The following is a 140,015-nucleotide window of genomic DNA, read 5'->3' as shown; positions in this document are numbered from 1 at the left end:
GTATTGAAATTTTCTTAGGAAGTGGGTTCTCATGACTCTGTTTAATACCATACATTTCTCAATTCCCAATTAGATACATCATTTTTTTACTTCTAGAACATCGGATAATTGTGCCCAATTTTGCATCCTCTCGAGTGTGACACTAGATGCACGACTAGTTTTTTTGAGAGGGCATAATACAACAACAATTAAACCTTATCCCATTAGGTAGGGTCGACTGAAAGTTTCTGTGACTCAGAAGGATGGTTCGAGTAGATGTGCTTAATACTTTAATTCGCTAATAGTTTTTTTTAATCTCTTCTAATATATTACTTCAAAATGGTCTAATTTATCTATCTAGTTTAGCGTCGAAATCATATTGTAGGTGTTGGCCTGTACGACCTATTATTCGGCTTTACGAAGAAGCATCCTCAAAGATGCGTCTAACTTGTTTTACTCTCTGAATGCAGTATTGCATACGTGTTATCGTATATTGACAATTGCATCCAGTTCGGTGAAGACGCAGAAGTGAAGATTAGAGATTTTGATCCTGAGGAAGATGTATAAATTCCATTTCTTCGCCTAAGAAAGTTAAAGAGTGTTGCTGGATGAGGATCTGAACTGGGAGTCTAGGAAGAGGCTTAAAGAATGGGACCAATTGAATCCTAATTATCTGTGGGCTAAGTTTGCTCGCGTGTATTAGTTTTGCTAAGCTAGTCTTGATCATTCGACCATATGAACTAAGATCTATCACTTTTACTAATTCTTTTTCTGTCTTTTGTCCATATTAGCTGCAATGAAAACATTTATAGTATTGACTAATGGCTTGTTCTTATTGATAGCGTATCATCCTCGGCCATTCATTTCTGAGCAACTCTTCTGTAAATGTAATTTAAGCGTATCGTATTCAAATGTGCAGAGGTGGAGGCCTAGAAAATGAGGAAGAGCAAGATAAATTTGTTCGTTTATATTTACTTCAACTTTGTTGACTTAGAGATGTGGATAGCCAATCTTGAGATAGTTGAATTGACTCTTCTACCTCTCTCTATTATTTTTTTTTTTTGGGGGGTTTTATTCGGAATAGTCAGAAATTTATCAAAGAACGTTTCAAATAACCTTTGAAGCATAATAAAAAGGTAAGTGTCTAAACTTGGCAGATAGCACTCAACGGCTCCAGTTTCATGGGGTAGCTGAATAAAGCAAATTGTTTTTTTGATTTAATTTGGTTAAAAAATAATGAATAATTTCATATTAATTTTTTTATTGTGATTTTAGTTAAATTTAAGTAATATTGAATAAATTGTTAAAAAGTTTTTATTTGAAATTAATTTATATATATTAGGATAAAAATATTTTTGAGATGAAAAAAATATTACGCACTGTTCTACTTTTTCTTAAAATGGGGTGCTCTTTTCACATTATCGACGGCGACTTTTTTCATATTTGCCAAAAGAACAGATGGGAACGACAAGACTCTCCGTCACCATCTCCCACCGCCGGATGGCGATCTGCGCCGCACCGATGGCCGAGAAAAAACCGGCAGCTCCCGTTTTTACCGTGCACTAGTCCTTGGGACTTCCCTCCCCAGAATTGTACCCTGATTCGGATTCAGGTCGTTGCCTCGGTGGCGATCTGGAGTTTGATGGTTGGTGGTCGTTTTGGGGCGTCGCTTTAGTCGCTGTCGTTACCTTGGGGCAAATGATCGCATCGAAGGGTATTAAGTGGAGACGCGGGTACTCGAGGTCAGGGTTTCTGGTAAAACTCCACATTTCATGCCTTGAATAATCCCTCTTTGACGGATTCAGTGAGTTAGGGATCAGCGGAGACGACTGGTTTAAAATAGGCAAAAGCATCGATTGTCAGCTTCTGTCGTCACAGCGCCGAGGGAATTGGATCTTGAAAGAGGTTCGATCTCAAACACTTCCATTTGAGGTTTTTTTTTTTTTTTTTGCCAGTTTCTATGATTTTGTGGTCTTTTCGATGTTTTAGGAGAATAATATACATCTTCCGAGTGTGATTCGTGATTTCTTAAATGTTTCTTTCGTAAGAATGAGATTTTTAAAAAAAAAACCGCCGAGCTGTTTGCACTTTTTACCGAACAACTGCGAGCTGACTTTTGAGATGGTGTAGTGAAATGCGCCTTTGTTCACCATTTTTGGGGTTGTGATCTAGATTAAGATGTACAGGTTCATTAAAAAAAAAAAAAGCTTTGCATGTTATTCGCTTACAGTAGAACGTAGTGAAAGTCTTGTTGTTGCAGCAGCTAAGGTACCATTTCTATTGTTATGTAGCATCATCGTCCATTCCAATCTCTTGTGTTCATGTTCTCTTAAAGTCATTCTTATTGACTTGGTAATCGCATTTGGATGACTATGGATATGCACTTTATGCTCAAACAAACTGTTTGTATGATGTTTGAATTCGCTGAACTTCTTTATATGAAGCTTTGATTTGTTGAGATAACTAACCATTGTATTTTTCTTTTCTGAAAGATCATAATAATGTCAGGTTGAGGCAACATGCAGAATTATTATTTGTGGAGGTGACCGAAATAAGTGAACATGAGTTGTTCTTGTTTTGGTGCTTTGTTTTCCTGCAAAAAACATATTAAGCCTACTGAACAGCGCTCCAATGGTAATCAACTGCGGCAATCAGCAATCTAAACTGTTTACGGTTATCACTTTCAACAATTAGTTTATGTTATTTTCTTTCATTTATTTAAGGCCTGTGATATTCTAGGTAACAAAAATTTGTAATTTGCCATAGCTCTGTGAAGATGAATATTCAGTGCTTTCAATTCTAGAGAATCATCTCACCAAAAAGCAATTTGTAGAATCGACTGTTATGTGCATTGTAACATATTTTTGAAGCTCAATGGAGAGATAAAATTCATTTGACTGAACCCAATAGTTGGGATAAACACCGATTGACAACTCTGTATGTAATTTTCTCTGTCTTCTTCATGCAACTTTAGTTACACTGAGAGGTACTGGACAATTACCAGGTAAATATATGTTAATGGGAATATATTAATTGGTAGGTTGTGAGTGCTCCAAATATTTTTAACTTAATAGAATTTTACCACAATTTTTTAAACAGACAGGAAACGGACCGTTGATTTCTTAGATAATCTCACTCAGCACAGCCTTTCCATGATCCTTGAGCCTATTATCTCAGGATCTTATTTCTGACTAACCACACAACTTAGAAATAACATATTTAGTCTTCTAAACATATTCAAACTGGGCACTTCTTGTCACTTGTATAAATGATGTGATTATAGGTAATTTATAGATTTATCATAGGTCACTTAAACATCTTATTCAATTAATTCCATTTTTGCTCCACATTAGTGTTTGTATTGTAAGCTGCTTCATTAATTCCCTTATTTCTCTGTTCAGGATTTTTATCAGTCAAGAATATAAGACTTTTCTCATACGTTGAGCTAAAATCAGCTACAGTCAATTTTCATCCAAGCAACAAGATTGGCCAGGGTGGTTTTGGAACAGTATACAAGGTAAGTGAGGAAATCTTATTGCGGGAGCTTTTGACACTGTAGTTAGAGAATATCACAGTTTCTCTTAGGGAAATTTGCATTTGGGATTTTATATTCTTTTTGATTCATTGATAATGCATTAATCTGAGTTCCTTTGGCATCTCTCAAGAGTAACCTATCATGTGTGTATCTGGAAATGTAATTGCATCTTTATAAACTGCCTTTATACAGTTTGCGGTATAGTGACTGTTGAATTTTAGAGTGAAGAACCTGAGATGATTGTTAGCATCACATCATTTTACTGGCCATTCTGTGCTCCAATTAGCATGCATAAGTTATTTTTACTCAGGCAAGCTTACTAACACAGTAATAACTATGTTGTGGAAGCTTATGTTGACCTTATGATAAATTGGAAATTTAAACTTCTTTCCAAACTCATGGATGTTGGTTAAAAGCAAAATGTTTCCCAAATGTGATTCATTTTTAATTTGTTTTTATTATTCTACCAGGGAGTTCTTATGAATGGAGTAGTTGTTGCAATAAAGGTACTCTCCACAGAATCTCGGCAAGGAGTCAGCGAATTCTTGACTGAGATTGATGTCATTACAAATGTCAAGCATCCAAACCTTGTTGAGCTTATTGGTTGCTGTGTCGAGAGCAGTAACCGCATTTTAGTATATGAATTCTTGGAAAATAGTAGTCTTGATCGTGCATTACTGGGTAAATACGAAATTTTCAGAAGATTGATGATAAATTGAACATATATTTCATTCTTGATTGTTAGTTATGTTCTAGGTCGAAACTGTGATGCCAGCAAGCTGAACTGGCACATCAGGTCAGAGATTTGTTTGGGAATTGCCAGGGGAATTATTCATCTTCACGAGGATCTTGTACCACCGATTGTTCATAGAGACATCAAACCTAGCAATATTCTCCTCGACAGTAATTTTGCCCCCAAGATTGGAGATTTTGGTGTGGCCAAGCTATTTCCTGATAATATTACTCACATCAGTACACGCGTAGCAGGAACAACGTATGGTTTGGTTAACCTTTTCACTTCTTTATACAAATAATCCATTTATATATGCATGACCAACCACCAACTGTTCAAAAATTGTCTTACATAATTTCACTGTCTAAGCATCGTTTTCATAAAGCCACAGAAATGAAATATGTACATTTTTTGTGTTTGCTAAAGATGTAATAGCAATTTATGATCTAATAGTCTGCTCTCAGGATTTCTTAGTTCAAGGATAAACTTATAGCTAGAGGTATTATTACAAAATGTTAGGTACGTTGAAATTTGCTCAAGTTGGTTCTGTGATTTACTGAGCAGCTACCTACAACTTGAGGGAAAACAAATGGAGTTGAATCGTGTTCGAAAATTAGTATTTTTTTTTTTTTTGGCGTAAGACAATTACAAATAGTGGAATACAATTCAAGTTGAAAATTCAGCAAATTAGATGAAACTACTTCCTTGTAATAAATAACATACTATAGCAACCATTTTCTGTAATGCTTTCAATATTGTCAGATTAGCTAACATCGAGCCAGAATGAATTCCTGAACCGGCAACGCCTAAATTAGCCAGCATCACTATTTCATTGGAGATCGATTCATAGACTTAATTGTTTCTCTTTTGGTTCTAAATTATGCTAATGTTTGATGCAGTGGTTACCTGGCACCTGAGTATGCTTTGCAGGGACATTTAACCAAGAAAGCTGACATATATAGCTTCGGAGTAGTCCTTCTCGAAATAATTACTGGCAGAAGCAACTCAAGGTCATTTTCAGAATGCGGGAAACCACTTTTGGAATGGGTAAGGACTAATTTCTACTAGCAATGTGCTATTTAGTCTTGGGTATCATTGTCTCACCTTTAAATGAACAAATCTTTGATTTTTCTGGTACAAATTACAACCTTCTAGCTCAGTGGGTGGTTGTTATATGTATCGTTAATCATCGCGTACATGCTTTAGTTGCAAACATTCAAATTGAATATTGTTGCCATTCACTCACAGGTATGGAGTTTGTTTGAAGAAAATAGCCTTATTGAGGTGGTAGATCCGGCTCTGGAGGAGTACCCCCAAGAACAAGTCTTGAGGTATACAAAGGTAGCACTTTTCTGCACACAAGCAGCAGCTGCGCGGCGGCCATCCATGCTCCAAGTGGTAGACATGCTAAGTATGCCGGTGCAACTTAACGATGAGGAGATTACCATCCCTTGTTACATGGAAGAAGACTCGAGAAAATTTATTAGGGGCTTCAGAGCGAAAAATTCCAACAGTTCGCGGAAGTATTCCACGAGTACTGATACAACCATCCCATTCACCTCGAGTCAAGTTACTTTCACTGAAATATCTCCGAGATGAGCATCAACGCAAAAGCAGGGTAGCATGCGACATTCTTTTCATGAGTCTCATGGAGAATTCCAACCCTAGAACACAATTCGGGTGAGCATGTCTTGAACTCTGAGACTTTCATTATTTTTTTTTCCTTTCAAGTTTGTAATCAATATATTTTCCTCAATATGTTTGTATATATTACGATGTAATCATGCAAAGAAAGTAGAAATTTCAAGAGTGTCTATGGATTTTCTTGACTATGTTAAACAACGCAGGCAAATAAAAAAGCAGTTCTGACAACTGTGTCAAAACGAACCTTAAGAATAGCATCCATGAAGAATGGTTTAGATATGGTTGCAAGGATTCTCACATAGTTTATTCTGAAACAAGTGTCATTAAAACTGTCTCTTCTAAGTTGCGGTGCTGTCAGGTGGAGATGATTCACTAGTTGCTGTTTCCGGCTTGCTTCCGGTGGTGACTGCGGCGTCAGCAGCCACAGCATTAGCTGGGGCAGGTGGAACCAGTTTCAGATGTGGCGGTGTATCATGCTTGAGCTTTATCATAATCTGCAGCATCCTTGAAAGATCAGTGGGTTTGCCAGGCTTTGGTCCCTGGATGACCACGATTGAGGGTTTCTTGTCTTGGTCTTTCCTGGCCTTCCTTTTCTCAATGTTTGGTATTTCATGAGGTATCAGCTCCGTGATTGCTTTCCAGTAATGTTTGTCTACATTAGCATAGAACTTCTCCTGATGTGCTAGGAATAGCTGTGTAAAAGAAGCGATAAGTTGGTCCGTGTAGATTAGTTGATCCTACAAAAAAAAAAAAAGAGTAAATAATCTGGTAACTGATACCTTCTCCCTTTCTCTAGTTTGGACCTTGTTTGTCTCGCAATTCAATTTCCTTTTCTCATGGAATGCTATCTTGTACTCTTCAGCTTCAGCAATAATCTGGTTCCGCATCTCCTTCTCCTTCAATTCTTTTTCCTCAAGTAGGATTGCATTTTGCCTACATAGATGAGGCAAAAGTTGTAGTGTTCTTCCAGAAAACCAAGATATAACATGAAAACAACATCACACCAGCAGAGTAATCAAACTCTTTTGTACTTTTTGTTTGCAATCCATTTCAATTCAAATTGAACAGTTTGTAAAAAGAATGCTCCAAATGAATTTTGTGAGGTAAGATGCAACTTGACAAAATGTGTTGTGTTGATAGAAATCTAAATCTTAAAGAGTTAATCATGAAAAAAATATATATGAAACAAAAATATGTAGGATAATGATAGCAATCTAATCTTTAAAGTATGTGCCAAAAAGTGGCTGGATCATTCTCACTGAAGATTCAGCTTGAATATTTAACTTGATCTGGCATGATATTGCAGATCTATTCCATAGTCGACAAAGTTTATATGAACAGTTCTTCAAATATATGCACAATTGGACCGAGCAAATCAGGCGGTCCATTGTCTTGAATAATAAAATGCATGAATTAGTATAAACAAAAAGTATGCAATTATAGTTTCTATCCAGGGTCTTCCTTGACCTTATTGAATCAACGAGTTTCAAAGTCTTGATATTGACCTATTCACATTCTCATAAGAATGCAATGAGAATGCAACCCAACAACATGGTGGCTACCACAGTTGAAAGATATAAAGCTTGCACTTGAGACGATGGATCACTTTATAGAAGCAACTAGTTTCACCAATGGGTCATACTAAGCCTCGCCTTATCTTGCAAGTTTTAGACTATTTGATCTGCTAACACATAGGCAATATAAAGTTATGAACCTTGAAATGGCACTCGGGATTTCATACATCAAAACCTGAAGAACATAAAATTGTTCTACTAAACACTGTCGCTTTGCATAAAAGATCCTTTCACTCGACACAACTTCTAAAAGATACCATGGAGTCGTAACGAGGGGAAAAAAATCCCAATGTCCAACATAGAAAGAAAAAAATAGACGGAGATCAAGTTCCTTCTGAGAAAAGACAAACTTGATTGATTGACGCAGAGAGGAAAATCTATGCTCGCAACTTTTAATTTTAAAGTATATATAAGAATACCAGGCTTCACACTTCAAGACAAGAATATATGCTAAAAGGTGGAAACTTGAGACGCCAGAATCAACATATGAAAAAAATGCAGAAGAAATAAGGGCATCAAGCAAGCAGATCGTGAAAGGAAGGACTCACCGACGCCATTCCCGCAGGAGAAAACCCTCCTCCGGCTCCATCTCGGTGGGCGGAGGCAGTACCGGCCCATCCGAAGAGAACACCCCGTCGTGATCCACCTCCCCGAAGCGCTTCCCGTTGGATTCCAGCACGGGATCCGAGAAGTCAGTAGGGAGAGCTTCCCCTCGGAAGCCGTAACCCACGGGAGAAGTGGGGAAGCTGCCGCCGTCTTCGCCCGAGACGTGGCGGACGGGGACGTCGTGGAGTCCAAAAGCGCCATCGGACGGCGCATCATCGAGGTCATCGAGACCGACGTCCTCGGAGGGGGAGAACGCGGGCGAGAAGGCGTCGAAGCGCTGCGACGGAAGTCGGGGGTCGTAGCCCAGGTAACCGTCGTCGTCGTCGTCGTCGAAGGGACGAGTGGTAGTCCTCACCGTCGAAACCTCCTCATCGTCGCCGCCGTCTCCGACGGTGAAGGCATCGTCGAAGGAAGAAGACATCGCCTTTCCCCTCGCCCCCGAAACCCTCGCCCCCTTTTTGGCAACCGGCGAACAAACAAAAGGCAAGCGAGTGATATTTATGCATATATAAAGCAGCGGCGAAGCGATAAGAGTGAGCCATTGCCAGGCGGTCGGAATCATGTCATTTATTATTTTATTATATCGGCCTGCTCCGAAGGCGGTAAAAAACGACACGGTATAATACGAAGGGCAAGGCTGCTACAATATTAAATCGGGCCCATTTTCTAAATACGCCCTTCGAAGTTGGGATATTTCGTAATCTACTAGCCCAAGTTCAAACTAAATTTAGTCTTACTTTATATTTCAAAACTCATATAATAACTCGACAAGGAGTTTCTTCTTAGACAATTCTGTGATTCTTTGGCCTAAAAGAGCATAATAGTGACTAGAGTAGAATGTGATATTGAGTGTGTTATCTTAGAGAACAGTAGGATAGGCATAATGTTCATTGGCGATGTGTATGTTGTCGGAGATGTCAAGGTTGATGATACTTCGACAAAGGGTGGGTAACGAGATGTTCACCAATGAGAACTATACTCGTGGAACACCACATGTTGTAAGGAAACAACTGTAGTGATTGTTAGAATCATAGGCATTGAACAAGCAACAAAGATACTAGATCTTCTTAGAGGAAATGAAAATGTGCTTACTTCGTTGTTCAACTAAAGATAGCTTATGTGGAACCTTATTAAGAGTCCACCGCAGGAGGCAATCGTTCAAGTCGAAGTGACCGTGACTGAATCCTAATGTGGAAGCATGTGCACTCCATGGTTAGACATGAAATAGAGGATGCCACTAGAATTTGGATGATGATGATGAAAAGCTTGGTATGTTCTCACCAATCTAACTGAAAAGAATGAGTTTCTTGTCGAACCATTCCAAAATCAGCATTTTATGAGTGTTAGCAGAATATGTACCGTGTTAGCTCAATTGACACTTGAAAGCCAGAAAGAAAACAATGGCAGGTGGCTGTTAAGCTCTTGCCTTCAACCTTCTTGAGAGTATTTGGCTACAATTCATTCTTTTCTGTAATCAAATGTACTATAATTAGAATGACATCCAGATAAATATGAGAATCAATCCAAATTTCGAGTAAACACTGTTGAAGCACTGCTACATTCCCATTTGGATCAAATCCTTCAAGCTGGATATTTTGCAGCAAGCGCACAGTTGAAGGAATGATGGGAAAAAAATGATAGGATCATGTTGAATGACTGCAATAATAAAACTTTCTTGAAACAATGATGCTAAGAAACAGTGATGCTATGGCGCTGGTCAATGTGCTCCTTTTGCACCAAATGCTCGACGTCACCGAGTTCCACTTCAACTCTTTGCCACTCCCTACCACTCTGGAACAACATCTCAATCTGTTCTAGAGATTTGCCTTTGGTTTCAGGAACATACACATATACAAATATCACAGATACTGCTGAAATTGCTGAAAAAATGAAGAAGGCTCCTGCCACGGAAAGGATCCGGCACAAAGACAGGAAAGACATAGCAATCATACCACTGCTTACTCTATTTCCTACACTTCCTAATGCAGCTGCCTGTGCACGCAAACGGAGAGGGTAGATTTCAGAGCTCAATACCCAACAAACAGGGCCAATTCCTACAGAAAAGAATGCCACATTTCCGCAGACAGATAGTATTGCCACCAAAAGACCTGCTTTTAGTGAGACCAGGCCATGCCCAAGCAGTGTGAGAGCTAGTGCCAAAGTGAACAGGCAAACAGTCATACCGACAGTGCTAACATATAGCAAAGGCTTTCTGCCAACTCTGTCGATCAGCATGATTGCAACTAAGATGAACACAGTTTTAGTAAAGCCAACAGCAACAGTTGCAGCAAGCAGCTTGTTATCAGATTTGATTCCGGCATCTCTGAATATGGTTGGGCTGTAATACACAGTCGCATCAATACCAGTGATTTGCTGAAAGCACTGAATGCCAATACCTGTAATCAGCATCCTACCAAGTGCCGGGGATGGACTTAGAAACTCCATCCACACAGCCTTTTCCTTTGTTCCCTTTGCACCACCAGCAGCTTCCTCTATTTCAGCCAATCTCTTCTCAACTTGTTCCTTATTCTCTGTTATCTTCATTAGCACTGATCTTGCTTCATCTACTCGATTCTGCAAAACCAGCCATCTAGGAGATTCAGGGATAACAAGCAATGCAAACCCAATGAAAACAGATGGAAGAATCCCAATGCCAAGCATTATCCTCCAATTTATGTGTTCTGAAAGATCGGAGAATGCATAGTTTGATATGTATCCAAGAAGAATTCCAAGATTGATAAAAATCTCAGGAAAGGAAGTGAAAGATCCTCGAGAAACAGTAGGTGATATCTCCGCAATGTAAACAGGTGCAATCATGACACCAAAACCTATTCCGACTCCAGCCAAAAGCCTGCCTATGATCAGCACTCGGAAAGATGGTGCAAAGGCCATTACTGCAGCACCAATTTGAAAAATTATCGCAGCTAAACCAATAGTCCACTTACGGCCAATAGCATCTGAGGTTCTTCCAGCTGCTAAACTACCTATAAGGGAAATGATGCTCAAGCACCCAACAAGGATTTCTTGCTGGACTTCTGTAATGTGCAAATCCTTTTGAATGAAAAGGATGCATCCACTCATAACGCCCACATCTAAAAAAATAGGCAATAGGAGAAAAGTTAAGTCGACATGCTTTATATTCAACATATTTAAGAACACAAAGCATCTCTAATGCCTACAATGTTCCTTAAAGCAATTAAAGAAATTACTATCATCATGTCTTCAAAGTAGCTCTTGAGACATTGCAAATTGCACAATACATTCTCCACCTAAGGAGCTTACTATTTGAACAATAAAATCAATTGCTGCCCAACAGGGAACAATATCTTCAGCGAACAAGATAAACAGTGTTTCTGATAAATTTCACAAGGTAAACAGACAAAGTATGGTATTAAGGAGATGAAAGATAAAGGAACAATCAAAATTAAATAATGTATCTACTAAAATTATATAATAAAATATTATTGATCATATTATTGGATAAGCATTTATTCATGCATGGCCTTTGTCAGAATCAAGCTCCAAGGAACTCGACAAATAATTCTTAACATCAGAGAAAGCACAATATGACATTACTTCATCATAGTAAAGTTGCGTGATAGCATATTACCATAATGATACAGGCATGAAGAGTATATCTCCAGAATTTTATTGAGGGAAACTTTTAATATCAAAAAGTAAAAAAGCATCACCAATTCAATGATTTGTAGTGCTATCTAATTAATGCTCAAAGAGCACCAGTGACTGTGCAATTACATGAAACCTCTCTTAGATTCCGGTTAGTCAATGGCAGAATCTGGCAATTACGGATATGAATGCAATCATAAATTTAGACCTAACAAATGCCGTTGCATATGACAGATCCGAGAGACCTCCATCTACATCTCCAGTCTCCACATGGCATTCAAAATACATCTAGGGAAACATAAAAAAAAAAACTAAACTTTAGGCAAAAAGGAGAGGTTTTTCTCACCATATCCCAGAAGGACGGAGTTCAGAGATGCAAAGATAGCACAGGCGAAGACATATCTCCTGCTTTCGCTCCCCCGTTCTGGGTTGTGCTCCACGAGCTCGTCTCCGATTCTCCCATACTTCCCTTTGCCTCCAAGACCGGGAAGCCTCGAGATCCCGTTCCCGTTGCCAGCTCCGTTGCCGGTCGCCCCGTCAACGCCGTACGCCATCGCTCACTCTCTTCTCCTCTTCCTCTAAGGAGTCTGAGGAAAGAGAGAGAAATACCGCCCAGGATCTGGTAAAGCCTTTTTGTTTCGATCAGCCGCAAGAAACTTTGCAGATTTCGCACGATTTGGACGAAGACCGGCGCCGACGCCGATGACTTGATCGGGGTCGGTTTTATTCGCTTGGCTACTGCCATTTTGTGAATATTTTTTTCGATAACCATCGTGAACACAATTTCGTACCCATCGTATACCTTTATGTTCATTTCTCAGACAACGTTCGGGCCCCCAAGTTGTCGAGTTCAAACGTGGAAACCGTCGGCGGAAGCGACGACTGTTGATTTATCTAAGTCTTTTTTTTGTACACCCAACATCAGAGCGTCATCTCCCGAGCGCCGTTGAAAAGCCTTTCCCCTACGAGGTTGACGGTCCTGATCATCGAGTGAATGGATGGGTTGTAAAGTTAGGTAGTAAGACATCGCCTCCGCCAATAAGGTAGATTCCTGCTCGGCGCGTTGAGTTGACTGGAATCCAACAGCGCGGATCCTTGCATCAGTTTCCTTGCACCATCCCTGGATCACAAACAATCATTTAAAAGATTAGCATGTGCATTGCACGTGCACGTGAGAACACAACTCACGCAGAAATCATTCTCACGTGGAGCTCTAATCTCTCACCTTCGGCCACCATCCACGATCCGTCGGCGCCTTCTTCCGCCTCGCCCAAGCCCTAACCTCTCGCCATCTTCCACCTCCGCCGTCCGCTGGCACCGTCTTCCACCTCGTCGACAAATTTCGAAGCCCTAACCCCTCCCCGACGGCCTCTAGAACTGAAGTTCGACGGCCTCCAGCGGATCCTACTCACGCAGAGACCCACCGCGATCCGGCGGCGACGACTCGGTTCCCTGACTCCTCCGAGGCCCAGCCCTGCTCGCGACCGGTGATGGCCCAAGCTCTGCCGCCGTTTCTGCGTGAGTTCAACTTTGAGCTTTCCTTTAAGTCCAATTTCCCCTATAATTGAAACACTCCCTCTTGTTCCTCTTAAACTGAAACCAATAGGCAGATTATTATAACTCCGAGCTTCACCCCTCCGACGTCCGGCGACGCCCAGCCCTGCCCTCCACTGTTGGTTCTAGCAAGTTTGAGTTTTCCTTTAATTTCTTCCTATTTAAATGTTTGATTTCCAGATTTACAACAGCATGAGGATCTTTATAATATCTGTTTAAAACTATATTTTTGTCGATTTTGTTTCATTTGTAATTTGCTAACTGAGTTTAAGAATTTGTATAATTTAAGTTTGCTATCAAATGTACTTACTGTAAAATCTTTAGAAAAACCTCTATGTATGGCTCTTCATCAGACAATTTCATTTCAAACTCCTCCAATTATTTTTCTTGGTAGAGGATGATTCAAAAGCAAAGTTAATTTAGTCATGAGATAGCTTAAAGCACTAAGTTTATGTTTTACTTATTGCTTATTAACAAAATCAGATAAGTTATGTGGTACTTATTGCTTATTTTCTATTTTTGAATTTATTTAGCATACAATCTATGAACACTAAAACATATTTGAATCTAAATAATTCTTGTTTGCTTAATAGGTTGGTATTTCATGACTGTTGGTGCAACCTTAGGTCAAGGTTGACCTGGTTGACCCGACTCGAGGTGACTTGACTCGAGTTGTATTTTGATGTTTGACTTGGGAAGATTGTTGGTGCAACCTTAGGTCAAGGTTGACCTGGTTGACCCGACTCGAGGTGACTTGACTCGAGTTGTATTTTGATGTTTGACTTGGGAAGATTGTCGGTGCAACCTTAGGTCAAGGTTGACCTAGTTGAGTTGCATGTTGATGTTTGACACTCGTGAGAGAGTTCTATTCTTGATATGGGACAAGAATAGATGTTTGGGAGGTTGTTGGTGCAACCGTAGGTCAAGGTTGACCTGGTTGATCTGATTCGGGAAAAGTCCAAGCAGGGAGCTTGGCACTGGAAAAGTCCAAGTATGGAGACTTGGCACTGGAAAAGTCCAAGCAGGGAGCTTGGCACGCGAAAAGTCCAAGTATGGAGACTTGGCACGAGAAAAGTCCAAGTATGGAGACTTGCACGGAGAAGTCCCGTGAGTGAAGCAGTGGGAAAGTCCTAACCGGGAGGTTAGGCGGTGTGGAAAGTCCCGGTGAGTGAAGCCAGGCGGTGGGAAAGTCCTAACGGGATGTTAGGCGGTTGGAAAGTCCCGTGAGTGAAGCCAGATGGGAAAGTCCTAACGGGATGTTAGGCGGTGTGGAAATCCTGAGTGAGGCAGTTGGAAAGTCCCGTGAGTGAAGCCGGCAAGGAAAATCCAGATAGATCAAGGGTGATCGGACATCCGGTGTTGAGAAGTCCAAGTGAGTGAAGCTTGGCATATGGAGTCGGAGAGGGGTAGCTCGTTCTCCGAACTTGGTTAGAGAGGGCACTCTAAACCTAGGAGTTGGATCGGTCTGCAGATCGATCCAGATACCCACAGTCAGTGATTTCCTCTCGAGTCCACAGAACGAGCTATCGTGGAGTTCTGATCGGTCCACGCACCGTCAGTAACGATCGACCGAAGAAAAGCTCTGATCGGTCCGAGGACCGATCAGGTATGCCCGATCGGTCTCCACGACCGATCGGGACGATCACTGACCGATCAGGATGTTGCCTGATCGGGCCGATCAGGCATCCTCGATCGGTCCACGACCGATCGAACTATAGCGAGACCCATCCAGTCGGTGCGATCACTCTTCCTCCGATCGGTGCGACCGATCGGGGACCGTCGCGACGCAACGGCTAGTTTCTTCGCTGTCTTCTTCGCAGGTATAAAGGGGTCGAGGGCTGCTGCTGCATTGCTACAACTTCCTCTTCTTTTCTGCTATAGAGCTGCTGTTCTGGTGCTTGAGTTTTGTTGAGCTCTTCTTCGCAAGCTTCGCGTGAGCTTCCGGCTGGGTTCCTGCTGTTGTAGGCGTCGCTTGAAGTTGCTGCTTCATCCAGCCGACAAGAAGGCAAGCTAGGGCTATTACATTCTTGTATTGTACTTAGTTTCTTGCTGTATTCTTGTACTCCTGTTTATCTTGCTGTTGCAAGACATTGTGGCGAGGTTTCTCCACCCAGAAGGAGTTTGATTTAGCCGGTTTTCCGGGGACTCATCCACCGACGGATTGATTGAGTTCGTCCACCTTACGGACACGCCGAGGAGTAGGAGCATCATCTCCGAACCTCGTACATCGCTGTGTTAAGGTTTGATATTCTTCCTTTCGTTTCTATTTTATTTTTCCGCTGCGCTAACGAATCGTAGGAAGAAACGAGCGATTTGGGGCGGCTATTCACACCCCCCTCTCTAGCCGAGTACGAAGGATCCTAACAATGACATCATCAAGTTACAGCTCCATCGACAATACGAAATTTGAAGATGTACTATGCAGAGACTGCGGATGAAGAACATTCGTATGTGTTTCTAGATCGACCAAAAATCCCGGAATGAGGTATTATCGATGTGGGCAACATGGTTGGCAAAAGTGAGTGGTAGCCGATACTTTGTCTGATGAAGACAGTAGTGAAAGGTTAGGAAGGACAGAGTCAAGGTTAGGAAGTGAACTCATTACTTCTTGTGGACATAATCTAGGAAAATCAGATGTACCATCAGTAGTCTGGACTCTGGATATTAGTTATAGTGAATCTGACTCTTTTGGCCGTATACCTTATTACTTTGTTAGTTCAGGTGGTTAATTAGTATTGACTAATGTTGGTGTTGTGGAACATGTTATATAATGGATGTTATGATAGGATAATTAGTTTTTTTTTAAGATAGATGTTGTGGAATTTGTTATATAATGGGTTTGAAAATTTTGTAATGATTTATTCTGTGTTGTTCTTCTTTCGGGACTTATATTGAAAGGAATGCGTGATATGTTAACAAATTTGAGGTGTCGATGAGGTTGGTCATGTGTCTCTTTTGTTCTTCTTTATGAATTTATTGAGTTTCTTTATTGTGTTATAGCTTCCTTTTGACTTCTATTGTTCTGCCTCTTGTTAAAGTCTTAGGATGTGATATACTATTTATTTAAAAAAGTTTGATATTCATTTTCGTAGTTGATTTTGACATGGTTTTGAATTTTCTGAATTGTGTTTTCACCAAACAGTTTGACAACTATAATTTGATGGATTGGAATTTGACTACAAGTATCACGCTACAATTGATCTAAATGACATGCAACCTTAAACTATACCAAAGATATCCCAATGGTATAGCCGAGTTGTTTTATTAACTTAAACATGCACTCTAAGGCATTTACAGGAGCAAGAAATGTGTTCAACAAGTATTCTCTATGTATGTATTTGTTCGTTAAGTTGTTAAGTCATTGCATGTTAAATCTTCTCTCATCAATTCTCCAGCAGAATAATCCTATACGATAGAAGATTACCAATAACTATGAATTCGACAAGCAACAATTTTTCAATCTTCAGAAAATTAACAACATTTTTCAAACAAACAACATTTTTCAATCTTCACAAACTAACAACATTTTTCAAATTAATAACAAGCATCAAAAAAGGAAATGATTCCACCATCATCAAAGAAGGGGTCTATTGCCTTAGCCAACATCCACACAGTATCATAGGCATAGAAACCATAAGAGTTAAGTCGAAAGTTCCCGCTCTCCTTTCTGATCAAGTTGCTCCACCTAGAAATTAAATCTCTCTTCCTATCCGATTCTTCTGTGTGCTGGCGAAGTGTAATGATCCCTTGCATTGTGGACATTGTGTAGGAAGAAAGGGTCCTTTGGAATCTAACAGAGAAGAAAGTCAATCTGTCGAGATCCAAACATACCCATTAGACATCATTTCAAGATAATATGCCACAGAAAGAATCATAGGACCATAAAAAAAATTCGAATGCAACACGATAATGCAAGATTCCATCAATGCAATCTTCACTAGTAAATTTGTGACATCAGTCCTTGTTGCTGTAGGCGAAAGTGAAGCTTTATAAGTTAACTTGCAACGCTTTTTAGCAAGCACATCACTTAAGGCAACTATTCCATTTCTGCCATAATCATCATCAACATATACATCAATCACCTGCTTCTACTGGAAGTAGTCTACTATTGCTACTATTGCATCCATTTGGAACAGATCACTTTGTGTTGTTCGCACAAAGTAGGGGTATTCAAGTGCAGTAAGAGTAGGGTCTGTGGCTGAAAATGAGAGCAAAGGAACATGGAGCTCATTGGCAACGTGAGAGATAACATGAGCAATGGTCGAGCACTGCGGCCCAACTAATGTTGATGTCCAATTCCATGAACTGCATAGCTGAGACATCAAATGGAGGCACCAACAATTTAATAGGATATAAACCATTTTGGTAAAATATTGTAGAATCTGTTTAAACATGAATTGAATTATGAACAGTATGAATTGAATTATGGACGATATGTACTATATCTAAAAGAAATAAAAGTATGAGATAAATTTAAGAAAACATTTAACACTTTTTTTAGATTAATTGTTGACCCTTTAGAAAGAATAACAAAGACAGAGGAGGCCATTGTTCACCTTCCGCCATGCCAAGGAACCCACTGCAATTGGTGTCCCTCATTTCAAAAATCTTATAGTAACAAGCATGAGGACTAGTTGGGTAAAAACCAAAATGACTCCCAAAGCATTTGGAATCTGTCAAAAAAGGAAATCATATCAATAGATTACCTAACATTTCAAGTGCACATATAAATAGACAGACAAATACGAGATCGTTGATGTCTAAGGGGAGGAGGCCGCAGGAGGTGGTCTAGCAAACTGCACAAATGATAATTGTACCTATCACAGTAAACAACTGTAAACTATTAATGAATTCAGTTTGGGAACAAAAAATTTACATGTAGTTCAACAAAGAATGAATTCAGTTTGGGAACTCCATAAATACACTACGTCACAAACAACATTAACCATTTAAGTCTATTACTGCAATGATACTGATATCATATTTACAAAAACAAACCCAACACATTGGGAATGCCATATTTTAGATAAATCATTCACAAGAAATTGTTATAATACCAAACCTTTCTTAAAACAATTACTGGAATATGAACTATAGTTTTGTTGTAGGGAGAAAGTATTAAAGATGAAGCAAAAAAGTTCAACAACAAAATCCAATGAATTTAGTTACATTCTCAGGTTTACATTCTCAACAACAAAATCAAAAACAAATATGAAATACAAGTGGTAGATAGTTCTAAGATGTATATAGTTCTCAGGTTTGCATTCCCAAATAGATATTTAACTATCAGACCAAACTAATTATAGTTCTAAGATGTATATATACCTGAGAAAATTGTGATGCCAATAATGGTGGAAATTGAGTCTCAGTCATATTGAAACTACCAACAGAGCTACCAATTGTTGGCACAGAATTTATAGGCTAAAAAAAAATAAAATACAAAATTAGATGGTTATAACATAAATTATCTAACATAGAGTAAAATAAATACCAACTTGATGATTGATCTGGTCACATTGTACGCTGGCCACGTTAGAAATAGTTTGATCTACACCCTGTGTAAAAAAAAATAGAATGATTTAACTTATTCGAATGCAACAACAAATAATACCAAATAAACAAAATTTTGCTAAGTTATGGAATAGAAATCATTACAATTGTTGAAGCTTGATTTGTTTTCCTCGCTGCTTTTCTTTTTCTTGAAATCTTCTCTAACCCACCTTTCAACCTTTTACCTGACACCGTTTTTTTCTTCATTTTAATTCCTTTCACTCCAGTAGAGTTCCCTTCACCATAATGAATTTCCCAGGATGCTTGGCTCACATTTGATTCATTACCTTGTAACTTATCATCCACCATCTTACACAAACTTAACATAGCATCTTTAACAAACATGTAAGTGTCATCCCTTTCTGCTGCCTTGGTAACAAATTGAACATTCAACCCACACAACTCTCTGTAACGCATGTTTTGAAGTACTTTTGGATCCAAACTAGCATTGTTGGTCATTGAATCATTAACTTCAAAATATCCATTTTTTGCTTTTCTTGTCCACCTTTTCAATACATAATCACTTGGGATTTTCATGATGTTTTTCCACGTAAATATTTTCAGAATATGAGAACACAAAATTCCAACAAATTCATATTTTCTACAGCTACACTCAATTTTTTCACACTTCTTATCAAGTGTAACAATATGATGGTTCTTCTTTTTGTGAGAGGTCACTTTATATTTTGTAAATGTATCAACATCCTCACAAATTTCTGCTTTAGAATCATGAGATAAGCATCACTCATGTTGAAAACACTTGTATACCTCAGTAGTATAAATTTCATTAGCATGCTTCAAAATCTCAATTGGAAACATTAAATAGGGAACATGTGTATTTGATTTGAAATCAACTTTTAATTCCTCGTATCGACGATCATCAAGGAGTCTTTGGAAGTGACTGAAGAAGTCTAAAAACTTGTGTTTACAAGTGACATACTTTTTCACAATACTATTTATGCTCTCAGTTCTTTGGATTGTAGTCATATCCGCACAAAATATTTGTCGTCCATATACTGAAGCCCATTTTTCCTTGATGTTGTACATGCACCTCAACCAATCATTGTCTTCAAGTGCATACTTAGCTAACATTATGTTCCATGTTGAAATAAAATCTTCCTCTTCATCAAAATCATATATACATGAAGCAAAATCTTTAGCAAAGTCTCTAAACATAGAAAAAACTTCATTCAAATGTATGACAACATTTTGATAAATATGCCAAATGCACAAACGATGATGTATTTCAGGTCATCTGGAAGCTAACGCCTTTGTCATTGCTGCATCTTGATCTGTAAGAATAGTAGTTGGCTTTTTCTCACCCATAGCTCTAGTAAATGTATCAAATAACCACTCAAAAGTCAAACTGGTTTCATCATATAATAAAGTGGCACCAAAAAGTATGAATTGTTTATGGTGATTAACACCTTCAAACAATGCAATTGGTCGACCTTCATTGTTCTTTCTGTAGGTTGTGTCAAAGCAAACAACATCTCCAAAATTAGCATAATCAGCTCTTATCTTAGCATCAGACCAAAAAATATTAGTAATCAAATCATCTTCATCAATTTGGATAGCATAAAAAAATTAGGATCATCGAATTGTATTTTCTGCAGATATTCCAATACACCTCCTGTATCCCCAACTCTCATATTTATTGTTCTTTTTTATCGCAAGTAGTTTTTATAATCCTCAGGAATAAATCTTAAATTCTCCCTCTCACCTACTTGCCTCACCATAAGATCATGAGATGCTTTTGGGGGAATTTTCACATCACTTGACATCTCAATTTGTATCGCTGCAGAAGAAGATATATTCCTATGACTTCTATAGAGGTGCATTTTGTTTGGACTTGAGAGATAATGATTATGTTCTTTAACAAACTGCACCACAGTGAACTTGTTTTTTTTTCCGATTACAAATCTTTATTTTAGCCTCACAACCAAACCTTGTTTCATCACGACTTGCTTTAACATAAAGATCTCGTTTGTCTTTTCCTCTTTTACCTTGGGCAGAACAACAAAAAACTCTATCAAGTAATTTACCATATTCATCCTTGTGGATTCTACCTCTCCTTACACCAAACCCAACCTTTTTAGCATATGCTAAATAAAATTGATACGTATCTTCTTCTGTCTCAAATTCCAATCCCATTTGTGGTATATCCAAATCTGTTTCAATGTTCAAGCCTATACAATCAAACAAACAAAGCAAGATGGTTAAAAAGGGAAATTTGATATACTGAATCTCAATACATTCCCAATTTGATTCTTATTACCTTCGTCAATAACATCAAAGTCACCTTCTAGAATATCTTCATTTCCTTCAAAATTCAAACGACGACAACTTGTAGATTCATCCTCCATAATAATTGCTTTGATCCTGTAAAAAAAATTATATTTAGGGGGAAAAAATAGTAGAAGCATCTAAAAACAATAATATTTATGTCAAATTACTGTATGTTCAACTAGTGTTATACTCTGAATTCAAATTATTTAATCTATACTCAACATCAAGTTCCAATCTGTACTCAACATCAGAGTGCTCAAGAGTGTTCTTAATGCACTCTGAATTCTAATTCAACATCGTGTTCCAATCTGTTCTTATAACTTGAACATCAACATTAAAGAAATAAGCTTGTTTATAACTTCAAAGTTCCAACAAAATTTAATTGCAAGATACACATAAGAGAACTGCAAGCTTGTTTTCCTAAAATAAAAATAAAAGAAGTTAATAGAACTACAAAATGGTCATGTTCTAATTCAATCAACTTGCTATTTTTTCAAACATGGCCGAAGATGCAATGTAAATTTTATCCTAGTTAAAGATCTTTAAAATTTTGCTCATTTCATGACCAAGGAATCAATGAAGATTAAAACTATATGGGTGGTATGAGTCCTTAATTTGCTGCTAATCGATCACATAACCAAGATCAGAATTTCCAATCTGTTCAAGTTATAATAATCTGCCTATTGGTTTCAGTTTAAGAGGAAAAAGAGGGAGAGTTTCAGTTTTAGGGGAAATCGGGCTTAAAGGAAAGCTCAAAGTTGAATGAAACCAACAGTTGAACTCACGCAGAAACGGCGGCAGAGCTTGGGCCGTCACCGGTCACGAGCAGGGCTGGGCCTCGGAGGAGTCAGGGAACCGGGTCGTCGCCGCAGGATCGCGGTGGGTCTCTGCATGAGTAGGATCCGTTGGAGGCCGTCGAACTTCAATTCTGGAGGCCGTCGGGGAGGGGTTAGGGCTCCGAAATTTGTCGGCGAGGTGGAAGACTGTAACGCCCCGCCCCTTCCTGCTTAAGCTAACGGGGTTACTTATCTTTTCTTCTTAAAGCAGCGGAAGTCTTATCTATAGTATAATTTTTTTAAAAAACTTTTTCTTTACTTTTCAAATCATCATCACTAACTACCTATCATATGAGTCACATAACATGCTTAACATAAATTCAAACCATAATACCAAAGAGTATGATGAAATGTCATGGAGTCATAAAAGAACGACATAAACATAATTCTTATTAACTAGAAGTAGGTCTTTCTCTTTAGCTGAGTCACTACTACACACGTCCTTCTTGCCCCCTGCTACTGCTCTCTTAGTACATCCATTCTTTGCCCTTATCTGTGGTACAAGGAAAGTAAGCTGTGAGCACACAAGGCTCAGTAAGATCCTTTCCTACTCACAAAAACCGTATAGCATAACTAAATCTCCAAGGCATAAAGCATAAAGACGACTCATCATATCATGTATAGAAGCATCATATCATAACATAATCGTAAGGTATCATGACATATCATAACATGCATCCTAGCATAACATAATCATAATCATAGCATATCGTAACATGATCATAAAGTTCATCCTAGTATAACATAACATAATCATAAGCATTATAGCATATCATGATATAATCATAAAGTGCATCCTAGCATATCATAATCATGATCATAGCATATCATAACATAATCATAAAGTTCATCCTAACATAACATGTCATAATCATAAGCATCATGGTATATCGTAACATAATCATAAAGTGTTATGCGAGATGACTTTCAAAAACATGATTCATGCAATAATATATGCAACATGTCCTTTGAAAACTTATTACATACATACTTAAACATAATCATAACATGATTAGGGCCCCGGCTTGTACCACATACATAAATGCGTGCGTCCTATGTACGTAGGTCCAAGGTAGCAAGTCTTGAACCCTACAAGGCATACATACTAGGCCTATTTCTTAGTCCATCGACCTAGGGGCACTTAGGAGTCCATCCCTAACAAGACCCGTTTCTTAGCCCATCAACCCCGGGGGCGCTTATGGAGCTCACCCTTGGTACAAGCCATATAAAGTAAAGTAGCATGTCATACATATCATGGTTCTTAATATTTCATGCACATCGTATTTCTTATCATATCATACCATACAGAATTTGGGCACACAGCACATCATAATGACATGTAAAATTTGGGCACATAGCACATCATAAATACATGCATAATTTGGGCACACAACTCATCATAAATAGCATGCATAATTTGGGCACACAGCTCATCATAAATAACATGCATAATTTGGGCACACAACTCATCATCATAACACACAGCATAGCATAAGGGTTACCATCATACATAGATCATAAGTGTACATAATTAAACATAGAAGCATAGCAAGCTCTTACCACATCATAAAACATTGCATGTGAGATACATGGGAATCATATTTAGATTTCTAACCCTAATGTCATATAGTGGTCGAAACATATAGTTGGGATTTAGGTAAAAAAACTACATACAAGCATGTGAACCCTAAACCGATATCATATCATATACCATAAGGAAACATCATGAGCATGTTTAGGTAGGGTTCTAGGTTTCTTAAGCTTATAAACTTATCATGGCCGAATCTTATCAAGCATTACATTGGGTTAAAATCATCATTCAAACATGTGAACCCTAAACCAATTTCGTAGCAAATATTACAAGGAACATCATGAGCATAATTAGGTTAGGTTCCAAGTTTCCTAGACCCTTAAACTTGTTGTGGCTGAAACCCTTAAGGCTTGGAACTAGGTTTCAAGTATCATAAAAGCATGGAAACCCTAAACCAATTTCATAGAAATTATTACAAGGAACATCATGAGCATAATTAGGTTAGGTTCTAAGTTTCCTAGGCCCTTAAACATGTTGTGGCCGAGACTTGTAAGGCTTGAATCTAGGGTTCAAGTGTCATAAAAGCATGAGAACCCTAAACAAATTTCATAGCAATTATTTCAAGGAACAACATGAGCATAATTAGGGTAGGTGCTAAGTTTCCTAGGCCCTTAAACATGTTGTGGCCGAGACTTGTAAGACTTGAATCTAGGGTTCAAGTGTCATAAAAGCATGAGAACCCTAAACAAATTTCATAGCAATTATTTCAAGGAACAACATGAGTATAATTAGGTTAGGTTCTGAGTTTCCTAGGCCCTTAAACATGTTGTGGCCGAGACTTGTAAGGCTTGAATCTAGGGTTCAAGTGTCATAAAAGCATGAGAACCCTAAACAAATTTCATAGCAATTATTTCAAGGAACAACATGAGCATAATTAGGTTAGGTGCTAAGTTTTCTATGCCCTTAAACATGTTGTGGCCGAGACTTGTAAGACTTAAAGCTAGGGTTCAAGTGTCATAAAAGCATGAGAACCCTAAACAAATTTCATAGCAATTATTTCAAGGAACAACATGAGTATGTCATATTAATTTCATAACTTGTCTTAAGGAGGATCATGGCATAATTAGTTTAGGTTTAACAATTTTTCTAGGCCCCTAGTCCTATCATGGCCGAATACATATGAGCATGGAATGAAATTTAATCATCATATAGGCATGAGCATATCATGTTAACAACTTCCTCATCATGAGGCACATATCATAAACAAAAATAAGAAACATGCTTGGTTTGAGTCTTAACTTACCTATTTCCTTTATTCATGTTTGGCCGAGAGTCTAGGGGTATGACTCTAAGTTCTAACCAAACATTCTAGCATATGAACATTAGATAAATCCCTACCATAAGATACATGTTACAAGAAACATGTTGAGCATGTCAAAATTTAGGTCTTTACATTTCCTAGGTCCTTCTTTTTAGTCTTGTCTTGGCCGAAAATTTCATAAAGGTATCCTAGGTTTTTAGGCAACCAAATCTCATAAAAAAAAATACACAAGCTATTGTACCATAGGTGAGGGAAACTTACATTCTTTCGCTTGTGATTTTTCCTAAGGAAAAAGGTATCCTAAGTGCCAAGGAAGAAGAGAGCTTCTTCTTCTTGTACCTCCTTTTGCTTCTCTTGCTTGGAAGGGATAGACCTTGAAGGTTTCTTCTCTAACTTTAGTTTTCTTGGAGAGGAACTTAGCTTAGCTTTTGGAATAAGGAGAGGGAAGGAGCTCTTGGTTTCGGTGGAGAATGAAGAAGGAGAAGGAAGGAGGAAGAAAAAGATTTAAATCTCTTGTTTTTTCTTCTCCCAATCCAATTTATTCCTATGTAAATGAAGCATGTCTTCATTCATTCCCTCAACTCCTCTTTTCCCTCGCTCCTTTAATTCCCACGAAAATAGAGAGAGAGAGGGAAGTAGGCAATTCATCTTTTGCTTGCTTCTTTTCTTAACCAAGAGGAAAAGAAGATGAGCAACTTGGTTTTCTCTTGCTCTTTTGCTTAGTTTTTCTTTTATTTTCTTCTCATCTTTAACTAAATTTTCATTCCTTCCTATCCATATATTATTCATTATTCTAGTGGTCATCATACATTAATTTATCTCTATTATTTGTGGGAGGTTCAAGGTTCAATCCTTGACCTCACCTCTTCTTATTCTATTTTTGGTTTCTATTTTCCCTTTTCTCTTATCCTTTTTATTTCTATGCTCTAAAGAAAATAATACTCATATACTTATCTTATATTTTCGTGGGTGTTACAAAGACGACGGGCGCGGACAGCGGAGGTGGAAGATGGCGAGAGGTTAGGGCTTGGGTGAGGTGGAAGAAGGCGCCGACGGGTCGCGGAGGTGGCCGAAGGTGAGAGGTTAGGGCTCCGCGTGAGATTGGCTTTTGCGTGAGTTGTGTTCTCACATGCACGTGCAATGCACATGCTAACCTTTTAAATGGTTGTTTGTGGTCCAGGGATGGTGCAGGGGAAACTGGTGCAGAGGATCCGCGCTGGGAATCCAGCGGTTCGATTCGTGCCGACAAATTGGAGAGCAGATCTCTTGGTTTTTTTTTTGTCTGGAGGATGTGTCATTCGTATTTACGGTCGGATCGTGATCGCAATCCGAACGCAATTATTTGCGATCTCTTCTTGGATTCACCGTCCCTACCAGGTTATAGTTTGGTTCAGAGCGAGCGGTCGGAGGTCACCTGAAAGCCTCCGGTGGTGGATAAGTGATCAGGTTATTGGGCGGCGAGCGAGGATGTCTTTAGGGCGGCTTCTGACTTTCCGCTCCGAACCAAACTATTGTTGGAACCCCAAGGTTGTTTTGGTGTGATCAACAAGTTAAGTTAGGTCCTGCGTTGTTTCTAACCTTGTGTCTAAGTGTGCAGGAGCTTATGAGCACAGGTACTCGAGCGGAAGACGCAGCTAGCGAGAAGGACGGCACGCTGTGCGTCCGAGGGACGAGGTGCTGCGGAAGAGTACACCGGCGGACGAGAAGGAAGTGCGCGCGGTGGTTCCGAGGTACGAAAGCTGGAGCGGAAGATTGCTCGGGGAGCAAGAGACGCAGCTAGCGCGAAGGTCGGCACGGGGTGCGACCGAGGGACGAAGTCTGCGGATGAGTACGCTGGTGGACGAGAAGGGACACGCGGTAATTCCGAGGGACGAGAAGCCGGAGGGAAGCACGCTCGAGAAGACCGGAAGATGGGTTCGGGTGAGCCCTATTCCGGATGTCAGAGATCACCCAAGCAAGCGGAGCCGGAGCAGAAAGACCCGGACCAGAGGCGAGCTGAACCAGAGAAGAGAGCACGGACCAAAAGTCAACTGGGTTGACTTTTGGCTCCGGGGCGCCCGGAGCTGTTCGGGGCGCCCGGAACCATCCGGGGCGCCCGGAATGGACTTTTCAACATGATCGAGTTTTGATTCGATCCGACCGTTGGGGGATAAAATTTATCCCCCCCAGGGCGCCCGGAACCCTTCCAGGCGCCCAGACCAAGACTATAAATATAGCCTTGGTCCAGAAGCTTAAACAGAACTCACTGATTGTAAATCCAGTGCTTGCACACTCTCTTTTAGTCTAAGCTTCTGTTTTCTGCACTTCAACGCTGTACGAGGCTTCTCCGCCAGAAGGAGTTTTATTGAGCTTAATCTTCCTTGGATTAACAACCACATCGGTTGTAACCAAGTAAATCTTTTGTGCCTCGCTTTTTCTTTATGCTTTTAATTTACTGCTTAGTTTATTTATGCAAGTGTTAGCCTAAAGAGTTCGAGGAGGGTTTGTTTTCCTTTTTGTGTTAGCAGGATATCCAACAACCCCCTCCTAGCCGACCCAACGGTCCTACAACTATAACATGATGGGGACGATGAATCCAGAAAAGGATTGCAACTAATTATAATCAGATTATGATCATGATCCGACCATAAATATGAATGACACATCTCTTGGACCATAAAAAGTGATCCAGGAATTCTGCCGTGACAAATTGAATCGTTGAGTTGATTAATTATTTTAAAAATATCCTAAGATTCTGGCCCAAATCGGCTCGGCTCAACATTTGGTCGAATGGACCGGAGGTCGAACCGTTCGTGATCAGATTTGGGCCGTAATAAAATAGGCCTTATAAAGCCGAAGAAACGGTTTCCGCCGGCCTCTGCCCTCTTCCCTCTTCGTCCTTCGTCGCGTTCGCTTCCACTTTGCGCAACGATGGCCGCAGTCGAACTGGCGAACCAAGCCGTGATCCCTAATGGCAGCTTCGCCAGAGGTGCGCTTGCTGCCGACGCCTCCGCCACCTCCTCAGAGAAGAAGAAGGCTCGCGAGAGCGAGCGCATGCGCCGGAGGCGGAAGCAGAAGAAGAGCAAGCAGAAGTCTTCGGCTCGCCTGGAAGGCGGAGGAGAGGCGAGTGAGCCTGAGGGATCGAAGTTCGAGAAGCAATCTAAAGCGAGCTTCGGTCAGCGGGAGGTAGTCCGATTAGGCTGTCGACAGTTAATTAGGGTTTCTGATGAGTTTTACACGTTTGATTTGTATCTCTTTCTTTAATATTCCTTATTCTTCTAGATTAAGAACAATTTCTTCCGATCCATTCCGTCAAGATAGTTTTTTTTAGTTTCCTTCGTATATGATTTCGTATGTTTTTTTTTTTGCACTTTCCTAATATCTGAGGCAAAACTTTTATAAAGATTTAGTTGCTCTGATACTTTTCAGTATGATATTTTAAAGGTTGTTGGTTTCTTTTAGGATGTGACAATCGAGGTAGAGTACGTTCCTGAAAAGGCTGATATAGATGAAAGCTTTATCGAAGAATTCAAGAATGTTATTGAGAAGTTCAACTTCAGGGATGATTTTGGTGGTGAGGTATGTTTGAGAATGTGATTTGCATAGTTATGTAATAATGCATGCTTATTCTAGTCTTTTTTAGATATTAATCTTGGTTGATATTTTTATCCACTCAGGACGATGCAAAGAAGGATGAGACTGCCGGTAATGCAACCGCAAAGAAAGGGGATTCAGATTCAGAAGAAGATGAGCAGGAGGTTCAGCAGAAAGAGAAAGGACTGTCGAACAAGAAGAAAAAGGTCAGTGATGAGTACTTAAATGCTTTCTTCTATGAAAGAACTGGCATATGCTTATTCTGCTGCATATGTCTGTAGCTTCAAAAGCGTATGAAGATTGCTGAACTAAAGCAAATTTGCTCAAGGCCAGATGTAGTTGAGGTATGCTTAGATTATAATCTTTCTTTTTATGATATAATACAGATTGATATTTCGTTGAGCCTTCTGGTTTATTGGAAGTTTCTTGTATTGTCTATTCTTACCTTCATTCATCATAGGTATTCTTGTGTATCATATTGCAAGTTCACCTTTTCCAACACTAGTATATTTTTTTGACGTAGCTATAGCTTCCAAATTAATTTACAAGGTGATATCATTTCTCAGGTTTGTAATTTGTTATTACTTATTACTCATAAAATGAAATAAATCTTGACACTTAGGAGGTTAATTGAATGATACTAGTATTGGTGTATTTATCTGTGAACCATGGAGCCAAAAGATAAAGGCACTTGTACTCTTCTTAAGTTGCATTAGGCAATTTATTACTGGTGCTATTTAAGTTTCTACCATGCACTACACAGAATGATAGCAGTAGAGAATGAGAATCTTTCAATTACGTTAAAGATGAGTAATGCCATTGTTGAGTCAAATTGTTACCAAATTCTTTAACGAGGGGCCATGAATTTGCTTTTTCTTAAAAATGGATTGCCCATTGTCCAACTACACACGACAAACATTAAACTTAAATTTTCTATCCATTGTTACCCTTGCATTGCAGAAAGTAGATAGTTACTTGAGTTTCCAATCTGACATATCGATTTATAGGCAGAATGACCTTGTTAAGAAGTCCCTGGTATTTATATTTTTCAGAGTAAAGTTTGTTATTAAATTTCAAATTTTGTGCCATCCAGCTACATTAAAGGCAATACCATTCATGGTAGATAAGTTTTTTTTTTCACATATATGTTTTTTTTTTCACTCCTTTTCTTTGGAACAAAAATTGTTCAAAGTGTTTGTCCTCTGGTTAATCATTTTGGGGTTTGTGTATTAGCTTTGTCACCAGATAAATCAATTTTTTTATGAATCAAACATAGTGCAGTTGTGAGGTTCACCAATGTGGTTCCCTTTCTTTTTTGTACAAATGAAGGTGTTCTTTGTTAGTTAGGCTATAAAAAATAAGTTATTGAAGGACATAAAACTATTGTATGCATATTTAGTTTTGGTAAAGGATTAATGCTTTTTTGGACTGTTACATGATATGGTAGGTGTACACCTTTCCATTTCATATTTCCATTTGTAAGTTTGTAAGATTTTACTAGTGTGGTTATATTTTGCACAACAATATCACCTTTGCTTGGTTTCTTTTTTACTTAAGAAGGTTTCGATTTTCATCTTCCAGGTTTGGGATGCAACATCAGGAGATCCAAAGCTGCTTGTTTTTCTTAAGTCCTATCGGAATACTGTTCCTGTTCCACGGCATTGGTGTCAAAAAAGAAAATTCCTTCAGGTGAGTCAGTATTAATCATAAGCTAGATTTAGAATGATGGCTGTTTATCAAGGAGGGAATTTATGCAAATTTTTAATTACTTCATGAGGGGTGAGGCCAAAAGATGTCGATAAGGAACCCCTCTTATGCTTATGCATAATTCTTGCAGGGACCAGCTGTAACAATGCCTGAGCCTCAACATCAGGGTAATTGCCAGAGGGCCTTCGAAGGCTCTCTCTTTTAAGACAATGATAGGATGGTGGGGTGTAGGTAGATGCTTAGTGGCATCACTACTTCAATGTAGGATAAGCTCTAGACTAGACATAACTTGATGATGTTATGTTGACTTGCTATCACATATGAAACATGCATGTTGTCATTTAAAATCAAAATGTTTATTCTTCAGACTGGAACTGAATAATTTTATTTTGTGGTATTGCAGATGTTTTGAGATGAAACCCCCTACAGATTTCAATTGCATTTTGGGCTATTTAGACTATATTCCTTATATTGTAGTTATGACTTGTGTGTGTTTGGATTTTATGCGTATTGTGATAATTGACAGGGCAAACGAGGTATTGAGAAACAACTATTTCAACTCCCTGACTTCATTGCTGCAACTGGAATAGAGAAAATAAGACAGGTACTTAGAGACTTTGTTTAGTCAAATTTTGGGTGAAAACTGCTTTGCTTCAATCTCACTTTAGTTATTAGTTATAAAATTTAGAAAACATTGTGGGTTTACATTAATGATTTAACCTTTCTTATTATGTTATTAATGATATATATGACTAGCAATTAACTTGGCCATCTGACCAGACTTATTCTTTATTTTGCCCCTTTTTATTCCCTTTTCTAGGCATATATTGAGAAAGAGGATAGCAAGAAACTGAAGCAAAAGCAGCGGGAACGTATGCAACCAAAGATGGGGAAGATGGACATAGATTACCAGGTTAGATAAACAATCCATTTCTCTGATAATATCTTGTGATAAATTTCTAACTTACACATTCTCTTCCTTGCTCTCCTGTTGTTTACCAGTTTGCATCCAGGGCAATTGCTCAAGAATGAAATAATATTTTCAACTCTAACCACTACATTGGTTTGCAGGTATTGCATGATGCATTTTTCAAGTATCAGACTAAACCTAAGTTGACGACCCATGGAGATCTATATTATGAAGGAAAAGAATTTGAGGTACAATAATTTTTTTGGATTGTATGTATTAAATTTTGAGATTGTGGTCCTATTGAAATGCTTCCAACAATCCTTTCTTCTTTGTATGTTTTATCATAACATATCTAGAAACATTTCCTTGGACGTACATGGCCAACACACAAATTTGTAATTTTTGTTGATAAATTCATGGGTTCAGTCACCATAGTGTCAGGGGTAGACATGCAAAATCAATAATCTAAACACTAATTCAAAACTAGAAAATTCTAATAAAAACAATATTTTGACTTGGCATGGTTATTAAAGTTAGAACCACTGTTTAATCTCACGGACCGACACCAACACACCTTTTGTTTAAAATATTCAAACGTAGCAACATTTCGTTCCGCTCACGGACCGGCATTAGCACAGGCATGCCTCAGTGTTGGCGCTCCCCGATGCCCTGTGGATGCGTCATGCTTGCCCGATGACGCATCTGGATGTGTCGGGCTGGAATAGGGTGGGGGCCAAGGGAACGAAGGGAAGGTTTTAATATAATTAAATAACTTATGTTAATATTTTTAATCAACTCATAGCTATGATTGGAATAATTTAGATAGGCTTAATTAAAGCCTAATAAAATTATCTCATTAATTTAATATATATATAACTTATGTTTATATTTTTAATCAACTCATAGCTATGATTGGAATAATTTAGATAGACTTAATTAAAGCCTAATAAAATTATCTCATTAATATATATATATATATATATATTAGATTTTTAGATTTCTTTTCAAATATTTAGTTAATATATCTATATTTAAAAAATACCGAAACTATGTCAGGATGGCACGATACTGTTTCAAAACCGTATTGTTCCGGTCTGGGGCTGAAACCTCGGCACTACTTGAGATTTTAAACCATGGTTAGAACCATCTGGTTCATGTTTTGTGTTGTATGATACCCTATGACTTGATGTAAAATGGAAGCTATCATATGTACGACTGAGAACTTGAAAGAACTGTGACAATTTAACATGATATGCAGCTTATTTTTATCCAAATTTGGAAAAAGAATGGAAATTTATCAGAAACTAAATTCAATCCATAAAATGTGAACCCATCTCATTTGAACTTTAAACAAACAATAGATTGAAAATTAAACCAATGGATGAATCTTTGGTACTGTGATAGAAGCTAAGAGGTTTGAAGAAGAAAATATTTTGGTGCAGAGAGACAAAAGAGTCAATAACAACAAAGGTGGAGTCAACACCCATTGGTGACAATGTCACATTGAGACGTATCGAAGACCATAATGGTGTAACACTGCTGAATTCTCCATGTCAAAGTCATCTCTATTTGTCTTTCTAGGTGCATTGTCATACCTCTCTCTCTCTCTCTTTCTCTAAATGTGTGGATGCCATTCTCATATTAGTGTGGATGAAGTCAGTGATGATGCCAGCAAATAAGGGCACTGCAACTGTTTTGTTATAGCATAAAACTTCCCCGTGTCTTTGCATTATATTTTAAGTTACCAGAAGATAGGTTTAATGAAGAGTAATAACATCTGATACTTTGCAACTTTGTGAAGATCTTCTGTCTCTGGCTCTAAATCGTGTCAAAATTAAAATGTTAGCAAAAAGTTATTTGGTTGTGCTACTATGCAGATCAAACTTAGGGAAATGAAGCCAGGTATGTTGTCAAAGGAACTTAAAGAAGCTCTTGGCATGCCTGATGGTGCACCACCTCCATGGCTTATCAATATGCAGGTCAGTTATATAGTACTATTTTAAACTTTCCATTTCTTTATATATATATATATATATATATATATATTTCGAGGAGGCTAATTGCTTCTAGTTTTCTACAGAGGTATGGACCACCTCCATCCTACCCCCATCTGAAGATACCTGGTTTAAATGCTCCAATTCCTCCTGGTGCCAGCTTTGGTTATCATCCTGGAGGTTGGGGTAAACCTCCTGTTGATGAAGTAAGATCATATAGTTAAAACCTTTAGAGTGTGTTTGGTTCAAGTTATCATGTATAATCTTGGTTATGTGATTATCAGGTAATCACATAACTAAGGTTATGGAGAATAAAACATAATCAAATGTTATTTGGTTCACTTTTTAAATTTTTTTTGGTAAAAAAAATTATTGACCTTAGAATCAAGAAAAACCTCAGTTTTTCGAGATTTTCTGCTGACGTGTTGGATATGGAATATTACTCGGAAATCATCGATTACCTAAACTAAACAGGGTTTTCGTTGATTACCTTGAATGGATAACTCCCAACTAAACGCACCCTTAGAGTTATCTACTCACATGGTGTCTTTAATTTAGTTTTAAAGTTCATAAAAACATTTTTCTTTTTTCCTTGGATCAGTATGGACGCCCACTTTATGGTGATGTTTTTGGGGTACAACAGCATGAACAACTCATCTATGAGGTAGCTCACTATAGTTTTGCTTCTGAATAATGTGGACCTGGATGCCTACAATTACTGTTTTTTCATGTTCATTTTAGGATGAGCCAGTTGATCGGAGTAAACATTGGGGAGATCTAGAGGAAGAGGAGGAGGAAGAGGAGGAAGAGGAACAGGAGGAAGAGATGGAGGAAGAGGAATTGGAGGCTGGCATTCAATCTGTGGATAGCCTTTCAAGGTGCTTAATGTTGTCTTGTGCTTCGATTTTGTTTGTCTATTCATTGCGATTAACTTAATTGTTATGGTGTTCAGCACTCCCACTGGTGTGGAAACACCTGACGTCATTGATTTAAGGAAACAACAGCGCAAGGAGCCTGAGAAACCACTTTACCAAGTAATCAAGATTCCCTTAGTTTTATTGACATTTAAGATTCATTTAGCACATATATTGTTGATCTTGATCCTTGATTATTTTCTCACTATTACTTTGGCACTAAAGGTCCTTGAAGAGAAGGAAGAAAGGATTGCTCCTGGAACATTGCTTGGAACCACACACACGTATGTTCTTCACATTTGTCTTGCTGACCTCTATTTTCTGCCAATTTAAGTCATTTATTACATTAAAATTAATGGTTTTGTATCGATTTTGTTTTCCCTAAAATAGGTACGTGCTTGGTACACAAGACAAAACAGCTCCCAAACGGGTTTGTTTGTTGTTGTTTTTCTTAATTTCTTGTGTCAGTCAGTTCTCCATTTAATCATAGACATTTGCGGCAATATGAAAAGTTTGTTTCAACGTGTAGGTTGATCTTCTACGTGGTCAAAAATCGGACAAGGTGGATGTCACTATACAACCCGAGGAGCTGGAAGTTATGGATGATGTTTTAGCCGCCAAGTAAGAGGACCTGTGTGATAAATGCTTATGAATATATGTTTCATTCAAACATTTTGTCATCATTTTTGCAATCCATGCCAGGTATGAAGAAGCGCGAGAGGAAGAGAAGCTACGGAACCAGAAGGAAGATTTCAGCGACATGGTTGCAGAGGTTTGCTTCAACCCACATATTTTACTGTTAACGGTCTAGTTCTAAACTTCTAATGCTGTTTCTTCCCTAATTTCACTTGGATGTCTTCTCCAACCACAGCAAGCTGCAAACAAGAGAAAGCGCAAGGAAAAGGAAGGGAAATCCAAGAAGAAAGATTTCAAATTCTAGCTAATTTGCTTGTCCCTCGTTACAATCAAATTCAGATCTGCTTCATTTGTCAAAGGTTCTTCTGGCAATGCGCTCAGATTTTAGATCATCAACTAAACCCTCATCAGATGAGGATTCCATGCATTTCTGAGCCTTTTGTTTCACATGGCACCCTCATCAGATGAGGATTCCGTGCATTTCTGAGCCTGTTTGTTACACAAGGCACAATGGATTCAAACATTCCTTGCTAACTTTATTGAAGTAATTTTAGATGCGTTTAACAGAGCTAACAAAATTTTGTAGATTTTTCATGAAACCAGTAAGCCGATTTATATTGAGTGAAGCTGTAACGATAGGTTGTATTACTAGAAAAAAAAATACCAGGTAACATCGATAACTAATCCTGTCACTCATTAATTAGTCTTCCCTTTATTTACATGGATAGAATATTTGTCAATCTAGTGTTTGGGTGAGAGAGGGGTAGCACGTAGAGCCGTTTGGGTCGGTCGGATTAGTCTGCCCCATTAAATAATGTAAATGGTTCGGTTGAATTGTATCCATTGGGAAAAAAATGATTAATCAACCGATAATGTCAAACTTGGGATGACTGACCCGATCCCACGGACTTTATGTGGTTAGATGGTTGGATTAAATAGACTAGAGTTTAGTCTTTTGTATGTATATATTTCTCGTGAGTTGGCACATCTAATTCATAATCCGTTTTGAGTTTGGTTAGATTGGATTTAGAATTTATCAATCCAATAAGATTACGGTGGGCTGGCTCCACCTTGCCAAATGGCTGACTCTGTCACGGGTAGATTTGTTTAACTCTAGTAGCACATTATGATAGTAAGAAATAGGATAAATTCTCATACAATGAGGGTATGAAAATTATTTAGGGCATTTCATGCATCCATGGTGTTTGAATCACTTGTGATGATGAGATATTCGTTAGAATCTATCTACATTTTTTGAATTTATTCTGTAAAAACAAGTATATGCAAGGTCACCTTCAAAATTCATCTAATTGGATATCTGAATTATTAAAATATAATAAGAGAGGTATGTCATGGCGAGTGTTTGTTCAATCCAAATTTTGTCTTGGGATATTAGTTCTCTATCTTGAGTTCATCCTTATATTGCTCGATTCCTCACCTCAACGAAGCCACGGAGAAGGCCACCATAAACTATAACAGGCATTAGCTTCGACCTTATCCTTTTGGGATGGATAATTGATTAGTATATATTGGTGTTGTCATCTTATATTTAGGATTAAATTTTGACCAGTAGACGGTACCTATTCTCCTTTATACATTATTTAATTGTCAAGATTAATAGTCATTCTTGATTTACTTTTTCCGTATTATTCTGAAGATTTATTATCCATTATATTTAATTATCAAGGGTAATAATTATTCATAATTTATCTATTCCGTATTGACTTTTGATAGATTGAATAGACTAAGATGAACAAATTATCTTTTACCACCCGCAATAATTTTGACCTTTCACATCTATCGTTTTTTCTTTTCTTTCTCACCATGGATATATGTTTAGGATGAGTATTTCGAATAAATCAAAAATAAAATAAATTAAAATTTTCCTAGAAAATCAAACCGATAAACAATTTTCAACCGAATTAAACAAAATTTTTATTCAATTTAATTGAATTATAAAATTTAAAATCAAACGTAACCCGAATTAACAGAAAATTAAATTAAATTAAAAAAATGAATTAACCGAATTTTTAAATTCGATTTGTTCGATTAATTAGATTTTTTTTGAATTTTTATTCACCCATTCTTCCGTCCATTAATTACTCTCCCCATCTTTTACACAACGTACTGTTTCTTAGACAACTTTCCGCTTTAAATGCGCATGATGTCCGACTTTGACTTTGATTTTTCTGCTAACTCCAAACCGTCGCGGCGGCCACTGATTTTGGTGACTCCTTTCAAGTCTTAAATGTTTGTTCAAGCGTGATGAAGCAATAAAGAATCGTGTAAATAAGAACAAAGGAGGTTACTAGATAGCTTCGATCATTAGACCAGTAAAATCCAACCTCTGTTAACAAAATCCAGCGTACATAAAAGAGAGGACATGCTGTTTTATGGATCAGTAAGTCAAAGTGTGATCGACTCGTTCGGAGGTCGGCGGCGGCGGCGGCGGCTTGAGTTCCAGGGTGACGAGGTCGATGATATCGTCCCAGTGGCTCAAGTCGCTCGCCGGGGACGGATGTCTCGTCCCTCTCGCCGTCGCGAAGAGGCCGTCGTCGTCGTCGCCGGGGAAGCCGTCGTGTTGCCCTGCTTGATCGTAGAACAAGGACGAGAAGGAACCGCCGCCCGCCGTGCTCGTGCCGCCGCTCCTACTGTAGTTGTCCTCCTGCGCCTCCGGCGTCGTCAAGGACGACTCAGCGCCGCCCGCGACGACGTTGGCGTGCTTGTCCCCTCGGCTTCCGCGCTTGCCCTTCTGGCTGCCGCCGACGGGCACGTCCCGGAGCGTGCCGCCGTCGGTCCAGTGCCGGCGGCAGGCCCGGCAGTAGTGCCGCGGCTGCAGCTTGCTGTAGTTGTTATAGTAGCAGAACTTGGTGTTGGTGGACTCGCACCGCGGGCAACTCAGCGGCGCCGCCGCAGCCGTCCTCACACTCTGCTTCTTCCTTTCCGCCTTCGCGCTTCCTCCACACCCTACATTCGATTCCTTCAAACGCAACAACAAACCAAAAAACAAATCAAATCGAGCTCGACAAAATCACACACACACACAAAAACAAATAAAAAAACTCAGAGCACGAGGCCCAGGGGCTCACCTCCAAACTCTCTTCCATCTCACTCGTCAACCTTCATGCAACTGATCGCCGGAAGCAGAGGATCAGGCGGAGAGGATGAACAGAAGGAGGAGGAGCGAACTGATCGAGCAAGGTCCAAAGCTAATAAATCGACCGACCAAACGTGCTAACAGCTCATTGGCTCCTTCGCTGACGTTTAAATGCAGAGATCGTTGGCCACGACCGACGAAATCGAGGCAGCTACGTGTGCTGGCTTCCGCAGGGCCATTAATGCACGCGCCGAGAGCTCATCGCCTCATAATACTTCATCAAACGCAACCGGAAGTACAGCAGAGAGAGAGAGAGAGAGAGAGAGAGAGGCCTGAAGCACAAATTACGTGAGTGAGAAGCAAGAAACCATTCTCACGAAGCGCCGCACGTGATCCTTCGCCCCAACTGCAGAGACGACAGCAGCTGGCGTGTGATTTATTATTATTGCATCCATGGAGATGTTCATTTTAATTCCTTATATTAATTTATTTTACAAAAACACCCCTCGTGTTGTTCTTGTCCTTTCTCTCCCCTCCTCTAAACAGTTATTCTCCATCTCTCCACTCCTGTAAACAGTTTGTTCTTTGTATCTCTCTCTCTCCTTGCTCTTCAGTGTCCGTCCTCCGAGGTAAACCGGCCTCGTGTCAGAATTTGGAGTCATGGTCTAGGTCTAGGGCCGGTGTTCCTTATTTTATTCGGCATTTTTTTCCCATCGAGCAACAATGTCCGATTCAATGAATGGTGGCATGTTCTTCGCTAAGGTACAATTATTGGTTTGACTTGTTGTGACTACAAAATATATCTTATTACTAATACGAACAACGGTTGTCATTAATTTTTTTTTTTAAATCCAGTTAGCATTTAATATGACCGATCTGATATTATAAAAATTTTCTATCGATTATCATCGAATCAAATAAATCAGGAAGCGATGAGCTATCAATTTATCATTTTTAGATCAATCCTCTATTAAAAAAATGCTTAGAAAACTAAGAAGATGATCTCCTGTACTATTGCCCCGGGAAAAATGAAAGAACTGATTTAGTTTGATGTTTTTTTAGAAATTCGTCCGGACTTATAGATAGTAATCAAGAGCTCATTTAAAGTTATGAAATTCTATTAAAAGGTACATTTTTCTCATTTTACCTTTCCCATCAACAAATCAAATTTCAATTTTTCTTCAAAGAGGATGGTATTCTCATTTTACCTCTCCCGTCAACAAATAAAATTCCATTTTTTTTTTTACAAAGAGGATGGTGTTGCTTTTCAAAATATAGCACTGCAATGATGTTACATTTTAAAAATCAACATCACTTTCATATTACATTTCAAAAATCATCACCACCAATATAGTACAGTACAAATCTTAAAACCAACACATTTTAATGTTGATTTTCCAATACCATAGCAGTGTTATTTTTTAAAATACAAGACCAAAGGAATAAAATGAAAAACAAATGCGGGATTTGATAAATTTGAAAGTTAAATGCATCATTTAAGAATTTCACAAATCAAAATTTCGTCTATCTTGAAAGTAAATGACTTTCCTCACCTTTTCAAAAGCTCCTATTCCTTAGACGAGATAGCAGATGTGTAGAGAGGATTATCGCTTCTTGCTAAACTAAGGCAATGGGTTACACTGGCCCCTAGTAACTTGGACAAGCATCTTTATATATCCAGAAACACTTAAGCTACCTTAATGCTACATTCAATTTGGTGCTGTGTGGTTTTTGGCTTAATTGAACTCCAATCTTGGTAGTGGGTAAACTAAAATAAAGGAACTTAATTTACCTACAGACAAAAAAATTAAAACCAAATAATTGTATCTATACACACGAAAACTGGAACCGTAGTCTTCTAGTGGAATGCAACTTCTGTCGCTGAGAATTGAGATCCAAAGCACCAGTTCCAGGATAATACAAACCTTCAAACTCGAAATGGAAAGCCAAAATTTTGATATATTCTTATTTCACCACCTTGTCCAGCGGTAACGATAGCCATCCCCCAAGCTAGCTTGCTTTGCACCAGCAAAGCCCCATTGTGAGGCTCACCACTGCTCTGAGGGCTAAGCTCGTTTCTCGGGAGCTTCTCCTTGGACCAAGTTGGAGAATCAGTCCTCGAAGGAATGCCACGATGAACTGGACTCCGAGAGTAGACTGATAATGATGAATTTTTGTGCAAGTTGTTGATCTGTGTTTGTCCCTCTGCTTCGATAGCAGATACCAGACTGAAGCCATTTTGCATGTTGCTGTGCCCTGCAACCAGCCCTGTGGCATTGGGGTCTGGCCAAGCAACTGCCACAGTCACATCCTGACATTGGAAGTGCTCATAAGATTGCATGGAATTGACAATGCCCTTGGCCTTACTAGGTTGGGAGCAAGCATCGTATCGCCAGATATACACATAAGAATCCTCGCTAGCGCAAATCACATACTTCCCATTTGGGGTCATTGAAGCCGATATCTGACTGCTTGTGTTGCGGAATCCTGAAGAAAAATGAAGTGTGTCAACCAAAGAACACGAGGCAATGGCGTCTGAATATGGCAACTAAAAGACTAAAATTTATTCTCAATATTAAAGCAATTCCAGTAAAGACATGCCTTAGAACTTGCATGAGACCTAGAGAGATCAAAAATTAAAATCACTTTTCAACAGCAAGGACAAAACAAACTAAACTGCAAAATTAAGGCCAAAGTAGGATATGCTTCTCGTTCTTCTGATGATGGTAAAAATAATTGAAATAACTTGATTCCTTTGATGTGAGAGATTTTAAACTGAGTGAGGCCAAAATCAACTGTTTGTTATTGTAAACAAGGTAAGATTCCTTTGGTGAGAGCAATGAAAGCAACCTCACGCCTAGAAAAGAAACACCATAAATGTGAAGAGTCAATATATAACCACTGAGGATATAAACCAAATTAGGAGGACCCATATAGTTTCAAGCTTTGCAGGATCCATCTGTATGTATTCTCTAACTGGAAAAAGAACTAATTGATAACTCACAGAACAATTTCCTTCAGTGCCATAAATATACTGCAACAATTGCAAGCTAAGATGAGTCATGAATTCGAATTTTAAAACAATGTGATATGACACAGATGCTCAGGTCATAGAATACTCCATCTTTTGAATGACTTTGACTCTCCTAAATAAAAAGATCCCCAAATCTCAATTATATATTTTTTTATCGTTCCCACGAAAATATTAACTTTCGCGTTCCAAATACTTCAAATGGATTTAGATAGGCATCTAAATGTTTTTGTTTTTGGTGGTTGCATGACAATGAGCAATATCGTCATATATGGATAATGCCAATTAATTATTATGTCATCGTAGAAACAAGCTTTAAAGAATTTCCATTTGGAAGGTGATCAGAAATTTTGTGAAGATCTCACACAATTGTTAAGGAAGGTTAAAGTAAATCCTACCCGAATAATGAACACATATGACTATACGACGTGTAGATACATCAACTGAGGTTATTATAACACAATAAACACACATCTTAGGGTGTATGTAGCTAGATGGATATTCTTCTTTTGTGTGTGTGTGGATGGGTGGGCGCGTGAGAGCGCGCGTGTGTGTTATATTAATATGTATATATTTGCTGCTGCAATGTGTGTGTGAGATATATTAATATGTATATATTTTTGCTGCAAAGTTCAGTGAGAAACAAACTAGTTGTTAATTACATATATCTAGATGTTAAAGAAGTAGAATAACATTAAAGTGCATATATTAATGGGAAAACCATTAGATGAGGTACCAGTCGAGATAGACTTTCTCCCAGTCAGTGTCACTGAATCCACATCAGCACAAGCAACACAATGACATTTATTCATGCCTACAAAGTATCACTATGGTCTATGGATTGATCACCAGAACAATACCAAACCACACCTAAAACCATGCCTCAATGATTTCATCTTTGTCTTTTTTTTTTCAATCTTATCTTTGGTTAAGACGAAGGGGAGCATTGGCGCAACGGTAAAGTTGTTGCTTTGTGACCAAAAGATTATGGGCTGGAAACAGCCTCTTGCAAAAAACAGGGTAAGACTGCGTACAATGGATCCTTCCCCGGGACCCCGAATGGCGGGAGCTTTGTGCATCGGGCTGTCTTTTTTTTGTTTTTATCTTTGGTTAAGAAATGGATATTTCCTAGTCATTTAATAAAAGCAATAAAGTGAGTTGATAGTGCAGGATTTACCTTTAAACTTGTGCACTAGATCAACCCCATTCACAACACGTATTCTTGAGTCTGCCGATGTAATAAGAACTTCAGAGGAACTACCTGGAACAAACTGTTCAAGAAGCTAGTCAGACACTGGAGATATAGATATAGAAATGTAGTTCAACTGAGAAATAAAGGGAAAACCTCTACAAGTACAAAGGAATATAAAGAATGAAGACAAATTCTTGCATTCACCTTTTAATTGGATCTAGTAAGTCTACAAATACCTGAAAGCCAGTAATTTTCTTGTTGCTGGACTTATTTTTATTTGATTGCAAGTAAATTTGATCCTTGACGTGAAGCTTATTCTCTACAGGAAATTTTAGAACACAAGATGAATGACAATTAGTAATGAAGAATACAGTTCCAAACTGTAAAGGAAGACCATTAAGCTGGTTGGTCTGATAAGAACTCATACCAGATGTGTCAAAGAGGTGGCAACTACCCTTGTGCGTACCCACCATAGCAGCCTACAAGACCCAAGAGTTCAGTTATAGCATCAACATGAACTAGTTCTACAAAATTAAGATTCTTGTCATGAAAATCAATGATTGTTATCAGTTAAATCATTTCTACCTGTCCATTTGGGGTAAAACAGACTGCAGTGACAATCTCATGAAGATCATTCCAATCAACAATTTGTCGATCCGGAATACTCCATATACGGACTTTCTTGTCTAGGGATCCACTGATGAAGTATTTTTCATCAGCAGGATTGAATTGGATGCAGGTAACTGAATCAAAGGAACAAAATAAGTAGAAAAATTCCATTAGCTGATACAGCAGAATGATAATGAGATTAATGATCATTCATGAAACATAACTAAAGCCAAGAAAACATTTGCTCACCATAGTCACTGTGGGAAAATGTTTTTAGACAAGAACAGAGAGATGTGTCCCACAATCTGACTGTTTTGTCCATTGAAGATGATAGCAGATGCTGCATGGACAAAATAGATCCTTATATATTCTCTCACATTATAGGATTTCTATTCAAACCAAACAATAAGAAAACTTCTTCCAGATTACCAAATGATGGTAAAAACATTTCAGACCTCTGATAATGACAAAGCAATACGAGAAAACATGCATAGATATTTCTTTAGGTTCTATCACAATTTTCTCCCTTGGACTGTTTTTGTAATTTATCCCTCATTTTGTGACCCCCTCCCCATGGTCGTTGAATCCTTCACACTTCACTCTAGGCTAGTTATTGTTAGGATTTTGTTTGAAATATAGCCAATAAATATCATACGGTCACTTACATTTTAAAAGCGGAACTCTAATAGGAATTACTCTGCCTAGGGATGATAATAATTTGGAAACTATATAGGACAAAAAGATATTTTCTGAAACAACAAAGGAAAACTACAATAACGGAAAAAAAATTGGGGAGGAATATGAAAAATCCCCAATTCTCTATATTATGATGGGTGGCACGGCTATTTTGTTCTTTTAGTCTTCCTTAGTAACCAAATGCTATTGATTGGTTTGGAACCCATCCATCACTTTGGTGGAACACCCACATGTTTAAAAATTTTTGTGCTAGGTGGCATAGCCAAAATTTACAGTTCAGGTGAATTACCAAAACATGATATTAGTCTATACACATAATATCCATTGTTTCATTCATGTTTAGGACACATTTCAGCACATGTAGTATGTGAAGATGAATTTGAATAATGTGTATCGACTAATAGTTGTTAGCTGTGATGTTTGTTATATTTTCTTACCTTGTTTCTTAAAATTTTATTTCAATTGACTATCTAATTACCACAATTTAAAAAATAAATTAGTCTAAATTAGAGATGTGAAATTTATCAAAAGTCATCTAAACATGCTTTACCATATGCTGAAGTGCATCAAGTACAGTAAAATTTCATTTAGGGAGTAAAAATCAACCGGCAATGTAATTTTTTTAGTCTTATTTTCTAAAGTAAATTGAAAAGGGATTATAGGAGAAAAATTCATCTAAAGTCATCATGCGATACTTCAACACATACCGAATATGCTAAATGTTGCACAATATTGAACTAGTATCATTTCGTTTAGGGATCAGAACCCATTATAGAATGATACTTTACCCTTGCTCCATACCATTGCACAAATTAGACAATAATAGATATGTAGCTCATTAGCAAATGGCAAATTGCACAAATTATTGTTTTTATCTTTCGATTTATAGCTTTTACATAGAGGAGAAGATATAAAGAATCATAGAAGAATACAACGCCAAATTTATGAACAAATCAATGCAAATAAGATTGGTATTCCTGATTGGAAGTAGGATTTCATAGATAATAGGGACAGATGTATAAATTGTTGGATGCATAGCCAATCAACACAATTGAGAAAGAAGGGTAGAATATATTGTCGGTGCAAAGATGCTCCCATGTGATTTGGTTCAATCAGATTATTTTGATTGTTTGTTGAAGGGTTTAAATTTAAATTAGCTTTGCAAGTGGTACTCATATGTGCATCAAGTGTACAAGAACATGGTAGAGTGCATATAGTGTTCGGGGAGATTGTGACTTGATATGTGGTCAGGTTGTAGTGATACATGACTTCACACAGTCAAATTTGATGTATTATGCTTGATTGCTCGGAGGTTAGACCAGTGCACATGTTTAAATCTACTACAGAAGCATTTTGAATATTCTGAAAAAATAATCTTTGAATTCCTCAAATAAAAAGCCATCACAATGTTACTCTCGATGATTAATTGATCATAATAAAATTAGCATCTTGAAGTAAGAAAAAGCAATCAGGATATGTACTTCATTCAAAAAAGAGAGAACTGTGATAGCTAAGCAACAATCACACCCGTAACTAGGATTACATTCTTTTTGATATCTAATATACAATTTTATAACCACAACCATTAAAAAAATTAAGTTCAGTTTAGTTCCTTGCTATTTTTTTTAACCTTAATATGTTTGGGATGATTATTCTTAGGTAGCTCATTCTTATGAGTTATGACAACATACAAAATAGGGCCACATATATATTGACATAAAATAATAAATAGGCTAATCACTTAATAAATTGATATGCTGACCACAATCACTGGATAATAATTTTGGAAGTGTTAGTTTGCTTTCAAATTTCTAACAATAAAGGTGAAAAAGATAAAAATAGTATGGCTCAAAAATATGTAACTTCAAAGCAGCCTATCATGGAAGGAAGGACTGTTGTTGTAAGCATGTAACATAATGGAAATTAATAAAAATAATATTGTTATATCAGTCAGTAAAGATAATTGCCAAAGATGGTGTGCTTGACATGAAATCAGAATGAGAGACCAGGAATTAATGTATTCAGCATAAAACTAGGTTGATAGATTACTATGTGCCAATTGTTGGATAATAAAGCATATGACGAGAAAATTTAAGTAAATTAGTATAATAACAGCACAAATTGGTAGAATGTAGTACCCCCCATGTTTAAAATAGAAAAATCTAGAGGAATGCCAACGGTTCCTGCTGAAGAAGCCTTTCTTAAATAATGAAAATGTACATTCAACTCTGTAAGCCAGTAATAGTTAATTATTTAGCATTTGTAGCACTGGCACCAAAATAGTTATATTATAAAGAATCTAAAGGTCCACAGAAGAATGAGATCCAAGTAGATATACTGAAATAATTTGGATTCATGACATTATTGTTCTGCAGAACCAATGATCGTTCTTTTCTTCTTAATCAATCATGAATCATCTACATTCAAACAATATATTTGGGGAAGTCTATTCTTAGTTGCCTCACGGATCAGAATCGCATATATAATCCATTTCCTCATAACTAATGGTATTTCATCAATAAGAAATATAGTCTGTCATGCAGTAATCATTTAGCAGGGAAGTTCACCAAAAGAGCTTAAGTCGATTAGCAAAAGACGAATAGTGTGTGACCTCAACAACTATTCAACTTTACATAAAACAGTATATAAAACGAAAAATCACCTGGGACTTGGACCATGAAAGATCAAGGACATCTTTTGTGTGGCCCCTAAAAGAGAAGATTGGCTTCTCCAATAAAGCTAAAACATGCTCTGGCAGCATTAAGTGGTCGGAACTCACAGATCGTCTGCTATGAGGGACCTTTGACCATCTTTTCTTCTCCCAGTGACTTGCTTCCACAGAGGACAAAGCTACGGCAGGTTCCGGCGTACCATTAGCGAATACTGATATGAGAGGATGACAATTATCATTCTCCCCAGTCTCTCCCTCCGGGAAAAACTCTGCCCTTTTCTCCAAGTCGGCCACCTCCCACACATGGATAACACAATCCTCACCTCCACTCGCTAGAAGTCGACCGTCCAAACTAAATTTGATGGTCCAGATAGCTCCGTTGTGCGCCTGAATCGCCTGAGTAATGTAAAGACCAGTGAGTTCCTTATACGACTTGCCGTACTGCCGGACTCTGATTCTCTCGGGCCCGTGGTGGGTAGAAATAGAATGCGAACCGTCAAGGCTATCATCGGTGGCCGAACTCGACCTCCTCCCTCCCTTCTCCGACGAAGTTTCTCTCTCATCATTACTCCGCCTTTCCCGTTGGTGGTGCCCTCCGGAGACCACCGTGCCTGCTATGTTCTTGATGCTCTTGAGCCAGCTACCCTTCTTCTTCGACCTGAGATCCCCTTCGCCGGCCCTTAACCCACCACCAGGTCCGCCAGAACCATAATCGTTCCTCTTGCTCTCGTCGCTCCTGGACTCCTCGACGCTTTGCCGCCGCATGAGCTCCTGTACGAGCGGGGAGCGGCCGACAAAGATTTCGAATTCCTCCATCGTGAGCTGCCGCCCCGTCCCGACCTCCTTCAGTTTGTTCCACATTCCATCTTGCCGCATCTCCTTCACCACGAACTCGCTGCCATCGTCCAGATTCCTAATCGTACAGGGCTGCTGAAGGCACCCGTTTTCCAAGCCACTGCATTTAGCCGCAGTCAGCGACCAGGAACGCCCAACGAGAGGCGGCTTATCGGTCGCCGGCCCGGACCCAAGCGAGATTGCACGTCGCTCAGTCCGTTCCGAACGAACACAATTAGGATCGACGGAGCCATCCGATCTGGATCTGACGATCACCGCGACATCGGACCGCAAGGAATCAGGGAATGAGACGGCCGACGGACCAACCTCCTGCTCCACAGTCCTAGAATCGGCGGCGTCACGGGATGGGGACTTCGGAAGGGCGAGGGCGAGGGCGAGGGCGGGGTCCCCGCCGAGGCCCATCTGTAATAGGAGTCGGTTCCGGCGCTCCTCCACGGAGGACGGCTCCGAGATCCAGACGTCGTACAAGCTTGAGAGCGGCGGCGGGAAGCTCGGGCCGCGAAGGAAGCGGCGGTGATGTCGGTGGTCGGCGTCGTCATCGGAAGCGGAAGTAGAGGAGCTCGAGGAGGACAGCACGCGGTCCAAGGACTCGTAGTATAACTCCTCCTCCTCCCTCGCAACCGCCGGCGCTTCCCAGTCGGACCCCCTCATATCGCCATCGTCGCCCGCGTCGGACGCGGCGAGACGGCGGCAGTTCAAATCGGACGCGGCCGACGGAGAAGAATGGCCCGAACAGGAATAGCAAACGGATCGAAGCCGAAACGCGATGCGATTTCGTCACCGCCCGGCACTGTGCACATAAAAAAAGGCACCGGGTGGTGTTGCCAAACAGTGGATTCTAGTGGGAGCCGGACTAGCCGTTTTAATGCCCAATTAAAGCCCTCTTTACTTACTCTGAAGCCAACGCGATCGTATTCATAATTTTGTTCATAATTGAACAAAATTTCAATTCATATATTCAAAAAGTTATTTTAATTAAATCGATTTCGAATTTAATAATAAAAAACAGTGTTAAATTAATTTTAATAAATTTGTTTTTCTGTTGGCAATGGCGCATGGCACATTACTAAGGCAATCGAACAATTTTACTGTCGTCAGCGCCGGTGCCTACAGCGCCATTTGAAACACGAACATAAAAAATCTTTAAGTTGCCCCACAGATTGATACAGTTAATTCATGTAAACGTATCGTTGTCAATAGTTCAGTGATGGATTCCCCTCAAGCCCTCGTTACGTAAGCTGTGTTGCTGCCAATAAAAATCATCGAGTCTGTAAACAGGGCCTTAGGCAACTACTAGGCAACATTGGAGAGGACAATCCCCCCTTTCATGAGCAAAGGCCGGCAAGCTTCCACCACACTTTCCTGCACAACAATCCACCATTTCGATTTGAGAGACCCCTTTTTCTCTCTAGCTCCTAAATCCTAATCTCACCGATCCCAAAAGCTCTAGGAGAGCAATTGTTTTGTTTTTTTTTGTTTTTGTTTTTATTTGTTCTGATGATAAAATTAATGCGCAGCCTTGTTCATATGCATCACCCCAGTGGCTGCCTGACACCCCGCCATCAGCCATCAGCGTCCGTCTGCAGCAGCGTCTTGTGAACCATAATAATGGCTCGTACCACGCTTAGCTATTCTGTTATCATTGTTGGCTCGCAACGTCTCCTAATGTTTGCTTCCTCCGCAGGACAGCAGCGATGCATCTTTCCGTGCTAGGCGTGACAGTAACAACCGCGGCCCTAGCTAGCAACACTAGGTGGTCCGCCCTCTGAGTCTGAGGCCACTAGTCCTATTGAGGAGCCTCGATGGTCCCCGACTTTTCACAAGCTAGCTAGCTAGTTAGCGTACCGTCCCCGGCCAACAGACTTCTCAGCGACGCATTAGCCGTGTCTTCGTTGAGTGAACCCGCATTATGTTAAGGTCATGCGAGATTGGTGAAGGCGAAGAAGGCTCCGGTGGGGAATCATTTCAGCTGATAACCATGGGAAAAGGGAAGTGGCAGAGAATGCATGCGAGAGAAGGAACAGGGCGATGCGTCGTCAGCTGGGGAGAAAGAATATTGAGGAGGACCAGCAGCAGCGAAAGAGGGGGGCTGAAGGAGCATGAAACGGTCGCTCTGTTGGTGAATATGTGTTATGGTCCCCGTCTGTAATGGGGTTCATTGTTTTCAGGATGCCGGCCATTGCTTGTGGTCGATCCAGATTAATTTGTTGAAGGTTTATTCGCATGATTATTGAGTATTGGTCGGTGAAATCATAACACTGTAAATATGGGGGCGGTCACAAAATAGGGATTATTTTATTGGTTCTTCTTCAGGTTTGTTGTTGAAAACGTTTTCCTCGTTCCCTTTATTCCACTACTCGTTATATTTGTTGCCGTATCGTACGAACTCCTCTTTCCAGCTCCAACTTCTCCCTCTCTCTCTCCCTTTGTTCCTTTCCAAGTCAAGTCATCTGCTGCTGATCTTTCACAGGAAGAACACCTTTGCTTCGAGGGCCGACTCAGCGGTGTTGGGCTAAAAAACATGGTCTCGGCCTTGGTTACGAAATCGCACGACGTGCCTGTTAATTATTAGAAAGCTGTAGAAGGAAATTAAGAGATAAGCCACAACAGATCCCCTGCTCCACTTTCTAGAGATGAGGAGATTATTCATATTGTAATTATCGTTGGAGATGGAGATTATCCGTAATGTAATTCTAGAGATAAGGAAATTAAAAGAGAGAAGTCACATCAAATCTTCTAGCCACCTCCCGCTTGGCGTCCGACAGTCCAATCATCCGCCCATCACCGGCAGCTTTCAAACGACCAGAGGTAGAGGTTATCTAATTATAACATAAATAGAAAAGTAAACTGAAGAAAAGATCATGACCATAATTCAACCATAATTATATCATAGACCGTTCTAATCCATAAAAAAACTGAATCAGATAATCCTCTCTATACGAGCTACTCCAAATGCTAAATAAGACTCGAGCCGTCCATTTGAATGAATAAGTAGAATTTAAATAATTTAAATAGATTGATTAAAATTTTATGATCTATTTTAAAATAGGTCCAAATGGACCAATTTTTTAAAATTAACGTGAAAGGCCATCTTGGATTGGATTTTTTTTTTACTTTTTGTTTTGTATTTTCAGACGGACCAGCTCTCTCCGTCCCTAGTTGAGCCACATTTGACAACCCTGACTGTGAAAGTAGATTAAAGGCTTGCATGTGCTTACTAAAGATGCAGTTAAAATATCGATTACAACATTACTTATTTCCCCATAATCTTTCTTAATCTTTTTGTCAATGCAGGAAATCGTTAAATTCTCAATAAGCATATATGTCAATGCAACTCTAGTTTCCAATCTAGGAATAGTAATTCTGTTACTCATCATATAAGAATACTCAAGTCTTAATCCAGCATAAACGATGTTGTAAATTACTAGTCGTCCTGTTTCACACACCAAAGAATGAACAACAAACTACTGTTGAAATATTCTAAAACAATAAAAAAAGCATTGTTTAAGAGCCCATAATAACACTATCCAAATTAAATGAAGACAAAATGACTAACAGAAGATAATTCAGAGAACCAAACAAGTTCGAGTGGCAAAACAAAAAACGACAATAGAAGACGACTGAAAACGTTTTTATGCTACGCACAAGAACTGACTTTAGTCAAACAAGCTAAAACCCATGTCGTCATCAGATTCCTCAGCAGGTTCCTCTTTCTTCTCCTCAGCAGGTGCTGGTGCAGCTGCAGCAGCAGACTCAACAGCTGCCACTGGAGCAGCAGCAACAGCAAATTTGCTAGGATCCTGTAGCAATTACAAGATTAAGAAGTGTCTCAGTTTAGAAAAAAAACATGCAATAAATAAGACAAGAATGACAAAGTCTACCTTAAGAAATTCCTTCACTTTCTCAGCCTGTGGGAATGTGTACTCAGTTGCTATTGCCACAGCAAGAACATTCTTGTATGCGTTGATGAACATGTGGGGAGCTGCTGCAAGTGTTGGGTAGGAGATGGCCAGAGACAGTGAAGCAACCATGGAGATACCAGCTGCAAACTTCTCAATAAGGTCATCCTCAGTAAGATCCAGTACCTCAGGGCTGAATACAGATCCATCTTCATAAACAGAAAGAATAACAAGACCATATGAGAAGGGCCTAATTCCCAGCTTTGCAAGGAGAGCAGCCTCAGAAGAGCCCACTTTGTCACCCTTCTTAATCAGCTCCACTGGGGTGATGATTTCCACAGTACCCTTGTTAATTTTGGTAGGAATATTGAGTACCTGCCCAGCAGCAAACGAGAGTTAAAGATGAACCGACCAAGAATATTTTTGTCCCATACAAGGCACGAATCTCATTAACCTGAAAGAAAGAAGTCTGGGAAGGGTCCAGTCCAGTATTTCCAGGAGGAACAATAACATCAATTGGTGCTACAAGTCCAACACGAGCAGGCGCTCCCACCTGTACAGATAGATACACAGAATTAGAAGCATCGATAAATACTAATACATTTTATTCTTGCCTGAGACAATTGCCAAAGCATATCTAACATAGCAAATAATAGATGAATCAAAAGTGTTAACTACAAAAGAAGTATAGGGCATCATACTTAACATCAAGCAAATGCAAAAGAGAAGCATTGTAATTGACATCAACAACCTAGAAATCTTGTTGGTTTGATCAAGTTTCTATTATTCAGAAGCCAAGCTCTATATTAAACCTTTTGAGTTGGCAGGATTGAGCACATACCAAAAAAGATTAGACTATTTCCACCTAAATCAATACAATATAGCACAGCCAAAAGTATTCATTTTATGAAAAAAAAATCAGTAAGGATGGAGAGAATCAACCCATGCGTTCAGAAGATAAAGCTGTGGCAAGTTCATTATATATTGAAGTTAGCGAGATAACGAGACCAGCTAAAGAGTATCGAACAATATAATAGATTAAACAATTTATTTCAACCCACCACATCATCAGTTGAGTATAAGGATGATAGCATGTAAATGAGAAATTTAGGTATTAAAGAAATTATTAGCGGACACATGAATAAAAGAACTTTTCCCACCAAACTAGAAATAAGGTTTGGAGTGCAAACCATAGTGCAAGATTAAATTCGCATCGAACAATAAATATTTAGACAAAAGTGGCATCAGATTAGTAAATCTGCAAATGTAAAATCAATGAATCGCCTAGCAACAAAAAAAACATTTTGAATATGAAATTAACCATATTATGTTCGAAAAAAAGTGTTCAATACTTCGTTGATACCTTGTACTTGGCAACCTCTTCACTGACTTCCTTGAGATCTCCCTTTGTAAATATCAGGCCAACGTTTCCCTAAGTTACACGTGGGGCGAGATAAGAATTTAAGTTTCGTACTCAGAGAAAGAAGAACAACCAAAAAGAAAAAATTTTAAAGATATCAAAGTAGTCATTTTTTTACGGAAAGAGGCTCATGTAAAGAAGATTTTGCAGTACAAACAGAAGGAGCAAGGCAAGGAAACCCACAACAAGGAGCGGAAGCAGGTTGAGGTAGCTATTGTTGCCAGTTTTCTCAGCATGAATCTTGATGCAGCGGCGGATAAGTGTGTTTTTCCCCATAAGAACAACGGAATCGCCACGGAGGCCCGAGCGGATGCTCTGCAGCTGGTTGGAGCCAACATTATCAGCAGCAGCAATGAGCACCTTGCTATACTCATCGAGAAGCGCGCAGAGCTTCTTGTCGTACAACACCTTCTTCTCGGACTTCGATAGCTTCACCACCATTTTGCCTTGCTTGTTCGACTCCGAAACGAATCGAGTGAGAATAATCTACAACAAAAACCTCCTTTCGAGGGCCAAGACGAGCAAAAAGCCACGTCAAGGCGGACGGGGAGTGGATAACCCTGTCTCTTTAACCTCTGTGAGAGAGGAGAAGAGGTAAGACGAGAAGGACCAAAGCAACCTAGAACCAGAGAAAGCGGCGGCTTTGTGAAAAAACCCTAGAAGCCCTGGGTGGCCTTTTATAGACGGGAAGGAAGCAAGATAAGAAATGTCAACGTGGGAGATCAAGATGCGGGATCCTCAGATCAATCCATTCCATTCTCTATCAGGCCCACTGGACTGAACCGAACCGGACCGGACCCCTTCCTGGGCCAGGTGTGTTAACTTGGTTGGAAGAGGTCTATATTTATAAAATAAGTATTTTTATATTTCTGATTTCAGTTAAATTAGAACCAAAGGCTACTCTCTGTATTATCAGTTTTATTAACGTGGTTTTCAGTTTCTCAAGAGATTTTAATTGCTGCAGATCGGATTCCATCGGCAGTTTTCTTAAAATTTATTATTAATCACTTGCCAAGTCTCTTTGATCTGCAAATTAATCACTTGCTCTCTCAAATCTGCAATGGTTTCCATCAGTCCCCCCATGAAGTTTGCCGTCTTCTCCCTCTTCCTCTGCCTCTCCTTGGTCGTTGCCGTCGACGCCGCCCGCAGAGGAAACAAGATCAACGTGATCGACAGGTGCTGGCGGCGCAACCCGAGGTGGGCCGCTAACCGACAGCGGCTCGCCATGTGCTCGGTGGGCTTCGCCGGCAAGATGACCATGAACAGAGGGCGCGGCGTGAGCAGGTACGTGGTCACGGACTCTAGCGACGACCCCGTGCGGCCTCGCCCAGGGACGCTGCGCTACGGCGCGACGGTGCTCCAGGGCAAGGTGTGGATCACGTTCGCGCGAGACATGCAGATCCGCCTCGTGCGCCCGCTCGTCGTCAAGAGCTTCACCGCCATCGACGGCCGCGGCGCCGACGTCCACATCGCCAACGGCGCCGGTTTCTTGCTTTATAAGGTACGTGCGTACGCACGTTCGTTTCATGTGCAGTTGGAAATTACAAATGATCATAACTAATTTATCGATTCATTTTGCAGGTGCAGAACGTAATTATCCACGGGCTGCAGTTCCACCACCTGCAGTCGCAGGCGCCGGGGCCGATCATCGACCCGCACGGGGAGCTATCGCACTCCGGCAACGAGGACGGCGATGCCATCAGGGTGGTGACGGCCTCCAAGGTGTGGATCGACCACAACACACTGTACTCGTGCGAAGACGGCCTCATCGACGTCACCCGCGGCTCCACCGACATCACCATCTCCAACAACTGGTTCCACAACCACGACAAGGTCATGCTCCTCGGCCACAGAGACGGCTACATCCGTGACAAGGCCATGCGCGTCACCGTCGCCTTCAACCGCTTCGGCCCCAACTGCAACCAACGCATGCCCAGGTGATCCATCACCCCACCCATTAATACGCATCATCAATGCATTGATTTATATATGAATCGATCAGGGTGAGGTACGGATACGCGCACGTGGTGAACAACTTGTACGACGGGTGGAAAGAGTACGCCATCGGGGGAAGCGTCGGGCCGACCATCATGAGCGAAGGGAACCTGTTCGTGGCGTCGAAGCAGAAGGAGGTGACGAGGCGGATGCCGGCCAGCGAAGGCAAACCGCTGGCCAGGTCGTGGAATTTGCGTTCCGAGCACGACGCCTTCGAGAACGGGGCCTTCTTCAGTAAGTCGGGATCCCGCGTGGCGAGTCCCCGGTACGATGCGCAACAGAGGTTTACGGCGGCGAGCCCCGGTGCGGTGAGGGCGCTGACGAGGAACGCCGGCGCACTACGCTGCAGCAAGAAGGCTCGATGTTAGCACGAAGTCTCGATCAAAAATATTCAGTACGTAGAAAAGGATAAAATGCAATTTAAGACGAGTTAAATCGGATTTATATGCATCAAATGTGTATAGAAATAGAAGCTCTTCGAATTTTGCATAATAGCCGGTACCGCTTTGCTGGCATAATCTTCCGATGAAATCTCCACCTAATGATTTCAACACATTGTATTACTTTTAGGTGCATGAAACTGAAGCAGGTACACATTTTAACTCCAATGCAATCAAATGCTTAAACTATCTAAAGATGATCTACAAGCGAGGAAACAGTCAGCTCAATAGTTGGAGCTAGTTTATAAGACCGCAGACATCAGGTAAGCTTGATTATGGCTTTGAAGGGTAAATTCAGAGCGAAAGAAATAACAGGCTTTGAAAGATTGCAATTGAAACAATTTAGTTACACATCAATGAATATTGAGATCCGAAAATATCAGTATGCTAGGCATGTAACTAAAATGGTCCAGCAAACGGACATTAGTCATAGACAAGTAACCTAGACTGAGCAATTGTAGAGGGCGATACATAGCTTAACCATAACTTGAGCAACATTCATAAGCAGCTCTGCAGTTTAAGATGTTGGCTTCTAGTGATTTAGATTCGGTTTTCTTCACTCGTGGAGCTCATACGAAGAGTTGTTTCAAATGGGTGCATTTTGCTTCTCCAGCTCATGATGTTACATAGCCCAGTCGTCATCACTGTCGTCCTGGAAAAGGAGTCAACATGTGAAGGAAAATTGTATTTAAGAATTTAAAACTTGATTATGAATATATCAGACCAGACAAAAAAATGCATGTAACATCAGATATGGAAAAAAAAAATCACAAATCAACCTTTGTTCTAAACATCAAAAAGTTCCAACCAAACCGGTTTAGTCAGAAATACATAGGCAGTAGTTTGGAGATCTCATGCAGTAAAGATGCTTTCATCAGCAATTGAAGTCTAAGATGCTCTTGTTTTGCAGATCACTGGAAGCTAACAAATTAAATCATTGATATATAATTTTCTAAAAGCATGGATTTCCTAGACGTGCAACAAAGGTCTAGTCAACAACTACTATGCTGCTAAGTCTTTTTGCAATTTCCCATCATAACAAATATCTCAAGTTCTCGTACTAGAATTGCATTTAGAGCTATAATTAGAGAAAAATAATTATTTATACTTAGAATAGATACTAACCTTGTTGAATAATCTTCCTCGAGTTAATGATGGCAAAACAAACCAACAGGCAATGAATTTTTAGGTAACTTCAATTCTTACATTAGTACACGAGTATGTGGTTCTGTACAATTAAAAAAACAGAGAAGACAATGCGACAATTCTATGGTTTACCTTAGAGTCACTTGAGATGTCTTCAGGTTCCACAGGCACCTACAATATATCCCAACACAAAAACACTAAACTTGACAGCTAAACAATATGCTATTGAATGCTTCAGGCTATTTCACAAACCATTTTTTTTCTATAAAATGTAAACTATAAAAAAAATGGAAAACAAAGATGAATAATTTCCTAAGCTTTCAAAAGAAATTCAGAATTTGCATTATACAAATTCCTATAAAAATATGAGAATTCAGTTTGCAGCCCCTTCTTGTGAAATCAATCATGCACTAATATCAAGCCACAACAACAGTCATATGATAAGCAAGTAAGAAAGTTCTAGTAGGATAGAAGAAATCAGTTATGAATACAGCAATAAATCTGTATAGAGTATTATTGGGTAGTTTAATGAAATAGTTCATTATTTTCAATGTTTTAAACTCATGATTTTTACCAGTTCCCAAGTTGCATACCTTATTCTTCACATGTTTTCTCTCAAGAAATTCAGTATCTAATGGCATACAGGGGAAAATACCTTTTTTAGTACAGCTTTTGCAAGTTCTATTATCAAGCAGTTTGTAAAATATCAATATTTCTTAATTCTGTTGACCGTGACCTTGACCTTGACCCAGTTCTGATGATATGATCGATCTAAAACTAACTGCATCATCCTACTTCAATCTCAGCTCTAGGACTATTGTTCCTGACATTTTTTAGGATGATTCATTGCATTGAAATTATTTGGTACTGAGATTAGCTGTGGGTCAGTATATCAACGAAAGTCCAAGAATAAGTGAGCAAACACAGACCAATTTCAGCATGTTTGTGTAAAGGAAATTCTAGCCTGGTGGGAGCCAATTTGGATAAGATGAATTATAGGTTCAGTAAGTGAATCAAACTTTCCTATAAAAATGTCTAACTAATGACTAAACACAGATATATGCCAAACAATACGAGATAATGGTCAATAGCCAGCTCCATTCTCAGAGTATATTAGACAGCTATTGACGTTACATCTATAGAGAGAATTGGCACTTATTCATTCCTTCAAGAAGCATTTACCTGCAAACTTGAATTCTGTTTCCCTGCATCTTAAACAATCCAGATGTTAGGTAAGTGAAAACAAAAACTGCAGAAATTAACAATTCAAATATTGATTTCTGTTAATTTATACAAATTGATTTCCCAAAAAGAAAACGCCTTTATTTTTTATTTAAAATGAGATCTACAATTACATTTCCCAAATTATTATCATGATCCTTATCCAAATTTCAGAAACTATTAGCCAAGCAACTGGAACATGTAGACAGGAGAATAACAAGCAAATAGATAGCGTGATACTGACCCCTCTTTTTGCCACCAGACTTTGCCTCTTTTTTATCAGCCCCCTTTGCCTTTAAAGCATGCATTATTTGCACAGTTTAGAAGGTTCATAAAAGTTAACCTTTCTGTCTAAACAAGTTACTTTAATGCAACCAGGGTAAATTCTGATGAAGGGCATACCTTGTCTTTTTCAGTTGATTTCTTTGAAGCTGATGTTTGCCTACCACTGCCAGGCCCTGGAAGATAGATTTGGTTACAAGGGAAATACATTGGCAACAAATTGAGTAAACATTACTGAGTACAATTCAGTCATATTAAGCACGGGAATGAAAAAAGAAATCTAGGTTCAAACCTTTAGATCCAGGAGAAGCATTTGAATTGCGTTTGGGTTTCTGAAATGTGAAAGACATGGAATAAGATAAATTTGGAGAATGTCAGATATTTTTAGATCAAAGAAAACAATATCGTAGAAAATCTATAATCCTAAATGTAAATTCCTTTCAGTTGTTATATGTCATGCCAAAAGAACAGCCAACAGAATAAGATGTACTGGCAAGTTTCATATCAAAAAATTAAACAGTTATAAATACAGAATTTAAAACTAACCAATACTATTAGATATATTACTAGCAAGCCTACATATGGACTAGGGTAGGTCTACTAATGAGCCTAACCACTCATGAACTACTAAGAATTCAACTCAATCAAAGTGCATTTGAGATCTGGACACTTTTAAGTGTCAAATTAAGCTTTGAATTTAAGTTTGAAATTATGAACGCATCAACCTCCAATAATGCAACCGTGGCTCACTTAAAGCTCGTGAAGAATATTTGAATTTGTCAACAAAATTGTTTATAATCTTGCAGAAATATTAATAACAACAAAATAATTAATAAGCTTGTCACCAACTCATGTAATCACATAAGCATGGTCATTCTAAGTTTGTAAAATAACCAAGATTATAAGATCATGCAATGGGTCATTTGTAGGCTCAAAAACAAAGTAATGCATGTGTTATAATCATATATAGTAATTTTGAAACCCTAATACAATTATGGAATATAAAAATGGATACCAGCTTCAATTGAGTATTAACTTGGTTCCATAAAAGTTGAATAAATTGATTGATCTTAAACAATCTTGAGTACTAAGCTTGCTTAGGTACAAAACAAGGATAGCTTGGAATGAGCTTAATACTATTCATATCGAGCTTAGAGAGACTTGACTAACCTAAGCTCGAGCTTGAATTTTGTAGTTATGCATATGTGCTCAAACTCAAGATCAATCTAGTTTCTTGACCCATGCTTGAGCAAAGAAATGTTGGGAACTTCCCCAGCTCATTTGTATTCTTACCTCGGTTATACATGACCTTGGTATGTAATGGAACTGGCCATCGAGCCTCTCCAAAGAAATTCTATCCATGTTCACTAATTCTGTAATACAATGGTGGCACTAATAAGTTCAAGTACTTCCTTGTATGCCTTTTAATCACATTGGCTTGATTAATTTATATCAGAAGGCATTCATTCAAATGAGTAAGTGCAGAAGGGTAGAAACAAGTGGGGCTATATCGATGGGACATGTTATATTGATTACTTTAATTATTTGAAATAGAGAAATCTTTTATCTTAAATCATTTTAACTCCAGTTAATTCCATTTGACTAACAGTGGAAGTTATCAGCCAGTGGAACCTATTTTTCTCATTTAATAATTTATAGATAGTACACTAATTGCTTGTAGTAACTATTTTGATTTTATTTCTCCTAGTAATCCCTCAGACTGATTTTCCCAGTCTCTTTTTTGCTACATTAATTCTTAAGTTGTAGTTTGGTTACTACCAAACATCGAGATTGCTACAAAAATTTCTTTGGGCCAAAGGGGCACATTACAGCTGGGCAACATTTCAAAAGCTACTATTAATCTGACAACCAACTTTTGTCCTATGAATGATATACTTGCACTCTCTGGGCGTTGAAAAAGAGATCCAAGGTATCCAAACTCTTGAATTTCCTACTCATCCAACAATAAGAATGAAATTGTGAATGTGATATTTGCAACTTTGAGAGAATTTCTATGCAATTATTATATGTCAAAAGAGATACAACAACAACCAACAATAATCAAGTCTTATCCCACTGTGCGGGATCGGCTAATATGTCACAAGAGATGCACATGAAAATATCTTTGATACTCATTTTATCAACATGCTTTTATTTAAAAAAAAAACTTTCATATACATCTCTTACGTGAATATGTAATAATGGACTGCATGATATCCATTTATGGTACATAAGGCTCATATCATGCTCAAGTCAATAATGATTAGTTTAATGTTGATTAGATTAAACCAAAATTTGTCGAACAGAGAGACAAACTAAAAGCAATCTTTAATGTATTACTTAGCTCAACAAATAGATCTTTTCTTACATGGAGTGTGACAATTGATTAACATGCACTGCTATTTGTTGTGAAAATATGTGTATGAAATTGGGGATTAGTTAGGAAGAATAAATTAATTACTAAGTAACAAATGGAAAGTTAGGTTACAATGATTGCTTAGGTTGATTAAGTTTATAAATGTTATAGTAGATGCAAACTCATTTTTTTAGCACAAAGACATGATTCGATATTTTTTGATAAAACGATAAGAGTGAAAAAGACCATTCACCCCATTCCTTCATAAAGATTACAACCCAGTACACCCCATACAATGTATATTATATAGTAGATGTAAACTTATTTTTTTGACACAGACTTTATTCAATATTTTTGGGCAAATTGTTAAATATATCATGAACTTTAAACAATTTAACAAATCTATCATGTTAATAAAACTATCACAAACTTTTCAAAGTCATATATTATTGTGTAATTGCATTACAACCCAACTCATCACTCACAATATCAAGGCTGCCTAGACATTAGTCAATATAACTAGTGTTTTTCTTGGTAAAAAAAGTCCCGGAAATACAATTGCAAATGAATTAAAAAATGGTTCACTTATATTTGTCTGCATACACTTTTTGAAATTTTTGTCATATAGGAATAATGCTATCACATCTATCCAAATACTGTAAGTCATAAGTTTGCTGTCTGTTTATTTTGAAATTATCAAATGCTGTTGTGAAAATGTGTCCATTGCTCCCTTGATAGAGAAAAACAAGAGAGGAAATAATAAAGCATACTCATAAACATGCAGGGAGAAGTAAATTATTAACATGTTTGATCAAAGAGAATCTGTATTCAATATAAAGTAGATGAAGATAGCACCACTAACCTCATCAGCAACTTTCTCAAATAAATTAGATAAAGTAGCCTGAACTAGTGTGCCTTTTTTGTTGATGGCATTTCCTTTGGGCCCTTTAGATGATGCAGCTTTCTTTACTTTCTCAGTTGAACATACTTTTCTGTCAACAAGCTCACTTGTTGAAGCTACATCACCAAAATCTATTGGACATGATTTCTCCATCTGTCAAAGTAGTTCCACATATAAATAACAAAATGCTGCATAAAAATTGCTAATCAGCAGTTATTCCTGATTATACTTTATGCAATCAAATATAAATTACAATGTCAATCGAATGAAGGTGCATAAGTATAGTTGATCTTATATATCGAATCACCTTCTCATCAATAATTTCAGGTACATCCACATCATTATAAGCAGAATCGTCTTCTGAAGATTCTGCATAACTAAGGAAAACAACTTATAAATACCAATTCATGATTTACAACAACCACAAGCATAAGTGCTTTTGTGTTACATAGCTCTTTTCAGTATTCAGATGCCAGTATGCAAGAAATATAAGGCATCAGCTAACAAGAGTAAACCAAGAATCAACAAAAATACATTTGCCACTAACACAGTAAATCAAGTAGCCACTAGCAAGTGGCAATTACATGTTAAAGACATTTTTCTTCATTTGTTTTGTAAGAAAAGTATGTCAAAGTCATTGCTCCATTTGTAATTTTCTTTTTTTTTTTTGTTTGAGCTATCAAAGTTACCTCAGTAACAATGAGTTTATGCAAACCAAACTCAAAGATTTCAAAATCCTAGGTTACCAATTGAAAACTATTATCTATATATATATTAGATATCATACCTGTATATATTAGTTACCATAATATCTGTCCATATTAGTTAATATATATCTATCAATTAGGTTAATTATCAATTAGCCTAATTATAGTTTCCTAAAATATATCCCTAATTTGTATATAAATATATCTCACTATTCAATAAAAAGTATGTATTCTTTTTTATTTCAAATAACATGGTATCAAAGCAGGTTTAAATTAGGTTTCCACGCTGCTTTCCTCTCTCTTTGTTTTTCTTTTCTCCCTTTTCTTCGACGCTTTATTTTTCTCCATCATCCCCGTCACTAGGGTTTCACTCTTTTTGCTGCCTACTTCAACTCCTTCATCACCATCTCTTTTGCCGCCTCCTACAACTCCTTTTCGCTGATCGCCTCCTGCAGCTCCTTCGTCGCCGCCTTTTTCACTAGTCACTGCCTTTGTTCGTGTGAAGGGACTGTGCGCCATCTTCAATTCATCCTCGGATTCGTCTCTTGAAGGGACTAATCTAGGGCTTTATCTCCTATCGATTTGGGGGGAACTTAAACCCGGAAGGTCCCTTTCATTTGCTTTCGACGGCGATCTAGGGATCTTTGTCATCGGCATTCACTTGGGTTCTGCTGCATCCATCGTCGCTCATCTCCTCGCCAAGAAGCCACCGTACAGTCCAATGTTGCCTTCATCCTTCTTTAAGCCTCCACCAAAACTACCAGATCAAGCAGATCCAGAGCTGCTGTTGCCAAAACCACCAGAATTGCCAAAACTCAAACAACCAGGGTCTTCAAAATTGCCGAAGCACCCTGAACCTGTCACCACCGACCATTAGAAATCCCTCACGGCCTACTGCTCTCTTACTTGTAGGAATAGAGGAGAAGAAAGCTCTCTCCTTCGCTCCTTTGTTCGCGCACGAAGTTGGTTGTCGTGCTTGGTTTGTATCTTCTTTCAGATTCTTCTTTTGTTTGACTTCCTTGTGGATAAATTTTTATGGCTGAAAATAAGCCTTCTATTGTAACGGATGTGGTGCATGTAATGTCTAAGATTACGGACTATAAGTTAAATGGTTCGAACTACTTGGATTGGAGTAAGACCGTTTGTCTTTATCTACAAAGTATTGACAAAGATGGTCATTTGATCCATGACTCTGCTCAAGATGATTCGATGCGGACATGGCTTAGAGAGGATGCTCGCTTGTTCTTTTAAATTCAGAATTGTATGACATTGAGGTAATTGGTATGATCAATCTTTGTGAATTTGTTAAAGAATTAATGAATTACTTGGGATTTCTGTACTGTGGAAAAGGGAATCTCTCCCGTATGTATGAAGTTTGCAAAGCATTTTACCGTGTGGAAAAATCAATTATGTTATGGCATTCAAGAAGACATATAAGAAGCTTAATATGTTGCTACCTTTTAGCCCTAATGTGAAGGTTCAACAACGCCAACAAGAATAGATGACTATCATGAACTTCCTTGCTGGTCTATCTCCTGAATTTGAGTCTGCTAAGTCATAGGTTCACTCTGGTTCTAAGGTCTCCTCTTTACAAAATGTATTTAGTCGTGTTCTCTGTACATAAAGTATTGCACCCATTCCACTTAGTAGTGTTTTGGTGAGTCGCAATACTAGTTATGTGTCTCGAAGATCAACTAATCGTAGTGGAAATAAAGGTGGTAGCTCACACAACTTTGAAGATCGACCACCGAATTCGAGTGGTATTATGTGCAACGACTATTGTAAGCCAGATCATACGAAATTTGAGCGTAGAAAGCTTGGGTATAAAAATTAGCAAAAACACTTGACTCATATTGCATCTACTAATGATGCCTCTGATAAATCAGTTCTTTATCTCTGCATATAAATTTGCTAAGTTGTCAAAATATCAGGAATCACTCTTCATCTGCCTCTATCATTGCTATTATTAATTCAGGTAAACAAAACACATATCTTCTTTCCTCATCCTCCAAATGGGTCATTGATTCTGGCGTCACAGATCATATGACTAGTAATTCTAGTCTCTTTTCTACTTTCCAGTCCAAAGCTAACACTCCTACTATTATTTTAGCTGATGGATCTCCATCTTGTGTTCGTGGGTTTGGCACTACCAATCCTACCCCCTTGCTTTCTTAGATCTTACATTTACCTAGTTTATCCTTTAATTTGCTCTGTCAATGAACTCGTAATCTTAACTCTTGCATCTCATTTTATTCTTGATCATTGCTTATTTCAGGATTTTCTGACGAAAAAGATTATTGGTAAGGACACGATTCTGGAGGCCTCTATATTCTTGACACATGGCTCCCAAACTATGTTGCTTGCTCGAGTGTCACTTCTTTCGACACTCATTGTAGGTTGGGTCATTTATATCTCCCTTTGCTCAAAAAGCTTTGTCCACAATATGGTAAGGTGCCTTGGTTAGAATGTGAGTCATGCCAGTTTGCAAAACATCACCTTCTTAGTACGAGTCCTAGAGTAAAAAACCGTGTTACTATTCCTTTTGAATTAGGTCATTCTGATATTTGGGTCGTTGTCATATTTTGTCTAAACCCGATTTTAGGTATTTTGTAGATGATTATTCTCGTGTAACTTGGTTATATTTAATAAAAAATCGCTCAGTTATGTTCTCCATTTTGTGACTTTTGCACAGAGTTTAAACTCAGTTCAATGTGTCCACCCGTACTTTGTAAAGTGATAATGTCAAAGAATATACGTTTGGTTTATTCCAATCTTATATAAGTCAGAATGACATGCTTCATGAAACCTCTTTTGTTGATACTCCATCCCTAAATAATGTGGCTAAAAATAGACATCTTCTTGAGACTGCACGAACCCTTTTATTTCTAATGAATGTTACCAAACCTTTTTGGGTCAATGCAGTTTCTACAATATGCTTTCTTATTAACCACATGTCATCCACAGTTCTCACGGTGAGATCCCTACATAGTCCTTTTTCCCAATAAGTCGTTTCTTGTTAACTCTAGGATATTTGGTGGAAAAATTTTTAAAATATACCAATTAATTAAAATATGGAAAACAATGTGTTTATTTTTTGAGAAGGTACGTCTCTGTGCATTTTGCATTTGCAAAATGCGAAACTTAATAAAGTTTCGCATTTGTAAAATACGAAATACGAAACTAGAAATACCAAAAAGATTTGTTTAAATTGTACAGCTTCGCATTTATTAAATGTGAAAGTTGTATTTATGGATATTTATAAAAAAATTAGAAAATGTGAATAGAAAATTACAAAATCTGATTTCTGATATTCTCTCACGTATCAAACCCTAAAGCCGCCGCCTCTCCTCCTTTTGTTCTCACAGTGAACGTCCACCAGATCAAGCATCGCCGAAGCGTATAAACCCTAAACCGCCGCCGCCTCCTCCTCCTCCTTCTCACAGTGCCTGTACGCGCCATGAGTTGTTCGATCAAGCCACACCGAAGCGCCTAAACCTTAAACCGTCACCGCCTTCTTATTCTTCTCGCGATCTCGTGGCTAGCCGCCCCATGAGCTGTCTGATGAGGCCACGTCGGAGCGCCTCATTGTGAAAGATTATAAGGCAAGTTCGACTCGTTGCGAAGTATTAGAAGGCCCAACTGACCCGATTCTCGTTGGATTCGTCAGCATCAAACTATTCTCCAGCTTAACAACAGTAAGTTTTATGACCTAAAAAATCTTCTTTTTTTTTAAAAAAAAATATACTGATGTATTGCATATACCATGTAATTAGGGTTGTTTGGCTTATTAGTATGGCTTTAGAACGCCCAATTCCTGTGAGCTTGTTTTGGGGAGCTAAGATTGAATATGAGAATGGTTCAATTAAGCATGGCCAGCCTATCTCTAACGCTACCATAGTGATTGAACATAAATTGAGTTACGACGAGCTGGTAGATGAGATTTGTCAACAAGTTGGTGTGGATAGAAAACATTTTAAGCTGAATATCATCTTGGATTATGAACAAAATGGGAAATCCAGATCCACCCTTATTACGAATGATAAGTCATTACAAATTTTATTCTATTTAGCCCAGACAGTTACAGATTTTTGGACTGACATCTATGTTGAGATGGAAGAAATTCCGCAAAGTTCGATCCAACAGGAAGCATTATTGCCAATTGAACACATGAGCATGGTTGCGCTTCTTAATAACTTTATGGGACCAATGTCTCATGTTGGATCTTCTAATAGATCTGTTGAACTGAATTATGTACCAAGTTTGATATCTGAACCTACAATTCAGATGACCGTAGGTGAAAACATCAATATGGGTCCTCCGTTACCATCTCAAGATTTTGTTGAGCTTCCTCATGTAGAATCCCCAATGCATGATACCATGATTCCTTTTCCATTGCCACCGGAGGTGCAGTTGGATGATGAGGCACGGAGCAGTGAATCCTTTCATTCTCAATCTTCTGAAGATGGTGAGGACATTTTGAGCATTCCTATGGATGATGACTCTCCTGATGAAGGTGATTGTGATACTTATCTTAATCGTGGTGAGATTCCACCATATAATGAAAGGGTGATGCACTTCATGAATGATATAGGGAGGAAAATGATGACGACAATGTAGATCGAGAAGATAATGTTCATATTGATATTTGGAGTGAATCAAAAAATCAAATTCGGCTAGGAATGCTATTTGCCAGTAAGTCTCAATTGCGGAAAGTCGTGACATTATGATATATCAGTCAGAATCGGGAGTTTAAGGTAGTTGAAAGCAGAATCAACACATGGGTTGCAAAATGCAAAGTGGTGCCGTCAGACATAGATTCTAACAGTGGGCCTGAGAATTACAGGTCATCGTGTCTTTGGTGTATTCGTGCAGTTCATAAGAAGACACATAAGATGTGGCAAATCACTCGATGGGTGAATATGCACAATTGTCTTGGCTCCATCAGTGGCAATAATAATAGAAATTTGACTTCAGCTATTATTGCGTCTCACATTATCCATCAAATTGAGGTGAACCCTGGATATCCTGTAAAAAATGTCCAGGCAGATATTAAACAGTCATTGCATGTTGATGTTTCATACAAGAAGGCATGGCATGGGAGGAGAAAAGCCATAGAGATTGTTTATGGAAATTGGGAAAGTAATTTTGCTTGGCTACCTTTGTATATTGCAGCCTTAGAGCATTCTAATCCTAATACTATTGTTAAGTGGCATCATCACCCAAGTAGCACTGAAAATGTGAAAGTCTTCAAATATATATTTTGGGCATTTGGACCAGCAATTGATGCATTCCACATGTGTAGGCCGGTTATCAATGTTGATGGTACACATTTGCGAGGGGCTTATAAGGGAAAGATGCTTATAGCTGTTTCTAAGGATGCAAACAATCGTATATTACCTGTTGCTTATGCTATAGTAGATGAGGAGACTATAGCTAGTTGGTGTTGGTTTTTTGAACAATTTAGGTATTATGTGGCACAAGATAGACAATTATGTGTTATTTCTGATAGACACCATGGTATTATTCATGCTATGTCAAATTTAGAGGAATGGAAGGAACCAATTGCATATCATAGATTTTGCCTTCGACATGTTCGAAGTAATTTCATGACAAAGTTTAAGAATATCACTTTAAAACATTATTGTTGGGTTGTTGGCAATACTACTCAAAGACGGAAATTCAACCGATTTAAGAGACAGATTAGGACACTTGATCCAGCGGCATGGCAGTATTTGAGATGGCGATCAGTGATGCTAAGCATGCTGGATATTTTGCACAAATTCGAGACATAGCTAGCCACTACATGCACCAAGCCAGAGGACAACAACGTTTGGATATTAGGCATGCGCATGTACTTGAACAAGTTGGTCAACAAAGTTCACTTACACAACAGATTTATAGAGAACCAAGAAATGTTCAGTGGGGAAGACAAGGTGGTAGGAGATGCCAAACTCAACCTACTCAATCTCATTTTTCAAATATTGGTCTTGGAGGTTCTTCAAGTAATTTCAAACATGGTAGTCACTCTGATACTACATTACCAAACCAGACCCCCACAATTTGTCCATCACCTATTACTCCAATTCAACTTTTTTATCAAACACTTGATTTTGGCATAACCAATGATAATGCACACAATGGTGGATCTAGTCAATTGCAAGTAAATGATAATGAGCGGGATGAGCAAAATGACATTACCGTTGAACATCATGGTGATCTCCCCATAGCTCTACGCAAACAAAAAAGAACAGTAAAACATATTGGTTGTGGTACACATGGGAGGCTAGGGATGGGGCACTAATTATTACTTAACAAAATGTAAATTTTCTTTGGACAATAATGTATTATGAGAAAAGACTAACTTATGTTGGATGGTTTCAATTGGTAGTAGTGTATTTCTTAAGTTGTAGATTTTCTTTGGACAGTCGTGTAAATTTTCTTTGGACAATTGCTATGTTCTTGTAATTGGCTGTATTTTGCAGTACACGTTTGGTTCATGTGTAGTGTGTTTGATTTTACATGTGTAGTGTGTTTGATTTTGTATTTGACAGTAGTGTATTTGGCAGTACAGGCTGTACTTGTGCAGATTTTGCATTAATATGTTAGAAGGATAAATTCATGTGTAGTGTGTTTGCTGGATTTTTTGTTGGCCGAATATGGATTTCTTTTTGGTGTGATGAATCTGAATTATGTGCAATTGCTGCTGATTGTAAATTTATGGTCTTTTTTTTGTTGCTAATATCAGGATATTTTTGTTGGTGGAATTGGATGCTATTTGGCTTTTGGTGGATTCTTGTTTGTGTCATCTGATCTTGGTGCTGTGGAGATCTTACAAGGGCCTGATGACTTGGTAATACTGTTTGGTTGACGAATATGGATTCTTTGGCTGCTCGTGGAAAAAAGAGATGGAGTTTTCTTTATCAAAAAGAGGTTTTCTTATACGAATTTTTCTTATTTGGAGAGTTTATTGATTGTTTTGGGGTTAGTAGTCTACAAGGAAGTGTTTTTCTTGTTAAAGAGTTTGTAAGTATTTTTTTGTTTTGAGTGTTTGGAATGTAAGTATGGTGAGGAGTTGGTTTATTTTGAATATTCATGTAAATCTTTGGAGTCCTTGTAAACTTTAGTATGAGGTTAGTTTTGGTTCCCTCATATTATGGTTCTTTTTTCATATGATATTTCTTTAAAAAAAATTGTACTCAAGAAAGCAGCAAATGCGAAAGCAGCAAATGCGAAAGCATTTACACTAAGAATTATATTGTTTGCCGCAAAAGCATTGGTTTAGCATTTAGCAAACAAAAAAAGAAAGAAAGAAAATCCTTAGTTCTTGGAGCATAAAGCAGCAAATGCGAAAACATTTACACTAAGAATTATATTGTTTGCAGCAAAGGCATTGGTTTAGCATTTAGCAAACAAAAAAAAAAGAAAGAAAATCCTTAGTTCTTGGAGCAGAAAGCAGCAAATGCGAAAACATTTACACTAAGATTTTTTTTTGGCAAAAGCATTGGTTTCGCATTTATTAAATGCGAAACTAATGCTTTCGCATTTAGCAAATGCGAAATCAATTCTTTGAACTACTGCTTTCGAAGCAAACAAAAAAATTCTTAGTTTTAATAGGAACGTTGTGCACTAAAACAAATTCTTTCTTAGTTTCGCATTTACACTAAGAATTTTTTTTATTTGCCGCAAAAGTATTGGTTTCGCATTTAAAAAACAAAAAAAAGAAAATTCTTAGTTCTTGGAGCAGAAAGAGCAAATGCGAAAACATTAAGATTTTTGTTGGCAAAAGCATTGGTTTCGCATTTGCTAAATGCGAAACTATTGCTTTCGCATTTGTTAAATGCGAAAGCAATAGTTTCACATTTAACGAATACGAAATCAATGCTGCAAAAAATATTCTTAGTTAATACGAAAGCTAAAAAATTCTTTCATAGTTTCGCATTTATCAAATGCAAAACTAATTAAATTTCGCATTTGACAAATGCAAAACGCACAGATAGGTAACTCCTTCAAAAATAATCGTATTGTTGTCCATATTTTAAATAATAGGTATATTTCAGGAATTTGCTCATATTTGGTAGCACTTTATTTTGTTTGGAATGTTCATCTGCATGTCACCAAATTAGATCTCAAGTCTTTGAATTATATCTTCCTTGATTATTCATGTCTTCAGAAAGGTTTAGGTGTTATTCTCCTAGTATTAACAAATATCTTGTCTCAATTGATGTTACCTTCATGGATAGCACACCTTGTTTCTATCGTCACTTATTCCAACTCGTCAAAGGGAGGAGGAGGATTTATTGGTGTATTCTGTAATATCCTCTACACCTGTCCCGGAACCGGCTCCTGCCAAGCCACCTATTATTCAAGTCTATTCCAAGCGTCAACCTCATGATTCATGTTTTGCACCTACTACTTCGTCATTAAATCCATATCCAATCCCGAGTAATGATCTTCCTATTACATTATACAAAGTTACACCTCAGTATACTTTATTATTTTTATCTTATTTCTTATAACGGTCTGTCGTCTTCCTCTTGTGTTTTTATAGCTTCACTTGATTCTATCGCTATTCCTAAAACTGCCCGTGAAACCATAACTCATCATGGTTGGAAAGATGCAATGATAGAGGAGATGAATACTTCAGATGATAATGACACTTGGGACTTGGTCGATCTACGTTAAGGAAAAAGACTATTGGATGCAAATAAATATTCACAGTTAAAGTCAATCTGGATAAGTTAGTTGTCAGATTAAACGCTTGTCTTGTTGCTAAAGGACCAAAGGTTATGCTCAGACCTATAAGGTAGATTATTCTGACACTTTTTCTCCTGTTGCAAAGATGATATCAGTTTGATGATCATTACTCATCATTGGCCTTTACATCAACTTGATATTAAGAATGTTTTTCTTTATGGTGATCTTCAAGAGGAGGTGTATATGGAGCAACCTCCTGGTTTTGTTGCTCAGGGGAGTCAAGGCAAGTTTGTCATCTTTGAAAATCTTTGTATGGTTTGAAATAGAGTCCTCGTGCTTGGTTTGGAAAATTTAGTCAAGTTGTTGAAAAGTTTGGCATGAACTGGGTTCTACAAGCAATTAGGAGCTGGTATCATTTTATTAGTTGTTTGTGTGGATGATATTATTATTACAAGAAGTGATACTACAGGAATCTCATCTCTTAAACCTTTTATTCATACTCAATTTCATACAAAAGACTCAGAGATGCTAAAGTATTTCTTGGATGTCGAAGTTACAAAGAGTAAACAATATATATTTCTATCTTAGAGAAAATATGTCCTCGACTTATTAACTAAGGGGCCAAAGTCTTGTAGTGCTCCAATAACTGAGAACATACACCTCACAAGAGAAATCGAAGATTAGTTGGGAAGTTGAATTACCTTACTCATCCAAATATTGCATATTCAGTTAGTGTTGTCAGTCAGTTTATGTCATCTCCAACCATTCATCATTGGAATGCATTAGAGTAAATTTTGTGTTATTTGAAGGTCGCACACGGGGTATCGTATATGAAAATCATGTGCCCACTCATATTGAATGTTTTTCAGATGCAGATTGGATAGGTTCTAAAATGGATAGAAAATCTACTTCAAATTATTGTATCTTTATCGGAGAAAATTTAGGTGGCGTTTGGTTCTCTCCTAGGAATCGGAATGGGAATGGGTATCATAGTATTATGGAATGAGAATGGGTATGAACTTGGGTATCATTCTTAAAAATAATGTTTGGTTAGTTGAATATTTTCAATCGGAATGAATCTAAATTTCTTTTTTTACCCTTAGAGGAAAATAAGAGAAAAAATTAGATAGAATAGAAAGTTACATGTGAGAGAAACATATGATGAAAGAGAAAGTGTGAAGAGAGAGAAGTGTGATGGGAAAAAATTAAGAGAGAAATTGTAATGAGAGAAAATGAGGAGAGAGAGCGTGATAGGAGAGATTGAGAAGAGAAAAAGTATTATGAGAGAGAGTGTGCTGAGAGAGAGAGTAATGGAAAAAAAATGAAGAGAGAGAAAGTGTAATGAGAGAAAATGAGAGATTGAGGAGAGAAAGTATGATGAGAGAGAAAGTGTGATGGGAAAAAATGAAGAGAGAGAAAGTGTGATGACAGAAAATGAGGAGAGAGTGTGTGATGGAAGAGAATGAAGAGAGAGAAAGTGTGATGAGAGAAAATATAGAGAGAGTATGGTAAGAGAGATTGAGAAAAGAGAAAGTATGATGAGAGAGAAAGTTTGATGAAAATGAAAAGAGAATGAAGAGAGAGAAAACGATGTGAGAGAATGTGATGAGAGAGAATACAGAGAGAAAATGGTAGAGAATGTGTAATGAGGAGAGAGAAAGTATGTTGAGAGAGAAAGTGTGATGATAGAATGAGTAGAGAGAAAGTATGATGAGAGAGAACAAGAAACGAATGAAATGAAAGAAAAATTAAACAAATATACTAAGGGTATTTTCGTCCAAAACTTAATTCTCATTCTCATTTCATCAAAACCCAAGGGAGGGGGCGGGTTTCATCCATACCCAAGTTTTTGGGTTTCATTCCAAAATCTTGATTCCATTCCCATCAACCAAACACAAAGTTTAGAAATGAATTCATTCCCTCATTCCCAAACCTCTAAACCAAATGCCACTACGCCACCTTAGTTTCATGAAAGAATAAGAAGCAAAATGTTTTGTCGCGATTTAGTGCACGGTCAAAATATAGGACTATGACACAATTTGTATGCGAGATAATGTGGATATATCAACTTTTAACTTAAGTAGGACTTAAAATTTCAGTACCAGCTAAACTATGATCTGATAACCAAGTTGCTCTCCATATTGCATCGAATCCTGTATTGCATCGAATCTTGTGTTTCATGAGCAAACTAAATACATTGAAATTGATTGTCATCTTGTTTGTGAGAAAAATTCAACAAAGCTTGATTTCTATAGGATTTGTGAAGACTGAAGACTAACTCGAAGGCATCTTCACAAAAAATTTAAATGGGGTTCGGGTTGATTATCTTTTTAACAAATTGGGTATGATTGATATCTATACTCCAATATGGAGTTCCAGGAAAGGATCTATTGTACACAACCTTATCTTGCTTTGCAATAGACTATTTTTGAGACTCGAACCCGTGACCTCTAGATCACATGATAGCAATTTTACCATTGCGCCAAGGCTCCCCTTTAGTAAGTATGGAGAATAGTAATAATAATAATAATTCAGATAATTGACAAAGCATGAAGCAAGTCATGAAAATAAATAAAAACATAATCCTGCTGATGAAATGCAACTAACAATGTGTCTCTAGTTGAAAATTCACTCAGGACCATTTGGCAACACATGAAAGCGCCAGAAGCATAGTAATGCCACCTTCATTTGGTAGGAAACAAAAGAATGAACTGTACCTCAGTTTAAGGTTGCTCCTGTATAGCACCTAACCAAGGTCAAAACTAGGAGCAGTTCTCCTTGGAGTAAAGTTTGCGAGCTTTTGAATGCAGTCAAATAACAATTACATTAACAAATTCATGAAAAGAAAATATGATAGCTAATAGTTCATTAAAAAAAAACTGCCAAACATTTATCATGTTAAACTTCATCAACAGTTGAATCTGTTTCAATGATACTGACAGTATTGCACAAGCAATGTAGACAAAGAACATACCTTCTCTTTTTCCCAGCATTTCGAGTTGATTGTCGAACTGGCGTTGCTTCACTCGCATTCTTTGTTCCTTGTTCGATCATATTGTCAGAATCATCTGGCAATGTATCCTCAGATTCAGTTTTAGGAGAAAGTGGTTCTCTTTTGTTGTTTGCAGGTGTATTTCCACCTAGTTGTTCCTCAGCAGGGGAACCGGCACCTCCCTTAAAGTCATAATCTATAGGGACTTTATCTGACTGTCACAAGATGCACGACAAAATTTTCAGAACTATAAAAATACAAAAGTACAGAAGAAAAAACAAGTACAAAACACAAATACTCTATGAGATCAACCTCACTAATACATTTAGGCAACTCCAGTTGGAGTTCTTGTGGATTTTCCTCCTTTCGGCCAATCCACCATGCATCAGAAAACACAATCTGCTAAAACACAAATTAGTTAAGAACCTTCAAAACTAGAGAAAAAAGACACCTTCATTTTTAGAAGAGAAACAATCTTGAAGAACAAAGTATGGAATGTTAATGACGCCAAAGTTTACACATAAAGTGTAAGGATGAATTATGGATAAGAACAAAGATAAGTTCCTGTAGTAAAATTTCTTCTCATAAAGCTTTCGTTGCAAAGTGATAAGCAATAGATGCCAAGTTAGATTCCTCAGAAATACATGAGAGAAATATTCTACTGAAAACGCTAAATTAATAGATGCTGCATGAAGGTGAGTTAATTGGTTATTCAACACACTATATTATTAAAAGGCATCTAGACAAGCGCCTCAGGCAAGATAATTAAGTCAAGGTTGGAACAGCTCAAATATCTTTTGGGAACATTTTGCCTCAAGTGTTGTCAGGCACCGCCACTGAAGTTAAGGTGCAAGAAAAAGCAAGAACCCTCTTAGAGGTCAACACTTTATCTGTGACTTTTAGTATTTTCATTTACCCTCTTACACAAAACAAGGAGCCTAAAATGAATAAAAGATCCAATTGAACAAAGGTACCCATTTTGAGAGCACAAAGACTTTGAGTATCATTCTACTTTGGTGATCGCATCTCTAAATGCTCACCACCGGCCTGTGAATTTATCCTCTATCAGATATGAATTATATATCACACTTTCTAGTTGGCAGTGAAACACATGCCAAGTTTAACGTTTCATAAAGCATAGAATGATGTTTCAGAAATAAGGATTTAAAACATAAATATACCTAATGAATGAGCTTGACATCCTTTCTTTCCCTGTATAAGCAAATGGTTCAAATATTTTTTTTGCCAACTAATCCTCATATACTCAAACTTCAGGACTAAAATTGCACTGAGCTAAAGAAAAAAAAATAAATTATTAAATTGACTATGAGCAACTTGAGAGAGAGAAGAGGGATTTTAAGCAAACCATGCTTTCAAAGACATCTTCGCACATAACACCCTTGGACGACTTGGTCAGCTGCAGAGTTAGGTACTTGTTCTTGGGATAAACATGGGTGCCAAAAAGCTTCATCCTTCCCTGACAACTCGTCCCCGAAAGAAAGAAAGAAGATCAAATGAACCAAAATACGGAATCCAAGGGACTATACGAACACGCTCTAGATACAACAGACTGAGACCTGGGGGAACTCGAGGTAGAGGATTGGGTTCTTAGAACCAAGGTCGGTGAGCTCGCCGATCCGACCAGAGGATAGAGGGGCCAGCAGTCCAGGGAAGGAGAAGAGATACCGGCTCTTTCTCTGGCCACGCTTGACGATGTCACGGCCCTGGAGTCTGACGACAGCCTTGGAGGGTTCGAGGGGAGCTGAAGGCTGCAAGGAGGTACGTCGAAGGAGCTTCCGAGAAAAGGCAAGCGATCTCAGACGCCGCTTCTCTTCCGTCTCCGGGTCCGCCGGGCGGCCCTCGTCGTCGTCGGCTATTCCCTTCTTTCTCTTCGCCATGGCGGAGTACAGTGGGCCGGCAGAGCGAGTGAGCTTTAAAAAGGCCCCCGTCTAGGGCTGCTCAGTGGCGCCCACCTTATTCCGGATGCCTGTTTTTTACCCAAGACAAAGCAGAGAGCAGGAAGCAAGGCGGTTCCTTGATTACTTGGAGGGAAAGTACGACAGAAAGTAGAAAAACATGATGTTTATTAGATGCAAAATAATCCGAAAGTTAAATTCATAAAGATTGATTAACATTTCTTTTTCCTCGTATCTCTAAACATTTTTGTATTAAAACATGCATTTCTATTGCCAAACAGCTTGGTTTTCCAGCAATTTATCTCTGCACAGAACTGCAACAATTTACAGACTGGGAGAAGACTATCCCGTGGCAATTTATTAGAAATCCAACTTTAGTCTGGAAGGTCAGCTATCATGGTCAATTTAATGTTTCCCAACGATAAGCAAATAATTAAATACAGTTGGATGATTCTTATCGCAATCATTGATACTTGACGAAAAGGCTGCTGTATATCTCACTGATTAAATTAACAGAGGGAACAGCTCATCGTTGACATGCTCCCAATCTCGGCCAACAGGCGAGGGAAACGCGCATTCCACGAGAATTCTTTCGTGTATTTGGCGACAGCAAGCATATACGCAATCATATGCATTCCAAACAAAAGAGGAGATGAATGATTAACGACAAAAGAAAGATATAAATTTCAGTTGACCAAACGATAACAATTAACAACTTGAGTTCTCTGCTGCAGCAGCTTCTATTTTATTGTTGTGACAGAAAGGGAACTGATCAAGTTCTCGTCGAGATATCGAACATAACAACCTGGAAATAGGTAATAAACAGTGTGTGCGTCATTATCTCTACTTGCCTGGTCATTCCGTCCATGTGCTTGCCAAGTGCTCATCGCTAATCACCGCAGTCCTTCAATTATATATAGAAGCTCTTTGTCATTCTGTGCCACGAAACCGCACCAAGTCAAGGGATCAAAGGCAGAGCTTGCAAGGAAGCATTCATGGGATGCAGAGCTTGCGAGAAGCCGAAGGTGAACTATAAGAAAGGGCTGTGGTCGCCTGACGAGGACCAAAGGCTCAGGGATTATGTGCTTAGCCATGGCCTCAGCTGCTGGAGCGCAATCCCTGCCAAAGCTGGTGATGACTTAGCTTCTTCATGCTGTCCCTCTATTTGTTATTCATTTGCTCGTTGCCTGTGTCTGGTAGGTTTGCAACGCGATGGGAAGAGTTGCAGGTTGAGGTGGATCAATTATCTAAGGCCAGGCCTGAAACGTGGCAATTTTGCTACGGAAGAGGAGGAAACGATCATGAAACTTCAAGCCCAGTTGGGAAACAAGTAAGCATTCTTTTTGACGCAGTGTGCCAATTGAAAATCACAATTTCAGAACAGAAGTTAACATATTTGTTGTTTAATCGTTCAGGTGGTCACAGATAGCAACGCACCTCCCTGGAAGAACCGATAACGAAGTGAAAAACTACTGGAATTCGCATCTGAAAAAGAAAGTTTTACTGAAGTCTCAGAAACCTGAAACCCCTACTTGTGCGAGCTCCTCCTCTTCAGACTGCACCAACCAAAGACCAGTACTTGAGTATGAAGGCTCACATGGGCAGACTCTTTCAATCGCAGAGCATGCTGACTTGAGTCGATCTGTCAATGCACGTGAAGCTGCACTGTATGACTTGCCCAGAGTCTTCTTTGGAGACTGGTGCTTTTTAAATTTCGATCCTGACAGGGGTGATGAAGGTCTGTTTAGCTTGCAGGACTCCAGTTCCCAGGCAGGGATTTACCAGTCGGGGTCAAAACCAGCGGCAACAGAAGTTGATGATGGATTTGGAGTACAGCATAAGGGAATGAATCAGATTCAAGATATGATGTTTGATGCATTGTTCCCTGTATAGTTTATGAAAGGATGGGTACTGGGACAGGTTTTTTGTGATTTATCTTGGGCATTCTTTTGTGATATTTTTGTTGTAATTTATTGCTCATACAAGTTTCATTACAAAGGATTGGGTGTTCTTGTGTTAACTATAACCACTACTATAATTGTCACGCCCTCAGGTAGTCTCTGTCAGAGAAAATTTCGACAGCGTCTCTCCTGTACGAGTGACAATATGAAATTTTCTACAATACTCTCAGGGTCACATATTCATTGGCCAACACGACCAAAACAATAACAGTATAAATATAACAAATATCCACGCAGTTTATAATGAAAATTACACATAAGCACAGATAAGAAAAGCATCGTAAAAACTCCTACTCAACTACACCCATAAAGCACAAAACTGATATCCTACTCAACTACACTCATAAAGCACAAAACCGTTATCATCCAAATATAAATCCATCGATAACAAAACATACAAGATTCAAATGTCAAGCTATAAGTCTGAAAAGCAAAGTCTAATACAATAAGTAAAACCCCAAACTGTGCGAACTCGTCGCGACGCGCAATGGTGGGGGACTAGCAACTGGAACTCCTCCGGACAACCTCAACCTGAAAAGAATAATAACGGGGTGTGAGTCCAATACTCAGTGAATACCTAGTTGACATGCATAATAAACTATAACAAATAGTCATAACTATGCGTACAGTCTCCTGATATAACATATAGAAAATGCAGAACAGAAAGATAAGGAGTAACTGTACTAACCAGAATCTGGGTATAAGGATATCAAGGCCGTCAAACCCAAAGTATCATAAAACTTGTATGCATGTCAAACAATGCATCCATCCAATATGCATCATATAAAGTGCAACAACCACAAGAAATAAATGCAAATAATGCATATGATGCCAATAACATGTCCTGGTCACCCCTACTGTCAGTCAGTCATCTCACACACGATGGTGAGACCGAGTGGGTAGGCGCCTTGGATCACAGATTGGAGGCGCCTTGGACTGGCATGGAGGCGCCTTCAAGTGGATCAGAGGAGAAGTTTTCAGCGCTGATCCACGCGGCTGACTCGGCATGCTGGAGGTGCCTTGGATGGTGTTTGAGGCGCCTCAAGCAGTGTATAAAAGGAGGTTTCGAGCAATAGGTTGAAAATCAATTAAAAAGTGTTCTTCCTTCCTGTGCTGCTCAAGAAACGACCCGGCTCAGCTACGACAAGTTCCCGACGACCCGAAGCTACAGTTTTTCACTTAGTGTTGTCGGTATAGCTTATTTTCAGTTCACTTAATTGTAATTCTTTATTGTACCATAATTCCGATATTATAGTTGTTGCCCACAAAAAGCGATCAACGATCGCGGGCCTTAGAGTAGGAGTCACCCAAAGCTCCGAACCAAGTAAATAACTTTTGTTCGTGTGTTGCTTTCCTTTACTATTTCCGCTGCGTTATTTCGATACGTTTTAATCCAAAATGTGTGAAAGCCACGAGCGCTATTCACCCCCTCCCCCTCTAATGCTTCTCGATCCAACAATTGGTATCAGAGCGGGGTAGCTTTGATTTGGTGCAACCACCAATCAAGCATTCTTTTCGTGGAATTTTTCAATTTTCGGAGTCGATTGCAATTAGCATAATTGCTACATTCTGATCTAGTTCTTTTCGTAATCATATTCTTTTCTCGAAGTTGGTGTAACACCATTCGAGAACGCAATTTATTCTTATTTCTATACCACACTACTAAACCAGGATTAAGTTCTGGGACATCTTTTTGTTTCTTTGTGTGCATATTCTCTAAATGACCCAACGAGAAGGCTACAACACTGTCCGCCTCCCGCTCTTCACCGGAGAAAACTTCGGTTACTGGAAGGGCAGAATGGAAATTTTCCTGAAGATCCAGTTCGAGATGTGGATGATCGTCAAGACTGGGTTTGAACTACCGACTAACGGAGACGGCAAATCAATACCCTGCGAAGACTGGGATCCAACATTAATCAAGAAGGTGGAAGCAAATGCCAGAGCAACTTGCACCCTCCAATGTGGACTAACAAAAGAGGAACTCAACCGCGTCGGCCATTTTTCCAGCGCCAAGGAGTTGTGGGAGAAGTTGATTGAACTTCATGAAGGAACATCCGACACCAAAGTAAGTAAAAGTGACTTAATATTTAATAAATTATATAATATTAAATTGCAGGAAGGCGAGACAGCTATCCAACTCCACGCTCGGATACAAGACCTATTTAACGGGCTTCATGCGATCGGGCAAAAGGTAGACAATCGGGACATCATCAGGTATTCCTTAAACGCCTTTCCGAGGAATACCTTGTGGGCATCTATAGTAGATGCCTACAAGGTTTCTAAGGACCTGCCCTCTATTAAATTAGATGAGTTGTTTGCTGAGTTTGAGCTTCATGAACAGATTAACTCACGTTCAGCCAAGAAAGGTTTGGCTTTGATTGCAGGTACAGGAAGAGCACACGAGTTAAGATTAAAGCGCAAAACTGAACCAGAGTCAGAAGAAGAACTGGATTCGGACGATGACGACGACGAGCTCACGCTCACAGCCGAACTCGTCAACCTAGTGAGGAAACTCTACAAGAAAAAGATAGGCTTCAACAAGAAGGACCCCAAGAAGGTAATTCAATCCAAGGAGGCCCAAGCCAAGGTAAAGTTCGAGGTGACGTGCTACGGGTACAATCAGAAGGGGCACATCAAAGCGAACTGCCCAAACCAGAAAGATCCAAAGAAACCAAGGAGGAAGAAAGCTCTGAAGGCAACCTGGGACGAGTCTTCATCAGAAGAATCCGACGACGAAGAACTCGAGCAGGCAAGCCTTCTCGCACTGATGGTCCGAGACTACACCAACGAATCCGGAAACGAGGATAAATCGGAAGCTAAGTCCGAGAGAAGCCACGGATCCGTATCCGTTTCTGAAGGGTCAAACCCCACTGTATCGTCTTTATAATTTAATTAATTATGTAATACGTAAATTAGCTAAGTCTAATGTTCGGGTCAAGTCGCTTCTAAAAGATGTAACATCTCTTAAAGAAGCAACTGATATCGAATCTTTGACTGAATATGTTCAGACTGGAACCTCAACTCAAGTCCAAAAGCTTGAGGAAGAGAATTCCAGCCTGAAAATTCAAATCAAATATTTGAAGACTGCATTGGAACGGTTTACACTGGGTTCCAAGAATCTTGACTTGATTCTTGGAAAATAGAAAGTCGTATACAATCGATCCGGACTAGGATTTAAAGCTAAAAAGAAATTTCGTTCATATTTATCGCTTATTTACAGACCAAATAGTAAGATAGTTCAAGCATGGGTACCCAAGTCCAACCTGGTCAATCAAGTTGGACTTGGTCAATATTGGGTTCCCAAGGATCAAGTACATTACCTTGATAGACCATATCGAGGCTATGATCCAGGGGGAGCAAATAGGAAAAATATCCTGATAAAAAGATAAACCATTAAAGGAATATAACTCAAATCTAATTTATAAAATTAAATAAAAATATATAAAATTATCAATAATGTAGGGGGAGACTCCGGAAAAGTTGGCACCTCCAAAACTAACATACCCGGCAGGGTAACCCAAACCAAGCTACCCGGCAAGGTAATTAGAACTAATTAGAAAGGGAATAAGTTTAACTTGACCTATGGTACTGGTGAAATTTTGGATGATAGTACGTTAGGGAAGTTTAGTCTATGCATGTCTAGGAAGATATGGCTTTGACCTGGTGCATTTGGCTAAGTGGAACTAACTGAAGCTACCCTTTATGGATCCTAACCAGTTAAACCAAGGTTCAGTATTAAGTTCAGTGGATAGGACTATTTGGAAAACCTCGAAGGCATGGTTACTTTAATGATGTCCAAGTGACTCACCATAGCCCAGAAGTTTATCCAAAGAATGTCTATTTGTTGAGCCCAAAACTAAACCTGAATCTAACACAAAGTTAATCCAAACCCTATAATTGAACCCAATTCATCTCACAAAATTATAAGATTCCCTGATTTGAAATTTAGATAGGGTGAGATGACTAAAGATTAAAAAATAAAATGAAATTAAATAAAAAAATAAATTAAATCAAATTAAATTAAAAATTAAAAATTAAAAATTAAAAATCAAATTAAATTAAAAATAAAAAAGTTAAATTAAATAAAATTAAATTAACAACTAAAAAATTTAAATTAACTCAAATTAAATAAAAAATTTAAAATCAAATTAATAATTAAAATCAAATTAAAACTCTTTTTAAAACTTATTTAAAAATTCTTTGAAACTTATTTAAATTCTTTTAAAACCTCTTTTTAAAAATTCTTTCAAAAACTTATTTAAAAAATATTTTAAAAACTTATTTAAAAATTATTTTTCTTTTAAAAATTTATTTAAAACTTATTTAAGTTTTTTTTAAAAAAAAAGTATTTAAAAATTCTTTTAAAATTTATTTTAAAACTTATTTAAAATTTCTTTTAAAATTCTTTTAAAAACTTATTTTAAAATTCTTTTTTAAAAAAAATCTTTTAAAAACTTATTTTAAAATTCTTTTAGAAACTTATTTAAAAATTCTTTTAAAAACTTATTTTAAAAATTCTTTTAAAATTCTTTTAAAATTCTTTTTTAAAAAAATTATTTAAAAATTCTTTTAAAACGTATTATTTAAAACTTTTTTTCACGAACCTAACTAATTAAATTAACAAACTTGACTCATCAACCTAATTAACTTAGTCAAAACAATTTGATAATCTAACTATCTCACAATCACTCATAAGGAAGATCTGATTGGAAACCTAGATTGGGTGAGATGAAAAATTAGGGAGCTAACTTCATTCAAACTATCTTTCCCATTAAACAGATTTCAATTCAAATACTTTATGTGTAGGAACATAAAGAATTAGATCAATGGATGTTGGATAGTGGATGCTCTAGACATATGACTGGAGATAGACTGAAGTTCACAAAGCTCAAACTAAAGAATTTAGGATCTATTGCTTTCGGCAACGATGGTAAACTTAAGGTAATCAGAAGAGGTAACATCGAACTCTGTTCCGATTTTATTATTCGAAAAGTATTATTAGTTGAAAATTTTAACTTTAACTTACTCAGTATAAGCCAGTTTTGTGATAATGGTTATTCAGTAAACTTTACCAAATCTGGGTGTATAGTTAAAAATATTGATAACCCTGAAATCACACTTAAAGGTGTTAGGAGAAACAATGTCTACATAATTAATCTACCAATATCCTCAATAAAGTGTCTCCTGACACAATAAAAGGAAACTAAGTTGTGGCACAGGAGATTGGATCACACTCATACTAGACTCATTTAAAAAATGAGTCAAAGTGGTCTAGCTAGATGTCTACCCAAATTAAAATTTATTGAAAATTCAATCTGTGATGTCTGCCAACAAGGTAAACAAACCAAGTCAAACCATAAGTTAACTAATCTAAACAGAACTACTTCAATACTTGAGCTCCTTCACCTAGACTTGTTTGATTCGCACGGAGCCAAGTCACTAAGCAAAAACCAATATTGCTTAGTAATCATCGATGACTACTCAAGATTTACTTGGGTAAAGTTTATGAGAACTAAAGATGAAACTTTTGAAGTATTTAAGACTTTTTGTAACATAATAGAAAATGAAAATGACATACAGATAAAAAGAATAAGAAGTGACTATGGGGGAGAATTTGAAAATCATAAGTTTATTGAATTTTGTGAAATTAATGGATATCAACATGAATATTCTTGCCCTAGAACCCCCCAACAAAATGGTCTAGTAGAACGTAAAAACAGAACCCTACAAGAAGTTGCTAGAACCATATTAAACGAATACAATTTATTTAATCAATTCTGGGTTGAAGCAGTTAACACAACCTGTTATGTACAAAATAGGATTTTAATTAACAAATTTCAGAATAAAACACCCTATGAAATATACTATAATAAAATTCCTAATTTAAATTATTTAAAAGTCGTCAGGTGTAAAGTATTCAACTTAAACACTAAAGACTACTTAGGAAAATTTTCATCAAAAACAACCCCAGAAATATTTTTAGGGTACTCAACAACCAGTAGGGCATATAGAGTTTATAATAAAAATACACTAAAAGTTGAAGAAACAATAAATATAATATTTGATGAAGAAAATAAACTACCCAATATAAGAAATGAAAATAATAATACAGAAAATGTTAACTCAAGAAATACAGAAGATGATGACAGAATTCAACCTGAACCTAATGAATCTAAAGAATCAATTCCTAACCCAAATGTAAGACCGACAAGAACAATCACCAATCACCCATCTGACCAAATTTTGGGTGATCCAATTCTAGGAGTCATGACTAGGTTATCTTACAGGAACCTAAGCCAAATAGCCCTGATTTCTAAAATTGAACCAAAAACTATAGATGAAGCCCTACCAGACCCAGATTGGACCTTAGCAATGCAAGAAGAATTGACCTAATTTGAAAGAAACCAAGTTTGGGAACTAGTATCTAAACCCATCAACAAGACAATAATTGATACAAAATGGGTTTTTAGGAACAAATTAAATGATCAGGGTGAAATAGTTAGAAATAAAGCAAAATTAGTAGCCAAAGGGTTCAACCAAGTAGAAGGGTTAGACTATGATGAAACCTACACCCTTGTAGCCAGACTTGAATCAATTAGGATGCTACTGGCCTATGCAAACATAAAGGATTCAAGCTCTATTAAATGGATGTAAAATTCGCTTTCCTAAACGGATTTATTAAAGAAGAGGTATATGTAGGTCAACCCCCAGGATTTAAGGACTTAGAATATCCAAATCATGCCTTTAGATTAAAAAAAACCCTATATAGACTAAAACAAGCTCCTAGGGCTTGGTATGAATCCTTATCCAATTATCTAATATCAAAAGGCTTCAACCAAGGTCAAATAGATTCAGCCCTCTTTGTAAAAACCTTAGAAAAAGACATATTTATAGCTCAAATCTACGTAGATAACATAATTTTTGGATCCACCAACTCCAAAATTTTTAAAAGAGTTTACCAAATTAATGGAAGATGAATTTGAAATGAGTCTGGTAGGTGAGCTGAACTTTTTCTTATGTTTACAAATCAAACAGACCAAAGATGGAATTTACATTTATCAAACTAAATATGCTAAGGAATTAGTTAGAAAATTTGGAATGGAAAACTCAAAAAATATTAATACACCTATGACCACTAGTATTAAAGTTGACTCAGACCTAGAAGGTAAACCAGTAGACTCGAAATACTATCGCAGTGCGATAGGGAGTATACTGTACCTAACTGCGAGCCGACTAGATATTCTTTTCGCAGTAGGTATGTGTGCAAGATATCAATCTTGTGCAAAAGAGTCACACTTAACTCATGTTAAAAGAATACTTAAATATATTAAGGGAACCCTAAATGTAGGACTATGGTACCCTAGGACTTACACTAGGGGTGTTAAAAATGAACCCGACCCGACAATCCAACCCGAGTCGACCCGAAAAAAATCGGGTTCGGGTTGGGCATTTTCGGGTTCGGGTCGGATTCGGGTTGGAGGGTTAGAGAGTAAAAAAGTTTCGGGTTGGGTCGGGTCGGATTCGGGTTGACCCGGGTTGACTTAAATATAGGGTTTTGTGGGTTTTTTTGGAGTTAAATCAAATTTTATTTTAAAAATTTAGATGTTTTTATGTATATTAATATCATGTTTGTATGATAATGATTGAGTATTGAGATAAAAGTGAAGAATTATAGGGAAAATAGCCCAAAAAAGTCGTTTTGAATAGGATTTTCGGGTTATATGGGCCGGGTTCGGGTGGATCGGGTTGGTCGGGTTCGGGTTCGAGTTGAGGTGTTTTGGGTTGAACTCAGGTTCGGGTCGAGTTAAAAAAAAACTCAACCCGACCCAACCCGACCCGACCCACCCGAATTGACACCCCTAACTTGCACTCTTGATCTGACTGGCTATTCTGACTCAGACTATGCCGGGTGCAAGCTAGATAGAAAAAGTACAAGTGATAGTTGTCAATTTTTAGGTCAGTGCCTAGTAAGTTGGTCAAGCAGAAAGCAACATTGTGTTGCCCTATCAACCACTAAAGCTGAGTACATAGCCTTAGGAGAATGTGCATCTCAACTATTATAGATGATGCATACCTTAAAAGACTACCAATTAGAATATCAGAATACTAAAATTTCAATTGACAATATAAGTTCAATTAATCTAACCAAAAACCTAATTCACCACTCAAGAACTAAACATATAGAAGTAAAACACCATTTGTAAGGGATCACGTAGCTAGGGGTGATATTGAACTTAACTATGTTGAGTCCAAATCAAAACTAGCTGACACATTCATAAAACTCTTACCTGAACTTGAGTTCAGTGCACTTAGAAGACAAATAGGAATGTGCTTAGTAGAATAGACCTTATGTTCCTTATCTTTAATCAGCTTGGTTTTTGTATCCTTCAAAATTTTAGGAAAAATAATGTTTTCAAAAATCCCAATTTATTTAGACTTTCTAAATTTGGACTTAGCCTAGGGCTTACCTTTAGATATCATGTTCCCCTAGTTTCAGCTAGAGCATCTCACAAGCACACTAGGCTTACCTTGTCTGTGGTTGAAGAACTTAGAACGGTGTGAGATATATAGGGTATAGCCTAGACTTCAGAATGCTTATTTTTGTGCATTACAGTAAGTCTGGACGTTAAAAGTCATCTTACATTAATCAAGTTAAGTCATCTAAATCTAGTAAAATCTAACTGGATCAATTGACTTAACTTGACAAACCAAGTGAAAGTTGTTGCCCTCTAGGTAATCAGCTAGTAGCTAAATGGTTAGACATGCAGTCAAGAGGATTAACTGGATCAATTCTAATATTTTTTAGTTACTCATGCTTGGACTTTAGGACTTCTTGAACTTATGTAAAAATGGCCTTAATTACAACTTTACAAGCTTATTTTTTTCTCAAAAGCTTTTTAAAACTTAGTCTGGTTCAAATCATTTTACCAAATATTGTTTCGAATTAACCTTAGCTAGATATCTCTCAAAAGTATTTTTTTTGGCTAAGTATTTTTTAGCTTTTTCAAAAATTGATTACAAGGTTTCCAAATTTAACTAAATGTTTTAAAGTGTTTTCTTTGCTAAGTATTTTCAAACTTCAATTCTTTGTACAAAAATCTTTCTACACTAAGTAATCTTTTAACTCCTTTCAAAATTTAGCTAAATATTTTAGATTCTTTCAAAATTAAGCTAAGTATTTTTCAAAAGGTTTTTTAATTTTAGCTTATGATTGTTCAAAAAGTTTTTTGAAATAAAGACATTGTCTTTTAAGGCTTTAAGAATTTAAGGAAATATATTTTAACAAAGCCTTTCAAATTAAGCATTTTACAAGCTTACCTAGTTTTTTTTTCACTATTTCTTCGAATTTAGCTGAGTTACTTTTCAAAGACAAAATAATTTAGCTATTAATATTTACAAAATGAGCTAAGGCCATTTGATCACTGTTCCTTGTAATTCCCTTGTTTATTTTGATATATGGTAAAGGGGGAGAGTAGGGAAAATTTTAAAATTTAATTCGCAAAATTTAAAATTTAAATTAAAAAGACCTCTTATTAAGGGGGAGTCTTACATCGTTAAAAGTTTAAGTATGCTTTAGCTTAAGTTATGCTTATTTACTTAAGCTTGTTTATGTTTCTTACATAAACTTTGAAGATCGTTTATGTATCTATTTTACTTAATTTTGAATTTCAGTTGTCATAATCAAAAAGGGGGAGATTGTTGGTGCGGAAAGCATCCGCCGACTGAACCCTAGTTTTGATAATGACAAAGGAATCAAAGTTAAGCTTATATGTGATCTAACATGTCTGATGGAGATTGCAGGAAAATCCTAAGTGTTCTTAGGCAAAAGTCCTAGTTGCAGTTAGGCAAGGTGAAACCCCTAGGGGGTGGTGATCCTAGGTTCTAGGGGGTGGTAACCCTAGATAGAGGAAAATCCTAAGGGGGGTAACCTTAGGTCCTAGGGGGCAGTAACCCTAGGTGGAAGAAAATCCTAAAGGGGGGAGGGGGGGTAACCTTAGGTCCTAGGGAGTGGTAACCCTAGGTCCTAGGAGGTGATAACCCTAGGCGGAAAGTCCAGTCGGTCTGGAGGACCGGACTGGCATCAGGTAATCTCTCCTGAGGGGAGTAGGTGAGGACACGTTCCCCGAAAGAGGGAACAGTAGGCGTCGAGTTGACCTAGGGTTTTCGGTTGGAAATCCGAAGTCAGACCCGGACAGTCCGATGACTGTCAGACTTTATATTTATGATATTATGTGCTAACTTTGTGTTGCAGGGTATCTTTTGGACTAACGTATCTTGCAGGTACAAAGGAGCAACCTTAAGCCTTGGATGAACAGTGTCCGAGACGCCTCCATAGAGCTTAGAGGCGCCTCAGGTGCAAAGGATAGAGCTTGCACGCGGCAGAGCTGGAGGCGCCTCAGACTGAGCTGGAGGCGCCTTGGACCACAGATTGGAGGCGCCTTGGACCGGCATGGAGGCGCCTTCAAGTGGATCAGAGGAGAAGTTTTCGGCGCTGATCCATGCGGCTGACTCGGCATGCTGGAGGCGCTTTAGATGGTGTTTAAGGTGCCTCAAGCAGTGTATAAAAGGAGGTTTCGAGCAGCAGGTTGAAAATCAATTAAAAAGTGTTCTTCCTTCCTGTGCTGCTCAAGAAACGACCCAGCTCAGCTACGACAAGTTCCCGACAACCCGAAGCTACAATTTTTCACTTAGTGTTGTCGGTATAGCTTATTTTCAGTTCACTTAATTGTAATTCTTTATTGTACCAAAATTCCGATATTATAGTTATTGCCCACCAAAAGCGATCAACAATCACGGGCCTTGGAGTAGGAGTCACCCAATGCTCCGAACCAAGTAAATAACTTGTGTTCATGTGTTGCTTTCCTTTACTATTTCCGCTACGTTATTTCGATACATTTTAATCCGAAGCGTGTGAAAGTCATGAGCGCTATTCACCCCCCCCCCCCCCTCTAGCGCTTCTCGATCCAACATATCTTATTTATTAATTGTTGAAACATGTTTAGTGGTGTTATCTATCGGTACTTGGTGTGTAGATACGGGAACCATTGATCATGTCTACAATTCATTGCAGGGGTTCCAGGAAACCTGACAACTACATGAAGGAGAAATCACTGTTTACATGGGCAATGCTACAAAAGTAGCAGCTGTTGCAGTGGGAGAAGTTTATAGGAATAAAATATTGATTTTGAGAAATTATCTTTACGTACCAAGTTTTAGAAAGAACTTGATTTCAGTTTCTAAACTATACAAGGATGAATATTTTATTTATTTTGATAACAAAGGTATTATCAAGAAAAATAGGGAAGTTATCTATTCTGATACGTTGGTTGACAATTTATATACTCTAAATTCAATAACTCCCACGATGCAACAAATGAAAATTAATAACACATCTTCTAACTCTAATTAGAGAAAGCAACATTTAGAAATGAACCAAACATATTTTTGGCATCTAAAGTTAGGTCATATTAACTTGAGTAGGATTCAAAAGTTAATAGCCGATGGACTTTTAGGTTCATTGGTAGTGGAAAATTTTCCAAACCTGTGACTCTTGCTTGGAAGGGAAAATGATCAAGAGACTCTTTAAGGCCAAGGGGTATAGAGCTAAAGATGTGTTGGAATTGGATCATTCTGATTTGTACCTATGACTATCCAGGCAAGAGGTGATTTCGAATATTTCGTCTCTTTTATAGACGATTATTCGAGATACGGGTACTTTTACTTGATGCACCGCAAGTCTAAATGCTTTAATAAGTACAAGGCTGATGTGGAGAAACGTCATGGTAAAAGAATTAAGACACTGCGATCTGATCGTGGTAGAAAGTACCTCTTAGGATAGTTTAGGAGTTACTTATCAGAGGTCGGGATTCAATCCCAACTGTCTGCACCTGATACATCCCAACAGAATGGTATGGCAGAACAAAGGTATAAGACTCTTATAAAAATGGTTAGATCAATGATGAGTTATTCAGAATTACCAAATTTATTTTGGGGATATACTCCGGAAACGACAATTAACATAGTACCTTCTAAGTCAGAACCCTCTACTCCCATAGAATTGTAGAATGGACGTAAGTCTAGTCTGAAGCATATTCAGATTTGGGGTAGTCCAGCACATGTGCCGAAGGGAGACACTGATAAGTTGGAATTACGAACAGGAGTTCACTTGTTTATGGGTTATCCTAGAGAAACGAAATGAGGTTTATAGTCCTAAAAAGTAGAAGGTCATTGTTAGCACCAATGCCCGATTTTTAGAAGAGGACTATGTAATGAACCACAAGTCTATGAGTAAAATTATTCTCAAGGAAATTAGAGAAGACACGTCTAAACTAGTACCAACTGTACAAGATGAGATACCACAAGAAACTGCAACACGTGTCATAAATGATGCACAATTACAAGTAGTGTCGCATCGTAGTGGGAGGGTTTTGCGACAACCTGGTAGATTCATGTTTTTGGGAGAGTCTTGGACTTGATCCCTGGTGAACATGAACCTGATTCCTGCATATATGGTGAAGCACTCTAAGATAAAAATGCAGCATCTTGGCAAAGTGCAATGAACTCTGAAATATAATCTATGTATTCTAATAAGGTCTGGGAGCTTGTAGAACCACCAAATGGTGTAAAAGTCATTGAGTATAAATAAGTCTACAAAAGAAAAAGAGGAACAGACGGGAAGGTGGAAACTTTCAAAGCAAGACTTGTTGCAAAAGGATATACTCAGAAAGAGAGAATCAATTATGAGGAAACCTTTTCGCCGGTAGCTATGCTTAAGTCTATCTGGATACTTTTATCTATTGCTGCTCATATGGATTATGAGGTTTGGCAAATGAATGTCAAGACAACTTTCCTTAATGGAAGTCTTGAAGAAAGTATCCATATGAAGTAACCAGAGGGGTTTATTGCAAAAGGCTAAGAGCATCTTATATGTAAGTTCAATCGGTCTATTTATGGACTGAAGCTAGCTTCAAGATCTTGGAATATCCGGTTTAATGAAGTAATCCAGTCTTATGGATTTATTCAGTGTCCAGATGAGTCTTGTGTATACAATAAGTGTGACGGAAACGTGGTGGTATTTCTTGTACTATACGTAGATGACATTTTGTTAGTTGGCAACAATATCAAAGTGTTATCAGAAGTAAGGGTATGGTTGTCAAAGCAATTCGATATGAAGGACTTGGGAGAATGTAGACATATTCTTGGGATCAAAGTAATAAGGGATCGCAAGAAAATAATATTATGCTTATCCTAAGCTTCATATATCGATATTATCCTAGCTCGTTTTAGCATGTAAAACTCCAAGAAAGGTTTCTACCTTTTCGGCATGGAGTACCCTTATCTAAAGAGATGTCTCCTAAAACATCAAAAGAGATAGAGGAAATGAAGGTAGTTCCTCAAGCTGTAGGAAGCCTAATGTATATGATGCTATGTACGAGACCGGATATTTGCTTTGCCGTGGGTATGGTTAGCAGATATCAAAGTAACCCAAGACAAGGACATTGGACTATCGTAAAACATATATTAAAGTACCTGAGAAGAACTAGAGATTATATGCTGGTTTACCAAGCAGATAACTTGCTCCCTGTGGGTTAAACAGATTCGGGTTTCCAATCAGATAGGGAAAATAGTAAGTTAATCTCAGGGTTTTGTGTTTACTTTAGGAAGTGGAGCTATAACAATGGAGGAGTGTTAAGCAGAAATGCATTTCAGACTCCACTATGGAAGCTGAGTATGTGGCAACCTTTGAGGCAGCCATAGAAGCTGTATGACTCAGAAACTTTATGATGAACCTAGATGTGATTCCTGGTTTGTCCAAAATTATTATAGTATATTGTGATAATAAGTGGTGCAGTAGCAAACTCGAAGGAACCACGAGCTCATACGGCAAGTAAACACATAGAGCACAAGTACCACCCAATACGAGACATCGTATAATGAGGAAAAGTTGTTGTCGCCTAAATTACATCAGCAGATAACCTGGATCTTTTCACTAAGGCCCTTAAGGTAAGAGCTTTTGATGTGAATGTTAAGGGGATGGAAATCAGATATATGGCAGCATATGTGGCAACATAGTCTTTTAGTATAAGTGGGAGATTGTTAAGATGTAAACTAAAAGCCTAGCTTTTGTATAAACATTTATAAGAATCACATTGGTCATATGTCTACATTTATGCTAAGTATAGTTGTCCATTTAATTTATATTGTAGATAACATGGTGTGAGGTGACACAGAAGATCATGTTATCAGTTCCTTATAAATTATAAATTGTAGCTTACAACCAAGATGGAATGGGGCAAACCATTGGAGTGGTTGTAGTGTAATTTGATATTAGTTTATCTTGACTATAAAATTACACTAGTACACTATGAGTGTATTGAGCAGGACCATTTGAGATAGTTTCTTTTTGTACTGACTATATAAAAGAACAAAACCTCTGTTATTATGAAAGTCCGTACTCTTAATCATGATATAATAACAAGCACGTATACTTAATATTTATGTCTTTAATTTATCAGAGGTGTGATTTAGTTCGTTAAATCAATAGACCCGATAAGTTGAGAAATGATATTATTTATATAGTGTGTTTTTGATTATACAATGAAACTTTATTCTAGTAATCTAGCTTGATGATGTCTCCTTGAGGAGCTCATAAGAATTGTCATGTAAACCCTGCAGGTGGACTTAGTCCGACATGAAAATAAAGTTGAGTGGTACTACTCTTGGAGCTAGATATTAATCAAGTGAGTTGTCAGTAACTCATTTAATTAGTGGACATTTAATATCTTAAATACAGGGAGATTAATGTACTCATAATAAGAAGGAGTCCATAATGTAATTTGGGATTGATGCGGTAGTTCAACAATAACTCTTTAGTGGTATGAGTTATTATTGATGAACTTGAGTTGGGTGTTCGGGACGAACACAGGAAACTCAAGCTTATCGGGAGACTAAAATCAATTTCTCCTCTCGATCCCTATTGTAGCCTCTATAAAGTCTTGTATCCACAAAGTCCACTTCTTACCCAAGTAATGGGCCGGACACATCCTTGCTTGGAGCAAGGGGGTCGGCCAAGCATTATTTTGGAGCTCATGTAGTGGTCGGCCAAGCCATGGTTGGTGACCAAGCATGGGGCCGACCATAGGTAAAGGAAAAAGGAAGTTTTGTTTAAAACAAAATTTTGTTAAAATCTTTCCTTATTTGTAGTTATCTACAATGGTTAAAAGAGATATTTTATTTTTGTTAAAATCTTTCCTTTTTGTAGTTATCTACAATGGTTAAAAGAAAGATTTTAATTTTGTTAAAAACTTTCCTTTTATAGTCATCCTTATGGTTTTAAAATAGAGTTTTAAAATTTTAAAATCTTTCTTTTTATAGCTATCTACAAAGGATTAATAAGAGACTTTAATTTTGTTAAAATCTTTTCTTATTTGTAGTTATCTATAATGTTTAAAAGAGAGATTTTAATTTTTGATAAAACTTTCCTTTTTGTAACCATGATTTAAAAAGAGAAATTTTAATTAATATTTCCTTTTGTAGTTGTCTATATATTTTAAAAGAGAGAGATTAATTTTAAAACTTTCCTTTATTGCCATGCACAATAGGAAATTTAGAAAAGAGAGATTTTAATTATTGTTAAAATTTCCTTTGGGAGGCCACAAATAAGGAAGTTTTAATTATTTTTAAAACTTTCTTTTTTTGTCGTGACCAAGGATTCTAAAAGAGAGGTAGAGGGTGCCTTGTGAGGGATAACCCTATTCTCTCCTCCCTTTTCCTTGGTGTGGTCGGGTCCCTTTCTTCTTATCCTCACTTTTAGTCAGCCCTCTCATCCCCTCATCTATCAAGAGTCGGCGGCACAAGAGAGGTTCATCTTCATCTAGATTCGAGGACATACAAGGGACCTCTCTTCCTCACCTTAGGCTGGAGGCAATTTCATCCTTACTTTGCTAAGGCCGGCAGAACAAAGAGAGGAAGAAAGTTTGTGTTCGGTTGCTTGGAGAAGAAGAAGAAGAGAAGGTAATTTCCTATTTTGGCATCCCTTGGTGGCTAGAGCGTCTTGGAGGAGAAGAAGTGGTTCGAGTGGATTCCATCTTGGTAGATCGTTGCTCATACAACGTCCAAAAGGAGGAGAGGAATACAACAGAAGATCAAGAGGTATTTAGCTACAAAGAAATTAAAGGTATAACTAGTTATTTGTTTCCGCATCATAACTAGTTCATGTTCTTTGTATATATCTTGAAAAACCAAACACAAGAGGCTATCGATTTTAAGTTATCATTTTTGTTATCAATTTTATTTTTTGATTTCATGTTTTGATAATATGCTTCTATTGAGGTCTCTATAGTTAAATCTAGTTTACTGTAAAAACTTAAATATCTGATTTCTTTGAGAGGCTTTGTATAGGAAGTGGTGGATAATCTCATACCCAAGAAGGCCTAGTGTCTCGCCATGTTTAACCTGGAAGCCGATCTTTGAAATAGATATTTGATAACTTCTGTAATATGGTTTAACTTAGGAAGATCACATCGATTAAACTTGGAGTAAAAATGTTAAGTATCGTTTCCAATTTAAGTTTAACTTCTGAAGGTCAATTTGGATTAATAATGTTAAGCATCGTTTGCAATCCAAATTTAACTTCAGTAGAGCACATGGGTAGCTAGGATAGTTCTATACTTGTACAAATTTTTATACAGGGGAACTAGGATGGTATTCTGAGTAGCAACCAACAGCTTCTGAGTCGACCACTTCCGGCGAACCATTGCGACAGTGTAAGAGACGCCACACGGAAGCGTCCTCCCGTTCCGCCACTTCTGCCCTGCAGACTTCAACACTAGGCGGCTCGCGACCATCCTCCGAGTGAGGCGAGACCTCCAGACCTGCTCCTCTCGAAGAAGGAGAGCCATAGCGCTCCATGCCTCCCTTTCATCCGAGCAAACACCATCATTGTCCGGGTTGCCGCAGGGGACCATTTGTGCACCATCGATCACCTTCCTACCGTTATAATCGTTGCCGGCAGCCCAAGTATCTCGCATCCAACCGGCTCCAACATCCCAGTCTACGGGCAGAGCTACCTCAGAACCTTCTGGCCTGAGTGGCCAGAGACAAATAACGACAATTATCCATTTGCCAACAAATGAGTGGTGCAGTCGGACGACGTCGCATGTCGCACCCTCGAGCACCGGATAAGGATCCAAGGGTCACTCGGGTAAATATAGGTCGATGCACGGGCCCGCGTGACGATCAATTCTCCGGGGGAGCTCGCAAATAGCCATACCAGATGTCCACTGGGGTATGCATCTTACCTTTGTGTTCGCTCGACCCTTACAATTCCTTGGTCATTACAGTATTGGGTAGAGAGCCTGACCATATGCCAAAGGCTCGTATTTTTAGAGCATGAAGTCCAGCAGTTACGCGCTCCGAGCTGCCAGTCGGCAACTTCCCAGGTGCTCTTGGATCAGCTGACTACCAAAGTGGCACAACTCAAGGCCGATCTGAAAAAGAGCTTCGAGCTGCTGGAGGCAGAGAGGGACAAAGACACCAAGTAGGTTTCACAATTGGCGTGGCTCGATAAGCAGGCCAGCTCGTTCGAAGCGAAGATCCATTTGGCCAACACCAGAAAGCTCTGAGCCATCGAGGACTTAGAGCTCAAGAATAAAGAAGCTCGGATCTTGGCTCAGAGTCTGAAGGAGGCGGAGGCAACCCTGAAGGCTGAGCAAGAGAGCCGATCGGTGGAGAAGGCAACGATGTAGGAAGAGTTGGACGCTAAGGATGCCGTGCTAGTTTCCATGAAAGCTGAACTGGAGGCCTCCCGAACGGCTCTGGAGGTTTATCAAGGCGTCGAGGCAAGACGGTTCGAGCTTATGAAGCGGGACTGCCTCCGCTTAGACCCTTTCAATGACCAACTCACCGACCGGGCCCTCCGCCTTTTCAACTTCTCGATTGATGGGATGCTCAACCAACTGAAGGAGTGAAGGGTAGTGGTTATATTCCATCCGCACTGACCAACAAGATCATCAGTCAAGACAAACTGACCGAGTCACTGTCCGATGATGTGCTGGACTACCTCGAATGAGCCCGCTTCTTGCGAAGTTTGCCTCTTTTTATGCTGCCCTTGATATCTTGTAAAAATTTTCTAAGTGACAATGAAATATCGCCTGTTCGGCATACCTTTGTTTATTGCAATGTGTTTATTCAAGCATCGCCCTGAGTCATTCGATGTTTCTTTATTTTGTTGGTCATCGCATCTGTTCATGCATAGTCACTCAGCTCGAGTGGGACTACGAACCACTTACATTTTTCGAGAAATTTCTAAGTGTGGTTCCATGTTCATCCGATTGTCAACGTAACCAGGCGCTATCTTGCTCGAGCGATCACTCCATAGCTGCTGAATGACTTCACTTTAGTGGAAACTGTTGCTTCTTCGAGTAGCACGTTTCCTGGTCAATCTTATTCTCGGCTTATATATTCGTTGTTCCTCTTCGTTTATTCTAGACTTAGTTTTAGGGTGACCAATCAGCCATTATTCGTTGTAGACTCGGGTTTATAGTCGTCACTCGACTGTTGATAAAGATGTAAGTTTAAGGTCATTGTTTGATCGTTGACAAAGACATGGTTTTAAGGTTACCGTTCGACCGTTGATGAAGACTTGGGTTTAAGGTCGCCGCTCGACCGTTGGTGAAAACTAAGATTTAAGGTCATCGCTCGACTGTTGATGAAGACGAGGGTTTAACGTCGTCGCTCTACGGTTGGTGTAGACTAGGGTTTAACGTCACCGCTCGACGGTTGGTGAAGACCAGGGTTTAACATCGCTGCTCAACGGTTGACGAAGACATGAGTTTAAGGTTACCGCTTGACCATTGGTGAAGACTAGGGTTTAAGGTTGCCGCTCGACCGTTGATGAAGACCAGGGCTTAACGCCACTATCGACGGTTGGTGACCAGGATTTAATGTTATCGATCAACGGTTGGTGCAGACCAGGGTTTAACGTCACCTCTTGACGGTTGGTGAAGACTAAGGTTTAACGTCGCCGCTCGACGGTTGACGAAGACATGAGTTTAAGGTTGCCGTTCGATCGTTGGCGAAGACCAGGATTTAAGGTCACCACTCGACCGTTGACGAAGACCAGTGTTTAATGTCGTCGCTCGACGGTTGGTATAGACCAGGGTTTAACGTCATCGCTCAATGGTTGGTTTGCATAGACAAGAGTTTATAGTCACCGCTCAACTTTTAACTTGGTTGATCGACATAAGAATTTGAAACACTTGGGATTTGTATTCATTATCTTTCTGCATCCATAAAGCATATACTTACACAAGTATATATATATTTACTCACGCACCTCTCATCCCGCCCTATAGGGTTGGAGATGACTCGCTCTCCAAGGGCGTTCGAGCTTTCTTCCTTCCTTGTCCTACAAGCAGTAGGCTCCCAAGCTAAGTTCCTGCACGACCTTGTAGGGTCCCACCCACGGGGCTTCAAACTTGGTGACGTCGCTGACCAACTTTATTCTTTTCCACACCAGATCGTCGACTTGGAAGGACCTTAGGATGCCCTCCAGTTGTAGTTTTGCTTCATTCGCTGCCTATACGCCGTGAGCCAGACAACGACCTTATCTCGGGCTTCACCCACCAAATCAAGCTTCATGAGTCTCTGCTCGGTGTTCTCCTCGTCGTAGAATTGCACCCGGTCCGATTCAACTCCGACCTCGACGGGGACCACCGCTTCACCGTCGTACACCAGTTGGAATAGTGTGATGCCGATCGTCTATTTTGGTGTTGTGCGAAGAGCTCATAGGACACTGGGGAGTTCATCGACCTAACTACCTCCTGCATGGTCGAGTCGAGCCCGTAAGCCTCTGAGGATCTCCTGGTTGGTGACTTCCACCTGGCCATTGCTCTAGAGGTAAGCCACTGAGTTGAAGGCTTGCTGAATGTCATAGCCTTCACACCACTCCCTGAGCCTCCATCTGGCGAACTGCCTCCCATTGTTCGAGATGAGCCAATGAGGGATGCCAAACCGACATAAGATGTTCTACCAAATAAATTTGATGACGATCTATTCGATTGTCTTTGCTAGCGGCTTGTCCTCCGCCCATTTTGAAAAAAATAATCCACTGCGATGAGTAGGAATCTTTGCTGAGCGGTCGCCACTGGGAATAGTCCAACGATGTTCATGCCCTATTGGTTGAACGAGCAAGACACCATGGATGCCTTAATGTCCTCGGCCAGTCGGTGCGAGATGTTATAATATTTTTGGTACGAGAGAAAGGTGGCTACTATCCGAACGACATCTTCTTGAAGCGCGGGCCAGAAATATCCAACAAGGAGGATTTTCTGAGCTAGTGATCAGCCACTCGGATGACTTCCTTAGGAGCCTTGATGTACTTTTTTGAGGATATACTTTATGTCTTCTGATCCAACACACTTTAGCAACAGCCTCGAGAAAGCGCGCTTATAAAGATGGTCCCCGATCAGTGTAAATCATCCGACCCTCTTTTTCACTAGATGAGTTGCTTCCTGATCGGACGGTGTGCCTCCTGATCGGAGGAATTCAATCAGCAGTATCCTCCAGTGGCTCAAAAAGGAGATTCCCTCTATCCGATCAATGTGCGCCACCAAGACATGCTCGATCGGCTGGCTTATCACAACCGAGGAGAATAAACTAGCTAATTTAACTAGTTCGTCTGCTGCCTGGTTGTCTGCTCGGGGGATCTTCTGTATAATGACTATTGGTGCAATTGACCTCTAGGATTTCAGTGTTTGACAATGCACCCAAGTCTGGTCAGTTTGACCAAGGGTTAATCCAAATAGGACTTGATATTTGGAAGATAGCAGTTTAGTCAAGACTAGATGACTAGCAAGGGTAAGTCCTAACCGAAGGATAGGCAAGTGAGGTCGACCGAACCAGTGAATCCTGAAATATGTTGACACTATTTTACTATACTATTTTATCTATTGTACTAACCCAGTGTGTAGGAGCTGACAAGCATGAGGAAGTCCAAATAGGTTAACGGGTCAACTGGATATCTAGCGAGAAGTCCAGATAGGTTAACGGGCTGACCGAATATCTGGCAGGAAGTCTAGTTGGGTCTACGGACCGGACAACTGGCAAAATGGTAAGTAAAGGTAAGTCACTGGAGGAGAGTGACTAAGTGAGGAGGCGTCTCGATTGAGGGAACTGCAGGCGTCGGTCTAGGTTAGGTCAATTTCGGATTCCTAATCCTAATCTGAGAACTTGACTAGTTTCTGGTCTTGGGAGGAAAGAAACTAATTACTATGACTTATTATTGTGCTAACTTTATTTTGTAGGGTAGATGTTTTAGTTATTAGACTAACATATTTTGTAAGGTAAAAATGAGCAAAAGCCTTCAGATGAACTGTGTCCGAAGGCGCCTTCAAGCAGTGAAGGTGCCTTCGTACTGTTCATAAAAGACACATTCCAAGTGATGAAGTTTGGCATTCGGAGCAGATAACGCACAAAATTTACAGGATAAAATTTATCTCATTAGAGGTGCCTTCAACATGTATGTGTTGGAACCCCAAGGTGTTTTGATGTGATCAAACAAGCTAAGTTAGGTCCTGCGTTTGTTTAACCCTTGTGTCTAAGTGTGCAGGAGCTTAGGAACACAGGAAGTCGAGCGGAAGACGCGGCTAGCGAGAAGGACGGTACGGGGAGAGAGCCGACGGGCTCGGTGCGTCCGAGGGACGAGGTGACCGCGGAAGAGTACACCGGTGGACGAGAAGAACGTGCACGGCGTTCGAGGGACGAGAAATCGGGAAGGAAGGCTGCTCGAGGAGAAGGCCGGAACTTGGGTTCGGGTCAACCCTATTCCGGATGGCTGAGATCACCCAAGCTAGCGGAGCCGGAGCGAACAAGACCCGGACCGAGACGAGCTGAACCGGAGGCGAAAATGTCAACATTGTTGACTTCGGGCTCCGGGGCGCCCGGACCTGGATTTTGACCAGGATCATGTCAAACGCGATCTGATCATTAGGGATAGAATTTTATCTCCCCCAGGGCACCCGTAACTCCTTTCAGGCGCCCGGACCAGTACTATAAATAGAGTACTGGTCTGCACATTCAGAACAACTCACTTGTAATCAATTCTTTCTGTGCTTTCAGTTGTGTTCTTTTCATTTGTGCTGTCAACGTTGTAAAGAGGCTTCTCCGCCCAGAGGAGATCATAGTGCACTTACTTTCCTTGGATTAGCAATCCTCTGATTGCAAACCAAGTAAATCTCTGGTGTATGATTTCTTTACTTAGTCTCTACTTTTTATTATAAGTGTTTATGATATAGTTGAAATCCAAGAGAGGTTCGAGTTTTATTTTGTAGGGCAATTCACCCCTCCCCTCTTACCGGCCTCCAAAGGGACCAACAGTATGGAAGACGCCTTCCATGCTCTATTTAAGGTTGCTCGCCCAAAGCTTCTTTAACAACTTCCATACGAGCTACTACATGCTTGTTTGAGATTCTGACTGCTCCAGACCCCTGCTATGACTCTGCTATGAAGCTCCTGTGCCCAACAATTGCTCCGAAGAGTTCCGATCGAGGTCGGCAGACCGACATCTACACAAGCACTCTCACTTTCAATCCCCAAAGTGTCGATAAACTTTAATTTGTATAATTAATTACTGCAAAAGGACAATTGCAGGGTGTTGCACTTGTTTGAACTTTCCTTTGTATTTCGATCTCCTCTTCTAGAGGTACTGAAAGAGGCTTATAGTGAATTATCCATCGATAGGTCCGTAGGACCTGAGTCTTGGAGTAGGAGTCGCCGAAGGCTCCGAACCAAGTAAAATCTCCCGTGTTTTTTTGTGTTCTTATTCCGCTTTAATTTTTCGCTGCGTACTTAATTTTCAAAAAGTTTTTAAGACATGTGATTCACCCTCCCTCTCATGAGCATCTTGATCCAATAATGACTTCTTGAAAATTTGTCTTTAACTTCTCAAAAGCTTCTGTATATAGCTTGAGTCGGGAGTTACTTATTTCGAATGTCCCTAATAGCTGCCAAACATCTAACTGAGAGTCCGAGTTGATAAGAATTTTTGTAGCTCTTACATGTCGAGTTGCCTGTAAGCTGACTATCAAAGCTTCATATTCGGCTTCATTATTGGTGGCCCAATAATCCAGACGAACGGACAACTGCATCCTGTCCTCCCGTGGTGAGATCAACAGAATACCGGTCCCGCTGTCTTGCTGAGTGGACAAGTCATCGACGTATATTTTCCAGTTTTCATCTGGTTCAGTATTTAGACTTCGGTGACAAAGTCAGCTAAGGCCTAGGCTTTAATCGTCGTTCGAGGCTGATATTGAATGTCGAACTCACTCAGCTCGGTTGTCCACTTGATCAATCACCCAGAAGCCTCTGGGTTAAGAAGGACTCTTCCCAGGGCACTGTTGGTCATCACGACGATCGAATGCGCCAGGAAGTATGGGTGGAGTCTCCGAGCGACTAGAACCAATACATATGTTAATTTTTCAAGACAGGTGTAGCGGGATTCTGCATCTTTCAATATATGAATCAAAAAATACATGGGTTATTGTTCGTGGCCATTCTACTTTACCAACGTCGAGCCAACCACATACTCGGTGGATGACAGGTAGATCTAGAGCGGCTCACCAACGCTCGGCTTGGCTAATACAGGCAAGGAGTAGAGATACTCCTTGAGCACTTCCAGCACCTTGTTGCACTATGCGCCCCATTGGAATTTTGTCGCTCAGCGCAGCACCTTGAAGAATAGATGACTTCGGTCGGATGACTTGGAAATGAACCTTGATAGCATGATGATCCATCCGGTCAGCCGTTGGGCCTCCTTTAAGTTGCGACGTGGGGGCATATCCTGTAGTGCCTTCATTTTGCTTGGATTAACCTCAATTCCCCTTTTGTTGATGATGTATCCGAGGAAGCGACCACTCTTTGCGCCGAACAGACATTTGCTCGGGTTCAGCTTTATCCCATATGCTCTTAAGGTTCGGCATGTTTCCTCGATATCTGCACAAAGATTAACAGCTCGGAAGGATTTTATTAATATGTTATTGACATATACTTCCGTGTCGTGGCTAATATGTCGTTGGAACACCTTATTCATCAGCCTTTGGTAGGTGGCACCGATGTTCTTCAATCCGAACGACATGACGTTATAGTAATGCGTTCCATCGGTCGTGATGAAGCTGACTTTTTCTTGATCCTCCGGGGAGAAAGACACTTGGTGTATCCTTGGTACGCGTCAAGCATGCAGATTAGCTCACAGCCCGTCGTTGAGTCCACCATTTGATATATCTTGGGTAGCGGATAGAAATCCTTCGGGCACACCTTATTTAAATCATGGAAGTTGATGTAGACCCGCTACTTGTTGCCTGGCTTAGAGACTAACACGACATTAGCTAGCCAGCTTGGGAATTGGACTTCTCGGATGTGATCAACCTCTAACAGTTTTTCTATTTTTGCACGGATGATCAGGTTTTATTCCGCGCTGATGTCCCTTTTCTTCTACTTCACCGGCTGAGCATCCGGTTAGACATGAAGCTCATGCTAAGCCACGCTCGATGAGATGCTTGGGAGCTCGTGTGTCGACCAGGCGAACACATCGTGGTTTTGCCTAAGACAGGCAACTAGCTTTGCCTTCTTCTCACTTTCCCGGTCGATGGCGATAAAGGTAGTTGCCTCTGACAGGCTTAGGTGGATCTGAACCTCCTCGTTTTCTTCATAAACCAGCGTAGGAGGTTTCTCCATGATAGCGTGCACCTCTAAGTGCGGGTTCTTCCTAGCGGCCCTTGCTTCAGATTTGACCATCTCGCCATAACATCGTCGAGCAGCCAACTGGTCGCCTTTGACTTTGCCCACCTTATCATCCACCGGAAATTTAATCTTCTGGCAGAAGGTGAACACCACTGCTCGAAGCTCATTGAGTGCTGGTCGGCCCAATATGACATTGTAGGTTGAGGACGTGTCCACCACAATAAAGTTTGTGGTCTTCAACGACTCCTCCCCGAGCGAGATGGCCAGGCGGGCTTGGCCGATCGGCAACACCTCGTTGCTTGTGAATCCGTAGAGTGGGGTTGTCATGGGCAACAACTCACTCTGATCGTTTTGCAGCTGATCGAATGCCTTCTTGAATATGATATTCACTGAGCTCCCTGTATCAACAAAGGTTCGATGAATAACGTAGTTAGCGATTACCGCTCGGGTGATCAAGGTGTCATCGTGAGGGATCTCCACTCCTTCTAAATCTTTCGGGCTGAAACTGATCTCAGGTCCTTTGACATTCTCTTTGCTACAGCCAACAATGTGGATCTAGAGTCACCGAGCGTGCGACTTCCTTGTTCGATTGGAATCACCATTGGTCGGTCCACCAGCGATCATTCCTATTTCTCCTCGAACGGCGTTGCTCCTGTTCTCCTCCTTTCGAGCCGAAGGTTTGCTCCTCTCGGCTGAGGCTCGAGCGGGACTCTGGTTGTTCCTCCTCTGAGATTGATGAGGGTGTGGTTCAGCCGCTGTCCTTTCTTCCTCCCTTCTCCCGGATGATTAGTGCCAATGCCGCCGATCAGGAGATGGTGATCGACGGTGATATCCCCGCGGAGATGCCCTACTAGCTATCAACGTCAGGTCGTAGCAGTCCCGTGTATTGTGCATCACCGACTGGTGGAAGGAGCAGAACAGTAGCGTCCACACCTTGCCTTTTGCAGTCTTCGGGCGACTGGCTGCCACATGTTGCACGATATGCGTCTTGGGCTCGTGGTGTGACTGTGCTCCTCCCGATCGAGGCCTCTTAGGAGGTTGATGGTTGCTCGGCGGACGCTGCTTAGGTGCTGCCATGGGTTCGATCAGCACTTCCTTTCTTATAGCCGCTTGGGCTTTCTCCACGTTTATGTATTCTGTTGCCTTCCTTTGTAAGTGGTCGAAGTCCCTCAGCAGCTTTTGAATAAGCGATCGGAAGAACTTGTTGGTGCCCCAAGGTAGTTTTGATGTGATCAAACAAGTTAAGTTAGGTCCTGTTGTGTTTAACCCTGTGTCTAAGTGTGCAGGAACTTAGGAGCACAGAATGTCGAGCAAAAGACTAAGCTAGTGAGAAGGACGACACGGGAGAGAGACGACGAGCTCGGTGTGTCTGAGGGATGAGGCGCTGCGGAATAGTACGGGGGCAGACGAGAAGGAGCGCGCGACGTTTCCGAGGGACGAGAAGCCAGAGCGGAAGCTTGCTTGAGAAGGCCTGAAGTTGAGTTCGGGTGAGCCCTATTTCGGATGGTCGAAATCACCCAAGCGAGCAGAGCCAGAGCAGAAGACCCGGACCGATGTGAGAATAACCGGAGTAGGAGACCGAGACCAAAAATTAGCAAAAGCTGACTTTTGGTGCTCGGGGCGCCCGGACTAGGTCGGGGTGCTCGGAACCCAAGTTTTAGCCAAACTCGATGTGACGTGTACCGTTGCATCAGGGATAAAGTTTTATCCCATTCCAAGTGTCTGGAACCCTTCTAGGCGCCCCGAGCAGGGCTATATAAGCAACCTTTCTCCTAGAAGCTAAAAAAAATAAAAATCTAAGCAACACTTGTACACACTTTCTTTTCTATTTAACTTTGTCATTTTGATCTTTCATTGCTGTAAAGAGACTTCTCTGCTTGAAAGAGAAATTAGTGCGACTTCATCTGCCTTGGATTAACAACCTTCCCGGTTGTAACCAAATAAACTTATTGTGTCTATGCCTTTTAGTTTATTATTCATACTATATTTATGCAAGTGTTATTCTAAGTTATAAGTCTGAGAAAGGTTCTTTTTGCTTGATTTGTGTAGGGACTATTCATCCCCCCTCCCCCCTCTAGCTAGCTGCCAAGGATCCTAACAAGTGGTATCAGAGCTAGGACATTTCAGGAGAACTAATTGCCAAACGAAGCACAAGAAATGACCGAACCAAGCATCTATCCACCAAAGTTCTAGTGGGAGTTTGTGAGCTAGAAAAAGCAAATGGAGGTATTTTTTAAAACCGATTTTGAATTGCTTTTAATAATTAAGTTTGATTTTGTAGCACCCGAAGGTAAGGAAGAATACCCCGTGGATGAAAAAGGAGCAGGCCGACTTTGTGGCAAATGACAAAGCAGAGTTCCATCCGCTGAGTGTCCTACCGCCACAAGAAGTCAACTGGATCGACGCTTACAACTCAGCAAAGGAGCTTTGGGAGAAGTTGCTGTTGGTGCGGGAAGCATCCGACGATCGAACTCGAGGTTTTGAAAATGGCAAAGGATTCAAAGTTAAGGTATTTTGTGATCTAACATGTTGAATGAGTGTCTCAGGAAAGTCCTAACTGCGGTTAGGTAGGTGAAAACCCTAGGGGGTGGTAACCCTAGGTCCTAGGGGGTGGTAACCCTAGGTGGAGGAAAGTCCTAGCTGCGGTTAGGCAAAGGGAAAACCCTAGGGGATGGTAATCCTAGGTCATAGGGGGTGGTAACCCTATGCGGAAAGTCTTGGCAGGTTGATGCTTCAGGCAAAAGTCCTAGGGGGTGATAACCCTAGGTGGAAAGTCCTGGTGTCGCGAACTAGGTGAAAGACTGGACTAGCCGGGAAGCGGATGTCCAGCAGAAAGTCCAGTCGATCTGAAGGATCGCACTGGCAATAGATAAATCTCCTGAGTGGAGTAGGTGAGGACGCGTTCCCCATAGAGGAAACAGTAGGCGTCGGGTCGACCTAGCGTTTTCGGTCGGAAACCCGAAGTCAGACTCGGACAGTCCGGAGACTGTCATTACTTCATATTCATACTATTATTTTGTATTAACTTTGTGGTGCAGGTATTTTTGGATTAACATACTTGCAGGTACCAAAAACACAAAGAAGAACTCGGATGAACAGTCCGAGGCGCCTCCACGGAGCTTGGAGGCGCCTCGGGTGTTGAAGGCGCCTTGGACCACAGCATGGAGGCGCCTTGAAGGCGCATGAAGGCGCCTTCAGAGGGATAATGCGCGACTTGATCAGCGCTTATCGACGCGTGCGACCAGGGGCTTGGAGGCGCCTCGGACAGCCTTGGAGGCGCCTCCAGCACCCTTTATAAGCAGTGTTCGAGCACCTCTTCAAGAACAATGCTCTCCAAGTGATCTCTTGCTACGTGCTGCAAACCTGACGACCCAGAAGTGCTGCGACGCGACACTGACGACCCGGAACTACGCTTCTCCATCTTTAGTTGTCGGTATAAATTTTATGTTATAAATCTGAGCTGTAAATTCCTATAACTGTACAAATTATCGTGCTTATAGTTGTTACTCACCGAAAGCGATCAAGGATCGCGGGCCTTCGAGTAAAAGTCGATCTAGGCTCCGAACGAAGTAAATAGCTTGCCTTTTTGTGTGATTGTTTTTATTTCCGCTGCATTTACTCGAACGATTTTATGATTCCGAGAAAGTGAAAGCCACGAGCGCTATTCACCCCCCTCTAGCGCTTTCGATCCAACAATTGGTATCAGAGCGGGGTCATTTTGAATTGGTGCAACCACCATTCAAAATAATTTTTCCGTGGTGTTTTCCGATTTTTTTTCGGAGTCAAATTAGAATTAGCTCTATAGCTAAATTCTAATTATTTTTATCGAACCGGTTTTACTTGAAGTTGGTACAATACCACTCAAGCTCGTCATTTCTTTTCCTTTCTCCCGCACTACTAATCTAAGACTTAGTCTTGGAACAGAATTCGTGTATTCTTCTGTCGTGCAGACAAATGGCCCAACAAGAGGGTTATAGTACCGTCCGTCCCCCGCTCTTCACTGGAGAAGATTTCGGATACTGGAAGGGACGGATGGAGACATTTATGAAAACCCAGTTCGAAACATGGATGATCATCAAGACTGGACTACAACTACCAACTGACAGAGACGGCAAGACTACATACATCCTACGAAGACTGGGAACCAGCTTTAATCAAGAAGGTGGAAGCTGATGCGAGAGCTACTTGCATTCTCCAGTGCGGTCTTACCAAGGAGGAGCTCAACAGAGTCGGTCCCTTTTCAACCGCAAAGGAACTTTGAGAGAAGCTGATCAAACTCCACGAGGGCACCACCGACACAAAAGTAAGTAAAAGAGATTTATTATTTAATAAATTGTATAATTTAAAAATGCAGGAAGGTGAGACGGCGATCTACGACATTCTCAACTCTCTTCATGCAATTGGACAGAGAGTCAAAAATCGGGACGTCATAAGGTACGCATTAAATTCGTTTCCAAGGAGTACATTGTGGGCATCAATGGTAGATGCCTACAAGGTTTCCAAAGATTTATCTTCTTTAAAGTTAGACGAGTTATTTTCTGAATTTGAACTTCATGAACAAACTAATGCACAGCCAACCGAGAAGGGTATTGCCTTGGTTGCAGGTACTAGTTGAACACGTGAACCAAGATCTAGACGAAAAATTGAACCGGAATCAGAAGATGAACCCGACTCAGAAGATTCAGAAGATGAACTGACTAGCGAACTAGTGAATCTCGTGAAGAAGCTCTACAAGAAGAAAAAGGGCTTCAACAAGAAAGATCTGAAGAAGTTTGAAGTCACCTGCTACGGGTGCAACCAGAAAGGGCATATCAAAGCCAACTGCCCCAACCAAAAGGAAGCAAAAAAGCAAAGAAGAAAGAAGGCCCTGAAGGCAATGTGGGACGAATCTTCTTCGGAGGACGACGACGACGAACTCGATCAGACGAGTTTACTCGCGCTGATGGCCCGGGACCAGATCGACGAATCCGGGAGCGAGAGCGAGTCGGAGGCCGAGTCCGAGCGAAGCCACGGATCCGCATCCGTTTCTGAAGGCCAGACTCCACTGTAAGTATCCCTAGACTTAATAATTTAGTTAATTACTTATTGCACAAACTAGCTAAGTCGAACATTAAGGTTAAGTCACTTCTAAAAGAAATAGTAGTCCTTAAAGAAGTGACTAAACCCAAGTCCTTACCTGACCAAGTTCAAACTGGAAATTCAACTCAAGTCCAAAAACTTGAGGAAGAAAATTCCAGTCTGAAAAATCAGATCAAGGATTTGAAGCTAACATTAGAACGGTTTTCTTTAGGATCCAAGAACCTTGATCTAATTCTTGGATCACAAAGAGTCATCTACAATAAAACTGGGCTAGGATATAAACCAAAATTAAATATAAATCTTATTTATCATTAATAAATAAATCAAATAGTAAATCAGTCCAACCATGGGTCCCCAAGTCCAAATTGATTAATCAAATTGGACTTGGTCAATATTGGGTCCCTAAGGATCAAATACACTACCTCGATAGGGCATATCGAGGCTATGATCTAGGGGGAGCAAACAGAAAAACAATTAAATTTAAAAATTCGAATTAAATTATAAATTCAAAATTCAAAATTCAAAATCAAATTAAAAATTCAAATTAAATTATAAATTCAAATTAAATTATAAATTCAAAATTCAAAATTCAAAATCAAAATTAAATTTAAAAATCAAAATCAAAGATAGATGGAGGATCCAGACTAGCTGGCACCCCCAACTAAACTACCCGATAGGGTAACTGAACCTAATATACCCGAAATGGGTAAAACAAGAGTAGATTACCCGGCAGGGTAATTAAGGTTAAATTAAAACGTGCTAGATTTAACTTGACCCACAGTACTGGTGAAGTTTTTGGATGATAGTACGTTAGGGAAGCTTGGGCATCGCATGTCTAGGAAGATATGACTTCGACCTGGTGCATTTGGCCAAGTGGAACTGACCGAAGCTACCCTTAAATGGATCCTAACTAGTTAGACCAAGGATTAGTATTAAGTTCAATGGGTAGGACTATTTGGGAAACCTCGAAGGCATGATTACTTTAATAAGCTCCTTGTGACTCACCATAGCCCAGAAGTTTATTCAAAGAATGCTTACTTGTTGAACCCAAAGCTAAACCTGAATCTAACACAAAGTTAAACCAGCCCATTAAATTCAACAATAATTCATCTCACAACAATAATAAGATTCCCTGATTGACAATTTAGATCGGGTGAGATGACTAAGAAATTAAACTATGAAAATTGAGTTAAATTTAAATCAAGTTAATCAACAATTAAATTATCTTTGATTAACAAAACCAAAATTATCTTAAACCTAAATTTCAAAATTATTTTTAAACTTAAATTTCAAAATTATTTTAACTTAAATTTCAAAATTATTTTTAAACTTAAATTTTAAAATTATTTTTAAAACTTAAATTTCAAAATTATTTTTTTAAAACTTAAATTTCAAAATTATTTTTAAAACTTAAATTTCAAAATTATTTTTTAAAACTTAAATTTCAAAATTATTTTAACTTAAATTTCAAAATTATTTTTTAAACTTAAATTTCAAAATTATTTTTAAACTTAAATTTCAAAATTATTTTTAAAACTTAAATTTCAAAATTAATTTAACTTAAATTTCAAAATTATTTTTAAACTTAAATTTCAATTTTTTTTTAAAACTTAAATTTCAAAATTATTTTAAAACTTAAATTTCAAAATTACTTTTCAAAACTTAAATTTCAAAATTATTTTAAAACTTAAATTTTAAAATTATTTTTTTTAAACTTAAATTTCAAAATTATTTTTAAAACTTAAATTTCAAAATTATTTTAACTCAAATTTCAAAATTATTTTAAAACTCAAATTATTTCAAAATTAATTTTAAATTTCAAATTTCAAAATTGTTTTTCAAAATTATCTCTTCAAAATCCATTAATGTTAAAATTTTTTGTTTCAATCTTAAAATCTTTATTAAATTACTTAATAAATAAAAAAAAGGGGGCGCCTCTTAGAGGCGCCTCCCACACTGGAAGGCGCCTCTAAGAGCGGCGGGAAAGTTCCCGCCGCATCACCTTAATAGGCGCCTCGGATCGATCCGAGGCGCCTCCAAAACCTACTCAAGGCGCCTTAACATACTTAAGGCGCCTTCAATTCCCAGCTTTAGAAAACGAACAGATTCCTTCTGTTCGTTTTTCTGCCGACGCCGAGCACGTCTTCCGCGTGCGGATTCTAGCAACCAAGGCGCCTTCAAGCCGTTTAATCTCCCCTCAACACTTGACAATGCCTTATTTTTGCCAATTTTGGTAAAATCGTTGAAAATAGGAAGCGCCGACACGTTGATCCTAATTCAGCTAGACTTCCATCAGCAGATATCAGATTCCCTACTATACATCTTAGGGATACCTTTGCTAGTTACACTTTTGAACCTATCAAACCTAGATATGTAAATAGGATCTTTTATACCCAGTTTTGTCAGCCATCTATCCAAATGATAGAGCACTATCAACTAGACCAACTGGTTTACTGCACTGATACAGTAAACCAGGAGTTATGTGCACAGTTTTATCACAACCTTGAGAGGGTTGATGATAATAGGTACTCCACCAGAGTTGCTGGCGTTGACATTGAGCTTACTCCTACTTTGTTACGCACCACCCTAGGACTTAGGGTTTCAGAGTCTACCTTCTTATGCTACCCCAGTAGGGACCTGCCATTTGGCGATCCTTACTCCCATATTACGTTAGATACTATCTATACGTATTTATTCGGGGAAGAGAGACCTGCTGGCCTGACTGAGTTCAGGTCAGTCTCTCTTCAGGTTCAGGACTACGTGATGTATAGGGTCCTGACAGCATATATTCTGCCGATCTCATCTCGGGATGTCCCGAAGATGAGGCCTTCCCACTCATTTTTCCTGTACACCCTGTGTCATCGATTAGATATCGATATAGCCTTGCATATTTTCCAGAACATTATCTGTGCATTTGGGACAGTCACCTCCAAGATAGTACACATGCCCTATTGTCATATTTTGACACGCTTCTTTTCGACCATGAGGGTATAGATGTGACCTGGGAGACGATCATTCCTCTTACTATATACGACGAGCTAGATCCGAGTCAGTAGACTAGCCGGTCCGATATCACACCTGATGGAGTTCTAGCTCGGGCGATTGACCACACCAAGAATGCCCTATCGCCCAAAGCAGAGGATATACTAAGCGAGGAGAGGAGTGGTTGATTTCTTAGCGAGGATCTTTCTGGCATCCTTCCCGTCTGCAGACCATCCACCTCAGCCGGACCTTCGACCTCTACATCACTCTCCGTCGAGGACAGACTTGCTCGACTCGAGGTCGAGTCCATCCAGACACGGCGGATAGTTCTCTCTATGTGGTCCGAGATGGCTGTCGGTTTTACGTCCCTTCGTGATGAGATACGACGTCTAGGTCAGCCAGCACCCAAGCAACCCCATGCACCACCTTCAGATGATGACCCTCCAGCTGATGCTCCTCGAGTAGACGATCCTGCTATTTGATATGACTCTTTTATGCATTGTACTATGGATTGTTGCCCTCACTTCACTACCTATTTATTTTTGTTTAGACTTCCTTGAAGTGATATATACTTATGTGCATGCTTAGTCAGTTTCACAAATTCTGGGTTTACTTATCATTTTTCAAATTATAGGAAAAATAAATTTTCAAAATTCCAATTTAATTAGATTTTTTAAAAAAATTTGGAATTAGCCTAAGTTTCTCCCCTAGAAATCATGTTCCTCTAGGAATCAGCCAGAGTATCTCACAAACACCTAGGTTTACCTTGCTTGTGCTTGAAAAACATAGAACGGCGTGAGATACATAGGGTTCAGCCTGGACTCAAGAATGTTTATATCTGTGCATCAATATGAGTCTGAGCGTTAAACAAGCAATATACATTAATCATGTTAAGTCATCCAGCCTTAGTCAAATCTAACTGGATCAATTGACTTAACTTGACTAACTAAGTAAAAGTTGTTGCCCTCTAAGCACTTAGCAAGTAGCTAAAGGTTAGACAGTTGGTAAAGAGATTGAAAATTTTATGTTGAAGCATACTTGTACGTTAAGGCTCTGATACCTGATCAAATCAAATTAGGACTTTGATATCTAATTGGATAATTCAAAAATTCCTTAACTTAACTCATGCTTTGACTTAAGGACAAACTGAATCTAACTCAACTAAACATTTGGCTACTCCCTCCTTGCTAACAAAACTTTTAAACTAAATATTTTTCAAATTTGAGAATGTTGTTACCCTAAAATACTTTAAAACTTTAGCTATATTTTCAAACCCTTACAACTTTTCAAAATCATCCTTTAAGACCTCTTCAAGATTCAACTAAAGTATTTGCAAAAGGTTTAACTAAATGATTTCTATAGTTTAGCAAATACTTTCAAACTTAGTCAATTTTCTTTGTAAAAAAAAGGTGTTTTCAATATTGAGCTAAGTACTGGTAACTGTTTAGAGTTGTTTTTCAGTGAATTAAAATATTTTGCAAAATTTAAAATGAACTAAGTAAAGTTTTCAACAGAAATATTCTTATTTTTTTTTTAAAAATAAACATTGAAATTAATTATAACAAAGCTAAGTGTTCTAAAAGTCCTTTCAAATTTTTCTAAGTATTAATGGTTTTTAAATTTTTTCATTCTTTGTCAAAGTGATAATTATTTTTTTTTGCAAACCTTGTCTATATTTTTGAAAAGTTCAGACTTATTTCAAGCTGGTATATTTTTGATAAATGGTAAAGGGGGAGAGTAGGAAAAATTCAAAGAACAAAAGATGACTTTTATTAAGGGGGAGTCTAGTATTACAAAATTAAAAGTTTCCAGCTTAACTATGCTTGAACATTTAAAGTTTATTTACTTGAGCTTGGTTAAAACTTTGTGCATGTAAAATACGACACTCAAATAATATTTAAATAATAAGGTTATTTGATAAATAATTTTATTGAAATTTTTAGAAATTTTTCTGGATTTAATCGGAGCCCAGGGTGTATGTTGAGGGGATAAAATATAGGCTTTGGAAAAGGTCTGTTTGGAATACCCGAAAGTGGTAATTGATTGAGACATGAATTTAGGGTTTGATTTTACAAGTCGAAAATTCTCCCCAGCCCTATTGCTTCTCCCCGTCGCCGAATCCCTTCCCTTCTCATCACCTTGCGACGCTGCCACCGCCGCGTCTCCCTCTCCCTCTCGCGAGAGCCACTTCCTGCCGGCTCTCCTCTCGTGAGTTCCCAAAGAGCCACAGCCGCCTGCTCTTTGTCCCTCACTCTCGCCGGCCTTTTCTCCTCGCACGAGCACCAGCCGAACCTCTCCTCCTCTCGCGTCGCCTCGGCCCCAGCCGCCGAGTTTCTTTTCCACTCTTCTCCTCACGGATTCCCGCAACCACATCCGGCGATCTCCTCCTCACGCGAGCAGCAAGCCGCCGACCCTCTCCTTGCCGAGGTATGCTCTAATTGATCCAGCAAGTTCTCTTTAATATGTTGGTATGAGGTTTGTGAGGTGAAGACTCGATGCTTGGGAGGAGTTTATGCGTTTGTCTACTGCCCGATTGATTGAAAGTGTCGTGACTCAAGTTTTCTTCGCCGTTCTTGCTCCGATCGGATTCTTTTTCAAGATTTTACAATGGATTTGGATGGTTACAATTAAAAATGATTTAGTTCAGATTTGTCTTGATGATTTGAGTTAGGGTTCATGTTTTGGTAACCTTGGTTAGTGCGATGGTGTTGGGCTTCCTTCTTGCATAGCCGAAAGATTTGGGACAGGAGGATGGTATTTGTTTTTCGCCTCATTTGATGATGCAATTGCTGCTTCACAGATTTAATGCGTTTCATGGTGCTCAACTGTTTTGGGTAAGTGGAGTTTGATTGCAAGGTGGCTCTGTTGTGTCTTGTTGATTCCAGCTTCTGGACAGAGATCTTTCTTCTATGATTCTGGTTCTTCCTTGTGAATTAGATTTCTTGACCGATTCAGTGGTTTTCCATTGATGCCTACTGCTTCATTATATTTTTTAGAATTTTGTTGGATTTGAGATTGTAGATCGAATACAATGATGCCCTGTTTCTTCTTCATGAGTGGATTTGGGATTTGGTCAGTTTTGGTTAGTGTGTTTTGCTTGGAATTTATTCTATGGTGCCTTGGGTTCTATCGAGTTGGATATGGTTTTGGTAGTAGATCTATAGAATGTAGCGTGAATTCAACTGTGGTTCCTGCATATTGTGATGGCTTCGGGATCCCTTTCTCTATGGCCAGATCAATGGATTTCCAAAGTTGAGATGGGTTTTGTTGTTCGGTGTTGCTGGAGTTCTCGGTTTAGATAGTGTCATTATGAAATTAGCTAAATTGTACATCACGTGATTTGCAGGACGTTGATTGAAGACGGTTGACACGATCTGCATATAAAGGCGGGTACTTCTTGCTTTGTTTTCTTTTAGTACTTTGACCTTAGTGCATGAATTATTTTGGATAAGGACCATTACTTTGACTCTACTCTTATTTTCGGTGTTGATACTTCCACGTTATCTTTGAGATATTCGCTTTCATATCTATACGATCTCTTTTGTTGTCTATGATCCGTAGAGATACTAGATATCATATTTGTACGCTTTATTGTTGTTTGTTTATGTACGATATCGAGCATGTCGTCACGTAGATATACATTACGCTATATATATATACGATGATGCTTGCATTGTTGACGATGTCATGTCAGACGCATGCCATGCGATCCCCGCCACCGAGAGTGGTAGCTGAGTTGACGCTTGTCCGTCGTGCCGACTCCGCCACGCGTGGGTAGTGGTATGGAGTTGCTGAGGAGAGGGACCCTTCACGCTAGCTAGTTAGCTACTCAAGACCCGTCCATCCGGCCACCGCGAGTGGCGGCCTTTAGGATATGGTTGTCGATCGGCCACCACTGTACGAGGCAGCGGTTTGAGAGGTGGGCGGGTGACCATCCGCGTATACGTTATTACGCCCGCTTAGTCACCGCTTAACTTATGTTGTTATTGTTTACTTCCATTGTGGTATATTTATGTCGCTGCTGCTTCTCATTGTTGTCACTTACATACGTGTCTTATGTTAAGATATGCTCATTGTAGGGTGGTTAAACCTTGGTTTAGAAATTGAAATGTTTATATACCTTACCCATTACCTCAGTAGTTATGAGCGATCAGAGTAGCAGATTAGTACCATTTCGACTTTCTATATCTAGCCTAGGATACGGTTCCGGTATGAACCTTTAACATGGTTTTAGTTTCGTATCTGCTATTCTCTTATGAGACTGTATTCCTTTTGGGTATTCTTTATTGGTTGATTATGTTCACGACTATCTTTCCTTACCCGCTGAGTTTCAATACTCACCACCCCGTAAAATTTTCTTTGCGATGTGATGATGACGAGAGTCATGGATGCTTGAGAGACGATCCTACCGCCAAGTCCCAGTCCCGCCACATTCGAAAGTTGATGTTCTGCTTCTCTTTACTTGCATTTATTCGTTGGATTCGTGTTGTGAGAACTATGTTTTGACACTTGTTGTGTGGACTTGTATTTGTGATGTTTTGATAACTTTGCATGTGGATTTTCTCTTTGTTTTCATCATTGCTTATTTTATCTTTTGTCCACCGAGAGTCGATATTAAAACATGTGTTTGTGTTGTTCCATTTTCTATGGTATGTATATTCGGCGAGTATGGTGATGTATATTTCAGATGTAGTAATGTTTCGATTGTCCCTCGCAAGGGAGATCTCGCCAAATTTCTTCTGACAGGGGACCCTTTCGGGCGTGATGGCATCTATTTGGTATCGTTTTTTTTCTTAACTTTGAATTTCTTGCCATAATCAAAAGGAGGATTGTTGGTGCGGGAAGCATCCTACGATCGAACCGAGGTTTCGATAATGGCAAAGGATCAGTTAAGGTATTTTGATCTAACACGTGTTGAATGAGTGTCTCGAAAGTCCTAATCATGGTTGCGGTGTGAAAACCCAGGGGTGGTAACCCTAGGTCATAGGGGTGGTAACCCCAGGTCAGTGGGGTGGTAACCCTAGGGAGGAAAGTCCTAGGCTGGTTAGAAGGGAAACCCTAGGGGGTGGTAACCCTAGGTCATGGGGTGGTAACCCTAAAGTCTTGGCGGTAGTAAAAGTCCTAGGGGTGATAACCCTAGGTGGAAAGTCCGGTGTCGCGAACCGTGAAAGACCTGGACTAGCCGGGGAAGCTCGCAGAAAGTCCGAAGCGCCGAGTGTCGAGTAAAGTCCAACGATCCGAGGATCGATCGGTGAGGACGCTGCCTCCCGTAGAATGAGGGCGTTCAAGTCGACTAGGTTTCCAATGAAACCCGGTCGACTGACAACCGACCGCCATTACTTCATATTCATACTATTATTTTGTATTAACTTTAGGTGGGTATTTTGGATTAACATACTTGCGTACCAAAACACAAAGAAGAACTCGGATAAATGTCCGAGGCGCCCATGGAGCTTGAGGCGCCAAGGTGAGTCAAGCTACTGGAGTCGAGGCGCCTTAGCGGCGAAGGCGCCTGGACCACAACACGGAGGCGCCATGCGCAAGGCGCTTCAGAGGGATAATGCGACTTGACAAGGCTTATCGACGCAGGCGCGACCCGGGCTTGAGGCGCCTCGACAGCCTCGAGGCGCCCAAAGACCCTTTATAAGCAGTGTTCGAGCACCTCTTTAAGAACAATGCTCTCCAAGTGATCTCTTGCTACGTGCTGCAAACCTGACGACCCAGAAGTGCTGCGACGCGACACCGACGACCCGGAACTACGCTTCTCTATCTTTAGTTGTCGGTATAAATTTTATGTTATAAATCTGAGCTGTAAATTCCTATAATTGTACAAATTATCGTGCTTATAGTTGTTGCTCACCGAAAGCGATCAAGGATCGCGGGCCTTCGAGTAGGAGTCGATCTAGGCTCCGAACGAAGTAAATAGCTTGCCTCTTTGTGTGATTGTTTTTATTTCCGCTGCATTTACTCGAACGGTTTTACGATTCCGAGAAAGTGAAAGCCACGAGCGCTATTCACCCCCCCCTCTAGCGCTTTCGATCCAACAGTTCCTTGAGCTACATGAAGGGACGTCCGAAGCCAAGCTCGTAAGATGAGATCTGCTAATGAACCAGTTAAGTAACATCAAATTGGAAGTAGAAGAAATCGTTGCACATCTTCATTCGAGAATGAAGGAACTCGTCACCGGACTCACAAATCTCAGAGAAAAGCTAAGCAACCGAGATTTGTTAAGGTACGCGCTTAATGCATTTCTTAAAACTACAGAGTGAGCATCATTAGTAGATGCTTACTATATATCTAAAGATTTAGAATATGTTACCTTAGAGGAAATATTTTCAACATTTGAAGTCCTTGAAATGAGATGTGCAGATTCGAATAAGGAGCCGAAGCACAACATTACCTTTAAGGCAAGGATGGACGAACAAGATTCAGAATCCTCTCTCGATGATGAAGAAATGACAATGATGGTAAGACGATTTAAAAAATTAGTTAAATCTTGAAAACTAATCATCTGCAGGGTAGAAAGAAAAGAACAATCAGATGCTACCACTGTAACGAAGAAGGGCGCGTTAAAGACAACTGCCCTAAGTTAAAGATCAAGGACAAGGACAAAGGAAAGAACAAGAATCCTGTCCAATCTAACAAGCACAAGACGCTAAAGGCGACGTGGGATGAAACATCGTTCGAATCAGAAATTGAGGCTTTCTCCGGACTTGCGTTAATGGCGAGTCACCAAGAAGATAAAAACGAAGCAAGCTCGTTCGAAATGAGTATCGAGAGCATCAATGGAGGAGGAGCGACATCGGAAGAAAAAAAATAGTTCAGGAGAGTTACGGATAACGAGATCAACAAGGTAAGTCAAGTACGATCTCTTCCTTCCGATTAAGTTATTTAAATTTGTTAAATTGTTATCTAAATATTGTTGCAAACTAGAAAAAAAAATAAAAAATTAAAGTTAATTCTAGTCAAATCTTGTCTATTAGAAGATTTTAAAAAATTAAAATTGGAAAATGATAAATACAAGTAGAAGACTTGAAAAATTGTACATGCTTAAGTGTGATAAATCAAAATATTAGAAAATATAATAATTTGAATTGGTATTTTAATTACCACAAGGGACAAATTAAGAAAATTTCTCAGAAATATATTCCTAAGAGATTTCTAATTAATCCAATTGGAAAGAACTTGTATTGGATTCCCAAATCTTGTATAAATTGAATTTTAATTAGACTTAGGACTTTCAGCAAGAAAATTAAATGTTTGATTTCCTTAAGAGGGTTTGTCTAGAAAGTGATTGTTGCTTCAATAACTAAGAAAGCCTAGTGTTTTGCCATAGCCTAGAAGTCAAATAATGAAATAAAATGTTTAATTGACTAACTGATAAAGTATTTAATTGTAATTCAATAATGGTTTAAATAGTTAATCCAATATTTCTTTTTTTTGTGTTTTTAACTTAGAATTTTTTTATAAAAAAAACTTAAAGTTTTTTAAAATTATTTGTTTATCAATTTTTTTTTAAAGTATCGACTTTACTTTACCAAAATTACTCAAATATTTTTTTATAAATTTGTTTAACTTAAGAAATTATATTTGCAAAACTTAAAGTTTCTAAAATTATTTACGTTGCAATTTTTTTAAGTGATATCAGAATTATTTTCAAATTTTTTTAAAGTTTTCAAAAAAACTTAATAAGTTTTTCAAAATTGTCAAAAAATCAAAGTTTTTTTTTAAAAAAACTTTTCTTATGTTTGAAAAGTTATCTTTAGATTTTTTTTTTATCCTATTTTTTATGTGATCAAAGAGGGAGAAGGGAAGATTAAGTGTATGAAGAGGTAGTTTAAACTTTTTCAAATTTTTGCACTTTAATTGCAAATTTATTGCTCTTACTTTATGTTGGTTTACCCTAACTTGACTTAGATAGCTTACATCAAAAAGGGGGAGATTGTTGGTACCCCAAGATAGTTTTGATGTGATCAAACAAATTAAGTTAGGTCCTGTTTAACCCTGTGTCTAAGTATGCAGAAACTTAGGAGCACAGGATGTCGAGCAAAAGACGCAGCTAGCGAGAAGGACGACACGGGAGATAGCCGACGAGCTCAGTGCATCTGAGGGACGAGGCGCTGCGGAAGAGTACGCTGGCGGACGAGAAGGAGGCGCGCAGCGTTTCCGAGGGACTCGAAGCTGGAGCGAAAGCTTGCTTGAGAAGGCCGGAAGTTGGGTTCGGGTGAGCCCTATTCCGGATGACCGAAATCACCCAAGCGAGCGGAGCTAGAGCGGAAGAACCGGACCGATGCGAGCTGAACTGGATCAGGAGACCGAGACCAAAAATCAGCAAAAGCTGATTTTTGGTGCTTGTGGCGCCCGGAACCCAAGTTTTGGCCAAACTCGACGTGGTATGTATCGTTGCGTCAAGGATAAAGTTTTATCTCATTCCAGGCGCCTAAAACCCTTCCAGCAGCCCTGCTTCCAGAAGCTAAAAAAATATGAAAGATCTAAGCAACACTTGTGCATGCTTTCTTTTATGTTTAGCTTTGTTATTTTAAGCTTTCATTACTGTAAAGAGGTTTCTTCAACTGAAAGAGAAATTAGTGTGACTTCATTTACCTTGGATTAACAACCTGTCCGATTGTAACCAAGTAAACCTGTCGTGTCTCTGTCTTTTAGTTTATTATTCATTCTATATTTATACAAGTGTTATTCTAAGTTCTAAGTCCGAGAAAGGTTCTTTTTGCTTGATTTGTGCAGGGGTTATTCACCCCTCTCTAGCTGGCCACCAAGGATCCTAACAGAACTCTCCCTCGATGAGCCCCTAGGTGAAGACTTTCACCAATACATCTGAGGAGGCCACTGGGATGTCCATGATCACCTGGTTGAAGGGTTGTATGTAGGCCCTCAATGCTTCCCTGGCCCTTGCTTCAAGGAGAATAAGTTGACGCTTATCTTCTGGTGGCGGCAACTACTAGCAAAGTGGTGTAGAAATGTCGCTTGGAAGTTCTTGAAGTTGTGGATTGATCCGTTCGACAACCTCTTGAACCAACATTGTGCTGATATGGAAAGAATGGTGAGGAAGACCCGACACTTCACCCAGTCGGCGTACTGATGAAGTGTGGTCGCGTTGTTGAACTTGGCCAGGTGATCATCTAGATCAGTGCTTCCATTATATTCTCCGATCGTCAGCGGGGTGTAATGTCTGGGCAAAGGGTCGTTTAGAATCTCATGTGAAAATTGTTGATTGATCTGCTCGGGTGAATCATCGTCCCTTGGTACCTTCCCCTTTCTTGCATCCTAGACGGGTGCGTCATCCGAGAAAGATCCCCGAGCCGTGTCTGCTCGACCCCGTTCCTCTGATGGAGTCTGGAACAGTGCTCGGTGAAGGGGGACTGGCGCATTGGGTGCCTCCCCATATGTGTCGATCGACTTCTTGTTCTTTCCTCGAGCGGATATTTAGTCCGCTCGGTCTCCGGGTTCGGCCTGCTGACCCACGGTTGATGCTGTTGGCTCCTGCATTTGGCGCTTGACCAATGCTTGTTGTTGTTGTTGCTCCACTATTTTTACCGTTCGGACTTATATCGATATATCGAGCTCCTCTTGCATCAGCATCATCGTGGTAAATTATCCAGCGTCCTCTATCTTCTCGTTCGGATGTAGGCTATGTTCCCACAGACGGCGCCAAAATGATCATGTCCGAAAGTGGGAAGGCGGAAATCAGGAGATGTGGCGACTTCGCTGACCAGCTGTAGACCTCGCTTCGCTCTGCAAAACAAGTAATGTCAGTGCCGAGATAGGGAAGGAGTCTCTGGTGTTGGCCCTCTGACGCTCAAGTCAGTCACTGGAATAGTGGAAGAAAGTAGAGCAACAGTAACTCTAACACAAACAGTAAATTACGCGTACCTCCGTCGATAATGGACCGCTCTTTATATAGAGCTCTGGTGGGTGACGTGTATGCTTCTCGAGGCATGGACACATTCTCCAATATGTCCTATGAAGGAACCTGTCAGGAATGTACTTTTGACATCATACCTTAATAGGACATGCATATCCTTGACAATATAATAGAAGTTTCCACCGTACGATCCACCTGTTGTCCATGCTTGATGTTAGTGTCACTATCTTCCAGAAGGATATCGAGGGATACGATAATGGTCCCGCTGCTTGGCCGAGCGGGGTACCCGCTCGGTCGGGACACTTTTGCTCTGCTGTCCTCAACTGCTCTTCCCTGCAGTGACTGTGTAGTAGTGTACCCCTCTCGTTCGGACAAGCTCTCCGATCTCCTTGACGTCCTGTTGCTCTATATTGAGCGTCTGATTATCATATCATATTATCCTGAGCTAAACGGGTGGTCTGTTCGGATATGTCTCACTGCCGGTCAGGCATTGATTGCTCCGATCGATCATTGTAATCGTCCTCCGTTCGACCCTTTGACATCCTGATATTGACCATTTTAACTTTAAGCTCTATCTTGACAATTGATCCATGTCAGATAGACCTCCTTATATCACCACATCATACTTGATTCAAGTCCCTTTTTGGGATGATAAATTAAAAAAAAAAATGCTGACAGCTTCGGATAGATAGTATTTTTTGATTTATTTCGATGATAGATATGATTTTTTTTAATCAAGAGTTGGATATAAAGAGCGGATTTTCTGATCGTAAAATATGAACCAGAAGAACGATCATTGATCAAGAATGATGACACTTATTTATTTTACACGTGAAATTATCATTCTACGTCAATAGTGGAGAGTGGCCATCCTATCCGTATTTTCTGAACTGGGATACAAATTTAACGTCGGCACAGCTTGCCGTGTATTTTCTGAACTGGGATACAAATTTAACGTCGGCACAGCTTGCCGTTGTCATTTACCATCAAAACGCTATAGAAGCCATCGTGGCCGTCCAAGTGTTCGACGATCATTCTGGCGCGAATCGTAAAGTAGAGGACGAAACCCCGGTCCCCGAATCCGCGGAACTCCTGAAGTAGCGACCAGCGCATGGGGCCACGTTTGAGCCCACGAATCACTCCCCTGCGCTTTCCTCGTAGTTGTCGCCCAGGCGGAGGCCCTCAGCGTCCCATCGCGCCTGCGCTCCTCGGATCCATCGCCGCCGAATCTTTTTTTAATGCCTGCCACTGTCTCCGCTCGCGATCAAGCCCTAGATCGGTTCCACCTCGCCAAAGCAGACCGCTGATCCGTTCCCCGTTCTTTTCTCCTCCTCTTCAGGGATTCACACCGCGCATTGGGGGCTTGCCGTGCCAGGTAAGCTCGAGTTTGCGAATGATTCTCTCAATTCGAGCTCCATTTCCTGAGATGAGAAATTTTCTGAGTGAGTTTCGGTTTAGTGTCTCGATTTTCATATGAGTGGTGCGATCTTGTCGGTTCCTCCTTCACCTGGGGGATTGATGTCTATTTGCCACTTGTTAGCTCGGGACTCCACATATTTGTGCGTGTCTATGTGTTTCTTTTATTTCATAATGTAATTTAGAACTGCTTCATTATCCTGTTTTTTCTTACATTCTTTTTCGCGTAAGAATTTGACGAATCTTTTCGACTTTGATGCTCACCAATAATCACCAATTACTGCAGTCATATGTAGGAATATTTTGTAGTAGATAGTTTTCTTGCAGGATAATCTACATCTACATAGCTTATCTGTATTATTTGTTCGACTCTCTGTGGCCATTTATCTATTTGGATTCTCACTTGTTTGATGGTATGATGGTGCAGGAACGTGGCATTTGTGACTCATATTGTCTTTTTCCTAAAGAACCGCTGTCGCCTCACAACCTTAGACGTTCACAATGAGTTCTCTATCATTTTCACTTGCTGTCAGAGTAGGGGGAGTGGGGGACAATTTCGTATCTGGATCAAATATTTTGGTCAGGGAGCAAATTCTTGGTTCTGATTCGCACAAGTGTTCATTTTATGGAATTAGAGGAGCTACTAATAGACGTCGGTTGTCTGTGTCTGCTGCAAAAATTAGAAAGGGTAAAAAACATGATTATCCCTGGCCTAAGGTCATTGATCCAAACATGGAAAGTGGACACCTGAGTTATCTGTCACAATTCAAACCTCTGGCTGAGAAACCAAAACCTGTTACCCTTGCTTTTGAAAAGCCTTTGGTTGAGCTTGAAAAGAAAATCACTGATGTAAGTTCTTCAGATTGCAATGTTTTCATTAATTATTATTATTTTATTCCATTTACATGGCATATGTATATATCATATTATGTAGTTGTGTTTGTTCTACAAGTGAACATCAGGAAATTAAATAAAAACAAAGATTCCTGGTATTCTATAGTTCTTTTCCACATCAATTGCCAATCTTGGTCATTAAGATTCAATTGCGAGGTAACCATAAAAATCCCTTGGTAACATTACATCAGTTCCCCGGTGCTAGAAAATATCGTGATAACCTAGTTAAGTGTTTATTCTCCTTCCTACTTAGGTTGCTAGTTTTGAGTTTATTTTATTTGCATTTTGACCTTGTTTTCTTCTACTAATTAGTCTAAAAAGAACATACTTTGAAAAATCCATTCTATGATGCTTTCCAGAGAAGATTCTTACCTGCTAATTAAGATTTTCTCTTGATGCTTGTACAATTTTTAGTAGCATTTGGTTATTCCTAACCACATTTCATTCTGGACATTTTAACTTCGTTTTTCATTTTATGAGACAATGTTAAATGTGATACTAATATCCATGAGCAGTTAAATGTAGCTCTGATCGATGATAAAAAAAATGAAATAACATATGTTGGGATGATATGGATGGCTTCAATCTTGACCAATTTTATTATATAATTAGAAGAGTTGAATCAATTAGAGTGGAATGTATAATGGCTAGAGGAAGATGAGACTTGAGAGAGCTTTAGTTACTTTAATAAAAATAATTTAATTGATTTGATTATTACATGTAGTATATCTTTGCATAGAGTTCAATGGAAGGCTAAGATTCACATATCTACATATCTGATCTCAAATAGTTGGGGAAAAAATGACATGATAATGATGATGATGACGATGACAATGACTATGATGAATGGTATACTTTCATGTCCCATGTTATTCTCTCATACTTATTTGTTACTTTTTTACTTTCCTTTAGGTGCGCAAAATGGCTGCTGAGACTGGTTTGGACTTCAGCGACCAAATTAATCTCCTGGAAAGCAAATATCAGCAGGTTAAAATGATCTAAAATTTGGATATGCATCTTGATCTTTTGTTTTGTCAACATTCTTGGCAGAAGATGTGCCTAAAGACCTATTATTTTTATTTTATTTATTTATTTATTTTTTGTAAAAGGATGCTTTCTTTTGACAACTATATTGAAGATGATTCATAAGGATTTTTTACCTTATAGGACTATTTCTTTACCTGTTTTATTGTGAGCCTCAGTTCTTTGGATTCGACTCTTTGTTTATTATCTAATTTCTTTTGAAAAGAAATCCGCAAATATGTTGCAGAGTAGATGAGTCACTAAAACTAACAAATGTTTTTTCAATGGTTGATTGAGATCATGAATCTCTTCTAATAGCCTTTCTTTTTATGAATCTATATTTGGCTTTGTTCTAGAAGGGGAGCCTTGGCGCAACGGTAAAGTTGTTGCTTTGTGACCAAAAGGTCATGGGTTCGAATCTTGGAAACAGCCTCTTGCAAAAAGCAGTAAGGCTGCGTACAATTGATCCTTCCTCGAGATCTCGCATAGTGGGAGCTTCGTGCACTGGGCTGCCTTTTTATTTGGCTTTGTTCTTCACCTTTTTGCCTGTATTACATTGGTGGATAAGAAACAAGGAAATTTTCTCATGTCCAGCAGAATGTATTCAATATACCCAGCATGTCCCTTAGTATGTATGAAGAGAATATGGTGGATCCTATGATGATTAATTCCAGGAAACATTACATTTAACAGTTGTATCATGTCTGTTGATGAAGTACAAACGAACCTTCTTTCTGATATATCAGCTGATGTCGTTAATCAACTATTATCTACTCTCGACAATTTGATGTTATAAACTGGAATTCTGGAGAATATTACCAAAAAAAGTTTTCTGTCATGTATTGATATCCATTCTTAATGTACTGTTTTGATAAATAGATTTCTAGTCACAGGAAGAGAGAGATAATAAATTGTTAAAATACACTAGGTATAGCAAATTAAGTTGTTTCAGATTATGCATCGAAGTCTTTTTCAAACTAAGTTACCATAATGTTTTTGTAATGTGCCCAATTATAGGATACTAAAAGGATCCGAGGTTCTTTTGTTGATTACTACAGCTTGGCTTTATGGTTGTTAAGCCAGGGGAGGTAAATGTGGAACGTTAGTTCCCTATATCTTTTGGCCTGCCAATGATCATATAACAACTATAAATATGCAGATTTTATGCCCATTTAATTTTTTGGGGTAATTTTTGGATTCTATAGACTACAATATTTCTCAATTAAGTTAATGTTATTCAACTAATTGTCATCCTATATGAACTGGTATGATTTCCAATTTAAAGTTAAACGAAATGCTTATTGCATACTTTTTTATGTACAAGAAAAACTGGACTTCTATGATCAAATGAATTCAAGCCATATGTTGGAAACTTGTAGGCCGTGAAAGATTTATATTCAAAATTAACTCCATTTCAACGACTGCATATGGCTCGTCATCCCAACAGGCCGACATTTCTTGATCACGTTTTGAACATAACTGACAAGGTACCCTCTTGAATTTTTTGCTCGAATTTCGAGTTTCCTATTCTTTCTTATGCAATACTCTGTCTGATAGCCATTTTTTGTTCTGCCAGTGGGTTGAGCTCCACGGTGACCGTGCAGGTTACGATGATCCTGCTATTGTTACAGGTTTAGGAAATATAGATGGAAAAACCTACATGTTTATTGGTCACCAGAAAGGCAGGAATACTAAAGAAAATATTAAGCGCAATTTTGGAATGCCAACTCCACATGGGTAAATAAATTGATGACTATTTTGTGGGTGTTTTTTCTTTCTACATAGGCTTGCAAAATCAATTTGGATTTTGTGCTTGCTTTGTGTATTTGACATGCTGGAGTAGATAAATTGGTATTCAACATGTCAAGTTAATACATCTATTCTTAACATGCAACGAAGGAACTATATAGCAAGGTGCATAACACAAAATAGCATATTTTTTGCCCATTAGTTTTATGGACTTTGGATGGGATCGCCACTTACTGAAAATGCTGGTTAAGTTAATTGTAAAATAACTCAATTTTATAGATTACACTCTTGCATCAATTGCTATGTCAACATTGGCAATTGGATCGTCTAAGGATGAACCAATATGACAATTATGATCATTTAGGAGAATTTCAATTTTCAGGCTATTTCTAAATTAAATATGTGAAATTGGACAAAATAGAATTACGTTTGGGGGAATCATGGGCAAAGCATGTTGAGAGAATTTCTGTAGTTAGAATGCTTTGCTTTTCATGAGAAAAAAACTGTAGTATTATTAGACACTTCATTGTCTGAAAACAATTATCCAGAGAGTTGCAAATTATTTTTGCAGATATCGAAAGGCCTTGCGCATGATGAGGTATGCTGACCATCACGGATTCCCAATCATCACATTCGTTGACACACCTGGGGCATTTGCCGACCTAAAATCTGAAGAACTTGGTCAGGTATCTTATCTCTTCTAAATTGGATTGTTAATTTTCCTCTTCATACTTTTCATAGCCAAATACCAAATTTGTCCAATAATTCAGGGGGAAGCAATTGCCTTTAATTTAAGGGAAATGTTTGGCCTAAAGGTTCCAATGGTCTCTGTCGTAATTGGTGAAGGTGGATCTGGTGGTGCTCTTGCTATTTGCTGTGCTAACAAATTATTGATGATGGAAAATTCTGTATTTTATGTTGCCAGGTATTCTTTTATTTTCTTTTTGTTGCACGAAGGATATTCATATACAAGAAACAACATTTCTTATTCACAATTTCAAGAAAAACTAGATCACCATTGTCACATTATTTAACCTGATATTTGAGGATCTAAAGATTGTTTATTTCTCTAGACCAAACTTTCCCATTTTCTTTGATAATCAAATGATAACTGTGGTATTATTAATACAAGATCAGTTGTCACTCTGTTGTATGTCAATTTAGCCATATACTTATTTTTTGCATGGTTGTTTTTGTTGTCTATTTTCCATCGAATTTACATTTGTTCCTTTTTTTGTATATAATTGTTTTGAAACTGTTACTCATATAATCATTTTGTATAGCTTGATTTAATATTCACTACTAGTATTTATTTTTGAGCAGTCCTGAGGCTTGTGCTGCAATTTTGTGGAAGGATTCTCAAGCTTCTCCTAAGGTACATTATTCAAGATATGGTTGACCATTTTATTGATCATATAGCTACGAGATGGATTTAAGTTCAGCTTGTAGATGGATTCTAAACCCGTTGGTTATGGATTCTGCAAGCTGCACGCTGATCTCACTTAAACCGGGATCAGTGTTTGCTGCCTCGCCTGTCATGATATATAAAAGACATGCATTTGAAGGCCTGGAAAAATTTCTCATTCTATAAATGCTACAGAATCTGAAAATTAGTGCCGTAGCATATGAATAAGATAAAATAGCATTGATAAATGTACGTGATTTTTTATTGATTTTTCAGAAAAAAGAAAAAAAAAAACATGTGCACTGCAAATGATTTCGATCAAAGATTAAATAATTAAAATTTTGCACTATAGCATATGAATAAGACAAAATAACATTAGTAGATGAGTGGCAGGAATTTTTATTTATATTTATATCACAACACCGCATAATTTTAGATTATTTTCATATAGAATTACTAAAGAATATAATAGAATTAATCAAACATATACTCATAGATTAAATTATTTTAATTAATTTTAAAATTGAAGAGTTTTACTTAAATTCTGATTAATTTCATAAATAAGACAAAATAATAGAATTTTAAAATTAAAATTTAGCTATAGCATATGAATAAGACAAAATAAATTAGTAGATGAGTAGCAGTAATTTTTATTTATATTTAATCACAACACCGCATAATTTTAGATTATTTTCATATAGAATTAACTAAAGAATCTAATAGAATTAATCAAACATATATTCTCAGATTAAATTATTTTAATTAATTTTAAAATTGAAGAATTTTACTTAAATTCCGATTAATTTCATAAAAGATTAAAAAATGAAAGTTGAATAATCAAAGTAGTTCAATTGATTTGAAAGTTAAGTTAAAAAATATATAATAAAATCTATTAAAAAGTAATTCCAAAAAATTAATTTTTATATTACTATTTTTTAAAAAATTAAAATGCTAAAGTATTTTTTATTCTAAAAGGAAAAGCTAATATGTAATAAATGCGAAATTGTTTGATTAAATTAGTTTAATTAATTTGATTAATAAACAATCTATCAATTTGTTAACTATGAAATGAAATTAAATTAAAGTTCACTTCACGTAACTATTTAAACTTTCAAAAATTACTTAGTGATTAGTAAATGCTAATGTAATGATTGAGTATTTTTATCAGTATGTTATATTAATAGTATGTAAAAATTGAAAAGGAGCAATATTAAAAATCATTAAATAGTCAATAATTCATTATTTTGAGGTGGTCCAATTAATATAATTGACTGATTGAGTGTATAATTTTAGAAGTGTAAAAAATCAATAATTGATTCTATATCAATTAGCAGGTATATAAGATTTTTTTTATATGATCTTTTTTAATTGAGATGATGATAACAATTATGAAATTGGTTATGTGCATTGCTCATCAAATAAATTATATTTTATTTCTATTATTATTATTATAATTATTTACTTCATGGCTACAAGAGAGAAGTTGTGTCATTATATTTATATTGATTTTAGAAATATTTTATTTTAGATAAAAGAACTAATAAGTTTAGATAATTTTGTGTTTTAGTGAATGCTACATTTTAAATTAGAACTAAATTTTAGAAAATAATTTGAATTCTCACAAATATTTAACCTGTACATTGATGACTAGTGTATGTATATATATTCACATGTAAATATATAGTCCAAGTGTCTAACAACTTGGATCACTTGTTCAGGCAGCTGAAAGACTAAGAATCACACCCAAAGCACTACGGAGATTGAAGATTGCTGATGGGATCATCCCTGTTAGTTCTTGGATCTTTTACTTTTGCTTCTCTTTAGAAGTCTTATGCTGTTTTTCCATTTTAACTATAATCAACTAAATTACCTTATTTCTTTCTTTAATTTTAACAAGTTAAGTTACCATATGGTGTTGTGGTTTAGTAGGAACTAGGAAACATTCTAGCACTTATCCAAAATGGAACAAACCAACTGAGGATGAATATATGCTCATAACTCCATGACGGGCCTCTCCTTGATATATGTATTTTACTATTATGCACACGTAGATGAGGTTGCAGGTTGTCTTATTTACATTAGACGGTGTGCTGCATAAATAATAATTGAATTGTGCAACAAGGATAAGCTATATCAGTGTGGCATACTTTGTACTGAAGTGAACTATATTGTGTACAGATTAATACTAGTTTGGAACATGTCAATATAATTTAGGTAATATAGAGACCTTATTCAAACTGAGCTATATTCTGACGCTTGTCTGTTTCTTGAGCACATATCTGAGTTCATACAAGGCGGTGAAGATTGTTGGAGAACAGACATCTTTGGGAGATTGCACTAGAGTTCAAAATTCAAATAAATTCTCTTCGTTTTTTTAATCCAAAACTTTTTGTATTGTTAATTCTCAGTTTGCATCATTCTAGCTATTCTAACAAATGATAAAAAGGTTTGTTTAATTGTTTTGTCTTGATGTGGTTGGTACTTCTACCACTTCTATATACACAATAGAGTAAGCTATGATTGCAATGGGTTTTTCATGCACTAAAGAAACTGTTGAACTGAGTTGTAGAATCACTACCTTGGCAGAATAGATTGGAAATGCTTTACTGGATATAATTTTGACTTGAGATCTTTATCAATAACAAATGAAGTACAATTAAACATCGTTCAAACTTTTAGGAAGTTTAATGATACAGGAATTGATTGTTTAATTTCTCACATATCTGTACTTAATGAATTATTTATGCATTCTTCTGTCCCCAATCCATGTGAAGTTACTTATTTTAATTTTTCTTTGGGTAATGGAATCAGTTATGTTTGATACTATTATCTTCCCAATTTTAACTATAAATTGCTTAGGATTAATCATATCCACATACAGGGATATGGCTTTCCTGTTGAAACATCAATTTTTTTGATTTAATGCTTTGTGGACTGAATTTATAAAGCATCGGATGTAACCAAAAAAAAAAAGCAAAGAAGCAACCGGATGAACACAAACCTGAATGATATCAAGTGATAGTGTGATACTAGTTGTCTGCCAAAACTATTTCAGAGTTGCAGGTTGTAATATAGTGTTCCAATCTGAATGCTGATCACAAATTTTATCAAATTTATTTTTTTATTATTGGTTATAGTAAAATGTGTAAATTTTGGAGTAACAAATTCTCTTGGAATGGGTAAACAGTCATCTAACACTTCCAAAAACCTTATCTTTCCAGAACTAGAGACATTAAATCATTAGGTTGTAATGCTTTATTTTTTTCGACTATTTTTATATATTTCATGAATGCATGGTATATGTACCTTAGTCACTTGGCGGTCGGTTGTAAGCTTATCCCGTGATTTATCTCCCTTTACATAAGGACGGGTGTGAGGAGCGTCTGGGGTGAGCGTAATCACCTTTGCTACAATGAATGCATGATATATGTGAATTAGGTCTATTGGAACTTGCTTGTATCAGTTATTAAAGATATTTGACCTGCAGTTCAATCATTCTCCATGCTTGTTTGCACTAGGCCAATTAATCCAGTTCAGTCCACCTTTCTGTATGTTGGGGAAGTTTGAAACATAGAAATATAAATTGGGTCCTTTCTTTTGAGATAAGTTGTCACAAAAAAATCCATCTTTACCATATTTGCTAGATATGTTTTTGAATTCGACCTATAATGTGAATTAACCATTCTTACATGTTATGAACTTGGTGCTTTGTTCTTTTCTTTTTACCTATACTTTCAAAAATTTTATTTGCCTTTTCCATATCGTGGCATAATCTTGTGCTGGCACCTGTTCCTGTATATATATTTACTTGTGCTATGATTTTGTTCGTTAGGAACCACTAGGTGGTGCACACTTGAATCCAACTTGGACTTCACAACAAATCAAGATTGCTGTCATGAATGCCATGGAGGTATATCAATATATACATCTTTTTGCATTACTCAAATGTTAGTCTATCGATGCCTATTTGAGCAAAACATTAAAAGTTCTACATTCATTTCTTCATCAATTTCTCCATCACTGCATATTCAGGTGGCTTTTTGTTTGTTTACCATTTTTTTTCCTAGTCAGCAATTCATCTCATTTGAGGTTTCGGTAATTTTGAAAAGATCTACCGTATTCATCCAAATTCTCTCTAACTACTCTTAGTGCAACACTCATGATAACTTGTTGAGGTAGTTTGTAATCTGTTTTGACATTTATATAGACACATTTTAACCTTCTGTCAAGTAGATGCAGATAGGTAAAGTAATTTGTTGATATACATTAATATTGAAACCTTGAAAAGAATTATTTTGTTACATCCAATATTTTGTATTCCTATTCAGACGAATAATAAATTGACTGATGGCAAAATAAGTAAAACATTAGACAAAAATCACACTTTTGAATAAAATCAAATTAGACAAAGAACTATAGAACTTGAAAAATCATATGATTGTAATCTGGATATCACTGTCACTTTAAATATTTTCCAAGTAACCCTTTAGATTAGTATTCAAGATGGAACTCTTCAAATTGCTATTTGGAATTCTAGGTGAAGCTTTTAACATGTATTGAATGTACTATACTAGTATTCTAATTTGTTCACTGTAACTATTAGCATGTTTGACAACAGGCAATAAATTCCAATTTCTTTGATAGGCAACATGGATAATCTTGGTACCACTGATTTTTTGTAATACGTTAGTCTAATTAAATGAAATGTTGTCACATCATTAATGTAATGATACTCAGTCCAACTACAACATCTACCATCTCCAATAATCTTGTTCATTTGAGAATATTAAAAGAGAATTTTTGAATCTTTCGATTGCCATATTGCCATAATTGTAGTTTTGTATTTACGGTTTTCTAGATATAAAATCATGAATTGAGTGGGTTGAGGATTGGCTCTCTTCTGCATTTTGTTCATCTCAGAGTATTATTTTTCATTTTCTTGTTTTATATTGTCAAAGGCCATGATCTTTTATGTAACTTCAGGAGCTTTCTGAACTAGACAATGATAGCTTACTTCATCAGCGATACATGAAGTATCGGATACTCGGCGGATTTGTTGAAACTAAACTCGTGGACCCAGTTAAGAAAAGTAGGATGAAGAAGAAGGATGTGAAGATGATACCAGTTGAAAAAAGTAGTTTGGAGGATGTGAATACTTCTCTAGTTACAGATGGCGGACAGATTAAAATTGAGGACCTCAAAAAGAGGGCACGAGAAGGAAAGATCCTGCCTGTTTCTGCAGAGACAATAACAAAAGTGAGGCAAGAAGTAGATAAGGAATTGACAAATGCCTTCATTTCTATGGGCCTACATGAGGAGCTGGAAAGTCTTAAAACTGAATTATCCAGATCTCCTGAAACTATTGATTCAGCATTAAAGGAAAGGGTCAACAATCTGGTTCAAGAATTTAAACAACAGTTTGATCGCCCTGAATCTTTCTTGCAACTGAAGCAGAAGCTTAAAGTGCTCTCATGGGTGAGCATGTTGCATAAGCAGATCCTTGAAAAGAAAAGGCCGCAGAAGGAGAACGAGAAGGCAGAGAAGCTGAAGGGAGAGATCAATGAGAAGCTCCTAGATAAGATGAAGGCTAAGATGGAAGTCTTGAGAACGGCACGAACACTGGTGGCCAGTGGAACAGTGTTGGATGCAGATCAGATTGAAGCAGTGGCGGCAGCGAAGGACACGCTTATAGAGCTGCTAAAATCTGTGAACCTGGAGCTAGTTGGCTTGGGAACGACAAAATTGCCAACAGCTCCACCAGGGTTAGAAGAGGAGTTAACGAAGGTTGATGATGTGGTGATGAAGGAAATAGATATGGCAGTAGAGAAAGCTGGTCTAAGGCACAAGATTGAGGAACTTAAGGCGGAGATTGCAAGCAGTTCTAATGAAGAAAAGATAGAGCAATTAGTGAGTGAGATAAAGGAAGAAATTGCTGCGGCTATTGATTTGACTGAGTTGAGAAAGAGAGTCGAAGCTTCTGTGGTATCGTCCATTCAAGAGCCAGCTTATGCTGGCTGTGTGTAAAACTTAAGGCAGTTTCATACGAGACGATGCATTTTTTTATATCCAGGGCTTCTTTCTTTTCATTGTGCTGGTGCTATACATCTAGGTCCCAATTATGTTGGAGATGCTTGAGATGATATTCCTTTTTTTTATTCAGAAGGTACAATTAAAGTTGGTAATAAAAAGTTCGTTCCCAACTTTCCATCTCCAGACTAGTTGTAATATTTCACTTTGCTTAAATGGCTTTATGAACTTGATGAACTCGGCTGGGTTTTGCTTGTACTGGCGGTTGCGCAATTGCAACTCACAAAACCAGTACTTGTGATGATTGGTAGGGGTGTCAATTCGGGTGGGTCGGGTCGGGTTAGGTCGGGTTGAGTTTTTTTTTTTTAACCCGACCCGAACCCGAGTTCAACCCAAAACATCTCAACCCGAACCCGAACCCGACCAACCCGATCAACCCGAACCCGACCCATATAACCCGAAAATCCGATTCAAAACGACTTTTTTGGGCTATTTTTCCTATAATTCTTCACTTTTATCTCAATACTCCATCATTATCATACAAACATACATTAAAACATCTAAATTTTTAAAATAAAATTTGATTTAACCCCAAAAAAACCCACAAAACCCTATATTTAAGCCAACCCAGGTCAACCCGGGTCAACCCGAACCCGACCCGACCTAACCCGAAATTTTTTTGCTCTCCAACCTTCCAATCCGAACTCGACCCGAACCCGAAATGTCCAATCCGAATCTGATTTTTTTCGGGTCGATTCAGGTTGGGTCGTCGGGTCAGGTTCATTTTTAACACCCCTAATGATTAATTTGTTTATTAGGACAAATTATAACCGAGCACCAAATGAATTTATGACATCTAGGGAAAGGAAGGCCGACAATGTCGACTAGGTAAGATATACTTTAACAAAGAGAACGATTCATGATTAAGGGAAATCCGCATGTCACGGACGATACAGAAGTCACTGGACGAGTCAAACCGACCATGACGGGCAAAATCTAGGCATGTGTGTACAGAGCAGGGGAAGAGTCAGAACGTGTCGGCTAAAGCCATCCAACACCTGGCACCGCTCCCATGGCTTTAGCTGCATAGCCATCAATCAGTAGAAGCATCGAGACTTCTCCTTCCCAGTTCACAATTCTCTTCTCTAGTATTATCTCCACCTGTTCCTTAAACAGAACAGGAAGAAGCTGTGCCAGCGTACCACTAGCTATGGGCGTCTTGGAGCTCGTCTCCGAGCTATGCTCCCTCCCCTGCAGTCACGGGAAGCTCAAGAAGAAGAAGCCATTGCAGGTGAGATCCGCTGTTCGTTAGTAATGCGTGTTATTAATTACTTTACTAATTAATTGCTCATGGGTGGTGATCGATCGATCGATCAGACAGTGGAGCTGAAGGTGAGGATGGACTGCGAAGGCTGCGAGAGGAGGATTAGGCATGCACTCGAAGGCATGAAAGGTAATTACCCGATTAATCCATTCAGATGTTGTAGTTAGATGGTGATAGCGATGAGCGTGCAGGGGTGAGGAGCGTGGAGGTGGATCCGAAGCAGAAGAAGGTGACGGTGGAGGGATACGTGGAGGCGAAGAAGGTGATGAGGAGGATCGAGCGGAAGACAGGGAAGAAGGCGGAGCCGTGGCCGTACGTGCCGTACGAGGTAGTGGAACACCCGTACGCGCCGGGGGCGTACGACAAGAAGGCGCCGCCGGGGTACGTGCGGAACGTGCTGAGCGACCCGGAGGCGGCGACGCTGGCACGCGCCAGCTCCACCGAGGTCAAGTACACCACCGCGTTCAGCGACGACAACCCCAACTCGTGCGCCGTCATATGAATATCTAAAACTACCTGCGTGTATAAAAGAGAACTCCGGCGCGCGGTGTTTGGTAGTTTATCTACTTTGTGTTCGTTCTTTCAGAGTTTTTTTTCTTTTGACGTTGTAGAAATTAAAATTAATTCACGAACGAACTTAGAATTGGTTAAAAATATTTCAAATGGTTAAAACCAACAATTAAGGCGATGAATACTCGAGAACTTCTAATTCAATCGCATCATAAATGTTGTTGTAGAGTCTTCAACTCTATCTCTGTCCAAAACCAAACTCCAGATTTAGGGAACGCCGTGGAGTCGCTTTCGCCTTTCGATCCGATAAAGAGAGCATGATGGAGATACTGCCTTAGAAATACGTTCTCACTAGTCTCTCTTTTTCTCGAATCAGCAACATCAAGTGCACCATCAAGCTCAACGTAACGCTTTTGCATTTAACGGCGCGCAGCAGCGGAGCGTGAAGTGATCGAGCGGAGAACAACACTCTTCTCGACTTGGGCGAGCTCCGCCTCTGGTCCTTCTAATGCGCCCTCATCGACTCTGTTATGTATTTTAGTTCGCTGTCGCTATTAGAGTAAATTATAAAATAAAATTTTTAAAATCAACCGTTATCGACGGTATTAATATTCCGTCGCTAATATCCACCGTCGTCACGAGTAGCGTGCGATTGTCGGCGCCGTCAAGGGGATCATGAAGTACCCGTACAATTCGCTTGGCGGTGGAGCAACGCGTTTCCTCCAGCTACTCCAAGGGCCTTGCCCTTGGTGCTGTCCGCCACCAACCCCAACCGCAACGCTAGTTGAGATCCTCTATCTCCAAAATGACATGTCTTCGTATCTCTTTGTCGATCAGATGATCATAATATCTTCGTGAGAACACGTCATTTTGAAGACATAAGATCTCAACTTGTGACTCTCACGTCTCCGTGCGTCGCACGGTGTGCTCAATCAAAATGTAGTCTCTTTTTATTTTTTAATTGATACCAGATATCCAAAATCTGAGTCTCAACCTAAAATTTTTTTCATTGGTCATCAAGCTAAGTAAAAATTCATAGCAGACGATGTATCAATCCAGTTTTTTACATTAACTATCCATGAAAAGAAATTCATCTATTAAATCATTATAATTAGACTTAATCTTTAGATACTTAAAAAAAATTAAGAAAATATCCTGGCCCTGCCGTTGCACCATTGCCTTGGGTAAAAAAAAAACCTTTCAATTAAAAACCTCCCTTCTGCACAGGGGACATGAGCCATGCCTGATGAGCCAGGTATCGATGCATGGCAGGTGAAACATATGGCAACAAATAGGTAATCTCCTCGCCATTTCTCCCACTCGCAGATCCTGAAACATTCCAAAGTTGTTAAGTTCTAGTTTTAATCATTCAACTCGCAATGGTTTAATTGGAAGAAAATTGCACCTGCAAGCACACTGAGCAGCTTATTCTCTCCCCTGATTCATCAAGACTGCCTCTTGCAGTGACTTGGGATTTAGGCAGCTTCTCGACTTCGTCCATGGGCATTCCCTTGGTGTTTCCATCAGTCTCATAAAGATCAAGAGTCTCCATGAATGGCAAACTGAGTGCATTCATCTACAAGTGATAGATATATCAGATAGAGAAGGCTCCAACTGCCACAGTCCTTCAGCAAGAGTTTGCAAGATTACCAGATAGAGAAGGCTCCAACTGCCACAGTCCCTGGAGTTCCATAAATTGAGAGACGATTTGACGACCTCGATGGAGAAGACGGTGCCTGTAATGGCTCCAATCCCAGATCCTCTGAGAAGACCACTGTCAGTGGCAAGGCCTATGAGAGCACCTGTGATGGCCCCAACCAGTGAACCAACTACACAAACAGCAACAAAATTTATACTAGGAATTTGCAAACTCAAGCTGAACAATCCTGTAAAGACCAGTAAATCGATAACTAGGGAGCGGAGAAGAAGAGGAACTACCAACCACTTGCAAAGACGCAAGTCAAAGCGGCACAGATTACTCTTGCAAACAACTTGGAGAGCATGCATATGTATCCAAAACTATGAAAAAGAAGAAGAAGAATAAGAAGAAGAAGAAGAAGAAGAGAGGCAATCCATGCAGGATGGGCTAAGGACATAATGTGGAAATTGCTTGAACGACCTCTTTGAAGTTATAGAATTCAAGTGATTTACTTTAAGCCACATACCAGAGGTGCCTTTTTTTTATTATACCAAGTGTGTTCTTCACTGCTTTGTTTTTGAACACCGATTGCATTTATGATTCAGCATCACTTGTAGTTCCTTACCTAAGCTTTATTGGAAATAAATAGGCATTAATGAGGGAATTAAAAAAAACTGCCGGTGTTCATGCGCCAATTGTGAACTATTTTTTATTTGAAATGAATTAATAAAAAAAGAAATATTGTCTTCCAAAATCTAGATGACATGACAAAAAATACCGCCAGAATAATAAAAGAATATGTGGAAGAAAGGGAGTTGGTAGGATTGGTGATGTTATACTACAAGGGAAGGATAAGAATTTAAGTTAATTGGCAATAAGGTGAGATATATCAGCAAGTCAAGTAACATTTTGCTTTCGAGTATAGTAACAATAGGGGTGATCATGAATCGAGTTGATTTGATTATTAAATTAAAAAATTATCCGGTCTTATTAGATCAGATAATGTAAAATTGGGACCTACATTCGGTCTTATATCCGGCGGTACTTATGTATCAGATATCCAACGGGTTGTCAGTTATTTGGATATCCAACCCTATATCCAATGAAATATAAAATATAAATATAAATATAACAAAAATAAATAAAATTTAAAATGATAATAGACATTACTCATTACACGTTGATCCGGTGGTAAGAGCCCAGGACCCCCTAACGAGGGGTTAATGCCACGTGGAGGTCAAAGGGCCAGGTGGCCCGTCGAAGAAGGGTGAGTCGACCGGACGCATGAAAAAAGGCAGGCCGATCGGCCTGCCCGTAAACGTCTGATAGTGAAAGACGCCCTGACAGGGGTCGGGGTTCCGACGCTCAATGAAATAGTAAATAATGACCGAGCGGAAGGCCTAAGAGAAGGCAGGACATAATGGGCGCGCCGGCCGGCTGGCGCCGGGAATTAAGGTCGTCCGGACGACGCTTTTCGCGCCGGCCGGCCGGCCGGACGTCCCGGGCGGGCGGTGGGTGAAGGATAGGAACATCTTCTGACAGCCGTCAAGTCTTATGACTAGGCCATACTCTAAGTCTGACAACAAGGTGTTCTGTTGTCCCATCGAAGACGTGATTGAACTGTAGCAGTATGGTATCAGGTAAGCTCTCTGACAGGTACATGCCGAGGTATAGGCTGCGGACACGTATGCGCCTCGGTGGACGTGCATTAGTTCTTTCACCGCTTTATATAAAGAGCCTCTTACTTCGCCGGAGGTACGCATTCTACAAGCCTCGGAGCCACTTCTTCCACCACTCGCTTACCTGACTTGAGCGTCGGAGGGTCACCGCCGGGAACCCCTTCCCGGCCCGACTTCTGTGCAGGTTCGCCGGAGATTCGTGCGGCCAGACGGAGGCCTACACCATCGACTAGGAGTGCGCCACGTGCCCAGCGTCCTTTGGTTCGGCGATTCGGACAGGATCAATTTGGCGCCGTCTGTGGGAACACTCCTGCATCCGATCGGCAGCCATGGACGAGGCTGGACGACAACATGTGGTGACACTCTCGAACGAGGAACTCGACGCTCTGATCGAGATAAGGGCCGCCAAGCTCGTGGAGCAAAAACAAAAAGCCACAGCCGAGCGGCCGGAGCAGCAAGCAACATCGGCGTCTAGTGGTCGAGCGGAAGCACCACCAACCACCGTTGCATTTCATCGAGCCCTATTCCGCACCCCTGAAGCCGTACCAGCTCATAGGGATAGGGGATCTTCTTCGGAGGAAATGCCTAGGCGAGATGACAGAAAGGGGAAAGCCCCTCGAGCGGACGCATCGCCCGAGCGGATCAATCGCCAATTTTCAGAGGCTATTATACGAGACCCTCTGCCAAAGCACTACGCGCCTCCGACGATCGGCGAGTACAATGGGACAACCGACCCAGATGATCATCTGGGTAAGTTTGATAACACAGCTACTCTCCATCAATACACAGATGGAGTAAAGTGCCGAGTTTTTCTTACCACTCTCTCGGGATCGGCTCAACGGTGGTTTCGGAGATTGCCGGACGGATCCATCACGAACTTCATAGATTTCCGAACGGCCTTCCTCCACCATTTTGCGAGCAGTCGACGCTACCAGAAAACGAGCGTGAGCCTGTTCGCCATCAAGCAAGAAGCCCGTGAATCGCTTTGAGCTTACATCCAGTGGTTCAACCAAGTGGCGATGGACATTCCAACGGTCACCTCGGAAACCATGATGAATGCCTTCACACAAGGCCTGGTGGATGGGGATTTCTTCCGATCGCTCATCCGAAAGCCGCCCCGAGACTATGATCACATGCTACACCGGGCGAACGAATACATCAACGTGGAAGAGGCACAAGCAGCTAGGAAAAAGGAAACTCCAACCGAGCGGGCTCCTCCAGCCGAGCGGAAACAACACGCCGTGCAACAGCCGCCCAGAGGACCAAGGGCCGAAGTAATCCGATCCCCCCATGCCAGGTCCCACGTGCAAGAGGTAGCCGCCGCCCGACCCAAGCCAAAGAAGAAATGGACCCCGATGTTTTGCTCCTTCCACCGGACGGATACGCACAACACAAGGGATTGTCGAAGTCTTCCCTTCGTGGCTCATCCGGCGCCCCGGAATGCCGGACGACGGTCTCCCTCAGTCGACAGGCAACGGAGAACTCATGACGCCGATCGAACGCGAGATGATAGGCCACAACAACAGACTCCCGATCGGCATCGTTCCCCAAGGAAGGAGAATCGCCGAGCGTCCAGAGAACGATCTCGACCATCCGCTCGGGAAGAGGAAAATAGAAGCAATACTTCCCGAGGCGAGATCAACGTTATTGCTGGCGGGCCGACCGGAGGAGACTCCAACTGAGCTAGAAAGGCGAGCGTCCGGCAACTCCAGATTCATTCGGTCGGCTGTAGCCGAGAATGAACGGAAGGACCCGAAATTAGTTTCGAGCCCGGGGACTTGGAAGGAGTTGAAGTACCCCACGACGATGTCCTGCTCATCAAAGCGGTAATAGCCAATTATACTATTCACCGCGTATTTGTTGACACAGGGAGCTCAGTCAACATCATATTCAAGAAGGCGTTCGATCAGCTGCAAATTGATCAAGCCGAGCTGCAGCTCATGACAACTCCGCTCTACGGGTTTACGGGCAACGAGGTTCAGCCGGTCGGACAGATCCAGCTGGCTACCTCGCTGGGAGAAGAGCCGCTCAGGAGGACAAGAACAACAAACTTCGTGGTGGTCGACTCTCCCTCGTCCTACAACGTTATTTTGGGACGACCGGCTCTCAGCGAATTCCGAGCGGTCGTCTCAACCTTCCACCAGAAGATCAAGATCCCCGTGGAGGACAAAGTGGGAGAAGTACGGGGAGATCAACTAGCAGCTCGGCGATGCTATATCGAGATGGTCCGAGCAGAGGCCAATTCCGCTCGGAAGGCGCCCCGGATCGAGGTAAACACCATCACCGAAAAGCCACCCTCTTTAATTTATGAAGAAAAGGAGGAAGTGCAGATTCACCCAACCCGATCGGAGGCCACTACCTTTATAGCGTCCGATCTGGAGGAGAAACAGAAAGAAGAACTGATCCAATGCCTCCGAAGAAATCATGATGTCTTCGTCTGGTCGACACATGAGCTGCCCGGAATTTTGCCGAGCATAGCGCAGCATGAGCTACATGTCCGGCCGGACGCACGGCCAGTAAAGCAAAGAAAAAGGGACTTCAGCGCCGAGCAGAATTCAATCATCCGAGCGGAGGTGGAAAAACTTCTGGATGCCGGCCATATACGCGAGGTGCAGTTCCCGAGCTGGTTGGCTAACGTAGTGTTAGTCTCCAAGCCGGGCAACAAGTGGAGAGTATGCATAGATTTTCGGGATCTCAATAAAGCCTGCCAGAAAGAGTTTTATCCTCTGCCCCGGATAGATCAGCTGGTGGACTCTACGGCCGGCTGTGAATTAATCTGTATGCTCGACGCCTACCAGGGCTATCACCAAGTACCGCTCGCCCGTGAAGATCAAGAAAAAGTCAGCTTCGTGACGGCCGACGGCACTTATTGCTATAATATAATGCCGTTCGGATTGAAGAATGTGGGGGCCACATATCAGCGCTTGATGAATAAAGTGTTCAGAAAGCAGATCGGACGGAATCTAGAAGTTTATGTGGACGACATTCTCATTAAGTCCATCCGAGCGGAAGACCGTCGAGCTCCGACGTTAAATATCGAGAGACGAGCCGGCGTCTATAAACTTCTGAGCGG

The 140,015-nt window shown here is 39.3% G+C and overlaps 14 protein-coding genes and 1 long non-coding RNA gene across 30 annotated transcripts in view; 8 read left to right on the top strand and 7 right to left on the bottom strand.

The window, feature by feature from the left end:
* Positions 1 to 801, top strand: part of LOC121971072 (GPN-loop GTPase 3-like) — a 4,346-nt gene extending 3,545 nt beyond the window's left edge. The window contains exon 10 of the mRNA XM_042522166.1: positions 450 to 801. Within this exon, the coding sequence (XP_042378100.1) occupies positions 450 to 546 (97 nt within the window). The 3' untranslated portion in view covers positions 547 to 801. The remainder of the gene's footprint in view (positions 1 to 449) is intronic.
* Positions 802 to 1,408: 607 nt separating this feature from the next.
* LOC121971069 (putative serine/threonine-protein kinase) lies at positions 1,409 to 6,063 on the top strand. Of its 8 annotated transcripts, none has more exons than XM_042522163.1 (8): positions 1,409 to 1,721; positions 1,800 to 1,884; positions 2,488 to 2,613; positions 3,381 to 3,496; positions 3,985 to 4,195; positions 4,271 to 4,508; positions 5,147 to 5,294; positions 5,496 to 6,063. In XM_042522163.1, exons 3-8 carry the CDS (start codon positions 2,541 to 2,543, stop codon positions 5,844 to 5,846), a joined length of 1,137 nt encoding a protein of 378 aa, XP_042378097.1. In that variant the 5' UTR covers positions 1,409 to 1,721; positions 1,800 to 1,884; positions 2,488 to 2,540; the 3' UTR covers positions 5,847 to 6,063. The 8 variants fall into 8 exon arrangements, with proteins under 8 accessions (XP_042378097.1, XP_042378095.1, XP_042378096.1 ...); XM_042522161.1 differs by having other exon boundaries at positions 2,472 to 2,613; XM_042522162.1 differs by having other exon boundaries at positions 1,793 to 1,884.
* LOC121971071 (clathrin light chain 2-like) lies at positions 6,038 to 8,566 on the bottom strand. The gene is made up of 3 exons (XM_042522165.1): positions 8,014 to 8,566; positions 6,671 to 6,824; positions 6,038 to 6,583 (listed from the first exon to the last, which is right to left on the bottom strand). Exons 1-3 carry the CDS (start codon positions 8,490 to 8,492, stop codon positions 6,230 to 6,232), a joined length of 987 nt encoding a protein of 328 aa, XP_042378099.1. The 5' UTR covers positions 8,493 to 8,566; the 3' UTR covers positions 6,038 to 6,229.
* Positions 8,567 to 9,464: 898 nt separating this feature from the next.
* Positions 9,465 to 12,506, bottom strand: LOC121971068 (probable polyol transporter 4). The gene is made up of 2 exons (XM_042522155.1): positions 12,045 to 12,506; positions 9,465 to 11,163 (listed from the first exon to the last, which is right to left on the bottom strand). Exons 1-2 carry the CDS (start codon positions 12,250 to 12,252, stop codon positions 9,761 to 9,763), a joined length of 1,611 nt encoding a protein of 536 aa, XP_042378089.1. The 5' UTR covers positions 12,253 to 12,506; the 3' UTR covers positions 9,465 to 9,760.
* A 198-nt stretch (positions 12,507 to 12,704) lies between these two features.
* LOC121973646 lies at positions 12,705 to 13,569 on the top strand. Its single transcript, XR_006109693.1, has 2 exons — positions 12,705 to 13,216; positions 13,305 to 13,569. It is a non-coding gene; the product is annotated as an uncharacterized LOC121973646 (long non-coding RNA).
* A 14,056-nt stretch (positions 13,570 to 27,625) lies between these two features.
* On the top strand, positions 27,626 to 35,086 carry LOC121971066 (splicing factor 3B subunit 2-like). The gene is made up of 18 exons (XM_042522154.1): positions 27,626 to 27,944; positions 28,221 to 28,337; positions 28,436 to 28,558; positions 28,634 to 28,696; positions 29,934 to 30,041; positions 30,586 to 30,663; positions 30,880 to 30,972; positions 31,131 to 31,217; positions 32,847 to 32,948; positions 33,050 to 33,169; positions 33,565 to 33,627; positions 33,705 to 33,841; positions 33,916 to 33,997; positions 34,103 to 34,161; positions 34,268 to 34,307; positions 34,407 to 34,498; positions 34,580 to 34,649; positions 34,749 to 35,086. The coding sequence occupies exons 1-18, from the start codon at positions 27,690 to 27,692 to the stop codon at positions 34,815 to 34,817; spliced, it is 1,758 nt and encodes a 585-aa protein (XP_042378088.1). The 5' UTR covers positions 27,626 to 27,689; the 3' UTR covers positions 34,818 to 35,086.
* Positions 35,087 to 36,838: 1,752 nt separating this feature from the next.
* Positions 36,839 to 38,044, bottom strand: LOC121971065 (dof zinc finger protein DOF5.8-like). The gene is made up of 2 exons (XM_042522153.1): positions 37,603 to 38,044; positions 36,839 to 37,493 (listed from the first exon to the last, which is right to left on the bottom strand). The coding sequence occupies exons 1-2, from the start codon at positions 37,618 to 37,620 to the stop codon at positions 36,912 to 36,914; spliced, it is 600 nt and encodes a 199-aa protein (XP_042378087.1). The 5' UTR covers positions 37,621 to 38,044; the 3' UTR covers positions 36,839 to 36,911.
* A 1,042-nt stretch (positions 38,045 to 39,086) lies between these two features.
* Positions 39,087 to 47,491, bottom strand: LOC121971061 (WD repeat-containing protein 44-like). Of its 2 annotated transcripts, XM_042522144.1 has the most exons (8): positions 45,801 to 47,491; positions 42,692 to 42,782; positions 42,419 to 42,576; positions 42,261 to 42,312; positions 42,070 to 42,152; positions 41,819 to 41,912; positions 39,978 to 40,097; positions 39,087 to 39,893 (listed from the first exon to the last, which is right to left on the bottom strand). In XM_042522144.1, exons 1-8 carry the CDS (start codon positions 47,313 to 47,315, stop codon positions 39,538 to 39,540), a joined length of 2,469 nt encoding a protein of 822 aa, XP_042378078.1. In that variant the 5' UTR covers positions 47,316 to 47,491; the 3' UTR covers positions 39,087 to 39,537. The 2 variants fall into 2 exon arrangements, with proteins under 2 accessions (XP_042378078.1, XP_042378077.1); XM_042522143.1 differs by having other exon boundaries at positions 39,088 to 40,097.
* A 2,626-nt stretch (positions 47,492 to 50,117) lies between these two features.
* LOC121971063 (60S acidic ribosomal protein P0) lies at positions 50,118 to 52,645 on the bottom strand. The gene is made up of 5 exons (XM_042522151.1): positions 52,167 to 52,645; positions 51,927 to 51,995; positions 51,018 to 51,116; positions 50,546 to 50,938; positions 50,118 to 50,464 (listed from the first exon to the last, which is right to left on the bottom strand). The coding sequence occupies exons 1-5, from the start codon at positions 52,422 to 52,424 to the stop codon at positions 50,321 to 50,323; spliced, it is 963 nt and encodes a 320-aa protein (XP_042378085.1). The 5' UTR covers positions 52,425 to 52,645; the 3' UTR covers positions 50,118 to 50,320.
* A 548-nt stretch (positions 52,646 to 53,193) lies between these two features.
* LOC121971064 (putative pectate lyase 17) lies at positions 53,194 to 54,499 on the top strand. Its single transcript, XM_042522152.1, has 3 exons — positions 53,194 to 53,484; positions 53,565 to 53,920; positions 53,986 to 54,499. Exons 1-3 carry the CDS (start codon positions 53,209 to 53,211, stop codon positions 54,344 to 54,346), a joined length of 993 nt encoding a protein of 330 aa, XP_042378086.1. The 5' UTR covers positions 53,194 to 53,208; the 3' UTR covers positions 54,347 to 54,499.
* Positions 54,500 to 54,719: 220 nt separating this feature from the next.
* Positions 54,720 to 74,663, bottom strand: LOC121971062 (DNA-binding protein RHL1-like). Of its 5 annotated transcripts, none has more exons than XM_042522148.1 (12): positions 74,295 to 74,663; positions 74,084 to 74,194; positions 73,030 to 73,116; positions 72,700 to 72,932; positions 60,632 to 60,701; positions 60,286 to 60,477; positions 57,360 to 57,399; positions 57,188 to 57,243; positions 57,030 to 57,078; positions 56,747 to 56,775; positions 55,697 to 55,735; positions 54,720 to 55,070 (listed from the first exon to the last, which is right to left on the bottom strand). In XM_042522148.1, exons 1-12 carry the CDS (start codon positions 74,613 to 74,615, stop codon positions 55,041 to 55,043), a joined length of 1,257 nt encoding a protein of 418 aa, XP_042378082.1. In that variant the 5' UTR covers positions 74,616 to 74,663; the 3' UTR covers positions 54,720 to 55,040. The 5 variants fall into 5 exon arrangements, with proteins under 5 accessions (XP_042378082.1, XP_042378083.1, XP_042378084.1 ...); XM_042522149.1 differs by having other exon boundaries at positions 56,747 to 56,769; positions 74,295 to 74,662; XM_042522150.1 differs by lacking the exon at positions 56,747 to 56,775 and having other exon boundaries at positions 74,295 to 74,661.
* Positions 74,664 to 75,487: 824 nt separating this feature from the next.
* Positions 75,488 to 76,629, top strand: LOC121973644 (transcription factor LAF1-like). Of its 2 annotated transcripts, XM_042525035.1 has the most exons (3): positions 75,491 to 75,764; positions 75,834 to 75,963; positions 76,049 to 76,627. In XM_042525035.1, the coding sequence occupies exons 1-3, from the start codon at positions 75,629 to 75,631 to the stop codon at positions 76,524 to 76,526; spliced, it is 744 nt and encodes a 247-aa protein (XP_042380969.1). In that variant the 5' UTR covers positions 75,491 to 75,628; the 3' UTR covers positions 76,527 to 76,627. The 2 variants fall into 2 exon arrangements, with proteins under 2 accessions (XP_042380968.1, XP_042380969.1); XM_042525034.1 differs by having other exon boundaries at positions 75,488 to 75,963; positions 76,049 to 76,629.
* A 34,849-nt stretch (positions 76,630 to 111,478) lies between these two features.
* LOC121971057 (acetyl-coenzyme A carboxylase carboxyl transferase subunit alpha, chloroplastic-like) lies at positions 111,479 to 131,976 on the top strand. Of its 2 annotated transcripts, XM_042522138.1 has the most exons (12): positions 111,479 to 111,820; positions 112,740 to 112,779; positions 121,120 to 121,541; positions 122,499 to 122,573; positions 123,989 to 124,096; positions 124,186 to 124,346; positions 124,930 to 125,044; positions 125,129 to 125,283; positions 125,682 to 125,733; positions 127,482 to 127,550; positions 129,596 to 129,673; positions 130,747 to 131,976. In XM_042522138.1, exons 3-12 carry the CDS (start codon positions 121,194 to 121,196, stop codon positions 131,785 to 131,787), a joined length of 2,202 nt encoding a protein of 733 aa, XP_042378072.1. In that variant the 5' UTR covers positions 111,479 to 111,820; positions 112,740 to 112,779; positions 121,120 to 121,193; the 3' UTR covers positions 131,788 to 131,976. The 2 variants fall into 2 exon arrangements, with proteins under 2 accessions (XP_042378072.1, XP_042378073.1); XM_042522139.1 differs by lacking the exons at positions 111,479 to 111,820; positions 112,740 to 112,779 and having other exon boundaries at positions 120,975 to 121,541.
* An 877-nt stretch (positions 131,977 to 132,853) lies between these two features.
* Positions 132,854 to 133,699, top strand: LOC121971060 (heavy metal-associated isoprenylated plant protein 27-like). Its single transcript, XM_042522142.1, has 3 exons — positions 132,854 to 133,081; positions 133,168 to 133,243; positions 133,306 to 133,699. The coding sequence occupies exons 1-3, from the start codon at positions 133,001 to 133,003 to the stop codon at positions 133,614 to 133,616; spliced, it is 468 nt and encodes a 155-aa protein (XP_042378076.1). The 5' UTR covers positions 132,854 to 133,000; the 3' UTR covers positions 133,617 to 133,699.
* A 961-nt stretch (positions 133,700 to 134,660) lies between these two features.
* On the bottom strand, positions 134,661 to 135,865 carry LOC121971058 (NEP1-interacting protein 1-like). 2 transcript variants are annotated; one of them, XM_042522141.1, is made up of 4 exons: positions 135,567 to 135,865; positions 135,275 to 135,426; positions 135,030 to 135,200; positions 134,661 to 134,953 (listed from the first exon to the last, which is right to left on the bottom strand). In XM_042522141.1, exons 1-4 carry the CDS (start codon positions 135,718 to 135,720, stop codon positions 134,825 to 134,827), a joined length of 606 nt encoding a protein of 201 aa, XP_042378075.1. In that variant the 5' UTR covers positions 135,721 to 135,865; the 3' UTR covers positions 134,661 to 134,824. The 2 variants fall into 2 exon arrangements, with proteins under 2 accessions (XP_042378075.1, XP_042378074.1); XM_042522140.1 differs by having other exon boundaries at positions 135,275 to 135,453; positions 135,567 to 135,860.
* Between the last annotated feature and the right edge of the window lie 4,150 nt (positions 135,866 to 140,015).

This window comes from Zingiber officinale, chromosome 4A, assembly GCF_018446385.1.
Source record: "Zingiber officinale cultivar Zhangliang chromosome 4A, Zo_v1.1, whole genome shotgun sequence".
Classification (NCBI taxonomy): Eukaryota; Viridiplantae; Streptophyta; class Magnoliopsida; order Zingiberales; family Zingiberaceae; genus Zingiber; species Zingiber officinale.
The sequence above is the reverse complement of the archived record's forward strand: the minus strand, read 5'-3'. Positions and strand labels throughout refer to the sequence as shown.

Bases quoted from the DNA above. Each gene is read 5' to 3' on its own strand.
- LOC121971069 (XM_042522163.1), top strand. From the start codon at position 2,541: ATGAGTTGTTCTTGTTTTGGTGCTTTGTTTTCCTGCAAAAAACATATT. The intron at 4,196-4,270 runs GTAAATACGAAA...GTTATGTTCTAG, and splicing joins TCTTGATCGTGCATTACTGG to GTCGAAACTGTGATGCCAGC. The intron at 4,509-5,146 runs GTATGGTTTGGT...TGTTTGATGCAG, and splicing joins ACACGCGTAGCAGGAACAAC to TGGTTACCTGGCACCTGAGT.
- LOC121971071 (XM_042522165.1), bottom strand. From the start codon at position 8,492: ATGTCTTCTTCCTTCGACGATGCCTTCACCGTCGGAGACGGCGGCGAC. The intron at 6,825-8,013 runs GTGAGTCCTTCC...TCATCTATGTAG, and splicing joins CTCCTGCGGGAATGGCGTCG to GCAAAATGCAATCCTACTTG. The intron at 6,584-6,670 runs GTATCAGTTACC...TCTTTTACACAG, and splicing joins AAACTAGAGAAAGGGAGAAG to CTATTCCTAGCACATCAGGA.
- LOC121971068 (XM_042522155.1), bottom strand. From the start codon at position 12,252: ATGGCGTACGGCGTTGACGGGGCGACCGGCAACGGAGCTGGCAACGGG. The intron at 11,164-12,044 runs GTGAGAAAAACC...CTATTTTTTTAG, and splicing joins CTCCGTCCTTCTGGGATATG to ATGTGGGCGTTATGAGTGGA.
- LOC121971066 (XM_042522154.1), top strand. From the start codon at position 27,690: ATGGCCGCAGTCGAACTGGCGAACCAAGCCGTGATCCCTAATGGCAGC. The intron at 32,949-33,049 runs GTCAGTTATATA...AGTTTTCTACAG, and splicing joins CATGGCTTATCAATATGCAG to AGGTATGGACCACCTCCATC. The intron at 33,170-33,564 runs GTAAGATCATAT...TCCTTGGATCAG, and splicing joins GTAAACCTCCTGTTGATGAA to TATGGACGCCCACTTTATGG.
- LOC121971061 (XM_042522143.1), bottom strand. From the start codon at position 47,315: ATGAGGGGGTCCGACTGGGAAGCGCCGGCGGTTGCGAGGGAGGAGGAG. The intron at 42,577-42,691 runs GTGAGCAAATGT...CCTTTGATTCAG, and splicing joins ATTTTCCCACAGTGACTATG to TTACCTGCATCCAATTCAAT. The intron at 40,098-41,818 runs GTAAATCCTGCA...ATTTTTCTTCAG, and splicing joins TCTAGTGCACAAGTTTAAAG to GATTCCGCAACACAAGCAGT.
- LOC121971063 (XM_042522151.1), bottom strand. From the start codon at position 52,424: ATGGTGGTGAAGCTATCGAAGTCCGAGAAGAAGGTGTTGTACGACAAG. The intron at 51,117-51,926 runs GTATCAACGAAG...CTATCTGTACAG, and splicing joins AAGAGGTTGCCAAGTACAAG to GTGGGAGCGCCTGCTCGTGT. The intron at 50,465-50,545 runs GTAGACTTTGTC...TAATTGCTACAG, and splicing joins AAGTGAAGGAATTTCTTAAG to GATCCTAGCAAATTTGCTGT.
- LOC121971064 (XM_042522152.1), top strand. From the start codon at position 53,209: ATGTGCTCGGTGGGCTTCGCCGGCAAGATGACCATGAACAGAGGGCGC. The intron at 53,485-53,564 runs GTACGTGCGTAC...TTCATTTTGCAG, and splicing joins CCGGTTTCTTGCTTTATAAG to GTGCAGAACGTAATTATCCA. The intron at 53,921-53,985 runs GTGATCCATCAC...TGAATCGATCAG, and splicing joins TGCAACCAACGCATGCCCAG to GGTGAGGTACGGATACGCGC.
- LOC121971062 (XM_042522145.1), bottom strand. From the start codon at position 74,615: ATGGCGAAGAGAAAGAAGGGAATAGCCGACGACGACGAGGGCCGCCCG. The intron at 73,117-74,083 runs GTTTGCTTAAAA...GTGTTTTAGCAG, and splicing joins AAGATGTCTTTGAAAGCATG to ATTGTGTTTTCTGATGCATG. The intron at 56,776-57,029 runs GTCAGTATCACG...GGATTGTTTAAG, and splicing joins GTCTGGTGGCAAAAAGAGGG to ATGCAGGGAAACAGAATTCA.
- LOC121973644 (XM_042525034.1), top strand. From the start codon at position 75,629: ATGGGATGCAGAGCTTGCGAGAAGCCGAAGGTGAACTATAAGAAAGGG. The intron at 75,964-76,048 runs GTAAGCATTCTT...TTAATCGTTCAG, and splicing joins CAAGCCCAGTTGGGAAACAA to GTGGTCACAGATAGCAACGC.
- LOC121971057 (XM_042522138.1), top strand. From the start codon at position 121,194: ATGAGTTCTCTATCATTTTCACTTGCTGTCAGAGTAGGGGGAGTGGGG. The intron at 122,574-123,988 runs GTTAAAATGATC...GGAAACTTGTAG, and splicing joins TGGAAAGCAAATATCAGCAG to GCCGTGAAAGATTTATATTC. The intron at 124,097-124,185 runs GTACCCTCTTGA...TTGTTCTGCCAG, and splicing joins TTTTGAACATAACTGACAAG to TGGGTTGAGCTCCACGGTGA.
- LOC121971060 (XM_042522142.1), top strand. From the start codon at position 133,001: ATGGGCGTCTTGGAGCTCGTCTCCGAGCTATGCTCCCTCCCCTGCAGT. The intron at 133,082-133,167 runs GTGAGATCCGCT...TCGATCGATCAG, and splicing joins AGAAGAAGAAGCCATTGCAG to ACAGTGGAGCTGAAGGTGAG. The intron at 133,244-133,305 runs GTAATTACCCGA...ATGAGCGTGCAG, and splicing joins TGCACTCGAAGGCATGAAAG to GGGTGAGGAGCGTGGAGGTG.
- LOC121971058 (XM_042522140.1), bottom strand. From the start codon at position 135,720: ATGTCCTTAGCCCATCCTGCATGGATTGCCTCTCTTCTTCTTCTTCTT. The intron at 135,201-135,274 runs GTAATCTTGCAA...TATCACTTGTAG, and splicing joins GTTGGAGCCTTCTCTATCTG to ATGAATGCACTCAGTTTGCC. The intron at 134,954-135,029 runs GTGCAATTTTCT...GGAATGTTTCAG, and splicing joins GCTGCTCAGTGTGCTTGCAG to GATCTGCGAGTGGGAGAAAT.